The sequence below is a fragment of the Crotalus tigris genome, unplaced genomic scaffold (assembly GCF_016545835.1).
Source record: "Crotalus tigris isolate CLP2741 ecotype Arizona unplaced genomic scaffold, ASM1654583v1 scf7180000019505.314820, whole genome shotgun sequence".
In the NCBI taxonomy this organism is placed as follows: Eukaryota; Metazoa; Chordata; class Lepidosauria; order Squamata; family Viperidae; genus Crotalus; species Crotalus tigris.
In genome coordinates, this window is record NW_024097571.1 from 3,124 (window position 1) to 147,302 (window position 144,179).

A 144,179-nucleotide genomic window follows, 5' to 3' on the forward strand; every position below is an offset into this window, starting at 1 on the left:
ACCCAGCTCAGGGAGCCTCAAGGACCCCTCCTCTCCCTCCTCCTCCCTCCTCCCCCTCCTCTTTGGAAGAAGCTGGGTGGGGCTGGGGGACTCTGTCAGAAAATTACAGATGCTTTTAATTTCGGGCTCTCTTCCAGGCAGACCCCCACCGAGATAACTCTGCAGGCTCGCCAGCCAGTGGGAGATCTTTGTTCCCGCTGTTGTCGCAAGGATGTTCGACACGGCGTTCTGCAGAGCTTCAGACAATGAGCTTTTCATACCTAACTCTCTCGGCTCACAATGAAGTTTTTGCTTATCGTTGGATTAGATTTGGCTGCAAATGAAATTCATTTATCGGGGCTTTTGTTAGCTCCAAGGCTGCGCTTCTCTTTCCGTGAAGGGTGGGTGAAGCAGGCAAAAAACCCGTTTTTTATCAAACAAATTTGATAAATAAATACAGTCCTCGACTTATAACAGTTTGTTTAGGGACGGTTCAAATTTGCAATGGCACTGACTTAGGGTTTTCACGCTTAGGACTGTTGCAGCATGCCCATGGGGACATAATCAAAATTTGGACGTTGTCAGAATCCAATTATATTTCATCTTTAATTATCAAACATAGAAAATCCCAACTCTGCCTTCTCTGGATTCTGCCATAAGAGGGAGAGAAGGGGGAGAACAAAGGGGCTTTATGGCCCTCACTTCCTTCAGTATACTTCTAAGGAGCTGAATGTGTTTATTGCAACCTCAAAGAGTTTGAACCTTACCATAACAAAGGGAGCTATTTACCTTTCATGTAGTTTATCTGAAGTCTCCATCCAGACGGAAGAAAGGAGTAAAGGGGTGGATTTGTGATGCCTGAAACTATCACTGGAAGGGGGGGTGATTGGGTGGGACTGCTGGGGAATCCCTTAAAACCTTGAATGGGAGAGCTTGGACCCCAAGTCCTGTCTAGCACGCCTGCAACCACTTCTTCTTAATAAAGGATTCCTGTTGGAAGAATTATTCCAAGAGTTCTGTATTCTTAAGATGCAAAGTGGGGTGGGTCCTTACATTAGACAGGACTTGCAAAATTAATCCACCTGGAAGGGAGACCCTTGCCGGGGGATTTTGCAAAAATTGACCATGTCAGACAATGGAGCAAGAGAGGGGGAAAACTCCCTGGACAGAGAGCCGCTGACCCAGTTGGAACCTTGCCAGATGTTGGGATCCGAGAGGCCAGATTCCTCAGGAGAAGAAGTGGTGGAGACACAGGACCACAAGCCTCTCTGGTCGATGGGCGTTGGAAAGAAAAGTGAGTGGGGAAAGGAATCAAGAAAGGTGACCCTGAGACGGGGGACCAAGCATCCAGAATGGAAGCAGGAGATGGAGAAATCCCTGCATGCAAGTGAAGAGGGAGAAAGCTGGGCACCGTACTCAGACTGGATCCTAGAGAAAGCTATTGACCTGATGAAGAGAACTCTCAGCTCCCTAGGAGAGGAGAATCCTGAGCCCTACGGCCGCCCCAGCTCCTGGAGCCGCAAAGGGAGAGACACCGAGGGGGATGTGGAACCTGCAACCCCGGGGACATCTACTGATCCAGGAGCCCCCAATCCCTACCGGACCACAGATGGCAATCTGGACGGAAGACACTACCACCCACAACGGAGGCACCGATCCATTCCAAGACGTCCACCATTGGAGGTGAAATTCAAAGGGGAGCCAACACGCTTGGGGTTTTTCCTAACCCAAGTCCTCAGCTACATAGAGGAATACGGGCAGGACATTCCCAGCGACAAAGCCCACATCCGGATCGTGCAATCTGCCCTGGATGGACCGGCTGCAGATTGGGTGGTGAACTTGCATGACTCCAATGCCCCAGGACTCAGTAACTTCAACCGTTTCATGTCCTCTTTGAGAAGACGATTTGAAGACCCCATGGCTGATCGCAAAGCCCGTGAAAGAATAACAACGATGAGGCAAGGCAAACGCCCAGTGGCCGAGTATACACAAGAATTCCGGGCCATTGCCAGCAAACTGAATTGGCCAGAAGACATCCTCCTTAGCCATTTCAAAAACGGACTAAACTATGATCTATATGACGCTTGCCTGCCCCGAGGGGACCCACATCGACTTGAGGAATGGTACGTCTTGGCGGAGGAAGCAGAGATCGACATATTGAAGAGGCACCGCCGAGGAAAACAATGGAGCCGCCCCCCGCCTGAGCTGACACATGAACCGGTGAAATCATCGGCTACAGCCAAGAAGCAAATGGGGTGTTTCAAGTGCGGAAGAGAAGGGCATCGAGCTGTAGAATGCCGCTCCAAAGCCCCCCAGCACAACCCAGACAGATCCCCAACCAACAAATCCGGAAAGTCTTCAGCTAAGCCAAAAGAAACGGCCATGAGAATGATGGAAATTGCAGAACCCCCCACTCCTGCTCACCAAGGGGAAAGAACTCCAGCCTACACCACAGGGCCGGTGGATACCTCAGATGACAGCTCGGAGGGTGAACCCCTGGTAAGTGGATGCATCACACCCATCTTCAAAACAGTGACTATATTAATCCCCCCCATGCCCGAAGCTGTGAAGGTGAAAGCCTTAATAGACTCTGGCTGCACCCGCTGCCTCATTAGCCCAACACTAGTGGGTAATCTGGGCACCCCATCGAGGAGACTGGAACAATCAATCTCATTTGGCCAGTTAGATGGATCCATAGCAGGGGGGTGCCAGCTACCCTAGCCACTCTACCAATACACCTCTCCCTGGGCAAACATGAAGAGGACATAACGTTTGTGGTGACCCCAGGTATGGAATGCCCAATGATTCTAGGGATGGAATGGTTGAAAAAATGGAACCCCTGGGTAAATTGGAGGATGACAGAAATCAAATCCCGAAGGGGGACCCTATGAACTTAAAACCCCAAGGGAGGCTACCACAATCAAGAATAGAAAAAGCATCCATAGGAGAGGAAAAAAGATTAACAGAAATACCAGAGGAATATAGAGACCTTGCTGAAGTCTTCAGTGAGGAGAGGGCGAATGAGCTTCCCCCCCACCGACCCACAGACTGTACCATTGAATTCAAGCCTGGGGCAAAACTCCCGAAGCCCAGATTATACTCCATGAGCCCAAAGGAGAAGGAGGAAATGGAAAGATTTATAAAAAAAACCTGGAGAGAGGTTTCATTGAGCCAGCCAAGCCTAAAGTGGCTGCCCCGGTCCTTTTTAGAGAGAAGAAGGATGGCTCTTTACGTTTATGCGTGGATTATAGGGCCCTGAATACAATCAGTGAAAGCAACCTATACCCGCTGCCCCTCATGAAAGACATGCTGTCACACCTATCGAAAGGGAAAATTTTTTCTAAACTAGACCTAAGGGAAGCTTACTATCGCGTGAGAATCAAGGAAGGGGACGAATGGAAGACTGCATTTAACTGCCCCATGGGGTGCTATCAATTCAAAGTCTTGCCATTTGGATTACAAGGGGGTCCTGCAGTCTTTATGCAATTAATCAATGACGTTCTAAGGGAGCACCTGTTTAAGAGGGTCCTTGTTTACTTGGACGACATTCTTATCTTTACTGAAACAAAAGAGGAACACGTCAACCTTGTCAGAGCAGGTTTTAAAGAAGCTGCGAGCCGCTCACCTATATGCCAAACTCTCAAAATGCGAATTCCACCAGGAAAGGATAGACTACCTAGGCTATCGCATATCCCCACAGGGCATTGAAATGGACCCAGAGAAGGTCAGAGCAGTATTAGAATGGGCACCACCCCGCACAAGAAAGCAACTACAAAGTTTCCTGGGCTTTGCAAACTTTTACCGCCAATTCATCCCCTCATTTGCCCAGATAGCCTTGCCCCTCACTAACTTACTAAAAACGAAGGGAGCATCCTCAGTAAAACCTAGCCAGCCACTAACATGGACAATGGAGTGCCAAGCAGCGTTTGAGAGACTAAAGAGACTTTTTTCTGCCGAACCAGTACTAAGGCACACCAGACAGGACAAGCCCTTCGTAACAGGCAGATACAAGTGATTGGCAGTGGGGGCTGTGCTATTACAAGAAAATGATGATGCAGTATTGCAACCCTGTGCATATACATCCAAGAAACTCACGGAAACAGAACAGCGCTGGCCCGTATGGGAGAAGGAGGCATATGGCATACATTGGGCATTACTCACATGGTGACAGTTCCTGGAAGGCAACAAAATCCCCTTCCAGGTGTGGACTGATCACAAAAATTTGGAAGCCCTGAAAACGTCCAGGAAACTCAATCCCAAACAAGCCCGCTGGTCCAGCATTTTCACCAGTTCCAATTTAAGCTCAAACATTTACCAGGAAGAAAGAACTTCCTCGCATGCCTCAATATAACAGCGCAAGAACCACAGACTCTAGACCAATAATGGCAGAGTCACAACTGGCAGCACCAGTAACCACAAGAACCAAGCCAAATTAAAACCACAACTGGACAGCCAAACTGGAATTGAATTCAGAAAAAGTTTGGAAACAGATGAATGGTTCCAGAAAAACAAAAATGTGTGCACAATGAGAGACGGGTTGCCTTGGGTAGGGGAAAAGTTATATATACCAACAACTCAAAGAGTCAACTTTCATGCACCTTTGCCATGACACAAAATCAGCAGGGCATTTTGGATTTGTAAAAACTTTACACTTAATTAAACGGCAATTTTGGTGGCCATCAATAAAAAAGGACATAGAAAGTTATGTTGCCAGCTGCCCAACCTGTGCATCAGCAAAGAGGTTGCAAGGGAAATCGCCAGGACTATTACAAACAGTGGCAAGTCCCTCAGCCCCCTGGAGGGAAATAGCCATGGATTTTATAGTGGAATTGCCAGAAAGCAATGGGAATACTGTTGTCTGGACAGTCACGGACCTATTTTCCAAACAGGTGCACTTTATCCCTTGCCAAAAATTCCCACTGCAAAGGCCTTAGCAAAACTTTTCATCCAGCACATTTACAGATTGCACGGGGCACCCCAACGCATCATCTCTGATAGGGGAGTGCAATTTACGTCTGCATTTTGGAAGGAATTTTTATCCCTCTTAGGGACCACTCAGGGACTGACATCTAGCCATCACCCTCAGACAGATGGACAAACGGAACGGTGCCATTCAGTACTTGAGCAATATTTGAGATGTTTTTTAAATTTCCAACAGAGTGATTGGACGGACTTACTTCCTTTTGCAGAAGTTGCCTACAATAATGCAGTCCACTCCAGCACAGGCTACACTCCTTTTCAAATAGCCAACGGTCAAAGTTTCAACCCTATGCCAGAGTTAACCCCAAACGAACCAACGATCCCTTCACTGAAAAAATGGATGGAAAATCTACAAAACACCTGGCCGATAGTTAGGAAAGCACTAGATGAAGCTAGGCAGGCATACAAAGCACAAGCCGATAAAAAAAGGGTTGAGCCTACACCATTCATTATAGGAGAAATGGTGTACTTATCTACAAAATACCTAAAGTCCCTACAGCCCTGTAAAAAACTTGGACCAAAATACATAGGACCTTTTCCAATTAAAAGAATCATAAATCCAGTAACAGTAGAATTAGAATTACCCAAAAATCTCAGGCAAATACACCCAATTTTTCATTGCAGCTTGCTGAAAAGAGAGCATCAGTCACCTCTACGGCCAAAAATCCCCCCCACCACCACCTCCAATCATGGTGGAGGGCGAACAACACTTCGAAATAAAAGAGATCCTTGACTCTAGGAGATATCATGGAGCAACTCAGTACCTAGTTGCCTGGAAACACCTCCCTCCCTCACAAAACGAGTGGGTCCATAAACGTCATGTCAGAGCCCCGAAGCTATTGAAGAAGTTTCACACAGAGTATCCTAACAAGCCTGACTAAGTTGTATACCTGTTTTGTTTTCTTTCAGGTGGATCTCTCTTATTTTTAAGAGGGGCCGGATGTCAGAATCCAATTATATTTCATCTTTAATTATCAAACATAGAAAATCCCAACTCTGCCTTCTCTGGATTCTGCCATAAGAGGGAGAGAAGGGGGAGAACAAAGGGGCTTTATGGCCCTCACTTCCTTCAGTATACTTCTAAGGAGCTGAATGTGTTTATTGCAACCTCAAAGAGTTTGAACCTTACCATAACAAAGGGAGCTATTTACCTTTCATGTAGTTTATCTGAAGTCTCCATCCAGACGGAAGAAAGGAGTAAAGGGGTGGATTTGTGATGCCTGAAACTATCACTGGAAGGGGGGGTGATTGGGTGGGACTACTGGGGAACCCCTTAAAACCTTGAATGGGAGAGCTTGGACCCCAAGTCCTGTCTAGCACGCCTGCAACCACTTCTTCTTAATAAAGGATTCCTGTTGGAAGAATTATTCCAAGAGTTCTGTCTTCTTAAGATGCAAAGTGGGGTGGGTCCTTACAGACGCTTGGCAAGTGACTCGTATTTATAATAATAGAGCTGGAAGGGACCTTGGAGGTCTTCTAGTCCACCCCCCTGTTCAAGCAGGACAACCTATACCAACTCAGACAGGTGATTGTCTAGTCTCTTCTTGCAAACCTCAGTGATGGAGCGCCCACAATTTCTGGTGGCAAGCTGTTCCACTGGTTAATTGCCCTCAATGTTAGGAAGTGAGAATAGAATAGAGCTGGAAGGGACCTTGGAGGTCTTCTAGTCCAGCCCCCTGCTCAAGCAGGAGAATCTACACCACCTCAGACAGGTGATTGTCTAGTATTTTCTAAAAGATCTCCAGTGATGGGGCACCCACGATTTCTGGACGCAAGGAGTTCCATTGGTTAATTGTCCTCATTGTCAGGAAGTTTCTCCTTAATTCTAGGTTGCTTCTCTCTTCGCTCAGTTTCCAGGTGCATCAGGCCACCACTGCCGTCCAGAGCAGGAGCCCCCCCCCCCAGCACAAAGGAGACGAAGTGGCTGACTAGCAAGCTGGAGTAGAGGTGGTAGAGCAGAGGTCACCAACCATTGTTGATTGGTGGACTGGAAGAAAAGGGAGGGGGAAGCATTTTACAAGCATTTTACAGCCTCGCCCCATTTGTGCTGCAAATGGGGCGAGGCTAGTGCCTGCGTGATACTCACTAGCCCTGCCCTGTTCTTGCACAGTGCAGCGCCTTGTATCTGCACCTTATGGCACAGCCCTTTTTGCGTTTTGCAGCACGGTGGCCCATTTCTGCGCCCGTTTTTTGCGTGCCAGAAGCGGCACTCAGAGGTGCCTCCCTGCCCCCCCCCCCATGAGGGCACCACAATGCTGATGTGTCCCTGGCACTTTGCAACAAATAAGTGGGTTTTGGGTTGCAGTTTGGCCACCCGGTCTCTAAAAGGTTCGCCATCACTGTCATAGGTCATCTAGCCCGAGCACGACTCCCCACACCATTTCAGACAGTCTAGTGTCTTCTTGGAAGACAGGGATGAAGCAGCCACAACATCCAAAAGGAGCATCTATATGCGCCATGCTTTCCCAAGCAAGGGTCCCTAAGTGAAGGCTGCGGGGCTGGGCAGAGTCAGCTGGGGCCGGGGTCGCTGTCGGAGCAGCTTAAAATCATGGCAGTCTTCCACCAGGTCCGGAATGGAATGGGGGGAGGAGTGGTAGGACTCATCCCAGGGTAGGTGGGTTGGATGGTGGGGGGAGGGGTCTCAATAATAATAATAATAAAGTTGGAAGGGATCTTGGAGGTCATCTAGTCCAACCCCCCTGCTCAGGCAGGAAACCCTACACCATTTCGGACAAATGGCTGTCCAGTCTCTTCTTTAAAACTTCCAGTGCTGGAGCATTCACCACTTCTGGAGGCAGGTGGTTCCACTGGTTAATTGTTCTCACTGTCAGGAAGTTTCTCCTTAGTTCCAGGTTGCTCCTCTCCTTGATGATAATAATAATAATGATGATAAAGTTGGAAGGGACCTTGGAGGTCATCTAGTCCAACCCCCTGCTCAAGCAGGAGGCCCTATCCCCTTTCAGCCTCTTAATGATGATGATGATGATGATGATGATGATAATAATAATAATAATAATAATAATAATAATAATAATAATAATAATAAAGTTGGAAGGGACCTTGGAGGTCATCAAGTCCAACCCCCTGCTCAGGCAGGAAACCCTACACCATTTCGGACAAATGGCTGTCCAGTCTCTTCTTCAAAACTTCCAGTGTTGGAGCATTCACCACTTCTGGAGGCAGGTGGTTCCACTGGCTAATTGTCCTCATTGTCAGGAAATTTCTCCTTAGTTCCAGGTTGCTTCTTTCCTTGGTTAGTTTCCATCCGTTGCTTCTTGTCCTGCCTTCAGGCGCTTTGCAGAATGGCTTGACTCCCTCTTCTTTGGGGCAGCCCCCCCCCCCGAGAGATTGGAATCCTGTCTCTTCTTAATAAGCTGATTCAATTTCGCAAGCTATAACATTCCTGCAGTTATGCACGGTTTCTTCAGCGGGGGGGGGCGGCTGGCGAGATTTCCGGCTGTTCTTCTGGCCTCCTCCACTCCCCCCGCTCAAGAAACCCCCATCCCCAAATCTGGGCTGCGCAAAGCAAAGCCCCGCTGCGCTCCTATTACCATATTTACGGCCGGCCGCTCTTGCCGAGCGCGCTTTACGGCGGAAGGTCCCGCCGGCCTGGGCCACCTCGGGGAGCTTTACGGCAGCGGCGCGACCTTTCGCGACAGCCGTCGGCGGGAGCGGCGGCCATGGACGTGGGGGAGCTGCTCAGTTACCAGGTGGGGCTCGGTCTTTATTGGGGGGGGGGCATGGTCGGGCGAGGGGGGGATGCTTGTTGTTGTTGTGAGGCCTCGGCCGGCGGGGCTGATGGGAGTTGTAGTCCAGCGGAGCCCGAGGAGGCTGTCGGGGCAGCCGGTGGGACTGCCCGCCACGAGAAGCGGGGGAGGGGGAGCCGGAGTCCAGGCGGTCCAGAAGCTTTTCCCGGTTGGCTTTGGGGGGCGGGGGCGGGGATCGCCTGGTGGTCTCCCATCCACGGGCAGCCTCGGAAGGGGGGGCCGGGGGCCGCCCCCTCCCCGCCGTCTGAAGTTCTCAAATGGGTCGGGGGCGCAGGACCCGGGCAGAGGCCAACTTGTGAGACCCCTCCCCCTTTTTAACTGAAAGGCAGGTGAGCTTTGGGGGGGGCGCTCGGGGGGTCTTCCTCCCCGCTCTCCCTTGGCCCCCCTCCCTGGCGTGGGCTGGGCTTCGCTGAAATGTTTATAAAATCTGTGTTTTTTTCCCTTAATGAAATTCCTCTTGTGTTTATTCGTTGATTTCATGGGCACAGGAAGGGGGGGTCGTGGGGGTCCCCCAAAACACGTTGAGCGGTTACTCCAGAAATGGGCAAGGGGGCTTCATGGGGTCCTGGGTGTCCCCCCCCCAACTTGGCCGGCTTCTTGCAGACCTTCCACCACCTGAATAGGGAACATCATCAGGGCTAGAAGGGAGGAGGAGGAAGAGGAGGAACTGTGGGGTCCTGGGTGCTCTCTGAGCTGGGTGGGTTTCTTGCAGATGTTTCATGACCCGACTAAGGAACATCATCAGTGCTAGAAGGAGGAGGAGGAGGACTGTGGGGTCCTGGGTGCTCTCTGAGCTGGGTGGGTTTCTTGCAGACGTTTCATGACCCGACTAGGGAGCATCATCAGTGCTAGAAGGGAGAGGAGTTTGCAGAGTGGAAGAGGAGGAGGAGGAACTGTGGAGTCTTTGGTGCTCTCTGAACTTGGTTGTTTTCTTCCAGATGTTTCATGACCCAACTAGGGCACATAATCAGTGCTAGAAGGGAGGGGGCTTGTGGAAAGGAGGAAGGGGAGGAGGAGTGTGGGGTCCTTGGTTCTTCCTGAGCTTGATTCTTGTATTCTTGGAAACATTTCATTACAAACCAAGTAACATCATCAGTGTTAGAAGGGAGTGGGGTGTGTGGAGAGGAGGAGGAGGAGGAGGAAGAGAAGGACTGCTCTCTTGTTTTCTTGCAGACATACGAATAGGGAACATCATCAATCCTAGAAAGGAGAAAGGCTTGGGGGGGGGGAGGATGACTCTTTGTGTGTGTGTGTGTGTGTGTGTGTGTGTGTGTGTGTGTGTGTGTGTGTGTATGCTGTTTGGTGCCCTATGAGCTTGGCTGTCTTCTGGCAGACCTTTCATGACCCAACCAGGGAACATCATCAGTGCAAGGGGGCCTGGGGGGGGGCCCTTTCCTAGGTCTTCCAGCCTGCTGACCTGGAGCCTCCAGAGACCCCGAAGGGAAGCTGCCTCTCTGGCAGAGGGTGGGGGCACACAAGAGCCAAGGGCTCCTCGGATCCCCCAACCTCTCTGAAGAGTAGAGAGTTGTCTCCCCCCCAGTTTCACCCGATGCAATAATATAATAATAATAATTATTATTAATGATAATAATAATAATACTATAGTTGGAAGGGACCTTGGAGGTCATCTAGTCCAACCCCCTGCTCAGGCAGGAAACTCTATACCATTTCAGACAAATGGCTGTCCAGTCTCTTCTTAAAAACTTCCAGTGTTGGAGCATTCACCACTTCTGGAGGCAGGTTGTTCCACTGGGTAATTGTTCTAACTGTCAGGAAATTTCTCCTGAGTTCCAGGTTGCTTCTCTCCTTGATGAGTTTCTATCCATCCCTTTTGAATATAGTATGTAGTATGTTTAGGTGTGCGTCATATATGTGTTTCACTTTGAGAGCGGGCAACTAAATTTCATTTTTGATGTACCGTTGTGCCCACAGCAAAAAAAAAAAATGACAATAAGGGTTATCTTAAAAAAAAAAAAAGAATAGGGATGGCAAAAAAAGACCCTGCTCCTTTTTTAGCGGGCCAGTCTGCACGCATGCACACGCACACACATACACACACACACACAGAATACACAAACATGCACATGATTATGGAGTTGAAAGGCATGGTGAGTGGGTTTCTGTGTCTTTGATTTGAGTTGTATTTTGTTCTTAACTTTTAATAATGGCATTTTAAGAGGATTGCAGACCTTTCCCGTGATCCTGTGATCAAATTTCAGACTCCTGGCAACTGATTCAGATTTACAACAATTGTCGTGTCCCTTTTCTGACCTTCTGACATGGAAGCCAGTGTCTCTTAACCATGGCTGTGGTGATTCCCTTAACAACTGATGTAGGAAAGGTCATAAAATGGAGCAAAACTCACTTAACAATTGTTTACCTTAACAACAAAAAATTTGTGCACTTCTCCTGATCCAAAAAGATCTTGACAGACTTGAACAATGGGCCTTGTCCAATGAAATGAGTTTCAATCTGGAGGAAAGCAAAGTCTTACACTTAGGCAGGAAAAACCAAAGGTATAAAAAGTACAGACTGGGCGAGACCTGGCTCAAAAACAGCCACTATGAGAGGGATCTTGGAGTCCTAGTGGATGATCCCTTGACCATGAGCCAGGCGTGTGCAGCAGCAGCAGCCAAAAAAGGTAATACAATACTGGGTTGTATAAACAGAGACATAGACTCAAGATCACGCAAAGTATTAGTACCACTTTATAAAACCCTAGTAAGACCACAGCTGGAGTACTGCAGCCAGCTTCGGTCACCATATCACAAAAAAGATGTTGAGACCTTGGAAAAAAAATCCAGAGAAGAGCAACTAAGATGATCCAAGGCTTGGAGAGTCAAACATACGAAGAACGGCTGCGGGACTTGGGTTTGGCCAGTCTAAAGAAAAGAAGAAATAGGGGAGACATGATAGCAGTGTTCCAGTATCTGAGGGGCTGCCACAAAGAAGAGGAGGGGGTCAAACTATTCTCCAAAGCACCGGAGGGAAGGACGAGAAACCATGGTTGTAAACTGATCAAGGAGAGAAGCAACGTGGAATTAAGTGGAAACTTCCCAACAGTGAGGACAATCGACTAATGGGTGCTCCATCACTGGAGATTTTTAAGAAGAAACTGGACAGTGACTTGTCTGAGATGCTATAGAGCAGTGGTGGCGAACCTATGGCATGGGTGCCAGAGGCGGCACTCGGAGCCCTCTCTGTGGGCACACGTGCCGTTGCCCCAGCCTCGCCTACCCCCGTGACCCCCTCCAGCAGCCCCCCTGAAGGAGAGTCGCCCTCGAGCGTGGCCCACATGGAGCAGCGCACCCAAGGACATGGCAGCCAGGCAGCGTAGACAAGACTCTGCCCTCACACCCCATTATGCAGTTGATGCTGCAGGGCACGGGCAGAGGGCATGGCCGCCATAGCGCTGCTGGGCTGCCTGGGCAATCTGCGGCGGGCCGTAGAGGCAGTGAGTGGCCCTGTGGGCAGGTGAGGCGGGGGGGTGGGGGGGAGAGTGGAGGCGGGCAAGGGGGTGGAGCAGGGGCGGGGCCAGTTTTTGGGCACTCAAAAGGTTCGCCATCACTGGTATAGGTCCTCCTGCTCAAACGGGCTCAGACTAGATGATCTCCAAGGTCCCTTCCAACTCTCACACTTAACAACCGCTGCAGCACCCTCATGGTATCGGGATTGAAATCTGGGCACTTGGCTTGTACTTATGGCCATTTGTGACTTCCCAGCTGGCTTCCGATAAGCCAAGTCAATGGAGGAGGCTGGATTCGCTTAATGACCGTGGGAGCCACTTAAGAAGCAGGGACGATTCACTTAACCACCATTGCAAAAAAAAGGTCAGGTGCTGATTCACTTAACCACTGCTTCACTTAACAACAGCAGTTCCGCTCCCAATTGTCATAAGTCAAGGACCACCTGCCATCAAACTCTGGGGGAGGGTGTGATTTAGGGAATGCCTTAATGAAGCACCCCACAAGCAGTCTGCTGCCTACAGTGTACAGGGGGTCCCCCACTTACAGCGATTCATTTAGTGACCGTTTAAAAGGACAGCGGCACTGAAAAAAAGTGACTTACCGATGTGTTTCACATTTATGACCTTTGTAGCATCCCCGTGTGATCACGCTTCACAACTGGTTCCTACTTATGACCGTTGCCATGTCCCGAGATCCCGTGATCCCTTTCTGCGATCTTTTGAGAAGCAAACGCCAATGGGGCAGCTGGATTCACTTAACAACCGTGTTTCCAGCTTATCCACTGCAGTGATTCGTTTAACAAGTGTGGCGAGAAGGGTCGTAAAATGGGACAAAACTGTGTCTCGCTGAACAACGGGAATTTTGGGCTCCTTTGTGGTCATTGAGGACAGCCTGTATTGCAAGATGTTGCGAACGGAAGGGGTAGGTATGGGGAATATATTGGATTATATACATATTGTTCAACTGCCAGGTGTTGGAAGTCAGCACCCACCCACCTTCCTAGAGAAGAAAATATAATAATAATAATAAAGTTGGAAGGGACCTTGGAGGTCATCTAGTCCAACCCCCTGCTCAGGAAGGAAAACCTATACCATTTCAGACAAATGGCTGTCCAGTCTCTTTTTAAAAACTTTCAGTGTTGGAGCAGCCACATTTTCTGGAGGCAAGCAGCTCCACTGGTTAATTGTTCTCCCTGTCAGGAAGTTTCTCCTTAGTTCCAGGTTGCTTCTCTCCTTGATGAATTTCCATCTGTTGCTTCTTGTCCTGCCTTCAGGCGCTTCGGAGAATAGCTTGACTGCCTCTTCTTTGGGGGCAGCCCCTGAGATATTGGAATACTGCTATCCTGTCCCCCCTCATCCTTCTCTTCGTTAAACTAGACATCCCCAATTCCAGCAACCGTTCCTTATATGTTTTAGCCTCCAGTCCTCTGATCATCTTTGTTGCTCTTCTCTGTACTCTTTCTAGAGTCTCAACATCTTTTTTACATCGTGGTGACCAAAACTGGATGCAGGATTCCAAGTGTGGCCTTACCAAGGCCTTGTAAAGTGGTATTAACACTTCACGTGATCTTGATTCTCTCCCTCTGTTAATGTAGCCTAGCACTGAGTTGGCTTTTTTGGCAGCTGCAGCACATGGCTGGCTCATATTTAAGTGATTGTCTACTAGGACTCCGAGATCCCTCTTACATTTAGTACTATTGAGCAAGGTACCCCCTATACTATACCTGTGCATTTGGTTTTTCTTGCCTAAATGTACATTGGGGGATATTAAAAAAGACATTATATTTCTCCAAAGGAATAATGGAGAAAAAATCTTAGGCAGAAACTGAGCAGGCTGGCTCTGTAGAAATGCAGATTTGATAATCCTGTTCAGAAAGACTGGGCCAAATGCCTTCAGCCCCAGCCCCAGAGAAGGTTTGAGCTGATGGGATTAGAAAAACAAAGACCCCCAAGGACAGGAACATGGGCTAATAGGATTAACCCGCCACCATTAGAATCCCAAAAGGGCACACTCAAGCTCAGGTCAAAGTACACGGCATAGGAACAGGAAGAACTTCCACTACAAAGCCCAAAGAAGCCCACCTATCCCAACTCCATTTTGTCAGCTGTCCCAGAACCCCATGCCGTTGGTTCTGTTCTTCCGTAAACAGAACCTTCTTTCCAAACAGCCTCCATTTCATTTATTCCCGGCTTGGACTGGACCTGACGATTTTTTTTTCCCTAACACATTCATCTCTGTTTGAACTGACACCCTGTTTGCTTTTGAGTGCCCCTGTTCTCTGGGGCTAGAGGTAGGGTCCTTGAAGACCCCTCTAATTTAATCCCAGCAATAACAACCATGAAGATCGCCTTAATGGCTGAACCAATGTATTTCTCTGCTCGTTCTAATTATCTGTAATGATTGCAGTTCTTCTGAAGGAAGCAAGTTAAGCTAAAATATAGTGACACAGTCATTCTTTTTTTTCTGCCTGACACATAAAAATCAATTACTAATCTGGAACATGAGTCTTTGAACTCTCCTTGTCTTTTTCTTACGCGTGATCGCTTCTTTTTCTTCTTTAAGCGTTGTGGCTGGGTCCCTCCGAGATAAAAGAGAATATAAGTGTCCCTCTTCCCCCCCCAATAATGCTAATTATGTGTGAGTATTTATAGAATCACTTCCTGAAATTCAGGCATCATAAATACCCATATTCTATATTTCTATCCGATGATGATATTTGTACACATAAGTAATCGATTAGAGGAAGTATGTACAGCAGGGGTAGTCAACCTTGGCTCTTTTATGACTCGTGGACTTCAATTCCCAGTTCAGTATTACAGTACAGTACAGTATTAATATAAATAATATTTGATGGCCGATTTGTCCATTTTGTAGAGTTTTCCAAAGTCTTTTGTCTTTATTTTTGCCCGTTTTTCAATTTGAAATGCCATCCTGGCTCTAATGGCAGCTGAAAACAAATGAGAACTCAATTGATTGTATCGCAACAATTTATATGCCTGAAGGGAATATAGACAGGGAATGCAATTGTGAAAAATTGTTCAGTAGTTTCCCCTGGGTTTCCTTGCCAGCCCAGATTCCTCGTGAAACTGACCGGTCTCCTTTTCAGATCATCCAAACGGGCTGCCATTGTGGCAGCTTTGGACCGGCAGCATGGATTCGGGGGGGGGGGGGCATTTTCACCGAAATGGACCTTCTTGTCAATTTGTAGAGATTCTTTAACAGCACAACTTTGGAAAAGTCGCAATTTTATTGTATAATGCAGCCGCGAAGACGAGGCAAGTTTAATCGTTGCTTCTTCGCAATTTGCTGAGATGAATTAAAGAGAGAGAGAGAAAAAAACATCTGTGCCACAAAATTCATCCATTTCGGAATCTGAAGGATCCTCCCGGAATTTTTTTTTGTTTCAAAAGAAACTGCTGTATCTAACTGAAGACTTTAGTTGTGTAACCAAAGATTTGTAGCTAAGGATTGAATTGTGGGACCATCCTTGCTGCTCTCTGAGCTTGCTTGTTTCGTTGCAGACATTTCATGACCCAGTTAGGGAGCATCATCAGTGCGAGAAGGGAGGGGGGGGTTGGGGGGGAGGAGCAGGAGGAGGAGGACTCTGGGGTCCTTGGTGCTCTCTGAGCTGGGTGATTTTCTTGCAGACATTTCATGACCCAACTGGGTAACATCATCAGTGCTAGAAGGGAGGAGGAGGAGGAGGAGGAGGAGGAAGGGGGGGGAGGAGGAGGAGGAGGAGAACTATGGGGTCCCAGGTGCTCTCTGAGCTGGGTGGTTTTCTTGCAGACATTTCATGACCCAACTGGGTAACATCATCAGTGCTAGAAGGGAGAGGGCTTTGCAAACTAGCCTTGATGATGATCCTCCCTAGCTGGGCCACGAAACGTCTGCAAGGAAAACAAGCCCAGTCACAGTGCACCAAGGACTCCCCCCCACTTGAATGCCGACTGTCACAATTATTCTGCTAGAAAAGCAGCTCTCGCCTTGATTTGACTCGGTTGCCTTCCTCATTTCTCCAGCACCGTCCAAGAGGGAATTCTCCCTCCCTGCTCCCTGTCCCGCTTTTCCACTCAGGTACGGAAATTGTCCAGAGGATCCGAGGATAAGCAGCGCCTCTGGCTGCTGGGCCCTTGTGAGGACATCAAGAGGGTTTGCACACGTTGGCGTGGGCTAAGCCTGCGGTGTATACCAGGCAGGGTGGTTTATAAACCATGTTTTACGACTTAGTGTGTTAAGCAAACCTGGGTTCCAGTTCATTGAGCAGGCTAGCCAGGGATAGGCAACCTTGGCCCCTTCATGACTCGTGGACTTCAACTCCCAGAATTCCTGAGCCAGCATGGGGGAACTACGGCCCCCTCATGACTCGTGGACTTCAACTCCCAGAATTCCTGAGCCAGCATGGCTCAACTTGGAGACCTCTCCCTTTCCCTTCAGCATGGCTGGCTCAGGAATTCTGGGAGTTGAAGTCCACGAGTCATAAAAGGGCCAAGGTTGCCTACCGCTGGGTTAGGCAAATCACGGTTGTCTTGGTACTTTTTGAAACAGCCCCCTCTCTCACCAGGCTTGCGGTGCTAGCAAGGAGCCCTTTTGCGAGACCGCAGTGTGTGTAGCTGCCCCGTGGGGTCTTGGGCTACCCCCTCCCCACCCTGGCAGCCTTTTCTACCTCCCACCTTTGGGACTTCCCAAATGTAACTCATGTTTTTATAACAGCGTTCACCCACCGCCTGGAGTTAAATGCTTGCAAAAGCCTATTTGTCATTTGCATTTCAAGGGGGGGGGGAAACCACCAAGCTGGTTAAAGGTTTAGCCAGCATTGGGGGGTTATTTTTTGGTTCTGTGGACTGGCGGGGATGGCTTTGGCGGCTGATGGGGGGGGGGCTGCGCAACCTCAATCCCACGATGCGCAAATGCGCCCGCCTGCAACGCTCTGGGTCTGGGGGACCCCTGCTTTCAAGGCAGCCAGACTGACAGCCCCTCCTTGAGGAAAAGGACGGGGGGGGGTTCCTCCTATCTGGCCATTCATGGTGCAGTTATCTGGTTCTCTGATCCATAGCTTTTGCCTGGGAGGTTCTGTTCCTCCTTTCTCGGTCCTCCTTGGGTCAAACTCCAGAAGGCAGCGGAGGTCACTTGCCCCATTTCTCTGCCCATCACACCCCCCCACACACACACACACTGCGGTTCCCCTCTGTCCAGCCCTTTGCCCCGGCCCTCGGCTGGATTGGGTGGGCCTGGGGGCTCGTCCTTTCTCGCAGGCCTTTCATGGTTGAACTAGGGAATATTCTTAGTACTAATGATGTTACCTAGCTGGGTCGTGAAACGTCTGCGAAAAAAACGATCAAGCTGAGAGAGAAACAAGGATCCCATCTTCCTCCCCCTCCTTCTCTTCCTCCTCCTCCTCTTCCTCCCTTCCTCTCTCTCTGTCTGCAAATCCATTTCTTCTACTGCTGATGATGTTACCTAGTTGGGTCATGAAACGTCTGCAAGGAAACCACCAAGGTGAGAGAGAACTGAGGATCCCTCTTCCTCCTCCTCCTCCTCCTTTCCACACACCCCACTCCCTTCTAGCACTGATAATAATAAAGTTGGAAGGGATCTTGGAGGTCATCTAGTCCAACCCCCTGCTCAGGCAGGAAACCTTACACCAGTGGTTCTCAACCTTTTTAATGCTGCGACCCCCAACCGGTCATAAGTCGAGGACTACTCAACCGGTCGTAAGTCGAGGACTGCTCAACTGGTGCAGCACCGTTTGCAGAATGGGACTGTTGGCGGGCTCTGCAGGGCAGAGACAGGTTGGTCCCGACCCACAGGTTGAGAACCACTGCCCTACACCATTTCGGACAAATGGCTGTCCAGTCTCTTCTTAAAAACTTCCAGTGTTGGAGCATTCACCGCTTCTGGAGGCAGGTAGTTCCACTGGTTAATTGTTCTCACTGTCAAATGATGATGATGATCCCTAGCTGGGTCATGAAACGTCTGCAAGAAAACCACCAAGGTGAAAGAGAACCAAGGTTCCCATCTTTCTCCTCCTCCCCTTCCTCCCCCTCCCCCCTCCTCCTCCTCTTCCTCCCTCTCTCTCTGTCTGCAAACCCCTCCCTCTAGTGCTGATGATGTTACCTAGCTGGGTCATGAAAGGGCTACAAGAAAACCACCAAGCTGAGAGAGAACCAAGGATCCCTCTTCCTCCTCTTCCTCCTCCACTCCACCCCCCCCTCTATTTTAGCACTGATGATGTTCCCTAGTTGGGTCGTGAAACGTCTGCAAGGAAACCACCAGGCTCAGAGAGCATTCGGTTCCTTCCCGAGCTACACAGACTCTCTTCTCTTGGTGCTTTTTCAACTGCTCAAACGTTCATTTTTCTCCTTTCCTTATTTCTTCTGGATTGTTTTTTTTGTTTTGTTTTGGACAGGGTGCTTTGGCTGTTATTGATTGCCCTCTCATTTAATTCTAAGTACCTCTGATATAATTTGCATGTGGCACGCAAGACATTATAAAATGTAATGCTGTGCCGTATTTCATCCCCCTCATTTTTTTCCCCCCAGCCCTTCGCACGGAAAACGAAAATTGATTTTCCTCGTCATTTTCTCTGCCCGCTTTGCAAATGAAACACGGCAGTTGTGTGTGTGTGTGGGGGGAACTTGCATTTGTTCAGGCATCTTTCAAATCTCTCTGGCCCCAGGTTGGTCCTGACCTAGAATTTTGGGGAGGGGGGGAGCCTCCCTTTCATAACAGCCGCCTCTGTCCGGGCTTCCTGGCCTTTGAGTTCCTCCGGAAGCGTCTCGGTTGGAAATGGATTGCCTGTTGTAGTGTAGTTGTAGTTGTATGGATGCTCCCTCGGGTTTGGCATCTCTGCAGGACCCAGCTTGGAGTGGGGCTCCGTGTATGGTTGATGGAGGTGGCCAGAAGGAGGCTTTCTGGTCGATTTGCCATCCCTTCTAGTCCTCATGGTGGTGCTTAGTTAGGTTGTGAAATGTCTGTATGATAACAGCCAAGCTGAGAGAGCACAAAGGAGCCCATGGTCCTTCTCCTCTTCCTTCCTCCCTGCACACCCCACTATCTTTCAGCACTGATGATGTCACCCAGTTGGGTCATGAAACGTCTGCAAGAAAACCACCAAGCTCCAAGGACCCCCACAGTTCTTCTCATCTTCCTTGCAAACCCAACTCTCTTCTAGCACTGATGATGTTCTCTAGTCTGGATCACAAAACACCTGCAAGAAAATCACCCAGCTCAGAGAGTACCAAGGATACCATAGTCGCCCTCCTCCTCCTCCTCCTCCTCCTCCTCCTCTTCCTTGTCCTCTCTGCAAACCCTCCTTCTAGGACTGATGATGTTCTCTAGTTGGATAATGAAACATCTGCAAGAAAACAATCAAGCTCAGAGAGTACCAAGGATACCATCCTCCTCCTCCTTTTCCTTGTCCTTCTGTAAACCCTCCCTTCCTTTTAGCACTGATGATGTTACCTAGTTGGGTCATGAAACGTCTGCAAAGAAACAAGCAAGCTCAGAGAGCACCAAGGACCCAATAGTTGTAGTCGTCGTCGTCGTCGTCCTCCTCCTCTTCCTCCTCCCCCTCCTCCTCCTTGCAAACCCAGTTCCCTTTTAGCACTGATGGTGTTCCCTAGTTTGGCTCATGAAACGTCTGCCAGAAAACAACTAAGCTCAGAAAGAACCAAGGACCCCACAGTTCTCCTCCTCCTCCTCCTCCTCCTCCTCCTCCTCCTCCTCCTCCTCCTCCTCCTCCTCCTCCTCCTCCTCCTCTTCTCTTCTCCTCCTCCTCCTCCTCCTCCTCCTCCTCCTCCTCCTCCTCTCATCCACCTCACAAACCCCCCAGCCTTCTAGCCTTGATGATAGTTGGATCCTGAAATGTTTGCATGAAATCAACCATGCTCAGAGAGCACCAAGGACCCCACAGTCGTTGTCCTCCTCCTCCTCCTCCTCCACTCCGCACATACCCTTCCCTTCTAGCCCTGATGATGTTCCCTAGTTGGGGAATCCTCCTTTTCCATGAAAACAGCCAAGCTGAGCGCCAAAGGCCCCAAAGTTCAAGGCCCAGCTACACATATTCTCTTCTGTCGGTAATTGCTTTTTCCTTCTGCTTCTCCTGGATCTCCTCTCTCCAAACATTGGATCTGCGCTCTGCTTTAACCCAGCAGCCCTCTTCCCTCTGTGCCAGGCTCGGCTCTGGACGGGCTGGGCAACTTGCCTCTCAGTTCAGCCCTGAGCATTGATCAGAAGTGGGGGGGAGGGGGGGAGAAGCCGCTGTCTGCAGCAGCAGCGAACAGACCAGCAATGCCTGCCACCCCTGGTGCTCTCTGGAGGGGGGCAGAATCCATGAATCCTTCCTAGCCCTGTTTCCTGTGACAGGTGGGGCTGAGCGGGTCATAGCCAACCTAGCTGTAGTTCAGGGGTTTCTCTTCCAGGATCCACTCTGAGGTCAATCAGAATAGAGCTGGAAGGCACCTCGGAGGTCATCCAGTCCAACCCCCTGCTCAAACAGGAAACCCTGCACCATTTCAAACAGGTGGCTGTCCAGCCTCTTCTTAAACACCTCCAGTGATGAAGCACCAACAATTTCTGGAGGCAACTTCTGTTCCCCTGGTTAATTGTCCTCACTGTCAGGAAATTCCTCCTTAATTCTAGGTTGCTTCTCTCCTTAATTACTTCCCATCCATTGTTCCTTGTCTGGTATAGGGGCTGGACTAGAAGACCTCCAAGGTCCCTTCCAGCTCTATTCTATTCTACTCTACTCTACTCTATTCTATCCATTATTCTATTCTATTCTATTCTATTCTATTCTATTCTATTCTATTCTTTCCATTTCCATTTTCATTTCCATTATTCTATTCTATTCTACCCTATCCTACCTTACCCTATACTAACCTATCCCTTGTTCTGCCCTCTGGTGCATTGGAGAATAGGTTGAAACCCCCTTCTCTGTGGCAGCCCCTCAAATATTGGAACACTGCTATCCTGTGCCCCCTCATCCTTCTCTTCATTAAACCAGACATACCCAGTTCCTGCAACCGTTCCTTATAGGTCTTAGCCTCCGGTCCCAATGTCCCCCTCACCTTGCAGCTTGGTGCTTTCTAAAACGTCAGCTTCTCATGCCCCTGGTGCTTGGCCCTGGACACCTCATCTCTTTGTTGAAGGCAGTGGTTCTCAACCTTTTTAATGCCGTGACCCCCAACCGGTCGCAAGTCGAGGATTACTCAACCGGTCGTAAGTCGAGGACTACTCAACTGGTGAAGCACCGTTTGCAGAATGGGACTTTTGGCGGGCTCAGCAGGGCAGAGACAGCCTGGACAATTCCTATTGGCTTTGGAAAGCCAATAGAATTAGACTCTATTCAAGAGAGTCTATTCTATTGGCTTCCAAAAGCCAATAGAATAAAAGGGAGGAGCACAGCTAAGGAAAAGGGGGGAAAAATGGCGGACTGCGTTGTTTGGCGACCCCCGTGAAATGGTCGCTCGACCCCAAATGGGATCCCGACCCACAGGTGGAGAACCACTGGGTTAAGGCTATCAAACGGGTCACTCTCTCTAGTGCTGCCTTCTGTAAGTGAAATCTTTTTCTGGGCAGGATCTTCCCCTCCTTGCTTGTCCTGCCAAGCCAACATTTCTGAACAGGGAAAACATTCTCTTCCCGAATAAAGGAGAAGATTTGCAGCTCTGGGTTGAAATGAGGGGCCCTCGGTGCTCTCTGAGCTTGGTGGTTTCCTTGCAGTCCTTTTATGACCCAAGTAGGGAACATCATCAGTGCGAGAAGGGAGGGGGGTTTGCAGAGAGGAGGAGGAGGAGGAGGAGGAGGAAGAGGAGGACAGCTGGGATCCTTGGTGTTCTCTGAGCTTGGTTGTTTTTGCAGATATTTCATCACCCAACTAGGGAACATCATCAGTGCTAGAAGGGAGAGGGGTTTGCAGATACGAAGAGGAGGGGGGAGGAGGAGGAGGAGGAAGACTGTGGGGTCTTTGGTGCTCTATGAGCTTGATTTTTTTTGTAGACATTTCATGACCCAACTAGGGAACATCATCAGCGCTAAAAGGAAGGGGGGGTTTGCAGAGAGGGGGAGGAGGAGGACAGCTGGGGTCCTTGGTGCTCTCTGAGCTGGGTGGTTTTCTTGCAGTCCTTTCATGACCCAAGTAGGGAACATCATCAGTGCTAGAAGGGAGGAGGAGGAGGAGGAGGAGGAAGAGGATGATAGTGAGGTCCTTGTTGCTCTCTGAGCTTGATGGTTTTCCTGAAGACGTTTCATGACCCAACTAGGGAACTTCATCCGTGCTAGGAGTGGGGTGTGTGGAGAGGAGGAGGTCCTCGGTGCTCTCTGAGCTTGATGGTTTTCTTGAAGACGTTTCATGACCCAACTGGGGAACATCATCAGTTCCAGAAGGGAGTGGGGTGTGTGGAGAGGAGGAGGACTGTGGGGGCCTAGGTGCTCTCTGAGCTTTGATGTTTTCTTGCAGACGTACCCAAACGAGGGAGCATCCTCAGCTCACCCACCCAGTTCGGGTAATAGTAATAGTAGTAAAGTTGGAAGGGACCTTGGAGGTCATCTAGTCCAACCCCCTGCTCGGGCAGGAAACCCTACACCATTTCGGACAAATGGCTGTCCAGTCTCTTCTTAAAAACCTCCAGGGTTGGAGCATTCACCATTTCTGGAGGCAGGTTGTTCCACTGGTTAATTGTCCTCACTGTCAGGAAGTTTCTCCTTAGTTCTAGGTTGCTTCTCTCCTTGATGAGTTTCCACCCGTTGCTTCTTGTCCTGCCTTCAGGTGCAGTTCGGAGACCCCCTCTTGGACACCCCCCCCCATCTTCCTCTCCTCACCCCAAATATTCTTTGAGTTGCTGGCGCTGCCCCTCCCTTCTGGAAAGGAATCTGCACCCTCCTTTCTTGCCTCTTACCCAGGACTGCCCCCTCCCGTGCAAAAACGCCCCCTGCCCCCTGGCAAGGGCTGATGAATTTCGCAACCAACAGGCCAGCCAGCATCTTAATTTCCTATTCCCGAAATGGCAGGATTTTCTGAGTGGATTCCTCCTTTCCTGAGGTCCTCCGCCAGTCCGGGGCTGGGAGGGGGAGGAGGGGGGGGCGTCTTCACCCAGGGGATCCCCGAAGTTTCAAAGGGTCCCTCGGAGAGATCAGATCGCCGCTCGTGACTCGGCGCTGCTTCCCGACGTCTTCCAAATTGGTGGCTAATAAGTAGCCCTCTTTGATGGCTCGACAGTCACCTGCCGGCCTCCAGCAAGCCGCCTTTTCTGCGCTGCGTCCCCCCCGCAGCGCGCGGCTTCCCAGTAACCGGGTTTATTTGCTTCCGCAGCATCTTTTTAAATAAGATTAAGCCGGGCGCGTTAATTCCTGCCCAAGCTGCTTTGGCTGCGCTCCTCCCGGTTTCAGCCCTGCTGAGTTGTGCTGATGAGCCTGAAGTTTACCCGAGCTTGCAGCTCATTTAAATCTTTTTATTTAAAAAAAAGATTGTGCTGGAAGGAGCTGCAGCAAAGGACCATTTTGGAGGCAGGGTGGGCAAAAGAGGCCCCCCCCCAAGCTCTTATCTGTTTATGGCACCGTTGGTAGAGACCCTCTCCGCCCCGAGGGGATGCACAGCGTGGAGGATACGCCCATCATGGACGGAGCAGGCGGTTCAAAAAATATTCAGGAGGCTGGCTGGGATGCGGAAGGCTAAGCAAAGCTAGCGGTCCACATGAGGTCCAGCGGGGAGGGGCCAGGGGGTCCTCCTTGGGGGCGGTTGGGTGGGGGCCACAACCGAGGGGTTGCCCAGAAAGCCCAAGAGAAATGGCTAGAGAGTTGGTGCTCTTGAGACCCACACTTGTGACCCACACCTGTCCCACCACAAGACCCTCCGTTGACACAGCCCACACCTGTTACATCCCAAGAGGCTTCCTTGACGCGACACACACCTGTCCCACCACAAGACCCTCCCTTGACACAGCCCATACCTGTCCCATCCTAAGAGGCTCCCTTGACATGACACACACCTGTTCCATCCCAACACCCTCCATTGACACAGCCCACACCTGTCCCTCCAGAAGACCCTCCGTTGACACAGCCCAAACCTGTACCATCCCAACACCCTCCGTTGATACAGCCCACACCTGTCCCATCCCAAGAGGCTCCCTTGACACGACACACACCTGTCCCACCCCAAGACCCTCCGTTGACACAGCCCACACCTGTCCCATCCCAAGAGGCTCCCTTGACACAACACACACCTGTCCCATCCCAACACCCTCCATTGACACAGCCCACACCTGTCCCTCCAGAAGACCCTCCGTTGACACAGCCCACACCTGTCCCATCCCAAGAGGCCCCCTTGACACAACACACACCTGTCCCATCCCAAGAGCCTCCCTTGACACAACACACATCTGTCCCATCCCAAGACCCTCCCTTGACACAGCCCACACCTGTCCCACCAGAAGACCCTCCCTTGACACAGCCCACACCTGTCCCTTCCCAAGACCCTCCCCTGACGTGACCCTCTCATGCTGGCTGTGGAATTCTGGGAGTTGAAGTCCACAAGTCATAAAAGGGCCAAGGTTCCCCACTACTGACCTAGAAGGACCCTCACCAAGGAGACATCAGTGTAGTCCAGCTTCCTCGGAGGTGTAAGGGGCATCCCAGGCGTGGCCAGGGTCCCCCCCCCCACGCTCGCCTGGGCCCAGCGACGCCCAGGATGCTTCAGTGGTTAGCACCAGGAGGCCCATTGCTCTCAATGGGAGAGTGGAGCAAGGGCAGGGCATGCAGAGCCCCCCCCCTTGCAGGCCAGGAGGGGGACACACACACACACACACACACACACACACACACACACACACACAGAGGGGCGGGGCATTGATGATGAAGCCGCTCTGGATGGGAGACTCATCTTGTTCCTGGGGGGGGGGATATCAAGGTAGGCATCAGCCGCGTGCTTTGCGTGTGTGCCAAAGCTTCCCTGTGTTCTGTTTTTAAAAGTCCTTTTTCAAACCACAACGAGGAAAAGGAAAGAGAGAAAGCACACAAAGACAGCTATAATGCATATCTGCTTTTCGATGCGATGACGGTGGATCCCTCTGTTGTAACCGTTTTAAACGTGCATTATTGTTTTCTCTTATGGTCTTTGGCTTGGGTACTTGGAGGGAGGGAGGGATGAAGGGAGGGATGAAGGGAGGGAAGGAAGGAAGGAGTAGAACAGATGGATAGAAGGAAGGAAATTGAAAAAGGAAAGGAAGGAAACAGATGGGTGGATGGAAGGAAGGAAGGTCAGAGAGGGAGGGAGGGAACAGATGGACAGAAGGAAGGAAGGAAGGAGGGAAGGAAGGAAGGAAAGAAGGAAAAAGGGATATTAACACCTCTGGGTTTCTTCCTTTTTGCCTGGGGGGGGGGTTCCCTGGTGTTCGGCTGCAGATGGGGGGGGCAGCCTCAGTGCTTCCAGGCCGATCTCTGCTCATCGGCCCAAGGAGACTCTTCTCCTCCTGGCCGGGGGGGGGGGTTGGGGGGCTCCCGGCTGAGATCCAGGCTGGCTGCAGCTGCCCACGAAAGCATCGTGGGAGGGGGCTTTAATTTAGCCACAGTTCTGCTGAGGTGGGCTCCATTGCTTTGGGTCTAATTGCACTCCGTGTGTCCCCCCCCGCCGCAAGCCCTTCATTACAGCTGTTGTCTCTGTGCCTTTTTGATTCAAAAGGAAGGAAAGGAAAGGAAAGGAAAGGAAAGGAAAGGAAAGGAAAGGAAGGAAGGAAGGAAGGAAGGAAGGAAGGAAGGAAGGAAGGAAGGAAGGAAGGAAGGAAGGAAGGGAAGCTGAAGCAGCCGCTGCAGGTGTGCCTGGCCCAGAGAAGCCGTCAAAAGCAAACCTTTACAGCAGTGTTTCCCAACCTTGACCATTTTAAGGCATGTGGACTTCAATTCCCAGAATTCCACAGCCAGCGTTGCTGGCTGTGGAATTCTGGGAGTTGAAGTCCACATGCCTTAAAATGGTCAAGGTTGGGAAACACTGCTTTACAGCCATTTTGCAACTTCTCTAAGTGGCCATTTGAAGCTTGCAAAAGGCTTTCTCTCTGCTTGGGGGGGCATTATTTTAGTTGGGATTTGCCCCCCCCCGAATCAGGGAGAACGCTTTTCTTACATCCCGCCCACTTTTGCTAGCCAACCCCCCCCCCCTTCCCTCCATGGAGGAGAGCCTGGATGATGCTCCCGGAAGGTGAGAGCCCAGCCTCCCCCCCCCCCAAGGAAAAGTGGCGGAAGCAACGCAAGGGAACTTAGGGGGCGCTGAGAGTAGGGGAAGCCCCCTTCCCCCCTGGGGTGACCCCCTGGTTCTTCTGGCCTTGTCTCCCCCGCAGCGGGCAGGCCCGGTTCTTCCAGGGTGCCGAAGCGTTTGAGGCTCTCCTCGGCTTGAAGGTTTTGGGCCCTGCAGATGGTGGAGCTTTTCTGGCAGGCCAGGGGCAGTCTGGGAAAAAGGAGGGAGGAGGAAAAGAAAGAAAAGGAGAAAGGGAAAGGAAAAGGGAGGGAGGGAGGGAAGAGGAATGGAAGGGGGAGGGAGAGAGGAAGGAAGGAAGGAAGGAAAGAAAGAGGAATGGAAAGGGGAGGGAGAGAGGAAGGAAGGAGGAAAAGAAAGCAGGAAAAGGAGAAAGGGAAAGGAAAAGGGAGGGAGGGAGAGAGGAAGGAAGGAAAGAAAGGAATGGAAAGGGGAGGGAGAGAGGAAGGAAAGGAAAGAAAGAGTGGAAAAAAGAAAAGAGAAAGGAAAAAGAAAAAGGAAGGAAGGGGAAAAAAGAGTAGGAAAGAAGGAAAAGAGGAAGGGAGGGAGGGGGAGAAAAAGAAAGGAAAGAGGGAAAAGAGGAAAGGAAAGGAGGGAGGGAAGAAGGAAGCAAGGAAGGAAAAAGGAAAAGGAAGGAAGGGAAAGAGAAAGGGAAGGGAAAGGAACGAGGGAGGAAGCAAGGCAGGAAAAAGAAAAAGGAAAGGAGGGTGGGAGGAAGGAAGGAAGAAAAGGAAAGAAGAGAAGGGGAAGAAAGACAATGGAGGGAGGGAGGGAGGGAGGGAGGAAAGAGAAAGGGAGGGGAGGGGAGGGGGATTCCCGTGGGGGACCCATTGCCGGCAGCTCTTTCCCCACCTGGGGGGAGGGCAGAGTCCGGCCTCCACCGGGCACAGATGGGCAGGGAGCCCCTGGACCTCCCCCCACTGCCCCCCCCCACCGGGCAACTGAGCCGAATCCTGCCCGCCTCTCGCCTGCCTCTTGCTGCAACGGTTGTGTTGGGGTCTACCACGGGGGTCCCAGCCCCGATGCTGCTTTTATTTGTGACCCCCCCCCCCGAGAGGAGGGCTGGGAGCGTGGGGAGGGGGCTCGCCTTCCTCTGCCGACTGCTTGACCCTTTTCCTTCTCAAAGCCCAACAGGGGCACCAAGCGGACCCGGGACGACGAGGAGGAGGAGCTGAAGGGGCGGCCCAAGACAGCCGGGGCCCGGGAGCGTGGCCGCTACCGGGAGGAAGAGCCCCCGGCTGCCGACGAGTCCGAAGAGGAGAAGAAGAAGCTGCACCACGTCTTTGAAAGAGGCGAGGAGGAGGAGGAGGAGGTGAGTGAGGGTCTCGTCCTCTCCACACACACCCCCCCCCCGGTTCTCGGCTCTCCCTCCCTCCCCTCCCTTGACTTGCTCCCTCCCGGGGGCCAGGCAGACCCTCCCCTCTCCAAGATGGCGCCCTGGGGGTCCCCACTGACGGCCCTAACTTCTCTTCCGTTGGGCAGGAGAGGGTGAAAGTCCATATTACAGGGGTCCCCAGCCTCGTCCCCTTGACGACTTGGGGACTTCGATTCCCAGAATTCCTGCGGCCGAGGTTGGGGACCCCCCCCCCCGTCAAAGAACGTGGACTCCTAAAGCTGGGAGGGACCTTGGAGGTCTTCTAGTCCGACCCCCTGCCCAAGAGGGAAGTCCTTAGACCAGGGGGGGGGTCCTCAAACTCGGCCACTTTAAGACTTGTGGACTTCAACTCCCAGAATTCCCCAGCCAGCTAGGCTATGCTGGCTGGGGAATTCTGGGAGTTGAAGTCCACAAGTCTTAAAGTGGCCACGTTTGAGGAGCCCTGCCTTAGACCATCCCAAGTCAAGCTTAGCTCGCCACCTTCTTTGAGAAAGGACACCTTGAGGTCATGTAGACTATCCACACAGACACGGAAAAAGAAGCATTTCCCATCAGGGCTACTTTCCCAAGATAACCATTCACAGCATTCCGGGTGTGTGTGTGTATGTGTTGAAAAACCAGCAAAATTTATTTATTGATGTGGTTTATTATTTATTAAACAAATTTATGCAGCCCCCCCGCAACTCACACATAACAGACTTTCAGGCAATTTCCCATTTTTTTTTTTTTTAAAAAATCCATCATTTAGTTGAAAACCCATTACAACCCCCCCCCCCATCTCACCTCTTTCCTGTGGGAGCAACAACACAATCCAAGTTGGCAGCAACAACAAGACAGTTCAACAAATTTTGCAACAGTCTTAAAAACTCCCCTTGCTTGTTAATTCTCTCGTTTCGGTCACTTCCTGTATTCTTCCTGCAAAGAGGCCCCCTCTATTTTCACAGGGAGTCTCCCAACTTGCAACAGTTCATTTAGTGACCGAAGTTACAACAGCACTGAAAAAAGTGATTTATGGCCATTTTCACACTTAACGACCGTTGAAGCATCTCCAGGGTCACGTGATCAGAATTCGGCTGCTTGGCAACGGACTCGTATTTACGACGGTTGGGGGAGGTCACGTGATCCCTTTTGGGACCGTCGGACAAGCAAAGCCCACGGGGGAGCCAGGTTTACTTAACAACCAGGTTTCTCACTTAACAACTGCAGTGGTTCACTTAACAACCAGGTCCTAAAATGGGGCAAAACCCAGCTAACAACTACCTTGATTAGCAATAGAAATTCTGGTCGTGAGTCAGGGGCTACCTGTATTTGGTTTCTCAGGCAAGCCCACTCCCCACCAGTAAAGGAGAATATTGGTAGTTCAGAGATGAAATGGGGGGGGGGGTCCTTGGTGCTCTCCCACCAATTGTTATGTGACACAGCAGGAGGGGGGAGAAATGGGGTGGAGAAACATGAGAGCCTCCCAGACGTCCCTTGCCAAAACTCTGGTGTTGGGGGGGGGCTGATCCAAGATGGCGGCTGGCCCCGCCTTTAGCAGGAAGACGGTTCCGATGCCTTGAAGGGAGACTGTTCAGACGTGGGTTTGTGGGGTGCCAGTGGAGGCTGTGACTGCGTCCTTAAACGAGGCTGTGTTTGGCCAGGAGGAACCTCTGGATGAAAGCTCCGTGAAGAAGATGATCCTCACCTTTGAGAAAAGATCTTACAAGAACCAGGAACTCCGGATCAAATTCCCAGACAATCCAGAGAAGTAAGTCCGGGTTGGGGGATCGGCCTCTTTCTCCAGGCACCACTCTTCGGAAGGCCAGGTGCCCTTGTGCTGGGAAGGGAGATGGCGGTGGCTTTTCACTCCCTCTGAGAGGAGGTTGAAGTTCTCAAGAACAAGGCCAACGTTCACTCTAGAAGTGTAGGTGTTCTGTCCCAGCCTACGTGAGTCCTTGTTGAGCTCACAAGGAGAAGCCCCTCTTCCAACAAGCAGGCTAGAACCGCAGGAAAAAAAACCAGTCCCCTTTTATGATTCACAGACCTGAGTCAATGTCCAAGGCAACAAACATAGTCCACACAAACTCGATCCCTTAACACAACAATTGTCTTCGGCAACCAGCACCTCCCACACCTTCCCTTTTATCATTCAGCCAAGGGGTGGCTTCCTAATGCCTTCTCCTTTGCCTTTGGAGCCGTCCCATTGCATTCCTCTGTCCTATTCTCTTTTCTTACCGGTGCATCATGCATCTTGGATTTGTCCCAGCTGTTCTTCATCACTGTCCAACTCAGGCTCCCAGCACAGCTCTGTCTCAGCCTGAGCGCGAGTAGAGGGGCCAGGCTCCTCGTCCGACTGCAAGTCTTAGAGCTCCTCAGAGTCTTCTTCTGACTGATGTCACTCCAAGCCCCTCCTCCTCCTCTGATTCCTCAGACTCAGCTGCCGGGTCCACAGGCTGGCGAGGAATCACAACAGTAGGAGATGGCCAGGCTGAGCCCGAGGGTGGAGGGGTCAAGCACATCATGAGTCTGGAGTCCCTTCACCCCCCCCAAGAGATCAAGTCCAGCCCACCTCGGATTCCATCGACTCTTATGACCCGTTAGTAGATCAGATTCTTGTAGGGAACATCAGCATGCAATATATCTTGTATTCGTCTGAACAGCCTGACCAGAACGGTTCCTAATGGAAACGAGTTTGGAGTGAGATAGTCCCAGCACTCTGACCTTCTTTCATTTTTTTAGCCTTTGCAACCTTATTCATGCTTCAGTTGCAACATACAGGCGATCCCCGGTTTACAATCATTAGTTTAGTGACCGCTCAAAGTTACAATGGCACTGAAAAAAGCGACTCACAACTGCTTTTCACACTTAATGACCATTGCAGCATCTCCTAAGATCATGTGATCAAAATTCAGACATTTGGCCACCGACTCGTATTTATGATGGTAGCTATGTCCCGGGATCCCCGTTTATGACCTTCTGATAAGGGGAGCCAGATTCACTTAATCATGTTACTAACTCAGGGGTAGGCAACCTTGGCTCTTTTATGACTGGTGGACTTCAACTCCCAGAATTCCTGAGCCAGCATGAGGGAACTATGGCCCCCTCATGACTGGTGGACTTCAACTCCCAGAATTCCTGAGCCAGCATGGGGGAACTATGGCCCCCTCATGACTCGTGGACTTCAACTCCCAGAATTCCTGAGCCAGCATGAGGGAACTATGGCCCCCTCATGACTCGTGGACTTCAACTCCCAGAATTCCTGAGCCAGCCTGGCTCAGCTTGGAAACCTCTCCCTTTCCCCTCAGCATGGCTGGCTCAGGAATTCTGGGAGTTGAAGTCCACGAGTCATGAGGGGGCCGTAGTTCCCCCAAGCTGGCTCAGGAATTCTGGGAGTTGAAGTCCACGAACTAACTTAATAACTGCAGGGATTTACTTAACAACGGTGGCAAGAAAGGTCATAAAACAGGGTAAAACTCAATTGTCTTGTTTAGCAATGGAAATTTTGGGCTCCATTGTATTTGTAAGTTGAGGACTGCCTGTATTAAAAATCTAGAAAAGGCGCTCTCTGTCTTTCTCTGTCTCTCTTTCCCTATCTGTCTCTCTCTCTCACACACACACACACACACAATACACCCACACACACTCCATTTGCAGCTAAAAGAACCCTGAGTGCCCTTGATAGCCCATTTAGTGTCAGCAACAGACCTTGAGGGAGAGCCATAACTCACTGTAGCTGTTCTGCTGACCCTCCTGCTTTTGAACTTGGCGTGTTCCTCCCGGTTTCAGTTTTGGACAGGGCCTGGCTCTTCCTGCCTGCTTTGTTCTCTGGGTGGTGAAAGAAGGAGAGAGAGAGAAAGAAAGAAAAGAAAGAGAGAGAGAAAGAACGAGACAGAGAAAGAAAGAGACAGAAAGAGGGAGAAACAAAAAAGAGAAAGACGGAAAGAAAGAGACAGAAAGAGGGAGAGAGAAAGAGACAGAGAAAAAAGAAAAAAGAAAGAGAGACAAGAAAGAAAGAGAAAGAGGAAAAGAAAAAGAAACAGAAAATGAGAAACAAAAAAAGAGAAAGACAGAAAGAAAGAAAAAGAGAGAGAGAGAGAGAGAGAGAGAGAGAGAGAGAGAGAAAAGAAAGAAAGAGAAAAAGAGAGAGAGCGAGAGAGCGTACGTGCGAGAGAGAACGCATTCTTTGGAATAACTCAATAGTCAAACCAAATCTGAGATTCCCTGTAGCCTTTTCTAGGTTTTTAGTACAGGTTGTCCTCGACTTAATGACCACAACTGAGCCCAACATTTCCATTGTTGTGGTTTTCCAAGTGGCCTCAAGGACTCTCTGAAAGGAGGCAAAAGACCCACTGTCTGCAAGGAGTATAAATCCTTCCCTTCCCCATCGTCTAGTCAGAACCTGAAGAAGCTTCTGGGATAAGAAGTGAAACATCTTCAAGGAAATGTCTGTAGAGATTCTCAGCCGTCCAGTTCCTGGTTGTCCCAAATTTGCTTTTTCAGGAGGCACCTGGACTTCCTTGTGTTTCTTTGAACAGGTTTCGCTTCTCCTCCCAGAAGCTTCCTCAGGTTCTGACTGGATGGTGGGGAAGGGAAGGATTTATACTCCTTGCAGACAGCTGGTCAGTTGCCTCCTTTCAGAGGGTTGTTGGGGCTAATTGGACACAGATAAACCTCCAGGTGGCCTCAAGGACTCTTCAAAAGAAGACAAAGGACCAGCCGTCTGCAAGGAGTATAAATTCTTCCATTCCCCACCACCCAGTCAGAACCTGAAGAAGCTTCTGGGAAGAGAAGCAAAACCTCTTCACAGAAAAAAAAAGAAGTAGTACAGTTGCCTCCTGGAAAAGAAGCACCTTTGGGGCAACTGGACTTTCTTGGTGTTTTCCTTGAAGACGTTTCGTTTCTCATCCAGGAAGCTTCTTCAGTTCTACCTTCGAGCTTCTTGGGTGAGAAGCAAAACGTCTTCGAGGAATCAAACCCAAGAAAGTCCAGTTGCCTTTGGGGAAAGCATCTTCAGGACCAGCGGCCGGATTCCTAGATCTCTTGGATCCTGCTGACGTCTGCTCCTCTGTCCGTAGATTCATGGAATCCGAGCTGGATCTCAACGACATCATTCAAGAGATGCACGTCATCGCTACCATGCCGGACCTCTACCATCTCCTGGTGGAACTCAACGCCGTCCACTCTCTCCTTGGGCTGCTGGGGCACGACAACACCGATATCCTTCTGGCTTCGTTGGTGTCGCTCTTGCGTTCCTTGGGGGGCTTGGCAACTGGAAGGACGTCTTGGGCTGAGTGGGGTGTGAACTGCCTGTCTCCAAAGGATGCTCCAGAGCAGGGGTCTTCAAACCTGGCCCTTTGATGACTGGTGGACTTCAACTCCCAGAATTCCTCAGTCGGCCATTTTGATGAACCTGCGGACTTGGATCCAGACCAGGGGGTCTTCCAACTTGGCCCTTTGATGACTGGTGGACTTCAACTCCCAGAATTCCTCAGCCAGGCATGCTGGCTGAGGAATTCTGGGAGTTGAAGTCCACCAGTCATCAAAGGGCCACGTTTGAAAGCCCCTGCTCCAGAGGTTAATCTTGGTGAAACTTGAGTCTGCAGCACCCCCAGGTAGTAATAGTAATAGTAGTAAAGTTGGAAGGGACCTTGGAGGTCATCTAGTCCAACCCCCTGCTCAGGCAGGAAACTCTACACCATTTCGGACTAATGGCTGTCCAGTCTCTTCTTAAAAACTTCCAGTGTTGGAGCATTTACCGCTTCTGGAGGCAGGTTGTTCCACTGGCTAATTGTCCTCACTGTCAGGAAGTTTCTCCTTAGTTCTAGGTTGCTTTTCTCCTTGATTAGTTTCCACCCGTTGCTTCTTGTCCTGCCTTCAGGTGCTTTGGAAAATAGCTTAATTCCCTCTTCTTTATGGCAGCCCCTGAGATATTGGAATACTGCTCTCATGTCCCCCCTTGTCCTTCTCTTCGTTAAACTAGACATACCCAATTCTAGCAACCGTTCCTTGTATGTTTTAGCCTCCAGTCCCCTAATCATCTTTGCTGCTCTTCTCTGCACTCTTTCCAGAGTCTCAGCATCTTTTTTACATCGTGGTGACCAAAACTGGCTGCCATATTCTAAGTGTGGCCTTACCAAGGCCTTGTAAAGTGGTATTAACACTTCACGTGATCTTGATTCTCTCCCTCTGTTAATGCAGCCCAGCACTGTGTTGGCCTTTTGGGCAGCTGCAGCACCTGGCTGGCTCCTATTTCAGTGATTGTAGATGCCCAGGTGGCCAGATGGGGAATGCAATTCAAGCTGCTGATGGGCTGATCTGGTGGGAGGTGAGGGAGGCAGGCTGGGAGACCCTTCCCCCTCCCATTGGTTAGCCCGTTTTGGAAAGTTTGGTCTCCTTCAGTAAATTAGAACTGACTTTTTTTTGTTTGTTATCACTGTCCGTCTACTACAGGAGTGTCCAAACTTGGCAACTTTTAAGACTGGTGACTTCAACTGATTGGGGAATTCTGGGAGTTGAAGTCCACCAGTCTTAAAATAGCCAAAGTTGGACAGGTTGAAGTCCACAAGTTGTAAAGATGCCAAGGTTAGACACCCTTCCCTTATACCAGGGGTCTTCAGACTTGGCTCTTTTATGACGTGTGCCTGGCTGAGGAATTCTGGGTATTGAAGTCCACAAGTCATAAAAGGGCCAAGTGTGAAGACCCCTGCCCTATACTATTCTGGACAAATGGCTGTCCAGCCTCTTCTTGATAACCTGCAGTGATGCAGCACCCACAACTTCTGGAGGCAAATCCTTCTATTGGTTAATTGTTTTCACTCTCAGGAAATTTCTCCTTAGTTCTATGTTGCTTTCCTTGAGTAACAGAATAATAAAGTTGGAAGGGACCTTGGAGGTCTTCTAGTCCAGCCCCCTGCTCAAGCATGAGACCCTGTAACATTTTAGCCAAATGGCTGTCCAATCTCTTCTTGAAAACCTTCAGTGTTGAAGCACCCACAACTTCTGGAGGCAGGTAGTTCCACTGGTTCATTGTTCTGTCAGGAAGTTTCTCCTTAGTTTTAGATCGTTTCAGTAAATGTGATGAAATGTGACAACAAATGAATGGAACAGCATGCTGGCTGGGGAATTCTGGGAGATTGAAACCCACAAGTCTTAAAGTTGCTCAGGTTTGGACACCCCTGCTCGATCAGGTTAGCAGGCCAGATTTTTTTTTTTTCCTGGCCCTTATTCCCCAGAGCTTATTAAGGCAGCCTCTATCTGCCATGTTAACGGGCAGCTGGGAGTTCTTTCTGTCTGTTATCTTGAGTTAAACTGCAGTTGCGATGGAAAAAAGTGAAAAGGCTTTGTGAAAATTGCCTGAAGCTCTGCCGTGGACATTTAACAAATCTACCAAACGGTGGGGATGTCAGCCTGTTGCCTTTCCTAGTTACTGATAAGCAATAGTTGAAAAAAAAATCTCTTTACAAATGTTATCTTCGCCAGGAAGGAAGGAAGGAAGGCTAGATGAGAAGGCAGAGTTAAAAAAAAAAAAAAGATTTAAGAACAAGGTCTCAAATGTTCTTTGTGAACAAAGAAAAGGGATTTTTTTCCCCTTCGGTTTGGCTTCTTTGCTACACGATATCCCAAAGGTGCTTTTCTCCTGACAGCAATTGGACTTTAGCTGATTTTTCTTGAAGACAATTCACTGCTCATCCAACAAGCTCCTTCCATTCTAAGCAACATCTTCAAGAAAAATCAATAAAATCCAGTTGCCATTTGGACAAAAGCACCTTTGGGACGATCATGACCTGGATGACGAAGAACCTCCATCGACATGCTACATTACGGTGGATGTTTTTGCTACGCTGAGCAGTGCGTGCTCACTTATGTTTGTGAAAATGCCTGTGTGTGCTGTCAACAGTCATTGCATTTGAGGCAGTCAAGCTAGGAGCAGCTGGCAGGCAAACATAGGTTTCTCCGCTCTGTTGCGTTCCCCGTAGCTACCTCTGGGTGGGAAAAATTGGACTGTGAGAAAGCAAGACAGGAAGAACGTGGACTCGTTTGAGCTGCAGTGCTGGAGAAGGTGCCTGTGTATTCCTCGGACAGCAAAAGGGACTAACAACCAAGTCCCGGACTGCATAACACCAGACGTGTCACTGGAAGACAAAATCACGAAACTGCATCTCACTTACTCGGGCCACGCCAGGCGGGGGAATTTACTGTAGAAAGCAATTCCTGTTTGGAAGACTCGGCGGTTAATTTGGCTGTCCAGCAACTGTCGAATGTGATACCTTCCTTGGCTACTGTGCATTTTAATTTGTATGTTGAATGGAATGGAATAGAAGAATAGAATAGAATAGAATAGAATAGAATAGAATAGAATAGAATAGAATAGAATAGAATAGGACCTTGGAGGTCTTCTAGTCCAGCCCCCTCCTCAAGAAGGAGAACCTATAGGATTTCAGACAAGTGATTCTTCAATCTCTTCTTAAAAACCTCCAGTGATGGAGCCCCACAACTTCTAGTGGCAAGCTGTTCCACTGGTTAATTGTCCTCACTGTCAGGAAGTTTCTCGTTAATTCCAGGTTGCTGCTCTCTTTGATCAGTTCCCATCTGTTGCTTCTTGTCTGGTGCTTTGGAGAATAATTTGACCCCCTCTTCCTTGTGGCAGCCCCTCAAATACTGGGATGCTGCTATCGGGGGGTCACGTTATTCTCCAAAGCACCAGAAGAAAGGATGAGAAACAACGGTTGGAAACTGAACAAAGAGAGAAGCAACCTGGAATTAAGGAGAAACTTCCTGACGGTGAGGACAACTAACCAGTGGAACAGCTCGCCACCAGAAGTCATGGGCGCTCCATCACTGGAGGTTTTTAAGAAGAGATTAGACAGTCACTTGTCTGAGATGGTGTAGGTCAGGGGTAGGCAACCTGGGCTCTTTTGTGACTGGTGGACTCCAACTCCCAGAATTCCTGAGCCAGCGACGCTGAGAGGAAAGGGAGAGGTTTCCAAACTGAGCCATGCTGGCTCAGGAATTCTGGGAGTTGAAGTTCACCAGTCATGAGGGGGCCATAGTTCCCCCACGCTGGCTCAGGAATTCTGGGAGTTGAAGTCCACGAGTCATGAGGGGGCCATAGCTCCCCCATGCTGGCTCAGGAATTCTGGGATTTGAAGTCCATGAGTCATGAGGGGCCATAGTTCCCCCATGCTGGCTCAGGAATTCTGGGAGTTGAAGTCTACCAGTCATGAAGGGGCCATAGTTCCCCCATGCTGGCTCAGGAATTCTGGGAGTTGAAGTCCACGAGTCATGAGGGGGCCATAGTTCCCCCATGCTGGCTGAGGAATTCTGGGAGTTGAAGTCCACGAGTCATGAGGGGGCCATAATTCCCCATGCTGGCTGAGGAATTCTGGGAGTTGAAGTCACGAGTCATGAGGGGGCCATAGTTCCCCCATGCTGGCTCAGGAATTCTGGGAATTGAAGTCCACGAGTCATAGAACATAGAAATCCTGGCATAGAACAACTCCAATCGAAAAATGTGGAGAGAAGTGGCCCATGGAATCACCAAGAGTCGGACCCGATTGAATGGATAACATCATCCCCACCATCATCATCCTCTAGCTGAAGCCAACTAGGCCTCCATTTCAGAGAGAGAGGTGCCTGCTTTCGTCGATTTGAGCTTCAACGAAGCGGTGCTGATTTCTGCAAAAGCTCCCCTGCCTCCTTCAGTATTTTTAAAAAAGCAACAGCAGCAGACCCGGAGTAAATCCATCTAGAAATATTTCCTCTGCGTAAGCAGCTCTGTGGCCTTGACAGTTCCTTTCCCCGAGGTTTTTCTGAAGCCTTCGTCAGCCTCAGCACCGTGTCATTTGTTAAAAGGTTGACTTGGATGGGCCAGCCAGGCGGAGGGGCATAAATGATGGAGGTCTCGCTGGTGACAACCTTGAAGGAGACAAAATAACGGCCGGTTCTGTCCCCTACGGACACGAGAAGCCGAGTCTGGGATGATAATAAACGTTGACCATAGTACCACTTGATAAGGCCACCCTTGGAAGGCCGCATCCAGTTTTGGTCGCCACAATAAAAAAAAAGATGTTGAGACTCTGGAAAGACGGCAGAGAAGAGCAACTAAGATGATCCAGGGCCTGGAGACGAAAACAATTTGGGAATGGCCCGTCTAGAGAAAAGAAGGACCGGGGAGGGGGGGGGACATGATAGCATTTCAGTATTTGAGGGGCTGCTACAAAGAAGAGGGAGATCAACTGGAATTAAGGAGAAACTTCCTAACAGTGAGAAGAATTAACCAGTGGAACAGTTTGCCACCAGAAATCATGGGCGCTCCATCACTGGAGGGTTTTAAGAAGAGACTGGACAGCCACTTGTCTGAAATGGTATATGGTTTCCTACTGGAGTGGGGGGCTGGACTAGAAGACCTCCAAGGTCCCTTCCAACTCTGTTCTATTCTAAGTTTCAGGAATTGGGGGTGTCTAGTTTAATGAAAGAAGGACTTGGGAGGATATGATAGCAGTGTGCCAGTATTTGGGGGGCTGCCACAAAGAAGAGGGGGTCAAGGTATTCTCCAAAGCGCCTGAAGGCAGGACAAGAAGCAACGGAGGGAAACAAATCAAGGAGAGAAGCAACCTGGAACGAAGGAGAAATTTCCTGACAGTGAGAACAATTAATCAGTGGAACAACTTCCTTCCAGAAGTTGTGGGTGCTCCGTCACTGGAGGCTTTTAAAAAGAGACTGGACAACCATTTGTCTGAAATGATATAAGGTCTTCTTATATCAGGGGGTTAGACTAGAAGACCTCTAAGGTCCCATCCAGCTCTGTCACGTTGGGCTTGTCAGGATTTTCATGGCTCCCTCCTGCTTTTAATGCTGGACTCCTTCTGCATCAAAGTGGAATCCGGGCTGGCCTTGCAGTCCTGGGGGAAGGAGCCTTTGCAGGAAATTGCCAGAATATTAGGAGGCAAAACATGAAGCTCTGCCAAAATCCTCTTGCGCAAACACCCCCCTTCCCTCCCTCTGGAGCGCTGTGCAAGAGAGACGGCTGTGAGGCAGCCAGAGAAGGTCTTCCATCGGGAGCTTTGCATGGGATTTGGAGAAGGAAAAGGCCTGAAGGGAATGCAAAGCAGCTCCTGTTGGATTAAAGTTAATGCCCCGACAGCACACAGTGGATAAAATCTCTGTAAGCGGGCTCTTCTGCGGAAGGTGAACGAAGATACAAGCGAAAGATAATGCACCAATAACAGTTTCAATTAGCAGAGGCTGAGAACTTGAGCCCATCCATCAGCATCCATGTCTAGTTTAAGGAAGAGAAGGACTAGGGATGGCATGATAGCAGGATTCCAATCTCTCAGGATCTGCCCCAAAGAAGAGGGAGTCAAGCTATCCCCCAAAGCCCCTGAAGGCCGGACAAGAAGCAACGGATGGAAACTGACCAAGGAGAGAAGCAACGTAGAACTAAGGAGAACCTTCTTGACAGTGAGAACATATTAACCAGCGGAACAACCTGCCTCCAGAAGCTGTGAATGCTCCAACACTGGAGGTTTTTAAGAAGAGACTGGACAGCCCTTTGTCCTGCTTGAACAAGGGGTTGGACTAGATGACCTCCGAGGTCCTTTCCAACTCTGTTATTCTGTTGCCTGGATGTGCGTTGATAACCAAGAATCCAATCTAGGTCAATCAATGGGAGCAGAGGCCCGTTGGTAGCCAAGCCTGGACCGGAAAAAGAGATGACAAGAGATCCATCAGAATAACAGAACTGGAAGGAACCTTGCAGGTCTTCTACTCCAGAGGTCCCCAACGTTTTGGGCACCAGGGACCGGTTCCATGGAGAAAGATCTTCCGTGGACTGGAGAGTACGTGGGTGTGTGTGCTGCCTGCATCCTACGGATGGGGCGTTGCTTGTTTGTGTGGACCGGTTGCTGGCATGCCACAGCCCGGTACCGGTCCACAGACTGGAGTTATAATAATAATAGTAAAGTTGGAAGGGACCTTGGAGGTCATCTAGTCCAACCCCCTGCTCAGGCAGGAAACCCTACACCATTTCAGACAAATAGCTGTCCAGTCTCTTCTTAAAAACTTCCAGGGTTGGAGCATTTACCGCTTCTGGAGGCAGGTAGTTCCACTGGTTAATTGTTCTGACTGTCAGGAAGTTTCTCCTTAGTTCCAGGTTGTTTCTCTCCTTGATTAGTTTCCATCCGTTGCTTCTTTTCCTGCCTTCAGGCACTTTGGAGAAGAGCTTGACTCCCTCTTCTTTGGGGCAGCCCCTGAGATATTGGAACACTGCTATCATGTCCCCCCTCGTCCTTCTCTCCGTTAAACTAGACATCCCCAATTCCAGCAACCGTTCCTTATACGTTTTAGCCTCCAGTCCCCTAATCGTCTTTGTTGCTCTTCTCTGTACTCTTTCTAGAGTCTCAGCATCTTTTTTACATCGTGGTGACCAAAACTGGATGCAGTATTCCAAGTGTGGCCTTACCAAGGCCTTGTAGAGTGGACCCCTGTTCCAGTCCAGCCCCCCCCCCCGCTCAAGCAGGAAAGCCTATACCACTAAAGGCAAGTGACTGTCCAGTCTCTTCTTAAAAACCTCCAGTGATGGAGCAGCCACCCCTTCTGACTTCTAATGAACAGTCCTTCCCTTGTCCTAGTTCAGTGTTTCCCAAACTTGACAATTTTAAGGCATGAGGACTTCAACGCTGGCTGTGGAATTCTGTGAGTTGAAGTCCACATGCCTTAAAATTATCAAGTTTGGGAAACACTGAACTAGTTTATCTTCGCAAGCTGAGTGGAGAGCAGCCTTTCCTCTTGATCTGAAACCTGCTGTCTGCCAGGAAATTTATTCTGTTCCCTCCCTTAGGGCTACAGTTTGAAACACCAAGGATAAATGGTGAGCGAACGATCTCGCTATTCAGGAAGAAAAAAAGAAAAAAAACAACCCTTCCACGTCTCACCATTGGCATATCAATTTAAGGGACATGCTTAAGAGTTTTGACATATAGCATCCGGCTTCCCCGAGGACACATCTCTCCCTGGAGTCTTGAACCCGCCATTTCCATCTGTAAATCACTCTTCGAAGTAGGAAAAGGGGGGGGGGTGAAAAAAACACCACGGTTCGTTTTCCCTTTGTTCCCAAAACTCAGTTCAAAGCTGCACACAACAGGCAAGAAAGAGGATCAAAAGAGGAAGAAAGTGAGTTCAGCTGAGCAGCGTGTTCACACAAGGCCGTCCTGGATACGTCCTGACATCAAAGCTTGTCAGACAGGTCCTCGGCAGGTCTTCTGAACCACTGGCGAGGAAGGACAAACTGGGTTGTTGATGTTGGGGGCCTGAAGTGGCTTAAAGCTGAGGCCCCCAACCTTTGGGGCACCAGGGACCGGTTCCGTGGAGAGAGGTTTTTCCACGGACCGGAGGGTGTGTGGTTTCGTGTGCTGCCTGCATCCCGCGGATGGGGCTTTGCTTGTTTGCGCGGACCGATTGCTGGTATGCTACGGCCCGGTACCGGTCCTCGGATCTGGGGGTTGGGGACCCCTGCTGCAAAGCAACTGTCCTCTTTCTAACTCACTTCTAATTCATTCGTTTTTCTCCTTTGGCAGCTATTTGGCAAGGAATAGAATAGAATTAGAAATAGAATGGAATGGAATGGAATAGAAAATATAGAATGAAATGGAATGGAATAGCATTACAGAATAGAATAGTATAGAATAGAATTAGAAATAGAAATAGAATAGAATAGAATAGAAAATATAGAATGGAATGGAATAGAATAGGATAGCATTACAGAATAGAATAGAATAGAATAGAAAATATAGAATGGAATAGAATAGAATAGAATAGAAAATATGGAATGGAATAGAACAGAATAGAATAGAAAATATGGAGTGGAATGGAATGGAATAGAATAGAATAGAATAGAATAGAATAGAATAGAATAGAATAGAATAGAATAGAGCTGGAAGAGACCTTGGAGGTCTTCTAGTCCAGCCCCCTGCTCAAGCAGGAGAACCTATACCGTCTCAGACAGGTGAATGTCCAGTCTTTTCTTTAAAATCTCCAGTGATGGAGCGCCCACGATTTCTGGTGGCAAGGTGTTCCACTGGTTAACTGTCTTCACTGTCAGGAAGTTTCTCCTTAATTCCAGGTTGCTTCTTTCTTGGGTCAGTTTCCAGCCATTGTTTCTCGTCCTTCCCTCTGGTGCTTTGGAGAATAATGTGACCCCCTCCTCTTCTTTGAAGCAGCCCCTCAGATACTGAAATACTGTTATCATGTCTCCATTTCTTCTTTTCTTCAAAGCCAAGTCCCACAGCCGTTCTTCATATGTTTTAGTCTCCAGGCCTTGGATCATCTTAGTTGCTCTTTGAATTTTTTCCAAACTCTCAACATCTTTTTTGTGATAGGGTGACCAAAATTGGTTGCAGTATTCCAGGTGTGGTCTTACTAGCAAGAGAGCAAGCAACTAAGAAATGGGAAGGGTGGCCCTAAACCTTGGCCACTGTAAGACCTGGGGACAAAGGTCTTGTGTCCAATCTCCATCGGAAATCTTGACCCTTGACCCAGGAAATCTTGACCCTTGACCCAAGGCGTCCAACACTGGCAGCTTTAAGACTTATGGACTTCAGTCTTGTCTCCAACCTGCAGTGGGACTCCTGACCCTTGACCCTAGAGCAGGGATGTCGAACCTTGGCAACTTTAAGTCTAGTGGACCTCAACTCCCAGAATTCCCCAGCCAGGCAGCCAGCCATGCTAGTTGTCTTGGTTTGCCTTAACCCTTTCCTACATGTGGCCATTGCGGTGGTGGATCTTCTGCAGGAGCTGACAGATATCGACACCCTCCATGAAAGCGAGGAAGGAGCTGAGGTCCTCATAGACGCCTTGGTAAGTAGCCCCTGCTGGCCATCAAGATCTTTTCTGGAGGCCAGGCCAGATCTTGGGAAGGAGCCCTCAGCCCAGTGGAGGAGCGTTCCTAGCCCTGATGGTGGCCCCTAGTTGGGTCATGAAACGTCTGCCAGAAAACCATCAAGGTCAGAGAGCACCACGGACCCCAGGTGTCCTCTTCCTCCTCCTCCTCCTCCTCCTCCTCCTCCTCCTCCTCCTCCCTTCTCCTTTTTTTCTCCTCCTCTTCCCCATCCTTCCCCTTTTTTCTTTTCCTCTCCTCCTCCTCCTTCCCCTTCTCCTTTCTTCTTTTCCCTTTCCTTCCTCCTTCCCCTTCTCCTCCTTTTTTCTCCTCCTCCTCCTCCTCCTCCTCCTCCTCTTTCTCTCCTCCTCTTCCTTCTCCTCCTTTTTTCTCCTCCTCCTCCTTCCCCTTCTTTTTTCTTTTCCTCTTCACCTCCTCCTTCCCCTTTCCTCCTTTTTTCTCCTCCTCCTCCTTCTCTTCCTATTCCTCTCCTCCTCTTCCTCATCCTTCCCCTTTTTTCTTTTCCTCTCCTCCTCCTCCTCCTTCCCCTTCTCCTTTTTTTCTCCTCTTCTCATCCTTCCCCTTCTTTTTTCATTTCCTCTCCACCTCCTCCTTCCCCTTCTCCTTTTTTCTCCTCCTCCTCCTCTTCCTACTCCTCTCTCCTCCTCCTCTTCCTCATCCTTCCCCTTCTCCTTTTTCTCCTCTTCCTCCTCTTCCTCCTCTTTCCCATTCTCCTTTTCTTCTTCTCCTTCCCCTTCTCCTTTTTCTCCTTCTCCTTCTCTTCCTCCTCCTCTTTCTCTCCTCCTCTTCCTTCTCTTCCTCCTTCTTTCGCTTCTCCTTTTTTCTCCTCCTCTCCTCCTCCTCCTCTTCCTCTTCCTCATCCTTTCCCTTCTCCTTTTTTCTTTTCCCCTTCTCCTCCTCCTCCCCCTTCTCCTCCTCCTTATATTTTTCTCCTCCTCCTCCTCCTCCTCCTCCTCCTCCTCCTCCTCCTCCTCCTCCTCCTCTCTGCATAGCTAAATCCCTTCTGGGAGTTGAAGTCCACATGCCTTAAAATTGTCAAGGTTGAGAAACACTGGTCTAGCTGAATTTTCATGCACATTCCTCTCCCCCCCCCCCCCAGCATCATCTAACTCTTGTCAAAGCAAAAACATCCCACCTTAGCAGCATTGACACAAGCAAAGCAAAGGAAGTCCAGTTGCCTTTTGAAAACAACTGGCCGCAAGGATGCCCTGGGCAGCTGGCCCTCTTCTGCAGTTGCCTGCTTCTTGTTTTTGTGTCTGGAGGTGCCCAGGGTCGCAATCTGAGAGCGAGGGCGGACCGGGGACTCCTCCTTGACGCTTTCCTCTTGGGTGCCGGAAAGGAAAACGGGTTGCTCTCGGCCTTTGGAGGGCTGGGTGTGTGGAGATGACCGTAACGGGCACCGACAGGCTTTTGAGGAATTGGACAGGGCAGATGGCGGCACCCCAGGGGTTGCAGGCAGGCTGACCTGCAGGCAAGTGGCTGGAGGCTTCCCGGCGCCCGGAAACTTCGGTTGCCCTGAAGCTCCTCCTCGGAGGTGCCGCTTTGCGTTTTCTTTCTGTGAAAAAGTCCCTTCCTTTGCACACCCAAATGGCCAGGTTGTTTCACCCCTGCCGTGGTTCTGCTTGAAAGCAGAAGGCAACAAGGGAGCCCAGAGGCTGCAGGAGGGCCTTGCCAGCCTCTGGGGAGGGTAGTGCCAAGTCAGCGTATCAAGAATCTCCCACTCTGAAGCTTGCAAGCTGGCCTGTCCTCCCCTCTCCCAGCTCTCTTTACTTGCTTATTTATTTGTTTAATCAGTCGTGAAGACCCTTTTGATCGGCCTGAATATTTCCTTCCCCTTCAGCCGGGAGTCGCTTCTTCTCTGCTCTTCCACCTCTCCCTTTTTGGACCTCCCTTTCCAGCCACCTCCCCAAAGCCCAGCTGGGCCAGTGTTACACACGCTCCAGTGTGTGGCTTGTGTGCCTTACGTGCACACAAACTCCCAGCCCTGGTCAACAGGCACGCTCAGATCACTTTCAACCCAACAGGGAACCGCAACCGGTTCTTTGGCAGACCCGGAGACCGGACGGATTTAAAGGAACAGCAAAACTTTGCTGGTGACAACTTACATTTCTAATAATAATAATAAAGTCGGAAGGGGTCTTGGAGGTCATCTAGTCCAACCCCCTGCTCAGGCAGGAAACCCTATACCAGTGGTGGCGAACCTATGGCACGCATGCCAGAGGCGGCACTCAGAGCCCTCTCTGTGGGCACGCGCGCCATGCCCCGGAGATGGCAACTGTCCCTCTTCAACCAGCCGCCCACTAATTGGCCGAGGTCCCACGTGGCTGGATGCATCCCAGCACCCATGCGCTTGCTGGCCTCTGTGTACGGGGGCCGATGGTGTCAGGCAGCAGCCGCCCCGGCCCCTGCCTCACCTTGGCCTGTGACAATGGCACCCCCGCTCTGCCTCGCCTTGCCTCGCCTCTCCCCGCAGGACGAGCCTCCTGGGCCCACCACCCCACCTGCCAGAGACCCCCTGAATCTCCCCCAATCCTGCCCGGCCTCCACAGGCATCCCTCCCCATGAGCAACATCGAGATGACCATGCCTACCTTGGCCACACCCACCCAGTCTGCCATCACCACCACAGCCATGCCCACCCAGTGGGCCACGCCCACCCGGCACCTGGCGATAAATAAGTGGGTTTGGGGCACTCGGTCTCTAAAAGGTTTGCCATCACTGCCCTATACCATTTCGGACTGATGGCTGTCCAGTCTCTTCTTAAAAACTCCCAGTGTTGGAGCATTCACCGCTTCTGGAGGCAGGTGGTTCCACTGGCGAATTGTTCTGACTTTAATTGCTTTTTCTCAGTGTGCGCGAGCGCACACACTCATGCACACTCACCCACCTCCTCCTCCACTAGGCTGCCAGAGGGACGGAAGTCACCAGGTCTGGATCCAAACAGGCTCTAAAAGTGGGGCCTTCAGGGTCCCTTTGATCCCCAAAGCTCTTTGCTTTGTTGATGGACAGGACTGGCAGCTCCTGTTGCCTTGTTGATTGACAGGTCTGGTAGCTCTTGATGGGATTTGGGGAGGGGGGGGTCTCATGGGTTCCGGTCCAGGTTCTCTTGTCTTGTGTGTCATTTTTTTTCTTTGTGTCCTCAAGGACTCAGTTCCTTCTTATCCATCTCCTGAAGGGACTTGGGTTTGGCTAGTCTAGAGAAAAAAAGGACCAGGGGTGACATGATATCAGTATTCCAGTATTTGAGGGGCTGCCACAAGAAGGAGGGGGTCACGTTGTTCTCCAAAGCACCAGAGGGAAGGAGGAGAAACCATGGTTGGAAACTGGTCAAAGAGAGAAGTAACCTGGAATTAAAGAGAAGCTTCCTGACAGTGAGAATAATCAACCAGTGGAACAACGTCCCTCCAGAAGTTGTAGGTACTCCATCACTGGAGGTCTTCAAGAAGAGACTGGGCAGCCATTGGTCTGAAACGGCATAGGGTCTCCTGCTTGAGTAGGGGGTTGGACTAGAAGACCTCCAAAGGTCCCTTCCAACTCTGTTATTCTGTATTCTGACCTTTTAAACCAGATTCCTGATTTTTGTTTTTTTTTTTTTTATTTTTTATTTTTTTTTTTTTTTACAAAGCAAACTTTTTATTTGATGAAATGCACCATGAACCACAAAAGCTAATGCAACAATAAATGTGTGAGAAAGAGCTGTTATTTGACTTTAGTAAGTATGAGTGCTTAACATTTCTTTCTTTTTTTTTTTTTTTTATTAAAAGTTTTATAAATTTTACAAAAAAAACAAGAACAATACAGAACAAAAAACAACATATACAAAAGAGAAAAAAAATTAAACAATACATATAAAAAAAAAAACCCCACCCCACACCCCTCCCAAAAACCCTCCCTTCCCCCCCCCTGAGCTTCCCAGAGCAGAATATAGGCTTAAGAAATAATAAAAAAAAAAAAAAAAAAATTAAATTAAAAACTCTATATTTATATATATAAAAAAGATATCTATAATATATATAAAAATAAAACTTATGAAAAGGCTATATAATATTTTTGTATACCCAATCTAAATTGTATAAATTTTATCCATTTGTCCCAGATAGCAAAAAACTTCTCTTGCGTTTGTTGCTTTAAGAAAGCCGAAATCTTTGCCATTTCCGCCAAATAAGCTACTTTAAAAAACCATTCCTGCAATGTAGGCAAAGATTCCTTCTTCCAATATTGTCCAACTAACAGCCTCGCGGCTGTGATCAAGTTTAACATCAATACAACCTCCTTTGTATCACAATCTGTAACAATACCTAACAAAAATAATTGCGGAGTGAATTTTACCCTCCTTCTAAAAATTCTCTGGATATTCCACCATATTTTGATCCAAAATGCTTTTATCTCTCTACATGACCACCAAATATGATAATAGGAAGCCTCCTTATAACCACATCTCCAGCATTTAGGTTGCACGTCAGGGTACATATAAGACATTTTTTGTGGATCAAGGTGCCATCTATAAAACATTTTATAAAAATTCTCCCTTAAATTCTGTGCTTGAGTAAATTTGACATTTCTCACCCAAATAGTTTCCCAGGTGTCCAATGAAACTGGCTCACCAAAGTTCTGCGCCCATCTAATCATACAATCTTTAATTAGTTCCGTTTCTGAGTCCAATTCAACTAAAACCCCATAAATTCTCTTAATGTGGGTTTGTCTTTGATCCTTCAGTTGCTTAATAAGATTTTCATCTTCTCTAAGAAAACCCACCTTACAATCCATCTTCCATCTATCTAGTAGTTGCCTATATTGGAACCAAGAATAAGTAAAATTTTCTTGTGCTAATTCTTCCCGTGATTTTAATTGCCAGTTTTGTCCATCCCATTTAAGTAACTGTCTATAAGACACCATATCCATTTTAACCCCTCTTTTTATTCCTTCTATCGCATGCCAAGGTATAGCCCATAATGGTACTTTAAAATCACTTTTATAATATTTTCTCCAAATCCTAAGTAAAGAAATTCTTAAAATATGAGATTTAAAAGCCCAATCTATTTTTTTATTAAATATTAAATAGGCATGCCACCCATAAAGTAAATCCCATCCCTCTAGATAAAGTATCTCAGAATTTGTCAAATTTACCCAGTCACTAATTAATGTTAAAACCACCGCATCATAATATAATTTCAAATTTGGTACCTTGAGTCCACCCCTCTCACGGAAGTCTTGCATAATTTTGAACTTAACCCTTGGTTTTTTCCCTGCCCAAATAAATTTATTGAGACCCTTCTGCCACTCATTTAAATTAATCTCATTTTTCAAAATTGGTAACATTTGAAACAAAAAAAGAAACTTGGGTAGAATATTCATTTTTATCACTGCAATTCTTCCCATGAGGGATAATTGCAGCTTTTCCCAGTTCTTCAAGTCTTTCTGTACCCCGACCCACAACCTTTCATAATTGTTTTTAAATAATTTTGCATTAGAAACAGACAGCATCACCCCCAAATATTTTACCTTATTAACAATCTCAAAACCCGTCGAGTTAACCAAAATCTGCTTCTCCTGACTCGACATATTTTTAGGTAAAATTTTAGTCTTATTTACATTAATCTTAAAACCCGAGACCAAACCATAATGGTGAAAGATTCCTGATTTTTTTAATCCACTCTGCTTTCCTGCCTCAGTCACTGGGAGATGGCATTTCTGCTGGACAGCAAAGCTCACGGTGCTTGCCCCATTAGCAGATGCTGTGGCAAAGCATTTCCTTTTCTGCTATCGCTGTGTGCAGCCATCCAGCTGACCTTTCCCGGATGGTCAATAAATTGCTAGCTGAAGGTAGCACAAAGGGCTTCCCGCCCAGCTTGGCAGACCAAATTCTTTGTATTTCTCAACAGAGCCCAAGGCCTTGCCTACATCAAGTCAGCTTGCTCCTCTGCCTGGTTTGCTTTTCATACAGTCTTTGTTCCCAATTGGATTGATTAATTAATTTGTATACCTGCCCGTCTCCAATCAGTGGCTCTGGGTGGTAAACAGTTATTGTTGTTTTTATGGTTGCGTATTGGTTTTTTATTATTATTATTATTGAGATATATATGTGAATGAAATAAATAATAAAAAGGAGAGCCGTATATATATATATATATATATATATATATATATATATATATATATTAGTCAAATAGTAATGATCACCAAGAGAGTATCTATAAAAATAGAGTTTTAATCCACCGAGCTTTCGTCAAACACAATTGACATCGTCAGGGTTAAAAGGTAAGTGCCGGGGGAGAGTCTTATATACAGCTGTTTAGTGTCTGCTTCCGGCTCCTGGAGCGTGTCATAGGCCCCAGCTGATCGGGTTGGGTCTCCAGCCTACATCCCACATTACTAGTCTGCATTCTGTCATAAGTTGTTTCAGAGTTGGGAGTCCAGATCTTTTTGCCTTCCTTGCTCATAGCCTCCCCCCCACCACCATCCCACACACGACTTCCCTCTACGAGTGGGGGTGGGCAATTATCACTTTCAGTATCCTTACAAGCCTCACGGCTATTTTGGTCTTGTTTATCCGTCTCCCGGAATTGTGCCCTAGATTCATAACCCCCGCCCATATTGTTCCTCCTCCCCTCCTTCATGTGTATATTGTTCTTAATAGTATTAAAAACACGAATCCCGGGTATACACATAATGTGAAGTAAAATAAGGTGATCACCAGGATAAAATCATAAACATAAATGTTTAATCTACAAAACCAAGCTTTCGTTGGCCACACTACCGACTTCGTCACGGTATAAAATGCTGGATCTGGGAGTCTGTTTTTATGTGGCTGGCTGCCTCTGCGCTTTGACCCTGGATCGGGTCGATGTTGGTAGTGTGGCCGACGAAAGCTTGGTTTTGTAGATTAAACATTTGTGTTTATGACTTTATCCTGGTGATCACCTTATTTTACTTCACATTACATGTGTATATGTATGTATATGTATGTGTGTGTGTGTGTGTGTGTGTGTGTGTGAGAGAGAGAGAGAGAGAGAGAGAGAGAGAGAGAGAGAGAGAGAGAGAGAGAGAGAGAGAGAATTTACAGTGCTTACAGTAGTGACGTCTGCCTGCAAAAGATGCTCCTAGACTGGAATGAAACGCAGAACAGATTGCTTTATATTTGGTAGACTGGGTGCTTCACCCAACACATAGATATATATCCTCCCTGGTCTCTGCTGACAGGGGTGAGGGGGAGCCTGTGGCCTAAAGGTTAATACAGCTGCCTAACATGCAAGCTGCCCAGGTTCAAATCCCAGAGGGGTAAGACTAGCTGATGAGAGCTAAAGAGCTTGAAATAGCTATACTCGTCTCCCTTTAACTCGGATTACCGAGACTAAATTTTTTTATTAAAACTGAGCTTTCGTCAGTGCCTGCTGACATCGTCAAGAGTGTAAGCCAGGAATGGGAGGCACGTTCTTATGGTCTCTGTGAAGCCAACAATTTAGCTAATGAGCGCGTTACAGGTCTATTCGGCCCCCCGCCCTCCCGCCACAACTTCTGGAGGCAGGTTATTCCACTGATTAATTGTTCTAGCGGTCAGGAAATTCTTCCTTAGTTCCAGGTTGCTTCTCTCTTTGATCAGTTTCCATCCGTTGCTTCTTGTCCTGCCTTCAGGCGCTTTGGAGAATAGCTTGACTCCCTCTTCTTTGGGGCAGCCCCTGAGATACTGGAAGACAGCTGTCATGTCATCCCTCGTCCTCCTAGCCAAACCCAATTCCTGCAACTATTCTTCATATGTTTTAGCCTCCATCCCCCTGATCATCTTTGTTGACCAGGGGAGTTGCAGAGAAAAAAGCCATTGTACTAATCAAAGCATCCCTCGGTGGCGCCATTTTCATTTCTGCTACGTTTGGTCTCTTGCCTTCGGCCAGCGCAGGGGCCTCAGGTTGACTTGTCCTCCTCCAGCCCGCTTGCTCTGAGCCTGCCCTTTCTCTCTCCCTCTTCCTTGGCCCAGGTGGAAGGGCAGGTGGTGGCCTTGTTGGTGCAGAATCTCGAGCGGCTGGATGAAAGCGTCAAGGAAGAGGCGGACGGCGTTCACAATACGCTGGGTAAGTTGGGTGCCCATTGGAGGGGGAAGAGGTAAGGGGGTCAGATCTGCCCTCACCTTCCTAGACTTCTTCACGCTGGAGATGGCTGTTGAATTGATTGTAGACACACACACCCCGGCTCTCTGCTATCCACCCATCAGGGCTCACCATCCGTGTTCTGGAGGAGGATGGGCAGCACCTGGCTGCAGTAGAGTTTGTTGGCATCAGAAGGCATCTCTTTGTCTTATGGTCCATAAATGTTATCCATTTATATAAGCAGTGCAAAAGAACACAAGGAGAATATATCGGTAGGATAACCGAAAAGATGTTTTTGGTTATGGTATCGATACATTCTTGTTGTGTTCTTTTGCATTGTTTATGAATGGACAATATTTATGGACAATAAGGCAAAAAGGAAATTGAGATGGGTATGGAAAGAATAGAACAGGTATAGAATGGAATAGAACAGATATAGAATAGAATAGAACAGATTTAGAAGAGAATAGAATGGAATAGAATAGAGTAGAATAGGAATAGGAATAGAATAAATAGGAATAGGATTGAATAGAATTGAATAGAATAGAAAATATGGAATAGAATAGAATTACAGAATAGAATAGAGTAGAATAGAATAGAATATAGAATAGAAAATATGGAATAGAATAGAATTATAGAATAGAATAGAATAGATTTAGAATAGAATAGAATAGAATAGAATAGAATAGAATAGAACAGATTTAGAATAGAAAAGAATAACAACAGAATAAGAGCAGAACAGAGTAACAATAGAATAAGAATGGAATGGAATAGAATAGAATAGAATAGAAATAGTAGAATAGGAATAGGAATAGAATAAATATGAATAGGAATGAATAGAATAGAGTAGAATAGAATAGAATAGAATAGAATAGAATAGAAAATATGAAATAGAATAGAAAATATGGAACAGAATAGGATTACAGAATAGAATAGAACAGATATAGAACAGAATAGAAAATATGGAATAGAATAGAATAGAACAGAATAGAATAGAATAGGTTGGAAGGGACCTTGGAGGTCTTCTAGTCTAACCCCCTGCTTAGGCAGGAAACTCTCTACCATTTCAGACAAATGGTTGTCCACTCTCTTCTTAAAAACTTCCCATGTCAGTGAAGATTCTCAATCCTCCAGTAGAGTTGTCCGGAGGTCCAGTTGCCATGACTCAACTTCCAGACAAGAGTGTGGACAAGAGCTTTTAATATGGGGGGGGGGGGACCCCTCAGACCACCTCCAGCCACCTGGGCCTCTCAAGACCATGACCTACCCCTCATCAACCCTGGCCAAAGGACCACCCCCTCTTAGAGCAGCGGTTCTCAACCTTGGCGACTTTTAAGCACGTGGACTTCAACTCCCAGAATCTCCCAGCCAACTATGGCTCTTAAAAGTTGCCAAGGTTAAGAAGGATTGTCCTAGAGCAGGGGTCTTCAAACTTGGCCCTTTGATGACTGGTGGACTTCAGCTCCCAGAATTCCACAGCCAGGCACGTGTGCCTGGCTAAGGAATTCTGGGAGTTGAAGTCCACTAGTCATCAAAGGGCCACCTTGGAAGACCCCTGTCTTAAATCTAAGAAAGAAAATGGAGGCTGGCTGAGGAATTCTGGGAGTTGAAGTCCACAAGTCATCAAAGGGCCACCTTGGAAGACCCCTGTCTTAGAGAATGTTGAAGACTGCTGGGTTGGGAAGGCTGTTGAGATACATCAGTGGTTCTCAACCTGTGGGTCGGGACCCCATTTGGGGTCGAACGACCATTTCACGGGGGTCGCCAAACAACGCAGTCCGCCATTTTTTCCCCCTTTTCCTTAGCTGTGCTACTCCCTTTTATTCTATTGGCTTTTGAAAGCCAATAGAATAGACTCTCTTGAATAGAGTCTAATTCTATTGGCTTTCAAAAGCCAATAGGAATTGTCCAGGCTGTCTCTGCCCTGCTGAGCCCGCCAAAAGTCCCATTCTGCAAACGGTGCTGCACCAGTTGAGTAGTCCTCGACTTACGACCGGTTGAGTAGCCCTCGACTTACGACCGGTTGGGGGTCGCGGCATTAAAAAGGTTGAGAACCACTGAGATACGTTATGAAATCTCTGGGAATTCAGAACTGACCATGTCTTCTGCGTTCTCTCTTTCCCTCTGAATCCTTCTCTTCTCAAAGCTATCATTGAGAACATGGCGGAGTTTCGGCCAGAGATGTGTGTGGATGCTGCTCAGCAGGGCCTGATGCAGTGGCTCCTCAAGAGGGTGAAGGTGAGTGTCGGCCTGCTTCTCTCTGAGGGCTCAGGCAGGTGGGCAACTGTGCTGGCTTTCGGGCCTGGGGACTTGAATTCCCAGAATTCCTGAGCCAGCCGTGTTGAGGGTTGAGGGTTAGACTAGAAGACTTCCAGTGTCCCTTCCAAGCCCATTATTCTGTTTTCTACTATTGCTAGTATCAGCCTTGTATTGGTAGACAGGCTGAGCCTTGTGGTCAGTTTCTCCAACTCCTGACAAGTGAACTAAAGAAAAATTAGCCAGGATATCAAGGTGATGATTTAAGACAGTGGTCTTCAAACTGGAAAGCTGGCTGAGGAATTCTGGGAGTTGAATTATCCACAAGTCTTAAAGTTGCCAAGTTTGAAGAGCCCTGATTTAAGAGCTGATCAGCTGATGCGATGATGATGATGATGATGCTGGAAGCAAAGACCTACAAATAGAAAGACTGAGGCAAAGGCAAGCAAGGGTAGTACCAATAGTCATAGGCGCCTTGGGTGCAATCCCAAAACAACTGGAGCACCACTTGAACACCATTGGCATTGACAGATTCACCATTAGTCAATTGCAAAAGGCGGCCTTACTAGGAACTGCTTCCATCCTGCGACGATACCTGTAATACCATCAAACATCCACATCTGCCTATCCCAGGTCCTGGGTAAGGACTCGATAGGTAGACAAAATGCCAAATCCAGTCTGAACATCTGGCTGACTGTGCAATGATCCATAATAAAGTTAGAAGATACCTTGGAGGTCATCTAGTCCAACCCCCTGCTCAGGCAGGAAACCCTACACCATTTCAGACAAATGGCCCTCCAGACTCTTCTTAAAAACTTCCAGTGTTAGAACAGTCACTGCTTCTGGAGGCAGGTTGTTCCACTGGTTAATTGTCCTCACTGTCAGGAAGTTTCTCCTTAGTTCTAGGTTGCTTCTCTCCTTGATTAGTTTCCATCCGTTGCTTCTTATCCTGTCTTCAGGTGCTTTGGAGAATAGCTTGACTCCCTCTTGTTTGGGGCAGCCCCCGATATATTGGAACACTGCTATCATGTCCCCCCTCGTCCTTCTCTTCGTTAAACTGGACATACCCAATTCCAGCAGCCGTTCCTTATATGCTTTAGCCTCCAGTCCCCTAATCATCTTTGTTGCTTTTCTCTGCACTCTTTCTAAGTCTTTCTTGGCTGTTGTCTCTTTCAGAGCCTTTGTAAAAAATGGGAGTCTCTACTAGTGTGTGGTTTTTTTTCTTTCTTTTCCCTTTCCTGCTGTATTTACTGTTTTGTTGGATTCTGCCTGTAGCACGTGTATGTATATTGTTCCTAGTGATACGTGTGTAGCATTGTACAGTAGATATTGTAGATAAACCACCCTTTGGTACAAACCACTGTTGGCTGTGTCTGCTCCTGGGTTGTTGCAGGCTCTGACACAGGATGACTCATGGGAGCCTGAGGACTACAATTCCCATAACCTTGACCCCCCCCCCCAAGACCGGCCTCTGTTTGCCACGGGAAGAATGCTAAATGACCGGGAAGAATGCTAAATGACCTACGTCTCTGCTCTTCTCCCCCTTGCAGGCTAAGATGCCTTTTGATGCCAACAAGCTCTACTGCAGCGAGGTGCTGGCCATCCTCCTCCAGAACACAGACGGTGAGCCCTGAACCTGCCCTTCCCCAGGTCATGGGGGGGGGCTCTGTGCCCCCCAACCCCCCTCCCACCTCCTCTCCTTGCCCTGGGCTCTCTGCACAGTCCTGTGGATTTTAGGTGCTGAGATTGACATGGCAGGTAGCTGACTGTGCCCCCCCCTCCTCTCCTTTGCCCAGTGAGGGGGGGGAGTCAGATCTGACCTTTGACCTCTCCCCTCCTTCCTGCAGACAACCGGGAGATGCTGGGAGAGCTGGATGGGATTGATGTGCTGCTTCAGCAACTGTCGGTGAGCAATTTGTTGCCCTTTTGCTTGCCCTGGGAGGGCCCTGAGAGGAGAAGGAGGGTGGGCAACGCTTAACTGAGGGGAAAATGGAAGCTGAAGCCCAGCGGCCTTTGAGACCCTGGTGGGGAGGCTGCAGCCCACCTTGAGAGATCCTGAAAGAGCATTCACAGGTCCAGTCAATCCGAACAGAGCTGGGAGGGAGGTCTTCTAGTCCAACCCCCTGCTCAGGCAACAACTCCTATACCATCTCAGACCAATGTTTGTCCAATCTCTTCTTAAAAACCTCCAGTGATGGAGCACCCACAACTTCTGGAGACGGGTTGTTCCGCTGGTTAATTGTTCTAACTGTCAAACAGTTTCTCCTTAGTTCCAGGTTGCTTCTCTCCTTGATGAGTTTCCATCCGTTGCTTCTTCTCCTGCCCTCTGGTGCTTTGGAGAATAGCTTGACTCCCTCTTCTTTGGGACAGCCCCTCAAATACTAGAATGCTGCAATCGTGTCTCCCCTAGTCCTTCTTTTCTCTAGAACTAGCCACACCCAAATCCTGCAGCCGTTCTTCCTATGTTTTAGTCTCCAGGCCTTTAATCGTCTTAATTGCTCTTGTCTTCACTTTTTCCAAAGTCTCAACATCTTTTTTTCTAATGGGGTGACCCAAACTGGATGCAGGATTCCGGGTGTGGCCTTACTAAGGATTTACAAAGCAGAGCTAACACTTCAGGTGATTTTGATTCTATGCCTCTGTTGATGCCACCAAGGACTGTAAACAGACGCACAGGATCAAAATCAGGTGAACTATTGGTACCGCTCTATAAATCCTGAGTAAGACCACAAGGACGTAGTAAGTCCTTGACTTAAGATTGTTTGTTTAGCAACCTTTGAAGTCACAACAGCCCTGAAAAATGTGACTTGTGACCGGTTTTGACGTGATCAGAATTCGGATGCTTGACAAACCCCACCATGTATTGACGCTGGTTGCAGCGTTTCTGACGTTCTCAGTCGGCTTCTGAACAGCAAGGGTTTCTGTGATGGTTGATTTTAAGATGTTTTTTTTAAATGCTTTCGTGTTTTTTAAATATAGGCTCTTATTTTATTCAATAATAATATTAATAATAATAATAATAAAGTTGGAAGGGACCTTGGAGGTCATTTAGTCCAACCCCCTGCTCATGCAGGAAATCCTATACCATTTCCGACAAATGGCTGTCCATTCTCTTCTTTTTTTTTATTGAAAATTTTTAAAGTTTTACAATAAAATACTCCCCCCCTCCCACCCCCCATCACCCTCCCCCCTCCTTCCCAGAGCTGAATACAGGGTTAAAAACAAAAAAAAAAACCCATACAACTTAAATGAACATCAAACAATTATACATACATCCAGGAAACAAGATTTTAAATACATTAACTCCAATATATAAAAACAAAAATTCTAACCATTAGCCTTAAACATAAGTTATTCAAAAGCTAAATAATACTTTCTAATCTCATATTTATTCTGTATAAAATTCACCCATCTTTTCCACACCAAAATATATCTCTCTTGAGTTTGGTCTTTCAGATAAGCTGAAATTTTTGCCATTTCAGATAAATAAGAAACTTTAAGAAACCATTCTTCTAAAGTAGGCAAAGAATCCTTCTTCCAATATTCCAATGTCCAGTCTCTTCTTAAAAACTTCCAGTGTTGGAGCATTCACCGCTTCTGGAGGTGGGTTGTTCCACTGGTTAATTGTTCTCACTGTTAGGAAGTTTCTCCTTAGTTCCAGGTTGCTTCTCTCCTTGGTCAGTTTCCATCCGTTGCTTCTTCTCCTGCCTTCAGGGGCTTTGGAGAATAGCTTGACTTCCTCTTCTTTGGGGCAGCCCCTGAGATACTGGAAGGCTGCTATCATATCCCCCCTCGTCCTTCTCTTCATTAAACTGGACATACCCAATTCCAGCAGCCGTTCCTTATATGCTTTAGCCTCCAGTCAAAATGCAAAAACACAGAACTCAAAAAAAAAAAAACCCCGAAAGAGAAAAAAACCCACAAAACAATGAAAGCATTAAAAAAAAGTTCATTAAAAAAAACACCACCTATACGTATATCATCCCCTCTAGGTTTTTTTATCAAAGTTTTACTGAGTTTTATAGGGTTGGGGGCGGGATGGGAACTGGGGTTTGGGGTGGGACTCAGGGTTGGGAACATTGGGATACCCCCCATTGACATTTTCAAGCTTTAGCAAACAGACTGTTGTCCGAGTACAATGTTCAGTAACACTAATTACTATAATAGTAGATAACTATAATGAATATGAGAAACAACAATCATGAACAATATCAGTTAATCAATACTTATCATTCATCTTACTAGTATATATACACGATAACATTACATTCATTTCTCACTAGTTCGTTTTTCTAACCATTGGTCAAAATTACCCCATGTTTTGAAATAGACTGAATCTTCTTTCTCTTTATTCTCTAAAGTTAATCTATCCATTTCTGCACATTCTAAAATTTTCTTAACTAGGATCTCTTCAGTTAGTAAATTTTCATTTTTCCAGTATTGGGCAAATCCTATTCTCGCTGCTGTCAATATATGCAATATTAAATACTCCATCTCCTTCTCATACTTGGCTCCTACTATTCCTAACAAAAAGAATGCTGGTTTAAATTCTCTGTATTTTAGTCATCTTTTCCAACCATGTGTGAATCCTGAGCCAGAATTTTTTTGCTCTTCGTATATCATCCCCTCTAGTTTGAATGCTGATTAATATACCCCTTTTTGCAAAACCAGCCCTCCCAAAAAATTTTTAACCTACTGCATCTATTTGCAACTTGTTGACCTGCCTTCTATATGTTATATTAACGCTGTACGCCATGCAGGCTTGTTGAATACGAGACAGGCGGCAAATCCATTTCAAAATGAAAAAATAATATAAACTCTGTTAAGAGGAATCTAAATTCGCTTAACGGCCGTGTGATTCACAGGGAATCGGCCAACAAAGATCATCGTGTTGGGTGCGACTCCTTTAAGAATCGTCTGTCAACGTTGCAAATACTGTATATTCTTGCTTTGACAATATGCAGAACTGTCTGGTATTTTTGGGGTTAATGCAGAGCAGAAGAGGGTGGGGGTAAAGCCCGGGAAAGAAAGAGGAAGGAAACCTTGGACCTTCACACTAATTGGGGAATGTGATATACCACAGCTAATTTAGGGAGGGAACATGCTGATAATTTAACTGCTCAGAGGAAGAGAATTTAGATCAGTGTTTCTCAACCTTGACAATGTTAAGGCATGTGGACTTCAACTCCCAGAATTCCACAGCCAGCAATGCTGGCTGTGGAATTCTGGGAGTTGAAGTCCACATGCCTTAACATTGTCAAGGTTGAGAAACACTGATTTAGATCTTAGCATAAACCTTCTGTTATGCCTGTGCCGACATTTTGAAGCAATAAAAGACTTTTAGGGAAATCAGTGCCTGGAAGTTCTTTGAAGTGTTTCGTTAGCCGGAACCATAAGATCGTCATTGCGTCCCGGTTGAGGTCGTAAAGCGAGGACCACCTGCGCAGCATCCCCTTCTTTTGGAAGCTGCCCTTGTTTTGAAGACCTCTCCTGGCCCAGCCTTCCCCTTTCTGCTTCTCATCATCATGGCATGGCTTCGCTTTGATTTCGTGACGCGCCCTCTGTGCCAGGGCTTGTCTCCGGGTGCCCCCCTCGCCCCGGCCTTGCAGTTTGTGAGCTGAGGAACTCCTGGGAATGGGAGGATGGCAGCAATGTCAGCCCTTGAGTCTTCCCAGCTCAGGAGCGGAGCTGGCTGCCTCCTGTAGCTTGTCAAGCAAGATGGCCCCAAGAGCCATTGAGTGGAAAGACAACAAGGGGGCTGAAGCGTTCCCCCCCCCCCGGGTGGCACAGCAGGGCTGCCCTGCCAGCCAGTCGGAAGGAGGTCCGTGCGATACCAGCTGCCTGCCCAGATTCTGCCTGGAGTCCCAAAGATGCTTTTTCAAGGGGTAACTGGACTTCCTTGATTCCCCCTCCCTCCCCGTGAAGAGGTTTCGCTTCTCATCCAAGGAGCTTCTTCAGTTCTGGCTGAAGGGTGGGGAATAGAAGGATTTGCTACCTTCCTTAATATATAAATAGTCCTTCGCATAAATGCTGCCGTTCCCCAACCTGGTAGCAGGAATTGGGTAGGTCTAGTCTAGTGAAAAGAAGGACTAGCGGCGATATGATGGCTGTCTTCCAATATTTGAGGGGCTGCCCCAAAGAAGAGAGGGGGGGTCCACCTCTTCTCCAAAGCGCCTGAAGGCAGGACCAGAAGGAGCGGATGGAAACTAACCAAGGAGAGAAGCAACCTGATAGTGAGGACAATTAACCAGTGGAGCAGCTTGCCACCAGAAGTTGTGGGTGCTCCATCACTGCAGGCTTTAAAGGAGAGACTGGACATTGGTCTGGAAAGGTTGGTGAGCTCTGGCATAGACAGCTTGTGAATCTCCTGGGACTAGCGCTGATGATGTTACGTAGTGGGGTCATGAAAGGTCTGCAAGAAAACAGCCAAGCTCAGAAAGCACCAAGAGCCCCACAGTCTTCCTCCTCCTCCTCCTCCTCCTCTCCATAACCCCCCCTCCCTTCTAGCACTGATGATGATCCCTAGTTGGGTTATGAAACGTCTCCAAGAAAACCACCCAGCTCAGAGAGCACCAAAGACCCCACAGTCCTCCTCCTCCTCTCCCCCTTCCTCCTCCTCCCTACAAACTCCCCTCCCTTCCAGCACTGATGACGTTTCCTAGTTGGGTCATGAAACGTCTGCAAGAAACCAACCAAGCTCAGAGAGCCCCCAGGACCCCACAAGTTCTTCTCCCTCCCTCCCTCCCTCCCTCCCTCCCTCCCTCCCTTCCTTCCTTCCTTCCTTCCTTCCTTCCTTCCTTCCTTCCTTCCTTCCTATTCTCCTTCCCACTCCCTTCTAGCACTGATGATGATCCCTAGTTGGGTCATGAAACGTCTGCAAGAAACCAACCAAGCTCAGAGAGCACCAAGGACCTCTCAGTTCTCCTCCTCCTCCTCCTCTCCGTAACCCCCCCCCTCCCTTCTAGCACTGATGATGATCCCTAGTTGGGTTATGAAACGTCTCCAAGAAAACCGCCCAGCTCAGAGAGCCCCCAGGACCCCACAGTTCAACCCTGAGCTAAAGATATTTTCCTTTTATTGGGCTAAATGTGCCCCTGGGTCTTCCTGCCTTGCCCCCCCCCCGAAGTCAGGAGCCCCGTTCGGGTCCAGGGGCAGCCTCGGGGGGGGGGCTCCTGAGGGATCCCGGGGAGGCTGTCTGCTGACCCCTCTGCTGCTTTCTCTCGGCGCAGGTCTTCAAGCGGCACAACCCAGGTCCGGCAGAGGAGCAGGAGATGATGGAGAACCTCTTTGACTCGCTCTGCTCTTCGCTGATGCTAAGCTCCAACCGGGAGCGCTTCCTGAAGGGGGAGGGGCTGCAGCTGATGAACCTCATGCTCAGGTGAGGCAGGCCGGGCAGGCGGGGGCTCCCCTCACCCCAGGCACGGGCGGCAGCTGGGTCCCCGGGGCAGCCTCTCTCCAGAGGCTCTGGGAGGTTTCCAGAAAGAGATCGGACACCCGTTTGGCTGGAAGGGTGCAGGGTCTCCTGCTGGAGCAGGGGGCTGGACTAGATGACCTCCAAGGTCCCTTCCAGCTCTGTTATTCTGTATTCTATTCTTCCTCCTCTCATTCTCTCCCTCCCCTCCCTCTCTGACTCTTATCTTCCCTGTCCTCCCTCTCCTCTTTCTCCTGGGCCAGCCTTACTAAATGTCTGCAAGGAAACTAGCCAGCTCAGAGAGCACCCAGGACCCCACAGTCCTCCTCCTCCTCCTTCTCCTCCTCCCTTCTAGCACTGATGATGTTACCCAGTTGGGTCATGAAATGTCTGCAAGAAAACCACCAAGCTCAGAGAGCACCAAGGATGCTATAGTCTTCCTCCTCCTCCTCCTCCCTTCTAGCACTGATGATGTTCCCTAGTTGGGTCATGAAATGTCTGCAAGAAAACCACCCAGCTCAGAGAGCACCCAGGACCCCACAGTCCTCCTCCTCCTCCTCCTCCTCCTCCTCCTCCTCCTCCTCCTCCTCCTCCTCCCTTCTAGCACTGATGATGTTACCTAGTTGGGCCATGAAACGTCTGTAAGAAAACAGCCAAGCTCAGAGAGCACCCAGGACTCACATTTGCCCCCCTTCCTCCGCCTCCTCCTTCCCTTCCCCCCCCCCTGGTCATTTTGTGAGTGTCCCCTGCCTGGGTCCTTGATCGCTCAGCCGTTGTCTCCTGGGGCCACTTCCGGTTCCTGTCATCCCCTCCCCCTTTATTCCCCCACTCACCCCCTCCCCAGGCTTTACGGCAGGAAATTTTACCACCTGCCTTGTCGCATTTCGTTAAGCGAATCCTTAGAGCGGTTAAGCCAGAGGCCGGGCCGTTAAGCGAATCCAGCTTCCTCCATTGACTCTGCTCGTCAACCGGAACGCCGCAACCCTCATTAAGTCCATGCCAGTTGCCGAGCATCTGAACGTCAATCTCGGGACCGCGCTGAGGCTGCAACCGGCCCTTAAGTGTGAAAAGTGGCCATAAGTCACTTTTTTTTCCCAAGGCCGTTGTAAACAAAGCGCTGAAAATCGAGGAGTACCTGTACAGGGTTTCCTGCTTCAGCAGGGGGTTGGACTAGATGACCTCTGAGGTCCCTCCCTCTTCTCTGCCCCCCCCTGCAAGTCAGCTTTAATTAGACTCTGTTCTTCTGTTCTTCCTGTGAAAGCTTTTGCAGAGGCTGCGGCTGGCCACACAGAAATCCACTGGTTCAGTAAGTTCAGTACGGCTGGCCCGTCCGGCAGCGCCTGGGCAGCCATCAGAGGCCTCTGCACAGGTCAAAGGAAGCCAGGCTAATGGCTGCACGGCAGGGATCCCCCTCCCCAGCTTCTCTCTCTCTCTCTCTCTCTCTCTCTCTCTCTCTCTCTCTCTCTCGCCTCTCTCTCATCTCTCGGTCTCTCTCTCCTCTCTCTCTCTCTCTCTCTCTCTCTCTCCCCCCCCCCCAACCAGCCCAATCCGTCCTGTTAGTTGGGAAACAGCCTGAAGTTAAAAACTCAGCTGGCACCTTCTCTTCTGCAGGGAAAGGCTTTCCACGTCACCCGCCAAGACATGGAGACTGCCTTTTTCTCTTAGGAGAGGAAGAGGAAGGAAGAGAAGGAGGAGAACAAGGGGGGGAGGATGAACTGTGGGGTCCCTGGTGCTCTCTGAGCTTAAGTGTTTTCTTGCAGATGTTTCATGGCCCAACTAGGGAATATCATCAATGCTAGAAGGGAGGAGGAGGGGGAAGAGGAGGAGGAGGAGGAGGAGGAGGAGGAGGAGGAGGAGGAGGAGGAGGAGGAGGAGGAGAAGTGTGGGGTCCCTGGTGCTCTCTGAGCTGGGTGGATTCCTTGCAGACGCTTCATGACCCAACTAGGGAACAGTGCTAGAAGGAGGAGGAGGAGGACTGTGGGGTCCTGGGTCCTCTCTGAGCTGGGTGGTTTTCTTGCAGACATTTCATGACCCAACTAGGGAGCATCATCAGTGCTAGAAGGGGGGAGGAGGAGGAGGGGGGAGAGAGGGAGGGAGGGAGGGAGGCAGGCAGGCAGGAAGGAAGGGAGGGAGGGAGGGAGGGAGGGAGGAAGGAAAGACAGACTGTGGGGTCCTTGGTGCTCTCTGAGCTGGGTGGTTTCCTTGCAGACCTTTCATGACCCATCTAGGGAACATCCTCAGTGCTAGACGGGAGTGGAGTTTGTAGGGAGGAGGAGGAGGAGGAAATTTTGGGCCCAGTTGTTGTAACACGAGGACCCCTTGTACCATTTCCGACCAATGGCTCTCCAGTCTCGTCTTGAAAACCCTCCCGGATTGGCGCACTTACAACTGTTGGGAGTGAAGCCGTTCCACTGATTAACCGCTCGGAGACTCCAAATTGGGGCATCAATGCAGAAATTTCTTTTCATGAGCCGCTTGGCGGGATGTTCACCTAGCAGAATAGGATCCCAGGCCCTGTTTTGCAAAGCAGGCCCCTTTGGCAAGTGTCGCTCAAGGCAGAGAGCTTGGATTAGGGCAGGGGTGGGCAGTTGTGACCCCCCTTAGGACCTGTGGACTTCGACTCAGGCTGGCTCAGGAATTCTGGGAGTCAAAGTCCACAGCTCCTCATAAAGCCCCGTGATTAAGATGAACTGCCTGCCCTCGGATAGTACAAATATTTCAAATTAAAAAAAACAACCTTGGACAGATCGGTCAAACCATCCATCGATCTCTAAAAGCCCGAATTTAAATTGCCATGAATATTCCAGGGATCAGCTCCTTGCAGCTGCCGGAGCACTGATCAATATGCAATTGCTTCTTCCAAAGAAACAGAGACCTTAATTGCAACAGGAGCGGTGGGTGCCCCCTGGCTGGAGATTTTCAAGAAAATATTCGTTGTGGAAGGGAGGATGACTCCTGCCTTGGACAGGGGGTGGATTAGAAGAATGGAATGGAATGGAATGGAATAGGATAAGAAATAGAATAAGAAATAGAATAGAATTAGAATAAGAATAAATATAAAATACAAAGAATGGAATGGAGTGGAATGGAATGGAATGGAATAGAAATATAGAATAGAATAGAATAGAATAGAATAGAACAGAACAGAACAAAATAGAATAGAATAAGAAATAGAATAAGAAATAGAATAAGAAATAGAATAAAAATAGAATATAATTAGAATAAGAATAAATATAAAATACAAAGAATGAAATGGAGTGGAATGGAATGGAATAGAATAGAATAGAATAGAATAGAATAGAATAGAATAGAATAGAATAGAATAGAATAGAATAGAATAGAAATATAGAATAGAATAGAAATATAGAATAGAATAGAAATATGGAATGGAATGGAATAGAATAGAATAGAATAGAATAGAATAGAATAGAATAGAATAGAATAGAATAGAAATATAGAATAGTATAGCATAGAATAGAAAAGAATAGAATAGAATTAAGAAAAGAATAGAAATTGTTGTTAGTATTTGAGTTAAAGTATTTTAGGGATTTGGTTATTGGTATAGTTGGTTAAGCTTAGTTAGAATTTGTTTGCTTATTTTTTAACCCTATAATCAGCTCTGGGAAGTGAGGGGGGAGGGTTGGGGTGGGGGGGAGGGAGGGAGGGCTATTGTATTGTAATAATAAATTTGTATAAAACTTTTCAATAAAAAAAGAATAGAATAGAAATATAGAATTAAGAATAGAATAGTAGAAATATAGAATAGAAATATAATAGAATAGAAATATAGAATAGAATAGAATAGAATAGAAATATAGAATAGAATAGAATAGAAATATAGAATAGCATACAATACAATAGAATACAATAGAATAATAACTTTATTGTCACTTTGAATGTACACTAATCAGCATACATTAAAATGAAAATTTGTTACCCTCAGCTCTCAAAGGGTCACACCTACAATATACACTACATAAATATGACATACGTACGTACGTACGTACAGAATTATGCATATACCCACAATTCTGTATTTTTTCAAGGTCCCTTCCGGCTATAGGATCCAACTTTGTTTAGCCTTTTAACTTGTTTCATTTTCAAGATGGGGCAAGCAGGCTTGGAAACAGAAGAAGAGAGTTGGAAGGGACCTCAGAGGTCTTCTAGTCCAACCCCCCCCTCTCTCTGTGTGTGTGTGTGTGTGTGTGTGTGTGTGTGCGTGTTTGTGTGTGTGTGTGTTGGGAGAGGAGCAGAGTAAATCCCGGTTCCTCGCTTCCAACAGGCTGCCCTTCGGAGCTCTGAAAAGTTAAACTGGCTAAACGTACTTGGGATAGAGAAGCCATCCGACAAAAATGTAACAAGAAAAGTCGAGTGAAAGATAAAATGGAAGCAGGCAGTCTTCAACATACGGCCACAGCTGAGCCCCAGATTTATGTTAAGTGACAAATTTCTTCAGGGAGCTCTGCCCCCTTTGACGACTTTCCTTGCCCCCTTTGTTGCATCGGTTAAGTTAGCAACACGGTCGTTAAATGAACCTGCCTCCTCCCCCATCGAGTTTGATGTCAGAAGGTCGCAAAAAAGGGGGAATCACATGACCCCCTGGGGACGCTGCGACCATCATAAATCTGAGTCGGTTACCAAGCGTCTGAATTTTGATCACGTGGCCCTGGGGAACGCTGCGACGGCCGTAAGTGTGAAAAACGCTCCAAAGTCGCTTTTTTCAGGGCCCCTGCAACTCCGAACGGTCACTAAACAAACAGTTGTAAGTCGGGGACTGTCTGTAAAGCTCCAGGGAGAGAGATTTATATTTTTCTCTCTCTTTTGAGACATTCATTAGCCCCTCCGGCTAGGAAGGAAAAGCAGGGCCGTCCTTGTGAAGGAGCGTAAACAGGTTCTGGAGGCAAAACTCCATTTTTCTCTGGCAGGAAACACACAGCCACATAAGTGGGGGAATTGAAATGGGGGGGGGGAGTTTAAGGGGTTGGGCAGGGGCGTTTGGGAGGCTGACCTTTCCCGTCCATCTCCAGCACAGAAAGCAGGCCAGCCGGAGGGCTGAGAAAGGCCGAGTCCACCGAGAGGTTCTGTGGACAGCTGGACTTGAACCCAGAGCAACTCTGACCCGCCTTCATGAGTTGTTGGCTGGTTTGCCTGCTTGCTTGCTTGCTTACTCATTTTTGCAATATTTGTAGGCTTCTCCACCTCTCACACGCAAACACAAAATCCTGCAGAAAAGATTATTTGTTCTCCAAACAAGCCAAGAGAAGAAGTGCATAGATTCAGTTGAGGAAAAAGCAGGAAATAGCTCTGAAGAGACATAATTATAACCAGGTCCCTTAAAAGGATCCCTCTCTGGGGGGCTAGAAAAAGTAAATGCTTACCATACATTAAACAAACTAAATCACAGTAGACTAAATGGAATTGAATGGAATGGAATAGAATAGAATAGTGTAGAGTAGAGTAGAATAGAGTAGAGTAGAGTAGAATAGGAATAGGAATAGAATAGAGTAGAGTAGGAATAGAATAAGAGTAAAATTAGAATAGAGTAGGAATAGAATAAGAGTAAAATAGAATAGAATAGAATAGAATAGAATAGAATAGAATAGAATAGAATAGAAAATATGGAATGGAATAGAATAGAATAGAAAATATAGAATAGAATAGAAAAGAAAAGAAAATATGGAATGGAATGGAATGGAATAGAGCTGGAAGGGACCGTCATAAATATGAAACATTCCTTTTTCTTTTCCTCTTCCTCCCCCTCCTCCCCTCTCCTCCTCCCCCCCCCACCTCTGCAAACTCCTCTCCCTTCTAACTTTGATGACTTTACCTAGTTGGGCCATGAAACATCTGCAAGAAAACCACCCAGCTCAGGGAGCACCAGGGACCCCCACAGCCTTCATCCTCCTCCCCCTTCCCCCTCCTTCCTCTTCCTCCTCCTCCCTTCTATCACTGATGACGTTCCCTAGTTGGGTCATGAAACGTCTGCAAGAAAACCAGCCAGCTCAGAGAGCACCTGGGATCCCCACAGCCTTCCTCCTTTTCCCCCATCCCCCTCCTTCCTCCTCCTTCCTCCTCCTCCTCCTCCCTCCTAGCACTGATGACGTTCCCTAGTTGGGTCATGGAACGTCTGCATGAAAGCCACCCAGCTCAGAGAGCACCCAGGACCCCCACGGTCTTCATCCTGCCCCTCCCCGGCCAAGCCCAGGCTCATTGACCCGCCTCTCCTCTCCTCCGCAGAGAGAAGAAGATCTCCAGGAGCAGCGCCCTGAAGGTCCTGGACCACGCCATGATCGGGCCGGAGGGGGCCGACAACTGCCACAAGTTCGTGGACATCCTGGGCCTTCGTACCATCTTCCCGCTCTTCATGAAGTCCCCCAAAAAGGCCAAGAAGGTGGGCACCTCCGAAAAGGAGCACGAAGGTAGGAATTCCTCCCCTTCCGCTCTTCCCGGGGCAGGTGCCCTCAAAAGGGGGGCCTGATCCTGCCACGCCCGGTCAGTTTCTCCTCCCGTGGGCAGAGCCAGCCGGGAAAGAAAGCCGGGAGGCAGCTGGGCTGCTCCTCCTTGTCGTTCTAACTCCCTCCCTGCTCACTGGGTGTCTAATTAGCTCCGGCATCTGTGCCCCTCTGCGCCCGAGGTTTGAAGCTGTCTCTTTGATGCCAGCTCTTTGGAAAAAAGCCATCCACCCACCTCCGAATGTCACCTCCAAAGCCTCGCATTTGTGCCTCCCGGCACTGAAGTGTGACATGAACATCAGGCAGCGCAGACACAAATTGCTGGTGGCTCCGTGTGGCATTCTCGCTTTGCTTCCGCTGAGTCCCCAGAGGTGGGTGGGGTGGGTTGGGGTGGGGGAACATCCAGGTTTCCCTTCGTCAGCCTGAACAGCTGGTGGTTTCAACCCGGGTCGGTCACGAGGAATAGCGAGGCTGGGACGAAAGACGGAATAGGGACACCTCCCTGGACAGTTGTTTCCAGAAACAGGCCAAAAGGTGTGTGATTTGTTGCACTGGGGACGAAGTGGGACGCAAATTGTTCGCCTAGGGCCCAGGGGTAGGCAACCTTGGCTTTTTTATGACTGGTGGACTTCAACTCCCAGAATTCCTGAGCCAGCATGGGGGAACTATGGCCCCCTCATGACTGGTGGACTTCAACTCCCAGAATTCCTGAGCCAGCATGGCTCAGTTTCGAAACCCCTCCCAGGAATTCTGGGAGTTGAAGTCCATGAGTCATAAAAGAGCCAAGGTTGCCTACCCCTGGCCTAAGAAGTGGGCCTTGACTTCCTTTGTGCTGAATATTTGCTCTGTCTCCCCCCCCCCCCCCCAAAAAAAGAAGATGAACAGAGAGGGGAAAAGATATACAGTATATTGGCTTTGTGGTGTTTTCTGAAGTTGTGGTCCTTTCTGCTAAGAGTTGCTTGGTGGGATTCGCAAGAAATGAATATTCCAGGTTGAATGTCTATAGAGATTCTCCATCGTCCAGATCATGGTTGTCACAAAGGCGCTTTTCTAAAAGTCAATTGGACTTGCTTGGTAATAATAATAATAGTAGTAGTAGTAGTAATAATAATAATAATAATAATAATAAGCCATTAGTCAATGGCAAAAGGTAGCCTTACTAGGAACTGCTTCCATCCTGCGACGATACCTGTAATACCATCGGACATCCACATCTGCCTATCCCAGGTCCTGGGTAAGGACTCGATAGGTAGACAAAATGCCAAATCCAGTCTGAACATCTGGCTGACTGTGCGATGATCCATAATAGTAGTAGTAGTAGTAGTAGTAGTAGTAGTAGTAGTAGTAGTAGTAGTGGTAGTAATAGTAGTAGTGATGATGGAAGGGACCTTGGAGGTCATCTAGTCCAACCCCCTGCTCAGGCAGGAGACCCTATACCATTTCAGACACAAATGGCTGTCCAGTCTCTTCTTAAGGACCTGCAATGATGGAGCACCCACAACTTCTGGAGGCAAACAGTTCCACTGGTTAATTGTTCTCACAGTCAGGAAATTCCTCCTTAATTCCAAGTTGCTTCTCTCCCTGATCAGTTTCCCTCCGTGTCTTCTTGTCCTGCCTTCAGGCGCTTTGGAGAATAACTTGACTCCCTCTTCTTTGGGACAGCCCCTGAGATACTGGAGCACTGCTATCCTGTCCCCTCTCGTCCTTCCTTCCATTAAACTAGACATATCCAATTCCAGCAACCGTTCCTTGTATGTTTCAGCCTCCAGTCCCCTGATCATCTTTGTTGCTCTTCTCTGCACTCTTTCCAGAGTCTCAACATCTTTTTTACATCGTGGTGACCAAAACTGGATGCCATATTCCAAGTGTGGCCTTACCAAGGCCTTGTAAAGTGGTGTTAACACTTCACCTGATCCCGATTCGATCCCTCTGTTGATGCAGAGGGATAGAATCCCTTTGCATTAACTTTTTTTCCTTGAAAAGGTTTCGCTTTTTCATCCAAGAAGCTAGAACTGAAGAAGCTTCTTGGATGAGAAGCAAAAGGTTTTCAAAGGGAAAAAAAAACCTCCAAGAAAGTTGAGTTCCAAAGGAGAAACGTTATGAGTCTCGCAGGCAGAAGAAATATTAATCCCCCGTCAGGATTAAGAGGAACTAAGCCTCAGGAAAGAGACTGCGCAAGCAGTTTGATGGAGAGTGGAAAGAATTGACGTTGCCAGCGACACAGCAATATGTGAAGTTCACTAATGAGAAGAGTTTAAAAAGGATTCTTGGTGGAATGGATGAAAGGAGGAAAAGTGTAGGTGAGGAAGGAATGCATTCCAGAGGAACGACAGGAGCCGAAAACGAGACATCAGGTGAATAGAGAGAGAAAGATCAGTGTAGTCAAAACAAAATAAGGAATGGTTTGAGATTAAAAGATGGCAAGAAAATGCGGAACAGTTCTGGTGGAAACAAAATAATAATAATTTGGAAGTAGGTAAAAAGAACTAAACATGAAGTTTTCGGAGAAGCAGTGGAATTTACAAATAAGAGAGTAAAAATCCACATCTGAAAGTATGACGAAAAAATAGAGAGAGATTTTTACGGGAATAAGTATAATATCTTGAAGTCTGGAAGCAAAATGAAATATTCAAGCGTATCCAACTCTGGCCACTTTAAGACTTGTGGACTTCAACTCCCAGAATTCCCAAGGTAGCCTTGAATTCTGGGAGTTGAAGTCCACAAGTCTTAAAGTGGCCAGGGTTGGACACCCTTGAATATTTCATTTTGCTTCCAGACTTCAACAATATTATATTTATTCCCATAAAAATCTCTGAATGTTAGTATCTGGGGGGGGGGGAAGTAATGAAAATAATTCTTTCTTTCTGCTATGATTATAGTTTGACCAAACACTAGTGGACTCTGTGCAGGATACAACCACAATATGCCTCCAAAGCATGCTAATAGTAAAAAACAACATTTTTTAAAAAAAATGACACAAAAGGACTGTTTGCTTAACCTCACAGCCAAATGCCTACTTCTGTTTTGGCCTGTTGTAAAAATCCTTGTAAAGTAGGATTGTAAAGTAAATACTTTGCTTTGTAAAGTATCTCCCTGGGGAAGATCTCTCCATTAAAAATGGGCCACCCTGCAGAGGGTTTGTTACGTGGCACCTTCCCTTCCCAAATCTGCAGGGGATGCTCTCTAAATAGCCCGAATGCCCGGACAGAACCAATGTTGTCAAGTTGTTGCCTTGCGCATCCCAGTGCTGTGCTCTAAAAGGCTTTGGTGACTTAGCACTTCAGAATTGGTCCAGTGACTACTAGCAATCAATACAGCTTCAGAAATGATGTTGATTCTTGTTTGATGAGGTTGACTTAACTGGAAGTGGGCTGCCCATTGGATGGTTGGATGGAGGGGTGGGTAGATGGATGGATGGATGGATGAATGGATGGATTGAGTTTATACACCACCCATATCCCTATCCAAAGTGACCCTGGGTGGCCTACAGCACAGTAAAATCAGGAATACAGTAGAATAGAGTAGAGAGTAGAGTAGAGTAGAGTAGAGTAGAATAGAATAGAATAGAATAGAATAGAATAGAATAGAATAGAATAGAATAGAATAGAATAGAATAGAATAGAATAGAATAGAATAGAATAGTATTAGAAATAAGAATAGAATAGAATAGAAATAACAGATTGTAGAATAGAATAGAATAGAATAGAATAGAATAGAATAGAATAGAATAGAATAGAATAGAATAGTATTAGAAATAAGAATAGAATAGAATAGAATAGAATAGAATAGAATAAAAATAACAGATTGTAGAATAGAATAGAATAGAATTAGAAATAAGAATAGAATAGAATAGAAATAACAGATTGTAGAATAGAATAGAATAGAATAGAATAGAATAGGAATAGAATAGTATTAGAAATAAGAATAGAATAGAATAGAATAGAATAAAAATAACAGATTGTAGAATAGAATAGAATAGAATAGAATTAGAAATAAGAATAGAATAGAATAGAATAGAAATAACAGATTGTAGAATAGAATAGAATAGAATAGAATAGAATAGAATAGAATAGAATAGAATAGAATAGAATAGAATAGAGCTGGAAGGGACCTTGGAGGTCTTCTAGTCCAGCCCCCTGCTCAAGCAGGAGAACCTATACCACCTCAGACATGTGACTGTCCAGTCTTTTCTTAAAAACCTACAGTGATGGAGCACCCACAATTTCTGGAGGCAAGCTGTTCCACTGGTTAATTGTCCTCACTGTCAGGAAGTTTCTCCTTAATTCCAGGTTGCTTCTCTCTTTGATCAGTTTCCAACCATTTATTCTCGTCCTTCCCTCTGGTGCTTTGGAGAATAGTTTGACCCCCTCTTCTCCTTTGGGGCAGCCCCTCAGATACTGGACCACTGCTATCATGTCACCCCCATTTCTTCTTTTCTTTAGATTGGCCAAACCCAAGTCCTGCAGCTGTTCTTTGTATGTTTTCGTCTCCAGGCCTGTAAAACACCTTAGTTGCTCTTCTCTGCCCTTTTTCCAAACTCTCAACATCTTTTTTGTATCACGGTAACCCAAATTGGTTGCAGGAATATAAAATGGCGTGAATATTAAAATTGACAGGAACTGCCACAGGAACTAAAACAAACTTAAACAGGAACTCGGATTAGCAGGAAATTTGGCATCCACTGTCCCTCCCGGGCTGCCTCCAAAGCCAGTTAGGAGAACATTGAATAAATGACTAGGCTGCAGGTGTAGACGGTGTATCTAGAGAAGGGCTGCAGCGGGAATGCAATAGTTGTGCCACTTGCTTGAGGTGTTTGGAGAGGCCGTGCCTGTCACTGGTAGTTGCAAGAAAGGTGTTCATTCTTTTCTTCTTCTTCTTCTTGTTAGTTGCAAAGTCGTGTCTGACCCATCGCAACCCCATGGACAACGTTCCTCCAGGCCTTCCCGTCCTCTACCATCTTCTGCAGTCCATTGAAGCTCACGCCTCCTGCTTCAGGGACTCTATCCAACCACCTCCTTCTCTGTCGTCCCCTTCTTCTCTTGCCCTCCGTCTTCTCGTTAGGTGGATGGATGGATGGATGGATGGATGGATGGATGGATGGATGGATAGATAGATAGATAGATAGATAGATAGATAGATAGATAGATAGATAGATAGATAGATATGGATAGATAGATGTTGTTAGTTGCGAAGTCGTATCTGACCCATCGCGACCCCCTGGACCACCACGTTCCTCCAGGCCTTCCCGTCCTCTACCATCTTCTGGAGTCCATTGAAGCTCACTCCTGCTGCTTCAGTGACTCCCTCCAGCCACCTCATCCTCTGTCGTCCCCTTCTTCTCTTGCCCTCCGTCTTTCCCATCATCGGGCTCTTCTCCAGTGAGGCCTTCCAAAGGACTTGAGTTTCCACTTCAGGATCTGGCCTTCCAAAGAGCAGTTGGGGTTGATCTCCTCTAGGACTAAAGTTTGCAAGAGCAAATGCGACAGCTGCAGGGGGATCCCTTTGCTGCAGAAGGAGACAAGGAACAAGAGGTTGAAATGGCAGCTGCTTGAGAAGGACGGGAAAGAGGAAGAGCACAGGCTGATTTAGAGAAAGCACTTGCGATTAAGCAAATAACAGGATAATTTGCCTGTTCAAAGGAAAGATTGGGTCGGGGCTGGGGGCTGAGCCAGTGGCTGGCCTGAATTATAAAAGAGAGTTTTTTTTTAAAAAAAACACAAAACAGGTGAGCTGTGCTGTCTGGGGGGATGCAAGGAGGACCAAGGTACGAAACTTAAGGAGGAAAAAAGGAGTGGGGGGAGGGCAGGAAGGAGAAGACTCGGTAAGGTGTGGCTGGACGCAGTAGAAATCTTCAAAAAGAATAAAATGAGGATAGAGCTGGAAGGGACCTCAGAGGTCTTGTAGTCCACCCCCCCTGCTCAAGCAGGAGAGCCTGTATCCCTTCGGACAGGGGGCTGTCCAGTCTTTAAACAATAGAAGGCGATGCACTGGTGGTCCTTGACTTTTGTGTTCATTTACTGACTGTTGAAAAGGGACCGATGGCCGTTTTTCCACCCTTAACGACCGTCACAGCGTCCTCACAGCCGTGTGATCAAGATTTGGATGCTGGGCAACTGGTTTCATATTTATGACGGTTGCAGTGTCTTGGGGAGGGGGTCATGTGACCCCCTTTTGTGACCTTCTGACAAAGTCTGTGGGGGAGAAGCCAAATTCACAGCCGTGGGGCTGGCTTAACGACTGCAGGGATTCCCTTAAGAACTATGGCAGGGAAGGTCGTAAAGTGAAGCGAAACTCACTTTACGGCCGTCTCACTTAGCAACGGAAATGTTGGGCTTTGTTAGGATGGTAAGTTGAGAACCAGCTGTACAGATGGCCCTTGACGTGAATAGAATGGAGGCCAGAATTTCTGTCACTAAGTGAGACAGTTATGAAGGAGGTCATGCTGCATTACAATGTTAAAGCAAACTTAGCTTTCGCTGGTCTACTGCCAACGTCTTCAGAGTAAAGCATATATATATATCTACACACACACACATACAAACACCCAGGCACAGTCTCACACACACACACACACACACACACACACACACAACTCGTGGACCACCATATAAACTTGTGGACCACCTGTACAGGAAATATATATATATATATATATATGGGTCTTTGGTTGTTCGGGTTTTCTCCCACGTAAAATTGGAAGTGTCTTGGCGACGTTTCGACGAAGTCCCATTCGTCATCTTCAGGCTGGTGTTTTCAGCTTCGTGCTTCGAGCAGCAATGTGTGGTCTTAGCTGTTTCTTCCTTTTACCTGCCAGTGGGGGTATGAACTGATTGGGTGGGAGCTTGGCTGTGTTCTGATTGGGTGGAGGTGTGTTCTGATTGGTTAGGGGCGTGGCTGTGCTCTGATTGGCTGGGGGTTGGCTGTGCTCTGATTGGCTGGGGGGTTGGCTGTGCTCTGATTGGCTGGGGAGTGTTCTGTTTGGTTGTGCTCAGGTTCGTCTGAGTTGCAGAGGGATTCAAGATTTTGGGCTGCCCTGCCATTCCTTGGCTTCGCGTTCGTGGTCGTGCTTCCTCTTCATGGAGGGTGTCAGTTTGCTTCATGTAGGGATTGGAGGGGTTTAAAGTGGCTAATGATGCAGCTGTGGTCTGGCTTCTGGTTTGTGGTCGTGCCTCATCATCGATGTGGCTTTGGGTTTGTTTTTTGCGTGGATGTGTGGTGGTGACATCCTGTGTGGTTTTTGTGAGTGTGGGTCTGGTATCATTTTTTGTGTTAGGGAGTCGTTTGTCAATAAGGGCGGGTTTCCAAATGGCTGGTAGGCGGGAGGTATCATCTCGCTTGTTCATGCTGTGTGGGCGTTTTTCTATCTCGATGGCTTCTCTGATTATGCTGTTATTAAAATGTTCACTTTTGGCAATGGTTCTGGTATTTTTAAAGTCAATTTCGTGTCCTGTGGCTTTAAGGTGTTGGACCAGGGAAGATGTTGGTTCCTCTTTTTTGACTGAGTTCTTATGTTCTTCAATGCGTGCACTTATTCTTCTGTTGGTTTGTCCGATGTATGTGGTGGGACAAGTGGTGCATGGGATTTCGTCTACTCCTTGATTTTCTAATTCAATTTTATCTTTGGGGTTTCTAAGGATGGTGGATATTTTTCTGTTTGTGCAGAATGCTTTTTTGATGTTGTGTTTATGAAGGATCTTACTGATTCTGTCTGTGGTGCCTTTTATGTATGGGAGGAGGGCTTTGCCGTTTTCTTGTTCTTTGTCTTGGATTTTAGTGGGGTTTCTTTTTGGATTAGGTTTGTAATCTTATTTCTATGGAATCCATTGGATGTTAGTACATTGGTGAGAGTGTGTAGTTCGTTTTTTAGGTGTTGTTCGTCAGCTAAGCATTTTGTTCTTGAGATGAGTGTCTTGGCTACAGAGTTGATCTGTGCTGGGTGGTGGTGTGAGAGAGCGTGCAGATAGCGGTTTGTGTGTGTTTTCTTCTGGTAGATGGTGTGTCCGAGGGAGCCATTGGATTTCTTGTAGACTAAGACATCCAGGAAGGGAAGTTGGTTGTTAGCTTCTGTTTCCATGGTGAACTGTATTTTGTGGTGTAGGCTGTTGAGGTGTGTGAGGAAGTTGTCCAGTTTTTCTTTCCCATGTGGCCAGATGATGAAGGTGTCGTCTACGTATCTGAGCCAGAGTTTGTGGTTTGTGATCCGATTTTTCAGAGCTTGGGTTTCAAAGTGTTCCATGTAGAAAGGTTGGCAATGACAGTGAGGAGTGGGTGATCCCTGGGTGCTCCTTCTGTTTGTTTGTATTTTTTGTCCATTATAGATAAGTATGTGTTGGATAGGCAATGGTTTGTCAGATCTAAGATGTGTTGGGGGGGTTATATTTGTTTTGGATAGCTGTCAGGCTTCTTTGATAGGCACTTGGTGAAGAAGGGTATTACATCAAAGCTCACGAGTGGTGTCGCTGGGCTGTAGTTTTGTTTCTTTATGATCTCTATAAAGCTGGAATGAGTTTTTTACAGTGTGCGGTATGGATTCTGCATAGGGCTGTTAGTTGTTTTGGTGGCGAGAAATTTGGCTAGGTTTTGTAGAGGTGATACCTATGGAGCTGACTATAGGTCTGAGGTGGGTTCCTTCCTTGTGTTCTTGGGGAGACCATAGAGTTTTGGGGCATCTGATGATTTCTCTCTGGGAATGATTCGTTGCTGGATCTCTTCGCTAATGGGGGAGGCTTTTATCTTGGTTCTGGTGGTTTTTTCCAGGTAGGTGGTGGGATCTGTATTTAGGGGTTTGTATGTGGAGTCTTGGAGTAGGTTGGTTAATTTGGTTTGGTAGTCAGATGTGTTCATAACCACCGTGGCGTTGCCCTTGTCTGCTGGTAGGATTATTATGCTGGTGTCTTCTTTCAGGTTACGTAGTGCTTTCTGTTCCTCTTTGGGTAAGTTGCTTTTGGGTGGCTTGGCTGGACAGAGGATTTGGTGAGGTTCGAGTCTGATTCTGTTAGCATCGTCGGGGTTGTTTTGTCAGGCTGGTTTCCAACTCCACATATAATGGTTTTCAGTGGGGATGTGTTTGGGAGTGACTTCAAAGGTGAATCCTTTGTAAAGGACATTGTTTCGGCTTTGGTGAGGATCCTATCTGAGATGTTATGCACTTTTTTTCATGTGTGGGCTGTGAGGGAGGAGGGGTTTGTTTCTGGCGTTCTTGTAGTCGTCGGAGTTTGTTGGTGTGTGTCTCTGTCTTGAGGGTGGTCTGTGTTTCGGCTCTCCAGACGGCGAGTTGTTTGGATTTGTCCCAAAGTGCGGGGTGGATCTTGTTGCTGAGTTTGAGGTGGAGTGTGAGGAGATCTTTGTTAATGCGGTCTAGGAGGAATCTTTTTGTGTGAAGTTCATTTCTGATTAGGGCCAATTCTGTTCTTTTCAGGATCCGTTTGGTGGCTGCAGAGTTGGAGTGGAATTTCAGTTGGAAACATGTGGGGATTAGATTTTGATCTCGGCAGTTGCGTAGGAAGGTGAGGTCGCATAAAATGGAAGCTCTTTGGACTTCAAGTTTTTCATAGGTCCTGGTCAGATGGTGGATTTCCTCCCCGTAGAGGTTCAATATTTGTTTTTCTGGGAGTTTTCGCGGGTGTTTGTATGTAGTCTTTGGTTATTCGGGTTTTCTCCCGTGTAAAATTGGAAGTGTCTTGGCGACGTTTCGACGAAGTCCCATTCGTCATCTTCAGGCTGGTGTTTTCAGCTTCGTGCTTCGAGGAGCAATGTGTGGTCTTAGCTGTTTCTTCCTTTTAACTGCCAGTGGGGTATGAACTGATTGGGTGGGAGCTTGGCTGTGTTCTGATTGGGTGGAGGTGTGTTCTGATTGGTTAGGGCGTGGCTGTGCTCTGATTGGCTGGGGGGTTGGCTGTGCTCTGATTGGCTGGGGGGTTGGCTGTGCTCTGATTGGTTGGGGGAGTGTTCTGTTTGGTTGTGGCTCAGTTAGTCCTGAGTTTGCAGAGGGTTTAAGATTTTGGGCTGCCTTGCTATTTTTTGGCTTCGCAGTTTGTGGTCGTGCTCATTTTCATGGAGGGTGTCAGTTTGCTTCATGTATGGATTGGAGGGCTTTAAAGTGGCTAATGATGCAGCTCTCTGTCTGGCTTCTGGTTTGTGGTCGTGCCTCATCACGGTGTGGCTTTGGGTTTGCTGTTTGCTGGATGTTGTGTGGTGCATCCTGTGTGGTTTTTGTGAGTGTGGGTCTGGTATCATTTTTTGTATATGGAGTCGTTTGTCAATAAGGGCGGGTTTCCAGATGGCTGGTAGGCGGGAGGTATCATCTCGCTTGTTCATGCTGTGTGGGCGTTTTTCTATCTCGATGGCTTCTCTGATTATTCTGTTATTAAAATGTTCACTTTTGGCAATGGTTCTGGTATTTTTAAAGTCAATTTCATGTCCTGTAGCTTTAAGGTGTTGGACCAGGGAAGATGTTGGTTCCTCTTTTTTGCCTGAGTTCTTATGTTCTTCAATGCGTGCACTTATTCTTCTGTTGGTTTGTCCGATGTATGTGGTGGGACAAGTGGTGCATGGGATTTCGTATACTCCTTGATTTTCTAATTCAATTTTATCTTTGGGGTTTCTAAGGATGGTGGATATTTTTCTGTTTGTGCAGAATGCTGTTTTGATGTGGTGTTTATGGAGGATCTTACTGATTTTGTCGGTGGTGCCTTTTATGTATGGGAGGAGGGCTTTGCCGTTTTCTTGTTCTTCGTCTTGGATTTTAGTGGGGGTTTCTTTTTGGATTAGGTTTGTAATCTTATTTCTTTGGAATCCATTGGATGTTAGTACATTGGTGAGAGTGTGTAGTTCGTTTTTTAGGTTTTGTTCGTCAGCTAAGCGTTTTGTTCTGGAGATGAGTGTCTTGGCTACAGAGTTGATCTGTGCTGGGTGGTGGTGTGAGAGAGCGTGCAGATAGCGGTTTGTGTGTGTTTTCTTCTGGTAGATGGTGTGTCCTAGGGAGCCATTGGATTTCTGTAGACTAAGACATCCAGGAAGGGAAGTTGGTTGTTAGCTTCTGTTTCCATGGTGAGCTGTATTTTGGGGTGTAGGCTGTTGAGGTGTGTGAGGAAGTTGTCCAGTTTTTCTTTCCCATGTGGCCAGATTATGAAGGTGTCGTCTACGTATCTGAGCCAAAGTTTGGGTTTGTGATCTGATTTTTCTAGAGCTTGGGTTTCAAAGTGTTCCATGTAGAGGTTTGCAATGACAGGTGAGAGGGGTGATCCCATGGGTGCTCCTTCTGTTTGTTTGTATTTTTGTCCATTATAGATGAAGTATGTGTTGGATAGGCAGTGGTTGGTCAGATCTAAGATGTGTTTGGGGGGGTTATATTTGTTTTGGATAGCTGTCAAGGCTTCTTTGATAGTCACTTGGGTGAAGAGGGATATGACATCAAAGCTCACGAGTAGGTCGCTGGGCTGTAAGTTTTGTTTCTTTATGATCTCTATAAACTGGAATGAGTTTTTTACGTGTGAGGTGATGGCTTCTGCATAGGGCTGTAGTTGTTTGGCGAGAAATTTGGCTAGGTTTTGTAGAGGTGAGCCTATGGAGCTGACTATAGGTCTGAGTGGGGTTCCTTCCTTGTGTATCTTGGGGAGACCATAGAGTTTGTGGCATCTGGATGATTTCTCTCTGGGAATGATTCTTTGCTGGATCTCTTCGCTAATGGGGGAGGCTTTTATTTTGGATCTGGTGGTTTTTTCCAGGTAGGTGGTGGGATCTGTATTTAGGGTTTTGTATGTGGAGTCTTGGAGTAGGTTTGTTAATTTGGTTTGGTAGTCAGATGTGTTCATAACCACCGTGGCGTTGCCCTTGTCTGCTGGTAGGATTATTATGCTGGTGTCTTCTTTAAGGTTACGTAGTGCTTTCTGTTCCTCTTTGGGTAAGTTGCTTTTGGGTGGCTTGCTGGTGCAGAGGATGTTGGTGATTTCGAGTCTGATTCTGTTGGCGTCGTCGGGGTTGATTTTAGTCAGGCTGGTTTCAACTCCACATATAATGGTTTCAGTGGGGATGTGTTTGGGAGTGACTGCAAAGTTGAATCCTTTGGAAAGGACATTGGTTTCGGCTTTGGTGAGGATCCTATCTGAGATGTTATGCACTGTTTGTTTCATGTGTGGCTGTGAGGGAGGAGGGTTTGTTTCTGGCGTTCTTGTAGTCTTCGGAGTTTATTGGTGTGTGTATCTGTCTTGAGGGTGGTCTGTGTTTCGGCTCTCCAGACGGCGAGTTGTTTGGATTTGTCCCAAAGTGCGGGGTGGATCTTGTTGCTGAGTTTGAGGTGGAGTGTGAGGAGATCTTTGTTAATTCGGTCTAGGAGGAATCTTTTTTTGTGAAGTTCATTTCTGATTAGGGCCAATTCTGTTCTTTTCAGGATCCGTTTGGTGGCTGCAGAGTTGGAGTGGAATTTCAGTTGGAAACATGTGGGGATTAGATTTTGATCTCGGCAGTTGCGTAGGTATGTGAGGTCGCATAAAATGGAAGCTCTTTGGACCTCAAGTTTTTCATAGGTCCTGGTCAGATGGTGGATTTCCTCCCCGTAGCAGGTTCAATATTTTTGTTTTCTGAGGTTTTCGGCGGGTGTTTGTATGTAGGTCTTTGGTTGTTCGGGTTTTCTCCCGCGTAAAATTGGAAGTGTCTTGGCGACGTTTCGACGAAGTCCCATTCGTCATCTTCAGGCTGGTGTTTTCAGCTTCGTGCTTCGAGCAGCAATGTGTGGTCTTAGCTGTTCCTTCCTTTTAACTGCCAGTGGGGGTATGAACTGATTGGGTGGGAGCTTGGCTGTGTTCTGATTGGGTGGAGGTGTGTTCTGAATGGTTAGGGGCTTTGCTGTGCTCTGATTGGCTGTGGGTTGGCTGTGCTCTGATTTGGCTGGGGTTGGCTGTGCTCTGATTGGCTGGGGTAGTGTTCTTTTTGGTTGTGCTCAGGTTAGTCTGACAGTGCAGAGGGGTTTAAGATTTTGGGCTGCCTGGCTATTTTTTGGCTTCGCGTGTGTGGTCGTGCCTCATTTTCATGGAGGGTGTCAGTTTGCTTCATGTATGGATTGGAGGGCTTTAAAGTGGCTAATGATGCAGCTCTGGTCTGGCTTCTGGTTTGTGGTCGTGCCTCATCATCGGTGTGGCTTTGGGTTTGCTTATTGCGTGGATGTGTGGTGGTGACATCCTGTGTGGTTTTTGTGAGTGTGGGTCTGGTATCATTTTTTGTATTAGGGAGTCGTTTGTCAATAAGGGCGGGTTTCCAAATGGCTGGTAGGCGGGAGTTATCATCTCGCTTGTTCATGCTGTGTGGGCGTTTTTCTATCTCGATGGCTTCTCTGATTATTCTGTTATTAAAATGTTCACTTTTGGCAATGGTTCTGGTATTTTTCAAGTCAATTTCATGTCCTATGGCTTTAAGGTGTTGGACCAGGGAAGATGTTGGTTCCTCTTTTTTGACTGAGTTCTTATGTTCTTCAATGCGTGCACTTATTCTTCTGTTGGTTTGTCCGATGTATGTGGTGGGGCAAGTGGTGCATGGGATTTCGTATACTCCTTGATTTTCTAATTCAATTTTATCTTTGGGGTTTCTAAGGATGGTGGATATTTTTCTGTTTGTGCAGAATGCTGTTTTGATGTTGTGTTTATTGAGGATCTTACTGATTCTGTCTGTGGTGCCTTTTATGTATGGGAGGAGGGCTTTGCCGTTTTCTTGTTCTTTGTCTTGGATTTTGGTGGGGGTTTCTTTTTGGATTAGGTTTGTAATCTTATTTCTATGGAATCCATTGGATGTTATTACATTGGTGAGAGTGTGTAGTTCGGGTTTTAGGTGTTGTTCGTCAGCTAAGCGTTTTGTTCTGGAGATGAGTGTCTTGGCTACAGAGTTGATCTGTGCTGGGTGGTGGTGTGAGAGAGCGTGCAGATAGCGGTTTGTGTGTGTTTTCTTCTGGTAGATGGTGTGTCCTAGTGATCCATTGGATTTCTTGTAGACTAAGACATCCAGGAAGGGAAGTTGGTTGTTAGCTTCTGTTTCCATGGTGAACTGTATTTTGGGGTGTAGGCTGTTGAGGTGTGTGTGAGCTTTGATGTCATATCCCTCTTCACCCAAGTGCCTATCAAAGAGCTGCATCATTAGCCACTTTAAAGCCCTCCAATCCATACATGAAGCAAACTGACACCCTCCATGAAAATGAGGCACGACCACAAACGCGAAGCCAAAAAATAGCAAGGCAGCCCAAAATCTTAAACCCCTCTGCAACTCAGACTAACCTGAGCACAACCAAACAGAACACTCCCCCACCCAATCAGAGCACACACAGCCAACCCTACCAGCCAATCAGAGCAACAGCCAACCCCAGCCAATCAGATCACAGCCCGCCCCTAACCAATCAGACACCACTCACCCAATCAGAACACGCCAGCTCCCACCCAATCAGTTTCATACCCCCACTGGCAGTTAAAAAGGAAGAAACAGCTAAGACCACACATTGCTGCTCGCAGCACGGAAGCTGAAAACACCAGCCTGAAGATGACGAATGGGCCTTCGTCGAAACGTCGCCAAGACACTTCCATTTTACGTGGGAGAAAACCGAACAACAAAGCCCTACATACAAACACCCGCGAAAAACTCAAAAACAAGATATTGAACGCTTCTACGGGGAGGAAGCCAACTCTGACCAGGACCTATGAAAACTTGAAGTCCAAAGAGCTTCCAATTTTATGCGACCTCCCTCCTACGCACTGCCGAGATCAAAATCTATCCCACATTTTCCAACTGAAATTCCACTCCAACTCTGCAGCCACAAAACGGATCCTGAAAAGAACAGAATTGGCCCTAATCAGAAATGAACTTCACACAAAAAGATTCCTCCTAGACCGAATCAACAAAGATCTCCTCACACTCCACCTCAAACTCAGCAACAAGATCCACCCCGCACTTTGGGACAAATCCAAACACCTCGCCGTCTGGAGAGCCGAAACACAGACCACCCTCAAGACAGATACACACACCAACAAACTCCGAAGACTACAAGAACGCCAGAAACAAACCCCTCCTCCCTCACAGCCACACATGAAACAAACAGTGCATAACATCTCAGATAGGATCCTCACCAAAGCCGAAACCAATGTCCTTTCCAAGGATTCAACTTTGCAGTCGCTCCCAAACACATCCCCACTGAAACCATTATATGTGGAGTTGAAACCAGCCTGCACAAAAAAAAAAGAAATAACCCGACGATGCTAAACAGAAATCAGACTCGAATCACCACATCCTCTGTACCAGCAAGCCACCCAAAAGAACTTACCCAAAGAGGAACAGACAGCACTACGTAACCCTAAAAGAAGGAACCAGCATAATAATCATACCATCAACAAGAGGCAACGCCACGGTGTTTATGAAACACATCTTGCAATACCAAACCAATTAACCAACTACTCCAATACTCCACTACAAAAACCCTAAATACAATCCCACCACCTACCTGGGAAAAAACCACGCAAGTCCAAAATAAAAGCCTCCCCATTTAGGAAGAGATCCAGCAAAGATCATTCCCAGAGAGAAATCATCCAGATGCCCCAAACTCTATGGTCTCCCCAAGATACACAAAGAAGGAACCCCACTCAGACCTATAGTCAGCTCCATAGGCTCACCTCTACAAAACCTAGCCAAATTTCTCACCAAACAACTACAGCCCTATGCAAAATCCATCACCTCACACGTAAAAACTCATTCCAGTTTATAGAGATCATAAAGAAACAAAACTTACAGCCCAGTGACCTACTCGTGAGCTTCGATGTCATATCCCTCTTCACCCAAGTGCCTATCAAAGAAGCCTTGACAGCTATCCAAAACAAATATAACCCCCCCAACACATCTTAGATCTGACCAACCACTGCCTATCCAACACATACTTCATCTATAATGGACAAAAATACAAACAAACAGAAGGAGCACCCATGGGATCACCCCTCTCACCTGTCATTGCCAACCTCTACATGGAACACTTTGAAAACCAAGCTCTAGAAAAATCGGATCACAAACCCAAACTCTGGCTCAGATACGTAGACGACACCTTCATAATCTGGCCACATGGGAAAGAAAAACTGGACAACTTCCTCACACACCTCAACAGCCTACACCCCAAAATACAGTTCCCCATGGAAACAGAAGCTAACAACCAAATTCCCTTCCGGGATGTCTTAGTCTACAGAAATCCATTTGCTCCCTAGGACAACCATCTACCATAAAAAACACACACAAACCGCATCTGCAACTCTCTCTCACACCACCACCCGCCAGATCAACTCTGTAGCCAAGACACTCATCTCCAGAACAAAACGCTTAGCTGACGAACAACACCTAAAAACTGAACTACACACTCTCACCAATGTACTAACATCCAATGTATTCCAAAGAAATAAGATTACAAACCTAATCCAAAAAGAAACCCCCACTAAAATCCAAGACGAAGAACAAGAAAACGGCAAAGCCCTCCTCCCATACATAAAAGGCACCACAGACCGAATCAGTAAGATCCTCCATAAACACAACATCAAAACAGCATTCTGCACAAACAGAAAAATATCCACCATCCTTAGAACCCTCCAAAGAAAAATTGAATTAGAAAATCAAGGGTATACGAAATCCATGCACCACTTGCCCCACCACATACATCGGACAAACAACATAAGATAAGTCACGCATCGAATGAACATAAGACTCAGTCAAAAAAAGAGGAACCAACATCTTCCCTGGTCCAACACCTTAAAGCCACAGGACATGAAATTGACTTTAAAAATACCAAACCATTGCCTAACAGTGAACATTTTAATAACAGAATAATCAGAAGAAGCCATCGAGATAGCAAAAACGCCCACCAGCATGAACAAGCTAGAATGAAAATACCTCCTGCCTACCAGCCATTTGAAAACCCGCCCTTATTGACAAACGACTCCCTAACACAAAAAATGATACCAGACCCACACTCACAAAAACCACACAGGATGTCACCACCACACATCCCCGCAAAAAACAAACCCAAAGCCACACCGATGATGAGGCACGACCACAAACCAGAAGCCAGACCACAGCTGCATCATTAGCCACTTTAAACCCCTCCAATCCATACATGAAGCAAACTGACACCCTCCATGAAAAGGAGACACAACCACGAACGAGAAGCCAAAAAATAGCAAGGCAGCCCAAAATCTTAAACCCTTCTGCAACTCAGACTAACCTGAGCACAACCAAACAGAACACTCCCCCAGCCAATCAGAGCACAGCCAACCCCCCAGCCAATCAGAGCACAGCCAACCCCCCAGCCAATCAGAGCACAGCCACGCCCCTAACCAATCAGAACACACCTCCACCCAATCATAACACAGCCAAGCTCCCACCCAATCAGTTCATACCCCCACTGGCAGTTAAAAGGAAGAAACAGCTAAGACCACACATTGCTGCTCGAAGCACGAAGCTGAAACACCAGCCTGAAGATGACGAATGGGACTTCGTCGAAACGTCGCCAAGACACTTCCAATTTTACGCGGGAGAAAACCCGAACAACCAAAGACCTATATACAAATACCCGCGAAAACCTCAGAAAACAAATATCGAACCTCTACGGGGAGGGAATCCACCATCTGACCAGGACCTATGAAAAACTTGAAGTCCAAAGAGCTTCCATTTTATGTGACCTCGCATTCCTACGTAACTGCCGAGATCAAAATCTAATCCCCACATGTTTCCAACTGAATTTCCACTCCAACTCTGCAGCCACCAAACGGATCCTGAAAAGAACAGAATTGGCCCTAATCAGAAATGAACTTCACACAAAAAGATTCCTCCTAGACCGAATTAACAAAGATCTCCTTACACTCCACCTCAAACTCAGCAACAAGATCCACCCCGCACTTTGGGACAAATCCAAACAACTCGCAGTCTGGAGAGCCGAAACACAGACCACCCTCAAGACAGATCCACACACCAACAAACTCCGAAGACTACAGAACGCCAAACAAACCCCTCCTCTCTCACACCACACATGAACAACAGTGCATAACATCTCAGATAGGATCCTCACCAAAGCCGAACCAATGTCCTTTCCAAAGGTCAACTTTCAGTCCACTCCAAACCATCCCCACTGAACCATTATATGTGAGTTGAAACCAGCCTGACCAAAATCAACCCCGACGATGCTAACAGAATCAGACGTCGAAATCACCAACATCCTCTTGTACGCAGCAAGCCACCCAAAAGCAACTACCCAAAGAGGACAACAGCACTACGTAACCTGAAAGAAGACACCAGCATAATAATCCTACCAGCAGACAAGGCCAACGCCACGGTGGTTATGAACACATCTGACTACCAAACCAAATTAACCAACCTACTCCAAGACTCCACATACAAACCCCTAAATACAGATCCCACCACCTACCTGAAAAAACCACCAGAACCAAGATAACAGCCTCCCCCATTAGCGAAGAGATCCAGCAAAGAATCATTCCCAGAGAGAAATCATCCAGATGCCCCAACTCTATGGTCTCCCCAGATACACCAGGAAGGAACCCCCAGACCTATAGTCCCAGCTCCATAGGCTCCCCTACAAAACCTAATGCCAATTTCTCGCCAAACAACTACAGCCCTATGCCAGAATCCATCACCTCACACGTAAAAAACTCATTCCACTTATAGAGATCATAAGAAACAAAACTTACAGCCCAGCGACCTACTCGTGAGCTTTGATGTCATATCCCTCTTCACCCAAGTGCCTACAAAGAAGCTTGACCACTAGCCAAAACAAATATAACCCCCCAAACACATCTTAGATCTGACCAACACTGCCTATCCAACACATACTCATCTAATATGGACAAAAAAATACAAACAACAGAAGGAGCCACATGGTGATCACCTCTCTCACCTGCATCTTGCCACCTCTACATGGAACACTTGAAACCCAAGCTCTAGAAATCGGATCACAACCCCCAAACTCTGGCTCAGATACGTAGATGACACCTTCATAATCTGGCCACATGGAAAGAAAAACTGGACAACTTCCTCACACACCTCAACAGCCTACACCCCAAAATACAGTTCACCATGGAAACAGAAGCTAACAACCAACTTCCCTTCCTGGATGTCTTAGTCTACAAGAAATCCAATGGCTCCCTAGGACACACCATCTACCCAAAGAAAACACACACAAACAGCTATCTGCACGCACTCTCACACCATCACCCTGCACAGATCAACTCCATAGCCAAGACACTCATCTCCAGAACAAAATGCTTAGCTGACGAACAACACCTAAAAAACGAACTACACACTCTCACCAATGTACTAACATCCAATGGATTCCAAAGAAATAAGATTACAAACCTAATCCAAAAAGAAACCCCCACTAAAATCCAAGACAAAGAACAAGAAAACGGCAAAGCCCTCCTCCCATACATAAAAGGCACCACAGACAGAATCAGTAAGATCCTCCATAAACACAACATCAAAACAGCATTCTGCACAAACAGAAAAATATCCACCATCCTTAGAAACCCCAAAGATAAATTGAATTAGAAAATCAAGGAGTATACGAAATCCCATGCACCACTTGTCCCACCACATACATCGGACAAACCAACAGAAGAATAAGTGCACGCATTGAAGAACATAAGAACTCAGTCAAAAAAGAGGAACCAACATCTTCCCTGGTCCAACACCTTAAAGCCACAGGACATGAAATTGACTTTAAAAATACCAGAACCATTGCCAAAAGTGAACATTTTAATAACAGAATAATCAGAGAAGCCATCGAGATAGAAAAACGCCCACACAGCATGAACAAGCGAGATGATACCTCCCGCCTACCAGCCATTTGGAAACCCGCCCTTATTGACAAACGACTCCCTAATACAAAAAATGATACCAGACCCACACTCACAAAAACCACACAGGATGTCACCACCACACATCCACGCAAAAAACAAACCCAAAGCCACACCGATGACGAGGCACGACCACAAACCAGAAGCCAGACCACAGCTGCATCATTAGCCACTTTAAACCCCTCCAATCCATACATGAAGCAAACTGACACCCTCCATGAAGAGGAGGCACGACCACAAACGCGAAGCCAAAAAATAGCAAGGCAGCCCAAAATCTTAAACCCCTCTGCAACTCAGACTAACCTGAGCACAACCAAACAGAACACTCCCCCAGCCAATCAGAGCACAGCCAACCCCCCAGCCAATCAGAGCACAGCCAACCCCCCAGCCAATCAGAGCACAGCCACGCCCCTAACCAATCAGAACACACCTCCACCCAATCAGAACACAGCCAAGCTCCCACCCAATCAGTTCATACCCCCACTGGCAGTTAAAAGGAAGAAACAGCTAAGACCACACATTGCTTCTCGAAGCACGAAGCTGAAAACACCAGCCTGAAGATGACGAATGGGACTTCGTCGAAACGTCGCCAAGACACTTCCAATTTTACGCGGGAGAAAACCCGAACAACCAAAGACCTACATACAAACACCCGCGAAAACCTCAGAAAACAAATATTGAACCTCTACGGGGAGGAAATCCACCATCTGACCAGGACCTAGGAAAAACTTGAAGTCCAAAGAGCTTCCATTTTATGCGACCTCACATTCCTACGCAACTGCCGAGATCAAAATCTAATCCCCACATGTTTCCAACTGAAATTCCACTCCAACTCTGCAGCCACCCAAACGGATCCTGAAAAGAACAGAATTGGCCCTAATCAGAAATGAACTTCACACAAAAAGAGTCCTCCTAGACCGAATTAACAAAGATCTCCTCACACTCCCCCTCAAACTCAGCAACAAGATCCACCCCGCACTTTGGGACAAATCCAAACAACTCGCCGTCTGGAGAGCCGAAACACAGACCACCCTCAAGACAGATACACACACCAACAAACTCCGAAGACTACAAGAACGCCAGAAACAAACCCCTCCTCCCTCACAGCCACACATGAAACAAACAGTGCATAAAATCTCAGATAGGATCCTCACCAAAGCCGAAACCAATGTCCTTTCCAAAGGATTCAACTTTGCAGTCACTCCCAAACACATCCCCACTGAAACCATTATATGTGGAGTTGAAACCAGCCTGACCAAAATCCACCCCGACGATGCTAACAGAATCAGACTCGAAATCACCAACATCCTCTGTACCAGCAAGCCACCCAAAAGCAACTTACCCAAAGAGGAACAGACAGCACAACGTAACCTGAAAGAAGACACCAGCATAATAATCCTACCAGCAGACAAGGGCAACGCCACGGTGGTTATGAACACATCTGACTACCAAACCAAATTAACCAACCTACTCCAAGACTCCACATACAAAACCCTAAATACAGATCCCACCACCTACCTGGAAAAAACCACCAGAACCAAGATAAAAGCCTCCCCCATTAGCGAAGAGATCCATCAAAGAATCATTCCCAGAGAGAAATCATCCAGATGCCCTAAACTCTATGGTCTCCCCAAGATACACAAAGAAGGAACCCCACTCAGACCTATAGTCAGCTCCATAGGCTCACCTCTACAAAACCTAGCCAAATTTCTCGCCAAACAACTACAGCCCTATGCAGACTCCATCCCCTCACACGTAAAAAACTCATTCCAGTTTATAGAGATCATAAGAAACAAAACTTACAGCCCAGCAGACCTACCGTGAGCTTGATTTCATATCCTCTTCACCCAAGTGCCTAATAAAGAAGCCTTGACAGCTATCCAAAACAAATATAACCCCCCCAAACACATCTTAGATCTGACCAACCACTACCTATCCAACACATACTTCATCTATAATGGACAAAAATACAAACAAACAGAAGGAGCACCCATGGGATCACCCCTCTCACCTGTCATTGCCAACCTCTACATGGAACACTTTGAAACCCAAGATCTAGAAAAATCGGATCACAAACCCAAACTCTGGCTCAGATACGTAGACGACACCTTCATCATCTGGCCACATGGGAAAGAAAAACTGGACAACTTCCTCACACACCTCAACAGCCTACACCCCAAAATACAGTTCACCATGGAAACAGAAGCTAACAACCAACTTCCCTTCCTGGATGTCTTAGTCTACAATAAATCCAATGGCTCCCTAGGACACACCATCTACCATAAGAAAACACACACAAACCGCTATCTGCACGCTCTCTCACACCACCACCCAGCACAGATCAACTCTGTATCCAAGACACTCATCTCCAGAACAAAACGCTTAGCTGACGAACAACACCTAAAACCCGAACTACACACTCTCACCAATGTACTAACATCCAATGGATTCCAACAAAATAAGATTACCAAACTAATCCAAAAAGAAACCCCCACTAAAACCCAAGACAAAGAACAAGAAAACGGCAAAGCCATCCTCCCATACATAAAAGGCATCACAGACAGAATCAGTAAGATCCTCCATAAACACAACATCAAAACAGCATTCTGCACAAACAGAGAAATATCCACCATCCTTAGAAACCCCAAAGATAAAATTGAATTAGAAAATCAAGGAGTATACGAAATCCCATGCACCACTTGTCCCACCACATACATCGGACAAACCAACAGAAGAATAAGTGCACGCATTGAAGCACATAAGAACTCAGTCAAAAAAGAGGAACCAACATCTTCCCGGTCCACACTTAAAGCTACAGGACATGAAATTGACTTTAAAAATACCAGAACCATTGCCAAAAGTGAACATTTTAATAACAGAATAATCAGAGAAGCCATCGAGATAGAAAAACGCCCCCACAGCATGAACAAGCGAGATGATACCTCCCGCCTACCAGCCATTTGGAAACCCGCCCTTATTGACAAACGACTCCCTAACACAAAAAATGATACCAGACCCACACTCACAAAAACCACACAGGATGTCACCACCACACATCCACGCAAAAAGCAAACCCAAAGCCACACCGATGATGAGGCACGACCACAAACCAGAAGCCAGACCACAGCTGCATCATTAGCCACTTTAAACCCCTCCAATCCATACAGAAGCAAACTGACACCCTCCATGAAGATGAGGCACGACCACGAACGCGAAGCCAAAAAATAGCAAGGCAGCCCAAAATCTTAAACCCCTCTGCAACTCAGACTAACCTGAGCACAACCAAACAGAACACTCCCCCAGCCAATCAGAGCACAGCCAACCCCCCAGCCAATCAGAGCACAGCCAACCCCCAGCCAATCAGAGCACAGCCACGCCCCTAACCAATCAGAACACACCTCCACCCAATCAGAACACAGCCAAGCTCCCACCCAATCAGTTCATACCCCCACTGGCAGTTAAAAGGAAGAAACAGCTAAGACCACACATTGCTGCTCGAAGCACGAAGCTGAAAACACCAGCCTGAAGATGACGAATGGGACTTCGTCGAAACGTCGCCAAGACACCTCCAATTTTACGCGGGAGAAAACCCGAACAACCAAAGACCTATATATATATATATATATATATATATATATATATATATATATATATACACATATATATATACATATATATATTAATATAATAATATAATATAATATAATATAATATAATATAATATAATATAATATAATATAATATAATATAATATAATATAATATAATATAATATAATATCCTTCTACCTTTTTATGCTTTTCCAAGACAAGAACTTGTTAAAACTGTAGGTTTTTATTGGAAAGAAGGAAACAGCTTTATTCTATGTATGAGCAATGACTAATACTTGTTTATGGGAAATTGGAGGCTTCTCATGCAGGAAGTTAGAATTAGAAGAGACTAACATACTTCCACTTTGGAAGGATGACCATTTGTCATGTAAGACAAGGGGAAGTTATATTAGCAGTTTCAGCTGGATGAAGATAGGATGACTATATAGATTTTAAAAAAGTAATTGAAAACGGACTTAATTTTAACAATGAGTGCAAAGGGCAGTTATAGACATATTGTTTGGCTCACACTTAAATAACTTCCTGTAGTTGACCAGAGGAGGTAGGAGTAAAACAAATGTTAAACCCAGGTTCTACAAAAGGTAATTTTATATTAATCTCTTTCCCTACATTCTTATTTTTAGATAGTGATAAATAGTTTCTTTTTTTTTCTTAATCAAATTTGTAAGGCCGTTTGTTTATCTGACAAAACTCTGGGTAGTCAATAATCCATTTAAAACATCAACAATATTAAGCACACAAACACAAACAAATTGATTCTCTTTAAAAACACATATACTGTACATCCACACTGGAGCTCAAACAGGCTGGCCCTTAAGCTTGGGGAAAGAGCCAAGTCTTCATGGCCTTCTAAATGGGCCAGGTGGGGTTGTCCATAGCTCAGTTCAATTCTTTCATTCTTTTTCAAAAATGTTTTCTGGGATAAATATAAGAAAAAGGAATTTTGTAGGGAGATCTCTCTTAGATTATTCCATTATTCCCTTACTGTAATAATTTATTCCTTTCCAGAGGAGCAACACAGTCATGAAGACCCTCAAAGGTGGAGACACTTTTCAATGAGCTTCTTCCCTACTGAGCATGCTAAGAAAGTAATTTCTTATAGAAAAAAACTGAGATTTTTTTTTTCAGGAGGAACTTTGCTACATTGATTGTGAGAAGAATCTATTCTTGCTATATCACATCTATTCAGCCTGGACTATTCTCTTGGCCCTGCCTTCTTGGCTTTTCCTAACCCTGCCAGTCTAGCTATTATTAGCACCACTTCTCTAACATGTTCCTTGCATTGAGGCAGTCCTCATGATCTTTAGGTGGCCACCATTGCAATGCCTTGCTCTGAGAACCTATTAGAATCTATTATTTGCCGTGGTCTGCTCTGTTTTAGCTTTGCTGTTGAAACAAAAAACAAAATGTACAAGTGGATGGCAATCATAAAGTTCTTTCTCTGGGAGATCTTTAGAGAAAGGCATTGGGAGAGTACAATTGTTTAGATGTTTTCTCAGAACAAGGCTACAAGTAGGGTATCATGGAGAGTATTTATTCAAGAAAACCATGAATAGTAGCTGTTGGAGTAACAGCCCACCAATCTCAATACCTCTGTTTGAAGACTTCTGACAGTTGGATAGTAAAAAAGATGGTTTTCCAGGGAGTGTATCGAGAAAATGTAAAAGTGAAGTCTACTCTAGGTAGCAAGTTGGGAAGACAGTGAGTGGAGGGACTGACAATGACCCAATCTATCAACCACATTGAACACTCTCCTAACTTGATTGTTTTTTTAAAAAGTCCTAAACTAGGGAATAACTTAGAGTTACACTCAGATCTTTAGCTGTAGAGATCTTTGTTTCTATATAGGCTCAGAGTTGCATGATGGACAGCTGATGTAAGGACTATTAGTGGAGACATGGGTGTTTTAGTGATCACTCCAGACAGAAGTATTTTGTAAGCATGAAACTGATACCTTGTATCTTCAAGACAGGAAGAGAATAGCCAAAAGTCCATTGTCTTGAAAGGGAGGAAAGAAGAGACTTTGGCTTTAAGTCCCAGGGCTGACATGTATACATAGGCTTGCTTCTTGTGTTCTGTGGTAGCCAAATGTTCAGTGAGTATGTAAAACTAATACTGAAAGAAAAGTTCCACATTTATAAGTTGAGAAAAAACAGATTCAGAATTTCATTGCTTTTCAAGATCAATGTCAGTATTCATTTCTACAGTACAATTAAATGAAAAATAAATCAGAGAATTTATCAAAATCTTAAAATTCTTTTAAAGCAGAATCACAAACAAATGCAATTAATGAACGTACTTTGGATGCACTTAAAACTAATATTTCTTTGCTTTTAGTGTTAACAGCGAATGAATTCTTGGTCCAAATGGTATTGGCCTCTGTTGAAAGAAAGTATTCATTTGTTTATTTCTGTGACTGTCCCTAGAAATGGTTTATTAAACAAAAAATCTTCTTGGTTCAGGGGAATCCACAAAGGAGGAGGGTTTAAGAAAAGTCAAGATAATGGTCAGCACCATGCAATCAAAACCTCACCCCTTTTTTACATACATTGCATGGCCAATGTTAAAAAGGGCGGGGCTTCAAGCTTAGGGTCATGGCCATCTTCTTGACTTAATTAATGTCCCTCCAATGGATATCCTTGTCTTGAATGGACTATTCATCATCATAATTAACTAGCTAGATAAATTGGCAGCATCTTTTATATCAATACTTCCACCTACTTATATGAGAGGTGTTTTTTTTAAATCTTTTCCCCCATGTCTTCATTCTGTGTTTTATTGGATTTTTGATAAAGACAGTGAATTCAAAATGTTTACTTGTTTTCTTTCATAAACCTGGGAGGAAGGTTTATGAAAGAAGTAATTTTTAATTAATACTGCAGGAAGTATTAGTTTTGTGCCAATTAATGTACAGATCAGCTGACTCCCCCACTTTGGAAAACTCCATGTGAAGCCAATCACTTTCACTAGAATCACATACAGAAGTTTCACTTTTTTTTTTTAGAAGAAGAAGGTAGTTCTTTTTCCTTATTTGAGAAAGCAAATCAATGGACTAGTTAGCACATTCTGGATATTTGCATTCCAAGTAGCAGTTTGGTTTTGATGGTTTTCTGTATTCACAGTATCATTCTGTGTGAAAGATTACACATCATCGGAAGTGGTGATCTTTACCTGCATTTATGATGCCAAACTTCAGAAACTCTTCAAAATATTTACAAGCCTATACAGTCTTTATTTGCTAGTCTCTCTTGTATTAAGACGGACACTATTTGAAGCATTATTAATTAAACTTCTAATAACCTTTTTCAACCATTTATTCATATTCAAGATGAAAATGAATGGTTATGCAATTAAACAAACAGTAAGCTGTCTGCTGAAACAGGGCGACCTGCACTATTTTTGCATTTTGTGAATCCATGATTTTGGTCTATTTTGTGCTCTTTTATATATGCACAAAATGGGCTTTTGCAGCAATAGAGAGTAAGATTTGGAGGCGTCGGCTGCCTGATTGCTGGCCCTTTGCCTGAAAGCATTCGTTTTCCTCCTTTGACCAGAGCACTGGAGAGAATGTGGCTGAAATGCAGCATTTTGGCCAGAGATATGTTTGGTATATTATATAAGGAACATTTGGTTTTGTCTATTATCAAGGACCAAGTCCTGGGCCATGCACCCCATGTTGAGAAACATAATAGTTCACACATATTATCCCCTATTCATCTCTTTGATTCCAATTTTACAACTGAACAATTGCATATGGAGGTGAAATTAGTGTTTATGTGTGCTTGTATTCTCATGCTTGTGGGGGATGTGTGTGGGTCCGGTGGCTCGAATTGCTCCTTAAAACCAAGACAGATACCCTGATGAAGATATCAGCTGGGTAATGCCTCTAGTACAGTCGGATCAAACAAAGTGCGTTCTGATGTGCCAACTTTCCTTTTGTGCAGCCACAATGCATGCTGCCAAAACATATTTAAAAAGCATGTGTGAACTAGGTGACGGCAGCTATGACTATCTAAGTTATTGCTTGGCAGCTGAAGATACTTCTTTGATGCTGTGGCTGGCAGAGATCTCTCTCTATTTGCCTGTTCTTGTTTGAGAAACTGAAGTCACCCAAAGCAATGCATCATGCGGCCATTTGCTACTGCGAAAGCAGCTTCAGCTTAGCAAAGTCAGTGGAGGGACTGTCAGGCAGCAGCTGATATAAGTCATATTTCTTTTGGATAGTATCCCAATATGCTTCCCCCCTTCCTCCCTCCCTCAGATGGGTCAACATGAATCCAAGAAACCTTAGACTAGTGGATGGCAAAACAGCAAATATACACACACGCACAATAACATCAACAACAACAAAAAAACAGTGGCTTTTCTGTGTTATTTCCATGTTGGCTCCAAATGAACAAGTGCAATATAGCCAGCTATAAGCCCCTGCCAATCCTACATCTGCTCTTGAAAACCTCCAGCAAATAAGAATTACCGTGGGATTGTTTAACCAATGCTTATATACACTTTACTTCTTGCTTTTCTTTTTCTTTTTTCTTTTGCTGCTTCTCTCTGCATGTTGATGGCAAAGGTTTGGAGATAATGGGCAACAATACCCATCAGGCATTTGCGTTTTCTTTTTCTGTAATGGGGAGGGCTGTGTTTCGGGATGGGGGCAACAATAAGCTTGCTTTGTCTGCTGGCAAGTGAATCAGAGATACAAAATTTATTTCATTGTCTGCAGCTTTGGGGAAAGAGTCCACCCTGGGATTGGTGGTTGGCTGTGGATTTTAGTTGCTGTGGAGTTTTTTTCTTATTCAGCTGTCTGTTAAATAATTCATCTACCTCATGAATGTTGTGTTTTAGGAGACATTTTCTATTCTTTTGTTTCCTTGTCTAATTCAACCTGTATGGATATGTGCTTTAACCTAGTGGGATAAGACCACCTTGTTTGAACTGCAATTAATATTGAATTATCCGGAGACCCTCTCCCAATAATACCTATTTAAGTTCATGTGTTTCACATTATTATTACAATCATCACACCCACATCTGACACAGAGTCTGAAAAAAACACACATTCATACCGCAATATATTATTTTATGGTGCTGCATTTTATATATATAAACTCCATACACACACTCACAACATATACAATAAAATTTTTGGTTTTCTTCTATTACACACATAAAATACTCCCTCTCCCTGAAACTGAATTTTGTCAGAATAAACTAGAATCAACATAGATGCTTGATTGTATTAGATATTTGGGATCTTTTGTAAACAAATAAAATGGAAACCGATACAATCTCATGGAATGGGATCTGGAAATAATCAGACTGAATGTGATTCATGCAGTGGGGACTTCCATCTGTGACCAGCACCCCCAAATCACTTTGGAAGATTGAGTGTGTGTGTATGTAGGATGGACAATTTTGGTAGGGCTGACTTGCACAGGCAGTAGTGTAGTTTCTCTCCCAACAAATTGTTTTTAGGATCTGATTCCATGCAGATTTTCCCCTGAATAACAGGATGAAGTTGATTACTCCAAACACTTTATTAGGAAGCTGATTCCATTATGATCAAAACAATACTTGATCAATTCCAAAAGTTGTTTTTCCATCAAAGGAAGTGTTTTTTTTTATTTTAAAAAAATTAGAACCCAAATTCCTACTTCTGCATTTTATTTTGACTCTTGGGAAATTTGCTTTTGTTTTAGCCTTCTACCTTTTTCTCCACCCCCCCCCCAGAAGTTAATATTTCTTAATGTTCATCCCCAATTATCTCCTGCTTTGCTTTTGTTTTGTTCCAAACCACTTTCATGGAAGGCAAAATAAGAAGAGATAGACCTGGAGGGCACAATGTTCTGCTGAGGTCCATTCTTGTGAGGCATGCTAAGGATACTAAAAATAAGAGATGGGGCCAGGATGAAAGTATAGTGTGTTTGAGTTTATGTTTACATATAATTAACATTCATATTAATATTATTACTTTCCAGTGTAATGCCTAATAATTTCATCCCTTCTACCACATGAAACATTATAGTTTGGCAAGAACTTTAGGAAATCTCTAGTGAGTATAACACCCTTTTCCTAACTTCTGGATTAATATAGCCACTTCCTTTCTGTTCTCACTAAAATATATCTAGTGTGGCAATGATGTGAAAATGAATTAATTTGAGGTTACTTGAAATCACACTGAAATGTTTTTGTTTCGAGCTTTGGTCTATTTTGACCTTTAGGTTAGCTTTGAAAAAAATAGTGAGGGATTCCTACAAGTGTACAATGAGTACTGGACTAATGATGTGGAATTGACTCCCCTCAAAAACCTTTCTTATAATAATCATCTGGGTTTCTGTAAAATGAGAAGGGTCATTAATGGCTGAAGTGAACATGAAAGTTGTCCCGACTCTGCAAGCATTTAGAGGGATAGTTAAAATCTGATTCTATGCCAGACACTTGGATCAAAATGAATGCAGTTCTCAGTTGGTGAGTTATAATATAGTTTAATTCTGACTACTACTTAATTGTTTTAGTTTGCATTATGAGTATGTATTATTCTTTTCCATTTTTTATTTTTTTTGTATGCTGCCTAGAGTCATTTATGAAACTTAGGCAGGGTGTGTGGGTGTGGTGGTGGATGTGGAGTCAAAAGAAGGTTTAAACAGAATTTTCTGCGTATACTTTCTATACAAATGTATAACTTAGATCAGGGGTCTTCAAACTTGGCCCTTTTATGACTTATGGACTTCAACTTCCAGAATTCCTAGCCAACGTGCCTGGCTGAGGAATTCTGGGAGTTGAAGTCCAAAAATCATAAAAGGCCAAGTTTGAAGACCCCTGACCTAGGTCCCCCATCAGACATTTTGCACAATCTATTGCATACAATTTCATATAGCAGTAAAAAGGTATATATGATCTATATTTCTGAAAGTACATTAAAATTTGCATGTGGAAGTTGCAACTGGAGCTTGTGCCAAATTTTGTCTGCACTTGTTAAATTTTTGCATGTGTAATATCAAGTCTAAAGTGCCATGCAAACTTTGTATCCCTTGAATGGCTTCTGAACAACATATTACCCTGTGAATTCTTTATTTTTTACAAAACGGTATCAGTAAACCTGTAAGCATTTTATAGATAAACTCATTCATTAAAGATTTATTTTTGTTTCTTATTTTCTGGAATTATCTCCAAAGTAGAGATCAGTGTCTGTATGCTGTTTTGTGGATTACTTTTTTCAAAACTGCTTTTCAAATACTGAGAACCTTTGGAATGGCATTTTTTTTATTGCCATAACTGGATGACTCTCCTTCTCCTTAGCAAAAGTAGTTTTAAGTATATGTTTAAGGATTTAGAAAAAAATTACTCTTTTGAATAAACAGAAAAAGGGTATTTAGAGTGTTGATTTTGGAAAGTTAAAAAAGTCCATTTAGTGTAAAATAGTGTAAAATTAAGTATAAAGTCTTATTTCAAATCTTTACATTTAATCATAAGAACTCTTCCCTGGCAACATGGTACTGTTTGGAATCCTTAGGGTGCAATATGATAGGATGGGACATTGAACGTTGGATACTAGAGAGAACTAGAAGAAACTAAAGATACAATTAAAAGAATACTTAAAGTTGAGTTGTTAACACAGAATGGAGCAAAATACTTTAACATTTGATATTTTGAGTAATATTTATGAACAATGAAGTTAATTTAAAAATGTCATCATAGATAAACGGTGTATCAATGATGTTGAGAAGAGAACAACCTCTACTGGACAAGACAGAAATTGATTTGAATGTTGATTTAAAAATGATAAGCTATAAGAATGTTATGGAAAGAGATGATATGCTGGATATGCAAATGAGGCTGGTTGATATTTTAATAATTAAAAGGGACAGAGAAATAATGTACCAAAAAATTTAAAATTTTGAAGGATTGTATAAAAAGGGACAAAAAACATTTGAAAAGAAATCAATTTCTAGGACATTATTTGAAAGGATTAAAAACCAAGATTATTAGAAGTACAGGGAGGAATATAAAGTAGGTTTATTTAATCAAGATTAAAATAAATTTGTAGTTATCTCTGGCAATCCTTAATGGACATTTGCTGATCAGGAATGAATGATGAGTTTTAAAGATTTTGTTTATAATAAGAGGTACATATGAGAAGAAGAGATTATTTGTTGTATATTAAGAGAAGGTGATTAGTTATTAAAATTGTTTGTACTTGTGTTAATAAAGTGGAAAATTATTTCTTTCTTTTTCTTTCTTTTCTATTTTTCTTTCTATACTTTTTTCTTTTCTGCACTTTGTAATTTTTCTTTTTAGTCCTATTTTTTAGCTTGTGTTATTTTTTATCTTTAAATACTCACCTTTGTTAAAATTATTACTTAAAAAGGATTTGGAACACTTGTTTGTTGCTTTAGTTCTAGCACTGCATTTTATTGATTCCAGAAATAGGCATTATGTTTATAGAGGAAAGTATTATTTTTATTAATCAAGTGGCCATTAAAAGGAATCACTTGGGGATTATTACATTAGTCTATTGAGTACAACTGACACAACTGACACATAAGTTCATGTTGGTTCATAACAAAAAATCATAATATAGAGTTAATATATCTCCTCCCCTGTTCTTTCTTCCTTTTCTGTAATCAAAGAAAAATACACTTCAGTTAAAATCTGTGTTAGCAGATCCTGATTTCAGGTTACTTGCAAATCAGGATTATCTCAAAGGTGCTTTTTCAAAAGGCAACTGAACTTTGTTTTTCCTTGAAGATGTTTTGCTTCTTATCCAAGGAGCTTCTTCAGTTCTGATTGAATGGTGGAGGATGGAAGAATTTATATTCCTTGCACTCATCTGAGAGTCATTGAGGCCACTTGGATGTTTATATGAGTCCTCAGGGTCACCTGAATAGTGCAAAAGGGCGTGGAACCATTTTGAAACTGCTGAAAGGCTTAAAATAAAAACTAGTTTCTTTAAACAAGTCACCAAACCAGTTCTGACTCACTTAGCAAATGATAATTGTAAAGCACAGTTTGTAAGTTTAATGTAATAGGAAGTCAGTAATCTTTTAGAGTGAAGCTTAATTCTGCTTTATTGGGGGGTGGGGGGGAGACAGGCTTGAATCTTGTGCTTTGAGGTCAACTTCTTCTTCTTTTAATTATGGATGCAACTTTAAACCTAAATGACTGTTTACCATTGCATACAAACTCATCTATTACTTTTAAAAAATAAACAATGGTAACAGTCTTGTAAAGAGAATATTTTTTTTTTTTACATATTGTATGACCGTCTTTGGGGGGAGATTAGAAGATGGGATACAAATTGATCATCAATCCATGATATACATCTTCATAACTTCAAACTCACACATATAACACCAAACAAATAAAGCTAATAAGTATAAAGAGCACGGATATCTACCCATTCAATACAACTGTGCATCATATTCCAGCAGAAGTTTTTAATTTTCTTCTCCTCACAGACTGAGAAAGCAATGCCCCCTGTTTGGCAATGCAGATGGGTGCCTTGCATGTCATGGAAATGCTGACAGACCTTCACTGTTGTGGCATACGAATGTGGCACCAGTAAAATAGCAGCGGAACAGATGCTTCCACCACTGCCCCTGGTGGGGGGGAATGATGATGAAACAGAAGGGGCATTAGAGTTGGTCGATGGCAAATTAATCCTATTGTACTAGCAGCTGCATCTAGCGAGATGTTAGCATTCGTGCTTCAGCTCTTCCAGTACACCAAGCCCTGGTAGAGATGGTTGGAAGAGATGAGACAATGAAAGGTCACCAGTTTCCATAGAATAACGGAATAATAATGACAGGGGGAAGAAAGGGATATTCATGAATGCATTCTCCCAATGTATCACTTTCTAAGGAGACAAATCCAAGCTGGGTTCTGAATACGAACTTATTTTTTTTTTTCAGGTATAAGTTGTTGCCTAACTGGTAGGAAAAGTAAGGTTTTACTTACTGCTTTTCTTATTTTAAAAGCTCTGGCAAGCCCATTTGCAAATCAAGTATGGAAAGGTCTGATGTGATTGGCAAAAAGAATGGGGGAAAGAGTATCCTCTTGTTTATTTGGAGGAGGCATAAGGAGGTCATTCAAATATTTCCTAAGAAAGTGGTGTTTCTGGCATCAGATCAGTAGAATGGAAATATCATCTTCTGCTTCCAAATGTAAAGCATCTAATTTTGAATGAAGACTGCATGAGATGATAGAAAGTCAGAGGTTTTGCTGGTTCTGTTTATATCTGATTTTTGTGTGCATGCCTATGTAAACTACATCTGGCATGTTGCATGTACCAAGCTGGCATCTAACGGTTAAATAAGGGCCACTTTCTCCCCATCCTTACCCTTTTCACTGCCTTTTTTCAACCTGAGATGCTGCTCCCCCCCCCCAAAAAAAGTAGAGGCTCTAAGCATTTACAAATGGTAATGCACCAACAGTTGGTCTCTATCCAACCCAGCTATTGTAAGGATCTTTCAAAGAGACATAACAGAACTTGAAATCTCCTGCCAAACTGCTTTGCTGAGTTGAAGAACATTGTACTAAAGCTAAAAGACGGGGGGGGGGGCCGCGGGACAAGGAGAAGGATGGTGTTCAGCTCCTTCATTAAAAAAAAAAAAACATAAGGCATGTCTTTTCTGAAGCCAAAACTTTTCTAGCATACTACTGAACTAAATGTTTTGTTATGATCAGGCTCTTTCAGGTAATGTAATATATCCTTAATGGGACAACTGAGAAATGAAAGACGGTCCAGGATACTTTGGAGGGGGAAAAAAAATCCCCTCCCCCCAATTATAAGGGAAACTCCCTTTCTCAAGAAAGCCATGAGGACAGAGCATGCTCAGTATATACAGAATGTTGAAAACAATTTGGAAAAGAAAAATGGAAACCTTGGGGGGAAGGGAGGAAGATTCTAAAATGGGCTGCTGAAGGATGGTATGGTTGGCTGCAGGAAACCTGAGCAGATACTCTTCTATTAGGAGGTGAGAATATGCAGCAGAATTGTGTTGCAAGATACATGCTTTGTGGTAGTGCAGCCTCCTGAACGCTTAATTAAGTCTTAGATTTATATTTTGGGGTCCTTTTAACAGATCACACTGTAATTGCCAGCTAATTAAGAATAATATTGACAAATAGTTTGATTAATTAATGGATAAAAATTAATATGTTTCAGCACAAGTTGAATTTTAGGATCTCTTTCAGGAAAATAGCATTCTCTTTCTACTAAATGCTACTATGCTTAAATGCATTGTGTGAGAAATCAGATAAATCAAGGTTCTTGGCAAGAATATGAAAAAGCATCATGTATAGCATTTTTAACTACTTTCTGACCTGAAGGGAAAAAAAGCCACATTGTAAAAATTTCTTTTGTAACGTTTTAAATGGAAATGCAAAAACACCTGTATCTGTATGCCGATAAAAATGGTAAGCTATAGAATCTAGGCATAACAAAATTTAAAAAGGGGGAGAGATTAATAATGAACCAACATGTTTGTGTTTTGCCATGTTGTGAATTCTGATGAAGGAGAATTCTTTTCTGTCTTTTTAGAGAAATTTAAAATATATTCAGCAAATCTTGTTGGCTTGTATATTGACGATACTGAAACATTTTGATGAAAACATTTAAAAGAACAAAAATAGCTTCATAATTATTAGGAGTATGGGTAACATAAATTATATGAAAATTGGATATTGTAATACTCTATATTGGGATGTTGTATATGGATTACTTTTAAGTAAATAAACATGTTGCAATTGCCCTGATTTAGTAATATTTTATTTATTTATTTGGTAGTATTATTGGACAAACAATGCAAATGTCAAATCTTATCCATAGACTTAAACATGGTCAATATTCAAAATGTATCTTCTTCAGATCTAAATTGGTAACTGTAACAATTAAAGCAATAATCAATCTGATGACTAATTTCAGACTGGTTCTCAGCTCTCTGCGTGCTTATGTGTTGTACTAGATTATATGTCTACATTAAAAAATGATATTTGCCAGTGGAATTGTTTTTCTTTCAATCAAAACTTGCAAAGGTCTACAGATATAAGTAGGACAAGAGCACATAGAATGTAACATTTAATAAAAGTTTATGGTTGTAATTCTATAGTTTCACACTATTATATTATACTATACTATATTATATTATATTGTATTGTATTGTATTGTATTGTATTGCATTGATTGCATTATATTACATTATATTATTATATTATATTTTGTTATAATCTATGCCAGTAAAATATGCATAAAAAAAATACTTTCCCAAATAAAATGAATATAAGAGTCACAGTGCAAATACATAGATTAGTAGCATATAGGATTAACAATACCTTCCGTTAAGGTAAGAAAAGTTAAATGTTAAGATCCCAAGAGCATAATAACTAGGTAAGATTTGCCTCCTTCCTTCCCTCCTGTTTTTTTTTTTTTTCTTTGATTCTCAGGTCACATCAAAAAAAGGCATATCATACCAATGCGATTTATGCTTGCAGATAACGTGGTGTAAAAAATTATGAATTACCAGTGAGCAATTTGTTATATGCAAGACTCATGATAACACACTGAAGCTGTTCATAGAAAGCCTTTTTTGTTTCAATCTTTACAAAATAAATGTTTCAGCTTTCTAGGGAATATTTCTCTTTTTGTTCTTGCTGTTTTTTTTAAATCTGAAAGAATTAAATATCAATATACTACTTCCGGAATTACAGAGTACTTTGGAACACTTTTAGGAATGATAGCCCTGGGATATAGCTACAAGACTATTTTACAAAACCATCAAACAACTTAAAAGCAAAATACAGTGTACTAGAAATTCCTATTTTAAATTCAGTCTGAAGGAATTGTATGAAATATGTGCTAAAGTAAAATATTTAATATGTATACTTCTGGGAACAATTCATAATTCCACCCTTAAAAATGATTCAAATAGCATGAATTTTAAAACAGATTTGTTTCTATGAATTACAACGGTTCAGTTACATTATATCTAAACATGACGATCACTGGTTTAAAGGAGTCTTATGAATATGTTTTAATTTATTAACTGATTAAATTGGCCTATATTTACAAGTGTGCCAAGAATTTCTGAAACAAAAGGCATTTTCCTCTTTTTTAAATTTAAGACTACGCATGCATCTATAGCTAGTATCAATTTGTAAAAGGCTGTTCACCTGTATGCAACCGAATGCATATCTCCTTTTAAAATGGTATTTGCCACCTGCTGTTTTTCTAAATATTAGAAACTAAATATCTTGAATTGATTGACACTTTAATTGGAAGAAAGTTTTGAAAAGCTTTAATTAAGCTAATTATCAAAATAGTCATATAAGGATTGACTGAGTTAGTTCTACATAAGGGAAAATATGTATAACATTACAATATGATTAAAAAGCTATCCATAATTAAATATAAATGGTTCAAACAATTTTTAGTTGAGTTCTATAGTTTAATGCTTTTTAAAAACAAAATTATATCTTAAAATTAAATTTTAATTTTTTTAAAAAATTAAGATAAAATTTAGAAAAGCATTTCCTTTGCAAGACCCATTTCTGAATTGGCTGTGCAGAACACTGTTTGTTTGTGTTTAAATGGCACTCAGGCTTTCTCTTGGTTTCCAGCATATGGTGCATTACCCATATTCTTTTGTTGCTTCTAAATCTCTAGGAAATTGTGAAGCTAAAAGGATGTTGTGTAGGTAAATATAATTACTGATATATTCTGTTTGTGGCCATTGCACCGTATGGAATGAAACAAGAATTAACTGAAAGCCTTAATAAGCATTACAGTTGCTACATGCTGGTTATTTCCCTGAATGAAAACTAAGTATTTGGTTTTTGTTCAGTCTAAAAATAGATGATTATATTTATTGATATAATTTTATTTCAGCTTGACATTTATGTCAAACTTTCTAAAAGGCATATTAATTATTTAGAAAAATAAGTAAAGGAGGGGAGAAATGGAAAAAGGCATAAAATGAGCCTGTACGTGTTTCACTTCCTCTCTCCCCAATGCCCGTCTTAATAAGGTATTTGTATTTAAAAGATGTTCACAAATAGTGGCACACTGCCTGCTGGCACTGAGCTATTACCCCCCCTTTCTTTAACAATCATATGGCTTGATTCTGTTTTCCAGATCTTTTCCAAGAGCTGCTATTTAAAATAAAAATGTTTGTATCCATTTCCCTATTAATGGCCTCATTGTAATACAACCTGCTGCAGTTAAAATGGCGAAACAGATGCAACAATGAAAATTCAAAGTGATGGACACTCAGGCTTTGCCTGTAAAAGCTGCTAACAATTTTGAGAATTGGAGTGGCATTCGGAGCTCTATCAAAAGCATCAGTGAAAAAAACAAAATAAAAACATCTATTTCTGAACCTAAGAATTAGAAATACGACACAGGCCCAGACACTTCTCTGCCTTAAGAGGCTTCTTTTATTGAGTAACATTAAGTACGGAATCATTCTCCAAAATAGTGTCAACAGATTTCTCTTTGGGGTTTATGCCACTGCTGGTGTGTCATGCAGCATTTTAAAATTAGGGTGCCGGCCCTGTAGAAGTTTGCATGACTGTGCATTCCCTCTACAAAGAACTTGGATTCATTTACAAAAAGAAAAAAAAAAGAAAAAGAAGGAGGACGATATTGGCCCCAGAAAAAGCAACATCTGCATTATTTGGGATTCAATATTTCTTTCTCTCTCTTTTTTTTAAACCACTACCATTACATCTCCTGAACTGCAGTACAATGTTTTCTGACCTTTACAGAAGCGATATTTGTTGAAAAGACTGAAGGCTTCATGTTTGTTTGGAAAGCTAGATGACAAGATATAAACAGTGAATGGTTTAAAATTTCCAAGATGACATAAGACTCCAGTTCAATTTGCTATCATCCCTTCCTCCAAGGGTCAGTGAGGTCAGGAAGGAGAGCCTAAATAGAGATATTTGGTAAGAAAAGGAGGGGTTAGCCTATGAAATTTCCAGAAAAACCAATGAAAGCAGAGCATGAAATATTGCACCTTCAAAGCATAAAATGACATAAATGTGGCAAACAAACCCTGCTTAAATGCTTGCACGATTAATAAATAATACAATGGATTAATTGAATAAAAATTGACTTCAGTCATTCTTACATGGAATTGGTACACAGACCGCTTTCAGATTTATTTCAGTTTTATGTAAGTAATCGGTCTATTCTACCTTATTTTCACATTATTCTGAGGTACAGTGTACATACTGAATATAGTGTGCGTGCATGTGTACGTTTGTTTATTTGTTTATTTTCTCTCATTCATATACGAGTTTGAGCACTGTCATCCAAAACTGGAAGAAGTATGCTACTGATAAAACAAACAAGAGCAAATATAGAAAATAAGAAACAGAGGAACAAGAAATATTTGTGTTTTTTTAAAAGGAAAAACACATAACTGTGCCTTCCACCTTTCTTTCTATCGAGTAATTATCATCTCAAACTTTTCCCCAACCTCTTTGTCTAATAAGATAATGATCAGTCTGGGATCTGCAGATCACTCTGAGAAGAATGTTCTCCTTTTCTATCATGATATCTCTGTCCCTACCCTGCAAACAAATGCATGCATTAAAATATCTACATGAAATGAATTTTTAAACAAAAACACCACTAAGGCATAATAATGAGGAAAGGGGGGCACCTGTCATTGTTGTTAAATGTATTCATAGAACTTGCCTCCTGCTTGAATTTCAAGACTAGGAATCCAATCTTGTTTCAAATATATATTTAAAACATACTATTGTGACATTTGCAATCTCTAATTCACAAAGTAGTGATCTGATGGAGAACAGAAAAATACAACTATTTGGATGGACTGAGGCTACTGTTGCGTCATTGCTGGTGTTATCCCCAAAAGTCCTAAATCACTTCATTCCTAGCAAATACAGAATTATCTCTTTTCTTGATCCTGTACAGTTAAACCTTGGATTCCCTTCTCCTGAGAAACTAGAAGAGGTGAGGACCCAAAGAAAAGCTTTCTTAGTTGTCATCCCTGCATCACTACAGCTGGCTTCCAGAGTCCAGGAGGGCAACAACACTGTCTTCAGAAAGGTAACAAAAGGCTTTTATTTCACCAGGCATTTGGATCTTGGAGTTTATGGAACTTTTTTTCTAGTTTGTTAGATGCATTCTGGTTTGTATTTTTTAAATGAGATTCAAAGTATGAGTTTGGATTTTTATACTTTGCTTAGTTATTTGTTTAGGCATTGTAAACTGCCTGGTTTCTGGCAATATTATTATAAATCAATAAAATCAATGGTTGCTCACATCTAAAGACATCCATACATCTCTCCACATCTCACTATCTGCATCTCCATTGTGTTGGCTAATTATTTTGGTCTTCTAGATTGCAGCTGGATTAATTAAAAATGGAAAGGCAAAAGTTTAGTTACAAAGTCTATGTGAAAGAGCTTTAGAAAAATATAAACATGACATACACTGAAAAGAAGAAGTACCCAAAAGATGGGAGTGAGGATATAAATAGCCAAAGCCAGGACTAAAATAATTCCATGTGGAGAAGATTAAAAAACCCTGGCTAATTCAACAAAACAACCAGCAAAATGTCCATTGTAGTACGTATGGCTTGCCCCTTAAAATACCTGGAAAAGTATATCCTATCATCTAAAGAAGGCCCTCCTGTTAAACTATTAGGAGTATGTGTGTATGGCAGTGATGGTGAATGCTTTGGATTCGATATGTCAAAAATTCAGAAAATGCCTACTTTGACTATGTATGTATATTGTCCACACACCCCTCCCTGAGCAAATTACAAATAATTCATAACAAAGAGTAATAAATCAAAGTAAATTAAATTATTTAAATTTATTATTTACTAAATACTTACACAATTGTAAATATTTTTTTGAAATGCCCATCCAAGGCAGCTCCGAGTTGCTGCAGGCCTGGAAACTTCAGAGAGGTTTGGCCTTGTAGGCTTAAAAAGAGTGAGAAAGAGTGCTCCATTCTTACACACTCAGGAGGCTCAGAGGCTGCACTAGGCTGCATGGGAGCAGGGCCCTCTTGCACAACTTCTCAAAGATCTGGAGGATTGGTGTGTTACCCAAACTGACATGACATGTTACCTGTGACACACACATTATAGGTTTACAATTACTGGCATATGGGAAGGGAAAAATAAAATAGATTTAGATCAAAATCATCTAGCTACAAAAACATGATTTTTATTTATTTTTTTAATGAGCAAGATTTTCATTTTTTAAAAAAGAAAATGAAAAATTTAAAAAGGAAATATTATCAGAGGCTGCTTATATTTTGAGAGAGAACATGTTATTGAAATTTCATATTTTAGGCTTAACCAGTTCTAGCTTTGTTCTTTAAGCTCTTAAATTGGTTTTGTTGGAATAACACAGTAAAATCCTCAATATTTCAGAGAATATACATACATACATACATACATACATACATACATACATACATACATACATACATACATACACTTGCTTACAATGGCATAATGGGCAGGGGTGAAATGGCAGCCTAAAGTGGGTTACCAGTGAGCTTCAGTGAATACTGATTAGAATGATTCACTAAACTACTCATCATTAGCTGATGCTTGAGAATCAATATACCACCAATGTTTCTGTTCAGGTCAGCTAGTTGGCAAGGGCAGAAGGTCTGTCTCTTTTGGTTTTTATACCTGACTTTAAAAAGCCAGAAGCCTCATTTGCTAGTGTTAATTCCCCATTTCCTCTCCTGCTGAAAGAGTTGACTGAGAACTTTGTTATGGAAGAAAATGCACAGTCTCACTCTTTGATAATATGAGAATTCCAATTCTGATCCAAGAATTTTTGAAAATCCAACCTTTCCACTCCAGAAATATCTCTGTATCTTTATAATATGCTATATTTAAGACTTACCAGTATAATATATGACTTTAGTGGTAAGTGTAGAACTTAGTTTTCAAAATATATCTGTATAACATATAAAATAGAGTAAGGATCTTTTGGGATGCTCACACCACCCATGTGGAACTTGGGCAGTATGTTATGGATATATGCACAAAATGGTTGCCATGAAAGGCACAGCTAGCAACAAACACCTATTTATTGGAAGAAAACTGGAAAGATTGCTTCATGTAGCTTATTCTATCACGTTATATTTTGTTTTTCCAACAAAGCTTTCCTTTACTTTTATTTGGGGGAAGTGGTCACCCAATATCTTTTGTAAGAAAGTTTGTGAGGCATTTTTAAAACAACAACAATTTTGGAGACTCATGCTTCCTAAATATTCTTTGTCAGAAAGCCAGAAGAGTTTCCTCCAGATTGCTAGAATGCAATCTTTTCTACTGCAAAGTTCATAGCAATAGTGATGTTTTGTTCTCATTTGTGTATGATCTGAAATTGGTATTAAAGTCTATTAGACTTCAGGTTTATTTGGAAGAACATTGAATGGTGAATGACTACTGTGGAACCCATAGGCAGTGTCTTGTTTCTCAGGCCTTGTATGGATGGGAGAACAAGCTGCATCATATCTCTAGAGCAGTGAGCATCCTCCATCCTCATCTTGGAAGGAGCAGTGCTGTTCTGCTTGCGTCAGAGTCTCTGTTGTACACAGCACAGAGATGGCACTGACAATATAAAACAGCACTGGGGGGAAGGGATGCCTGGGCAGGCCAAGATGGCAGATGGCTTTTAGTGGCCTGCTGCTTTCCGTTTCTCTACCTTTTAACATTTGTGCTATTTAAAAGCTCTGGGTTATTGCCCCCCTTTTTTACTTCTGTTATCCATGGGCTCTTAATGGGAGCTTTGTAGCTGAGAACAAATGGAGGGAATTTTTTAGTAGGAGGTCATAGCCAGCTGCATGGAATTCAGCTATCGGGATAGCCACAAACACAGAGAAAGGCTTACCGAGAAAGTATCCATCAACTTAGGAGGTATGCAGAGATAATGCCCATCTTCTTCTGTGAACATGAATCATTGGCATTTTAATGGGCCTTAATAAAAGGGCCATACAAAAGTTATGTTAAAGCGTATGGGAGATCAGAGAATGCTGGCTGCCTCTTACACACTTCAACATTAAAACTCTGGGGCAAACACTGTTTTTTCCTGCAGAAAAATCTAATACCCTGGAAAACCGTTTCCTTTCTGTGCTATCCATCCTTCTGTAACCTAATCCATTCAAAATATGGTAGACTGCAACTTCCATAATCTTCTAACCAGCAAAGGTACTGTCGCCTATATGGCCCTGAATCCTCAAGCTTGCTGTGTGTGATTTTGATTTTCCACACAGGAAGATAAATTGCCATTTGTATTCTACAGTTTGTGAGTGCTTGCATTCTTAATAAAGTACATGGCAGCATATAATTTTCTATTTGTTTATTAAATAACGTTTTATGACTGCCTACACAAATGGTAACTCTAGAAGGCTTACAGTGTTAAAATTTCACAATATAAGAACTCAAAACCCCACTATCACCATTTCACTGGCAGCAGCCACACAATCATTCCAGCTATTTGATTGGCTCTGTAACAACCTAGAATCCCCAGGCCTGCTGACAGAACCACGTCTTCAGTGCCTTCTGGAAAAAGATTAAGGATGGGGCCCATTTTATCCCTGGGGGAATGCTATTCCAGAGGCAGGAAACCATCACAGAGAAGGCCCTTTTCTTGGTCCCACTGGATGTACCTCCCTAATAGATAAGAGTGTACTAGTATGAAAATTGCAGTTGTAGGGCAGAACAGTGGGCCTGTTGTAGAGATGCTCCTGGCATTGCTCAAGCCTAACTGAATTCTGTTCCATATCCCTCAAATCAAATATGGACAAGTTTCACCCATATTTTGAGGCTGCTGCTAGGAGAAAGTTACATTGCAAGGAGGCTCTGCATAGAGGTAGAAGTGCTGAACTTCTGGCATCTTTGGGGGTAGAAAGAAGGAGGGAAAGCAGCATATTTATAAATATGAAGATACTTGAAGAGCTAAAGTGGATTGGGGATCCATTTCATAGACCAAGAAACTCTCAAACAGCAGACAGCTGAAGGATTTTTGTAGTGAGCACCAGGGAAAAAGTATTAAGAGGTACTATTACATGTCCTTTTCAATGTTCTACTACTCCTGTTATGGTATAGGAATCACAGCAAGTAAGCAATAGTTCTGGGTTTGGGTAAAAGAGATGTGGCATTATTTTGAAGGAACGGCAGATCTAACTATACAGCAGAAAAAATTTGAACAGAATGAGCATCAAAGGCTATGTAACACCTCAAGTCTGCCCTGAACATCAGATAACAACATTGTTCATTTCAGCTTTCATATAAAGTAGCAAAAGCCCATCAGGGGAATAGAACATTAGGACATGAATATGAAGTTTATCAGTTCCACCATAAATCACAGTGGAAGTGCATTTTCTCCAGATATTCATTTGTGTATTATACTTATATTCTTCCTTGCTGCTAAAATTGATGCTCAAGGTAGCTAGAAATGACAAAAGCAAAGTTAGACATAGAATTATTATTAGGCATAGATGGTGACCATGATTGCTTGATTAAAGCTCCGCCACTTTTTACAAGGGTTGGTCACCCCTGATTAACCATAAACAAATGAATTATAAACAGAATTAAAATGGCAACCACTTGAATAAAAAGAAGCAACCAGCACCCAACTATGCACTACTCTTTCTCTCAAAGAAAATGGTCTTGTTTCTCTACTTATTAGCTTTGCCCACATTTAGGCTCTTCCTGTTCTGTTCATTGCTCATAGCATAAAATGTTCTCTATTTTTGCTTTCCTTTTTGTGAGTATCTGCTAAGAAGTTATATTATATCAGGGAAAAGAAACCCTGTAGAACAGGGCTTTTCAATCGGTGGTACATGTACCACTGCTGGTACTTTGGCACCTGGCAGGTGGTATGTGACCTAGGCAAATGTAGCGGGGGGGGGGAGAGCTGAAGTGGTGGCAGTGCCAGAGAGCCTTGGGGAGAGTCAGTTGGAGCTGTGATGCTGCTGGAACTCTGCTGAGGACCCAGGACTGGCACGCACAACTCAAGCTGATTGGTGCTTCTGGCAGTCTCGGGGGTGGCTGGCAGCCGCATTCAGTCTTCAGGCGGAGATTCAGATGGAGCTGTGGTGTTGCTGGGGCTGTGCTGAGGGCCCAGGATTGGTGTGCATAGCTCCAGCTGATAAGCGCTGTGTGCAATGGCCAGCCAGGGAGTGGGTGACTGCACGGGGGAGTGAGACTGGGGTAGCGACCAATGCTGGAACTCTCCCTGAGCCCAAGAGAGTGGCGCACCTAGAAGAGAAAAGGAGGGGGGAGAAGAGAGGATATTAAAGGAGGAGGTCTTGATGGGAGAGGGAAAGAAAAAACAGACAACGGGGAAAGAGAAAGGGATGGAGAAAGAGAGAGGAGAAGAGGAGCGGTTTCTGTGAGTCAAGCAGTGAGGAGAATGAGAGAGAAGAGGAGAGGTTTCTGTGAGACAAGCAGAGGGATCAACGAAGGAATAGATTCCTTTTTTGGGGGGGTCGTCAAGTTTTTGATACCTTGCTAAGCACTGGTGGTATTTGAATATTGTCATGTCCTAAAAGTGGTACAATCTGTGAAAAGGTTGAAAATCACTGCTCTAGAAAGCATAATACTCAATGGCCAAAAGATATTAATTGTATAGACTCTGCCTCAAATTACTCTCTGCAGAGTGGATACATTGGAAAGCTTCATACTATCCATGTAGATCCTGATTTCTCTGCAGTCCCCATCTCTCCAGTTTGGGAAATTCCAAGATTATGTGTTAATCTTAAATTAGAGGCGGAGAAATAGTGTTATTGGGTGTTATTTTGCCTATTAATCTGCAAGGAAGGTCCCAATATTGTCTTGCACTGTGGACTGCTCCTGGGCATGGCGCCCTCACTGTGGAGTCCTTGGCTGATTCCTGCATTGCATGCATAGAACTAAGAACTAATAGATGAGTCATACAAAGTGTACAGTATATGAGTAAGAAACCATGTTTCCTAATTATAATTACTAATTACAAAAACATAATTATTTATTTAACATAAGACAGATTTTGTAATAGCCTCTGGCAGTCCAGATATCACTGTAAGAGGGTACAAATGTGAAATAGATAGATAGATAGATAGGTAGATAGATAGTTAGATAGATAGATAGATAGATAGATAGATAGATAACTCCAGACAGCTATCTCCTGTTCTTTATTTCTCAAATAGTGGCATAAAATAGAATAGTTACAAAGAAAGTGACAAAGAAACACACACACAAAAAGAATACTCGAGCTATACTGTTTAGAGCTTAAGATTCCGTTATTCTTATTTATGCCTGAAATTAACAATCAAGTCCCCTTCAGTTGTTCCAAAAAGAACCATACAGAGGAGACATTGGGGAGGGTGGGCCAAGAATCCCAAACAATTGCACCATCAGGAGGAGGAAAATCTGCAAGAAACTTGTAGCTACGTTTCTGGTTTTTCATTACCCAATTGCACTTTACACATACATATACATTTATTTAAATAGGAACCAGAACTGAATAACTTTTTTTTGTTTTATTGTCCTGGATTTCATTTGTTAGGTTTGATAGATACATAATGTAGTGCTCTAAGCCCAACATAAGCCCCTTGCTCAGTGTTGCAAGTTTATCATGCTGGGAAAAGCAGTCTCTTTCACTTTCATAAAAATAACCTGTTTCTCACAATGCTGTAAAATGAACTGCAAAACAAAGCACCAACTGAAGCAACTGCTGCCTATCGTGCTTGTTTTACAGAACATCTCTGGTGGATAATGTAGTCTAGGAATGTAAATAGCCTCCAAGAGCCTTCCTTGTAATTTTTAATATGATAGAAAGGATTTTTAAATACACCAGGAGTCAGCACATCAATTGTATTTCATTTGATTTACTTCACATTTCAATCTAATAACATTTTGTTTTTCCCTGACCCCATCAATTTTGGAGACTTGCCCTTGACATAATACTTAAAGGTCAAGTGTGACCTCTGACAGGAAAAATAATGCAGTGGGACTCCTGATGTAGAAAGTCCCAAAGACTTTCTAGAGAAATAAATGTAGTCAGTAGCTGGAGCATGAAATATTAAGGACCAAGATAAGTAGAACACTATATCAAAAACTAGTTTTGCTCTTATAGTCATTCTGGACCCTATAGAGACCAGCTTTTGCCCAACCAAGCTGGACACAGATATTAATTGTTGAATGACGTTCTAATGCAGACATGTCAAACTCGCGACGTCACATGACGTCACGCAACATATCGGGACAGTTTTGTCATTGCCAGCAATGGGGTGGACATGGCTTCCGCGTGATGCACCTGACACATGGGCCGGCAGTTTGACACCCCTGTTCTAATGGGTTTGAATGACATATGCAGAGAAACTATCCATACATAATGTGAAACAAACAAAAAATGCATTTATAAGCTTAAGACAGACAGACAGACAGACACACACAAACACACAGCAGGAAAAACCTACATGGCTCAGTATTGGTTTATTTTAGCAGACTAGGATAGAAAGTGGAGCTCCAGAAGACTGTTCTGAAATGATGAAGCAGTAGTGTAGGTATATTTTTAAAATATTGTCTATTTTCATTCACAATACTTGTGACTGTTTCCTGAAATGTTTCGACTTAGGCATCTATTTGTTCAGTTCAATCCACCAACAGCTAGCTAGGCATCTCAAACTATTCATCATAAATAATGAAGCAGACCTTGAAAATATAATATGAATTTTTATAGCTACTGTGTGATCCATAAACTCAAATAAAAATAACCTCAGAAAAATAGAGCTGAAAATCCATTATCAAATTCATGCTTCTTGCTCAGCTATAATCCTTACAAGGGGAGGAAATTAATAATAATAGCAACCCTTGCTATAAATTTGTGTCCTGGGTGCATGGAATTTGATAAAAAAATATAAGAGGCTTAACAATCCCATCCTGTATTTTATAAATGCCTAACCTGGTCTCAAGAATGTATATGAGACCTAGATTTCATTCCAGATGCATGGATGAGATCAAAGAGCCAAGGAATATCAACATACTCTCGCATCTGTGAGTCAGAAGATCAAAGTTTGCGCCAAAACACAATGGAAATCAGATGGCAATCCTCTCTGCTTGTGCAAATGCTGCTGCATCAATTTATTTTCATTATAAAGAGGCCTGGGCTTGGAGATGGGAGCATGCAAAATGTAAATATGTGTGGATTCCACACAAAGGTGACAGTGATATTAGAGACAATGCTAAAAACACCTCCTGTGTAACAGCTATACTGCAAAAACCAACAGCTTATAATCAGTGGGATATCTTAATAGGCTTGGATCCAGCCTATCCTGGTGGGCTGATACAATGTTGCTATGTAATTATACAGAGGAAGAAAGCATTCAGATGAAGCATTGTCCATTATAATGTAAAGAATGTTAAGAATACATGGACATTAGATGCATTTGTTTGCTACTAATTTAACTTTGGGCTTCTTTATCCTCCCAATCCTGGAACTTATAGTTTAGTAATATATAATGGAGACTTTTCTGTTATGGTATACTATACAGTTAGGTAGAACAACTGCACCTTGAAGAACAAATGATAGACCATTCAGACATCTCTATGTTAGGATTTAGGAATCTAGTGTTCTAGTTATTGCTGCATTCTGGCTCCTTCGGTCTTAATTATCATAGCCAATGGTTTGAGATTATAGAACTAGTAGTCCAACTACATCTTGAGAACTATGGGCTTCCTAATTTATAGGGCTATGGGAAGGGGTCTTATTAAGTTAGATTAGAATAAGGTTTAGTCTGGAAAATAAGGATCTGTTTTGAGTCAAACTGAATCAGAGATTGCCTAATTCAAAAACCCAAAGTTTCCTTTCCCCTTTCTATTTCACTATGATGGGAGAAGCTACCAAGCTCAACTTTGTTTCCTTTTTAACAGCCTGGGATAGAATAGGCAGCTCCAGAGGACTCATCTGAAAGGCTGAAGCCTGCCAAATTTCAGAACAGAAAGTGCAGGTATACATTTTTTTTTTTTTTTAAAAAGGCCTAAACTTCTCCCCCTTTTTTCTGACAGAATTAGAGGACATCTGCAGGCATAGCCTGCCAAATGTTAAACAGATATGCACTGGGGCTTTTTTTTGTAGGGGGTCTTTAAAGATGGAGGGGGTTGGGAAGTCACTAATCCCAGTCCTGCTGTTTTGTGCACTGATATTGAAAAGGAAGACATGTTTTTTATGGTTGGCTTTAATATTGTTTTATTTATATATTATGTTTTAAACTGATGTAAGCACCATCCAGAGAACCGCAATTATGCTCTGATTCAGAAGTAGAACTCATGTAAGCACCGTCCAGAGAAATGCAGTTATACTGTGGTTCAGAAGTAGACATAATATTATACATCCAGGCTGCAAAGACAGGACTTAATGAAAAATGCAGCTATATCTATTTATATAAGTTCTGATTGCGAGCCTACAAGAGAGAACGTACTCTGGAATAAACATGGATAGGATTGCATGGCATATGTTTGGATAAAAAACTTAAATTTATAAATTTTGATAGCATGACGCCACACACTTGTTCAATGTATGCATGAAGAATGGACCTTGAATGTTGATTGGAAGAATGTCATTATTATTTTCATATTCAAATAGAAGAGCAATAAGAATGAATACAAAAAGCTGCCAGTTTGTTAAATGTGCTTGGGTGTTTGGCAGAATTCTGATTGAAAGAGTATGGGAAGTGACAGTGTACAAAATTTGGAAATGTACATTGTTATGCCAGGCTAGGGGTGTGTAGACCAAAATTTTGCTGTTCAGCTAGTCACTGAAAAATGTATGAATGCGAGAAAGTGTATTCCATATTTGTTGATTTAGACAAAGTGTATGATAAAGTGAATAGACTGGTATGAAATGATTTACATGAGTTCTGAAAGCATGATTTGCTTCCATCATGGGCAATGGTACATGATGAAAGTAAAGCATGGATGAGAATAATGGAATGTTTAGTAAATTGATTCAACATTGAGCAGAGAATAAGACAAGTTATATAATGTCACCTTGGTTGTTTAATATATTTATAGATATATGTATAAAATGTTTAAGGTAATACTAGAGATGTGTTGCCAGGATGTGATATTAATGAAGTTTTCTATGCACACAATGCTAGGTTATTGGCTGAGAACCTGAATGATTTGCAGAAAATGTTAAATTGTATGATGCAACAAGGAATATGGATCTGAAAATTAAAACTTAAAAAAAAAACAGCTATGTTTGACAGAGTTGAACCAACATGAAAGCTGAGTGACTTACCTCACATGGCTGCTATTGTGGGGAAAATAGGAGAAGAAAGGAACATTGTGTGAGTTCACTGCTTTGAGTTATTTATAAAAGTAATAAAGATGGGTTATAAATAAGTAAAATCACAAGTAATACCTTCATTTTGTGTACTTTTGTTGAATGTTGGCTAGGAAAATGGATGGAAAATTTTTGAGATGTGCAAATACTGGTTGAAAGATAATATTTGGCCTGTTGTTAGGAATATTTGGCCTGTGGAAAGAAGTGAGAATGGCTGGGTATAAGAGCTTGCTTTTAGCTATTTCGTTATATGGAAGTGGAAGTAGGATATGTCAAGTGCAACATAAAAGAGAGTTAAATACATTGGGAATACGTTATTTAGGAGAGAAGGTCAAGAGTGAATGGATGATGAATGAATGTGGATTGAATACAGAAATTAAGAATGACCAGAACAAAAGAAGTACATTGGGGTGATTTGGTTTGGTCATATAGAAAGAAAGAATGAAAGAAAAAAATGAAGGCTGAATTCCAAACTAAGTGTATGAAGAATGAACAAGTCCAGAGAAAGGAGACCAAGAAAATCGTGGTTGAAAGGCTTTGATAAGTTCATAAAAAAGAGAGCAGTAGAAAGAACACAAGACAACATATGAAGCAGTGTCTCTGTAGATGTGGCAGAAAGAATAATGGGTGTTAGTGCAACCATTCTTGCTCTCCTTGACCGTTCAGTGGCCTTCAGTGCCATCAAGCAAGGTATCCTTTGGGCCAGCCACAGAGTTTGGGGCAGGGTGGTGCAGTCTTGCACTGGTTTAGTTCCTTTGTCTTATCCAGTGCTGATAGGAAGTGAGTGATCCCAATGGTGCTGCATCACGCTGGTGGTGGCTGACGGATTAAGGCAATACCCCACCTCCCCCCATGCACATCCTGCTCACTTTCTCTCCGTCTTTTTAATTGTAAAGTATTACTATTATTATGAGTATTTATTGTTTCAATGTTTTGTTCGGTTTTTTTTTAATGTTTGTAAGTTGCCCAGAGTCACTTCTAGGTGAGATGGGCAACAAACAAGTCAAACAAACAAATAAATAAATAGTTTGTAAAAGCAAAAAAAATATGGAGAGCTACTATGTCTGATGTGGTAAAAACTAGACCCTTTTTTTGCTTGTGCCTTCCAGTTAGTGTTGACTCTTGGTGACTGCCTGGCTGCGTTTCAGATGTGGTTTGTTTTTGCTTTCTTCCTAGCTGAGAGACAGAGTAATTGGCCAAAGGTCACCTTGCTGGCTTTGTGCCTGAGACAGAACAAAAGCTTGCAGGTTCCTGTTGTATTAACCACTAAAGTTTGTTTTCATTTCCCCATCTTTTTCTTTTAGTTTCTTTTGCCCACTTTTTAGTCTTTTTGTACTCTGTATAATATTCACCTCCAAAAGAAAACAATATGATTAGATTATTATTTATTTGTTTGTGGTTGGTTGCACCATCAGCCTGATATTTAGACTGGATTTGGCATTTTTATCCACCTATTGAGTCCTTCCCAAGAACCCAGGAAAGTGAGATGTTATCTGAGGGTGTTAAAAGTATCATTGCAGGATATTAGTTGCCTTTTGAAATTGAGTGATGGTGATTTTGTCAATGCCAATGACATTCAAGTGGTGCTCCAGATGTTTTGGGATTGTACCCAAGGCATCTATTACTATTGATATTATCTTTATTTTTTTTTGCTACACTCATTCTTCTTCTGTCTGCTGGTCTTTGTATTTTGTGATTTTCTTTAGTTATTTTTTTTTTCTATTCTGCTGTCTCCAGGTTTGAAAAATCCACTATCTAGACTTCTTTGTCTTTTTTGTTGTCTTCATTTTCTATTTGTCTATTTTGTAATCTCAACAATTCTTGCATGCAGGCAAATAATATTTCTTGCAGATATTCTAATGCACCACTGTTGCTACTTTGTCATGCCTTTGTTTGTAATCAGTCTGTTTGATCTTCTTGCAGCAGCTAACTAGGTGGTGCACTTTTTTTCCAGCTTTTTTGCAGAGATGTCATTTGCTGTCTGTTGCTGTCTTCTCAATTCTGGCATTGTATGCATTTGTTCTTAAAGTTTGGTTTTATGTAGCCAGAGTTAGCCCCTATGTCTGTCTCTTCAACTTTCCTGCTCTTAGCCGTTGCCAGGTCTTGTTGTTATCTGTTGTTGTTTTTTAATCTTCTGGCCATGTAATACTTTGCCTTGCTATGTCTCTTTTCTGTTCTTCATTTAATCTTTCTTGTAGGCCAGTTTATCTCTGCAGTACTCAGTAAGTACTCCTGGTAGACTAGCCTCAGTGCATCTTCTTCACTGTCCTTCAGATATTCTTCCAATGCCTTTTCTTCTTCAACCATCTGATGTACTTGCAACATTCCATATCCACCTTTTGCTCCTTGGTAAGTAGATTCTGTCAACACTGTATGGGTGAAGGGCATGATTCATTGTCATTATTTTTCTTGTCTTACTACCCAAGGCTTTTAGTTCTGCTTGAGTCCAGTCCACTATTCCAGTGGTGTATCTAATGATTGGAATTGCCCAGGTGTTGATTAACTTAATGGTATTTCCACCACTGAGTTTGGACTTTAAGATCTTCGTTCAATGAAAATGTGTGATTCGTGGGAACCTTGAGTATGGATTAAGTTCTCAAAGATGTTTTAATCATGTAATAAATAGTTCTCCCCCCTTCTTGAATTGGAATTTGTGTATATTTTTCAAGGCAATGTCTCAACAGCATAGGAAGGGAACTCATATTAGTGTACAAGGATAAATAAATAACACAATTAAATTTCAATATTTCCATTTGCAGCATAATTATATAATATTAAAAGTACAAAAAGCTGTACATTAATAAACATACCTTTGGGGAAAACCACTTAATGTTTTTCTTGCAAATGTATTGATTGAAAGGATATTTTCAGGTAGATTTGTAGGGAAAAAAACCTTGAAAATGATGAAAAGTAGGACAGCTCATGAGAGACTGAGTTAAAAATGTTTGTGGTTTTTTTTGCTTGGTCTTTTTTGGCCTGGTACATTATCTAAACAAGAATAGAAGCATTTACCTAATTCCATTTAAACTTAGAAGGGAAAAAAGAGGGTGAGGTTATACAATATTTTTTTTATCTTGAAATTTTTTAAAGTAAAAAATGTTGTTTTCCTCTATCCATATGAAGAGCATATAGTGCCTGGAGTGATATGGTAACAAGCATTTTTGGGGAGAGGGGGAAGAAAGGAAGAAGAGAGATGGACAAAATTTCACACTATCCTTTGCAAGACTATGTTGAAGAAAGCTTGGCTTTACATATATTCTAGGGATACAGAAGTCTAATTTGACTTTTAAAAAGCATTACTGTCTGCCTGGAAATACATAATGCTTTGGTGCCACACTTCTAACATGTTTGTCTGAGGAAGGTTCCTAAGACATTTGAGCATCAATAGTTGGGGAAATGAAAATGCTACTTGACTTCTGAGTTGCAGCAACATTACGGTGAAAAACTGAATATATACAGTACAGTACTTAAAAATCCCTTCCTAATGCCTTTTAGAAAGTCCTTGCATTTAAATTATGCTGAAAAGAAGATGATGATGGGAAAATAGTACAACAGCCTAGTATAAAAATATAGCCGAAAGGATATACAGTATATTCCTAGGATTTTCAGGTTTTTAGGATGTCTGTTCCATATCTGCTGTCTTTCCTGGAATAATGGAAATAATCACAAACTGGTGGCTGGAGGAAGACAGCCCATTCCCTGGAAATCTGTTTTTAGAAGGCAAAAGGAATGTCCCTGTAATGTATGATTTCAATGGCCTTCAAGAACAAATGCTTTTCAGTTGGTTTGTATGGTGTGATGAAGTCATCAGGAGAGCAATGGGAATGATGAATAAATTGTGCATTGGCTTGACATGTCTTCAAAATGCACATGAGTATAGCGTTTGGGTGACTTCCAGTTGCAATCTAACATATTTGCATGAAGCCAATGAGAAGAAGGCTGCTTGGAATAAGAACTATTAGTATGTATATTAACTGCAATCTGTTTACTCTTATTGTTATTATTTCTTAAATTAATATGCTGCCTAACTCTTAAGCGGGTGGTTTGCAAATTGTTTAAAACATTAAAAACAAGAAGAATTTTTTAAAAAGGGTACAGATAGCAGGATGACAAGCCTGGTGGAAATTGAGGAAAGCAACCTAGCTTAAAAGGAGACTTCAGTCAAAGGCCTGAGTGAAGAGCCAGATCTTTCAGGACCCTTTGAAACACCAGAATGGGAACCATTTTACACCAAAAAGGGGAACCTCATGCCAGGTGGCAGACACTATGACAAAGAAGATGCTTTTCCAGGGTTCTGATAGAAGGTATTATTTAATTAAAGGAACCTGCAATGTAGTAATCCTGCCAGATTGTCCTGGCTGAGAAGATACTATGCTAAGGGCTTTATGTCCCTAAAGTAACCAGGCCCTATGCCATATGGGGCTTTATTGGTAATGACTGACAGCTTGAATTCTACCCAGAAGTGGAAGTATTATGTGGGTATATTGAGGCATATACTACCAGCACTACTGTATTTTGGACTAGTTGAAGATTCTGGATGGTCATCAAGGATAACCCCATATGGAACTTATTGCAGTAGTCAAGTTTTGAGGTGACCAGGGCATGAGTGAAAGGCTTCCTGATGTAGGAAAGGAAAAAACTGGCACACCAAATTAATCTGCACAACAGCCTTCCTGGACATAGCTGCTGTCTGCTCATTGAGCAGCAGCTGCAAGTCTAGGAAGACCTTAAGTTGTATACCACCTTTGAAAGGGGAAGTGTCACCCAATTCAAAGTCAGAGATAAAATATCAGCAGCCCAAACACTTATAGCTATTTATAGGATTGACTTGGAGACAGTTTCTTCCCATCCAAACCTGCACAACTTCCCTTTCTGTGGCAGAACCTCAACAATCTCCTTAGCTGGTCCAGAGTTGAAACAAATAATCGGGCATTATCAGCAACCCCCAAACTAGTTGATTATTTCACCCATACGTTTCATGCAGATATTGTAAAGGGAGAGAGAGATAATGGAACCATGCAACCTCACTACAGAAGGATATCATAGATGATGGTATTGAAAGCCACCAAGAGATCAAGAAGCACATGGATAGATGCATTACTGCTATTGCTGCTCTGCCCCAGGTCATCTACAAGTGTGATCAAAGCTGTCCCAATATCATCCCCCAGCTGAATCGTGACTGAAAAGGGACTTGATAATCTATTTTCTCCAGGGCTCTCATCAGCTGTAGACAGACTACCTTTTCAACAACCTTCCACCCAAAGTTCAGACCATCCTCTCCAATTCTCTTTTTACTTTGTGGAGTGGGGAGGCTGATATGTGTGGAAAGTAGTTTGTCCTTTAGCCTTATCTTTTTTGACAGCATGTTTAAAATTTCTTTGCTCTCTGGAGATCTTCCACATGGCATATCAGATCCATTGTAATAGATGCCTCTAGATTCGAGAGGTTATTTAACTGACTACAAGAAAACATACTTGAAGTTCAAATTTTCTGCCTTGTAGTGGGTAGTGGCTATAAAGTATACTAGGCAATGTCAGATCTTGCTGCCAGGGTCTACAAGGGATGAAACTACACAACCACTGATTTAGAAAGACGTTTCCCATAATTTATCAGAATCATCAGGCCATTCAATTTTTCCTAAAAGAAAGTTGCTGATGGGTATCATTGCATTGTCTTTCAACATTTAAGCATCACAGACAGTTGCAGAATCACCTGTGTTTTTATATTTACAGCACTCAGCAATATTATTGGGATATCATGCACTCAGATTGCATTCATTCTTGGGCAAAACCTGTCTGCCTTGCTTTTTGCCAATTTTTATTATTTAAGCTTGTGTGGATGATTGAGGTCTTTTGACATCATCCAAAGCTCTGTTAAATTCCTTTGTTCTGGCCCTGCCCTTGATTAGTTACTATTCCTCAACATCTTTATGGCATCTTCTAAGGTTAAAGCAGTTTCCACAGGGATAAAAATTTGTCCAGTGTCCATAAGCAGTCTGATAGCTTCATTTCTATTATTTGTAAACTCAGTCCTCTGCCTGCTCCTATAGGCATTTTATATAGGCCTCAAGAAATTTCCCAGGTTTCTGTGTTCTGATCTTGATACCATCCTAACAAATTAAGTTCCTCCCAGGTACACAATACTCATCACAAATGTTCCCAAGTCAAGAAGATCCTTCCTTGTAATAATAGCAAAGAGTTATTCCTCAATAGAGTTATTCCTGTGGCTCCATGATAACAATGAAGTATATTTTTAGATTTCTCCTTGGTTCTATCCAGTTCAGCATCAAAACCTTAGTTGTTTAACATAACTAAATTCTGCAGTCTTTTTACAGTGTTTGATCTTTTTTTTCTAGCAGAAATATAGGGGACATATAGTCATTCCAGTTATTGTCAGGAGTGCTTGTGAGTTGTACTGGCAACGTGGAGACCAAGATTTCTGAGACTGTAGCCAGATTTTCTGGTTCAACTGGTTGGCATTTTGCAGTTTCGACTATTCCCTCTATTAGTCCTTGATGCACTGTACAGTTAACTGCATTTCAACAATTTTAAAAAGCATATATGTCTTCAAATATGTGTGGAGAAAGTCAAGGCTTTTGCTTCTGTGGGGGCCATTGAGTTAACATGTCCTGCTGAATGTTATCTTTATTTCAAAATTTGCTTTGGAGGGTTGAGAATGTGGAACCTACCAGGTAATGGTGGAAAGAGAGTTGTGTAAAAATTGTACTACTTGTACTGTGATGGATTTAGGTTTATGCATTTCTCAAAGAGCATCATGACCTTAATATTTTCTTATTTAATTTTAGTACATGGTTGGTGATTAAGAAGAAAGAAAGTTGCACGCTATGACTGTCTGCGGGTAAAGAGTATATGTAATTAATACGATTATTCTTATGAATCTAATGCACAAATAAACACAAATACTTTCCACATCTGATCTGAAGGTATGCTATATTTGGATTTATCATTTCTCAGCTTTTTGACTATGATCAAGTATTGTATGTTGGGATTTGTATTTCTTTCCAAATATTATTCTAAGAAATCAGACCAAGTAGTATATTTATGGGATATTTATAAAAAAATGAAACATTCATGTAGTATATATGTAACAGAGGGGAAAAAGTTATTTAGCTTTGTGCCAGCCTATCAAAGGATAATAGGTACATACACAAAAAAGATGGATTATCATATTGACCCTATTTATTTTCACAGCAGGTGCAATGTAGTTTGTGCTATCAATAACCACTGGCAATAAAGACAACCAGAAGTATGAACTTGTTTTCACCTCTTACAGTTCCACAGTGGTATCTGAGATTACAGCAAAATAATTTGAGTTCACCATGACGTGAAACCAGTCGACCTTAGAAAGCTCCTTCAGAGCTGAGCAGGTCTCAGAAACAACTTCTTAGATCCTTTGTTGGCCTATAACTGAAGGAACTTTGATCAGCCATAATTATTTTTTTTTACTAAGTTCCACTGCATAATAAAAATAGCAACTTGTCCAGGACCATCTAGTAAATTTTGTGGATGAATAAGGAGTTCAGATGAGGTCTCCCAACTGTGGCTGCCCCTTACTACCCTTCATCTTTCTTACTTTTCTTCTCACTCAGCCAAAATACATTGAGATAGTACACTCACTGGAGGCAGCAACCTATGGTCTTAGCTGTTCTATATATTGTTAGCAATATAAAACTAGCTGCCCTGCTACTATTTTTATGTATCTACAATTGATTAACCATTGTATATGTAATTTCTTACACTGATGATATTGAACCAGTTATTCTACATGAGTTTACAATCTTTTAGCTGAATGGATACAGGAGGCTCCACATTCCCATCACTTTATCTGCTGTCAGTTGATGAAACAATTTGGGCAAACACAGTGGCAACTGGTCTGTCAGACAGATTGATAGATAGGGTCCTCTAGTTGTCCCTATTTTGGTCTCTAGGATAAAAAGGAGACTAAAGAAGAGAAGAATAAGAGAAAGAAAAGAAAAAAACCCAAAACATGAGTTTGTTTTGTACACAAAACTTTGTATACTGATTTCAAGAAAGCATGATTAAGCTCTGAGTATGTAAAGTCTCTAAGTAAGAAAGTCAATATCTTAACAATTTAGCGTTCTTGTTCTCTTTTTTTTTGCCGATCAAAAACTTTTTGCCAGCCAGTGAGTTTTGTGCACTAATGGATTATGTCTGCTTGTTGATATCCCAAGCTTTTTTCTCCCTTGTCAAAAGGTTTACGGTAAATTTTAAGGTTATCAATAGATGGTTGATAGTTATCTTTGCAAATTGATGATGTTACAATAAGACTATTACACCAAACTATTTTCTTTGTGGGAAGCAAAAGCCTTTTGTACATGAATTTTTAACACTAGTAGCAGTCAAGAAAGGAACAAGAGCCTAATTCAGCTCTGGTCTATAGTTTCAGTCTATAAAAGATATAGATTCACAAATAATACATATCATTTAATGCCACAAAGAAGAGTGAGTCAAGCTATTTTCAAAGGCTCCTGAAGGCAGGACAAGAAGCAACGGGTAGAAACTAAGCAAGGAGAGAAGCAACCTAGAACTAAGGAGAAACTTCCTGACAGTTGGAACAATTAACCAGTGGAACAACCTGCCTCCAGAAGCAGTGAATGCTCCAACACTGGAAGTTTTCAAGAAGAGACTGGACAGCCATTTGTCTGAAATGGTGTAGGGTTTCCTGCCTAAGCAGGGGGTTGGACTAGATGACCTCCAAGGTCCCTTCCAACTTTATTATTATTATTATTATTATTATTATTATTATTATTATTATTATTATTATTATTATATAATGGACATTTGTATGTATATGTTACACACTGCATGAGTATTTTTGAAACAATTTTAAAGTTTTTAAAATATTTCAACATCATTTGTACAATTCAGCAAATCATGCATATCTTTAATCTAAGGTTTTTTTTTCCTCCCAGCTAAATCAGACAGGCTGACAAGCCAATAGCCTTGGATGGATCATACCTTATTTTTGATTAGCAATAGCAATAGCACTTAGACTCTCCACAGTGCTTTGCAGCCGTCTCTAAATGGCTTACAGTATCAGCATATTGCTCCCAACAGTCTGGGTCTTCATTTTACTGACCTTGGAAGGATGGAAGGCTGAGGTAATCTTGAGCCACTCAGAATTGAATTCCTGAAGTGAGCAGTGAATTTGCTTGCAATACTACATTCTAACCACTGCCTATAATGTTGTCAATTCATAATAAAACTATGCAGCATGCCCTGGGACATTCCAATGAGTGTCCTATGGAAGGACAAGCTTCTGTGTGGATGTTTTGCAGGGTATATTAAGTATCCCCCAGCTCTCTTGTCTTCTGTTCTGAAATTAATCAACCCTCCCTTAAAAGATTTGACTCAGGGCCAAATGAAAGCAGCTGTGAGGAAGGTGAAGGGTTAACCTAAAGCATGCAGCTGCTAATGTTAGTTTTGGAGGCAAATTCAAGTCTTCAGGGATAATCCACTCCAGCAAGATCTGACATGAGATGTGATTTTTTAAGCATATTGGGGCCCGTTGGGTATGTTGACTGAAATTACTGAAGACATTTCTTGCCTCTCTCCCTCTTTGCTTTTCTAAATGAATCCATTCTTGACTGATTACAGAAATTGTCCATGGATTGCTTTGCTTGGTCTGTTACAGGTTTTCAAAATTGTTAGGTAGCTCAAGAATCCTAAAGTACTATGAAAAGCTGAAAATAAGCATCTCCGAACTTGATAAAACAGAGATGGGTGTATTTATCCACCATCTCCATGACACTCAGAAAATTAAAATTTAGTAATATATTTAGCTCAGAAACATGTTTACTCAAAAAAGGCCATTGGAGGAAATCTTTTTAATAAATTTGGTTCTCAGAAGGACAGTATGCGCAAAGTGTTTTGCAACACAGGCCCTTCTAAAAGTTGGAATTTAGTGCAAATATATAATCTAACCCCTGCCAAAAAGGAAAATGCCAAACTACTTGTCCTCTAGAAAGGTTTAACAATTTATTTTTACCTTAAGTAATATGAAATGATCCTAGAATAGTTAAAACGTTGTCATTAGGAAACCAGCTTAAGAAAACTCACAATTTCTTCCAATATATTAAGCTTGATTATGGAAGTCAAAGGACTATATGAAGATCCCCTGTGGATTTTAAAAGAAGCTTTCAGTTTCTGTATTATCATATATCAGCATTTACTAGAAAACAGAGATGACTTATTTCCAGCCCAGCTGTGGTTTACTTGAAACTACTGCAAGTTAAATGTTCCTTTTGAGATGCCATAGTTCTACTTTTCCAATGTTAGGAACTTTGTCCTCATCCCTCATTCTTGTAACTCACTTTCAGGTCTTATAAGGGAATGGTAGCTTGACGGCTTTGTAGCTCTCTGTAGTCACTTGGACAAAATGGAATTTTATCAATTTCCTTTCAGCAGAGGAGACTACAAGGTGCCATATGATTTTCTTTCCTTTTAACATAAAGCAAGGGAGGGGGAAAAGTTTATGTAGTGGTAATAGCTGTACCAGTTCAAATCAGTGGTATTTGCTACTTCTTCTCCTTTCATGTCTGTTAAATGGCTTTCAAATGTCTTCAGAGGCTCAAGGAATGAAAATGGCAAGGTGGGAATAAGTGCCCTGTGTGACTCTTGAAGTCTTTGGTAAACAGATATTAGCTGCTATAACCAAGCAGCTTTTACCATCCTACCATCCAAGCAACAGTGACAAATAGGCTTTCCAGAGTAGCTATAATGAAATAATTCATAAAGCAAACCCTGCAAATTCTGTGGGTTTCTTTTTCAATCAAATGATTGAAAGGGCTATTTAATCTGGATTTGATCCACTGAACTTTCCTAAATTAAGTCTGGAATTTTTGATGTGTCCTCCTTATATTTACTAGTTCTATGGCAGAGATGTCCATTGTGGTTTTTTCCATACTAGAAAGAACTGTATTTATTGAACCTGGCTGATGCAGGTGGATAAAAATTTAAACTTTATTCAAACTGAAATGTTTCTTCCTGGAGAAGGTGGTTAAAAACTTGAAGTTTAAAATGTGGGAGAAAGCAGAACTGTCAGTTTTAGCCATCCTTATTCTGAGTATGGCTAAATTGGATCGTAGCATTTGTTGGTATTTATTTATGTTTTTAGTATACATATATATTTATATTTTATGATTGTAAGCTGCCCAGAGTTACCCTGTGGTTAATTAATGGCAAGAAGTAACTTGCAAGAAAGTGAAACAGAACAGCAGCTTCCATATTCTAGTAATATATTCTGCCTTATACAGACAGATCAGGTCTTCAAGCTGGTATTTCCAAAGTTAGCCTTAAAGACATTGGCAAGCAGCATTGAACAAATGTATTGCATGCCTGAATAAAATCCAATTTTAAATAAAGCTCTTTTAGCTTGTATGACATTCATGTAGGAGAGAACATCAACACCACTGTTAAAATGCTAAAAAACTCTAGCAACTGATGTTGGCTTTTTGTTTCTCCTGATGTGCCTACAAACTCCTAGAACTGAGTCTGTGATATTACAATAATTTCTTTGCCAAAAGGACGTGCTGAAATAAACATATGATTATGACTCTCCCCATAAAAAATCAAGTGAAGAAGGGGGTGGTGGAAAGGTTCTGGGGAAAGGGAAAGAAAGCTTCCATGCAAATATTGGCAGTATCATTAATTAGCAAAAATAATGAGGGAAGAGAAGAAGAAAAAAATAGGTCAAGTACTAGTTTCTTTTTTAAAAAGTCCATTCACAGGGCAGTCAGAAAAAATGGCATTTTTAGCAGGAATAATTCAACAAAATAATTCTCATACTACATTCTTGGAATTAAAGACATGTTACCATTTGTTTTAAGGCAGTTTAGCTGGACCGATGGCTTGTCCAGAGTAGAAAGTAAAGTAGGGCCAGAGCTGGTTAAAATTTAGGTGGGAGACTATCAAGCCCTCTCAGAACTTTTAATACAGAGATCTCCATTCATGAGATAGGAATATAGGCTTGGATGAACAAAGAAGGAATCCTCTCTGGTGGAAGGTCCTCACTAGACCTTAAGCTGCTCCTTTCCAGTTCACATGCTAGTTTGATCTAAAGCAGGGGTCTTCAAACTTGGCCCTTTTATGACTTGTGGACTTCAACTCCTAGAATTCCTCAGCCAGGCACGCTGGCGGAGGAATTCTGGGAGTTGAAGTCCACAAGTCATAAAAGGGCCAAGTTTGAAGACCCCTGATCTAAAATAAGAAAAACATGTTGGACTGAGATCTTCAAAAAGCAGTTTTCTGCTTTTCTCCTTTCATTTCTGTCCCACCACCCTGAATAACAGAATAAAAGGCTCAGAAGGGACTTTGGAGGTCTCCTAGTCCAACCCCACACATTGTTGATTTTTGGTACTGGTAATGAGGTAGCCTAGGAATGCAGATAAGTTTGGGAAGATTTTTCATTCCCTGGGGGTGCATATTTTAGCACAGACAATGTGCTGTATGTATGTGAACTTATACATACAAAATTAATCTTATTTTTTTATGTGAGAAAAGGAAATATTTGGAACATTGGGAATCATATTAAGTGTATTGATGTCATTTACTGTAATGAAATATACAATTATTTAAATCGAATTTATTTCTTCTGCTGACACCACCCACTATATATACTCTCAGTTAACTAGGAAACTGACAATGTACTGTAACTCTGTCATGGCCTATTAAAAAAGAGTCATGTTGATTTCAGTGTGTTTTTTCCTAGGTAACATGGCTTCCATATTTAGAGCTTGGCAATATGGGATGGAGAGAGATGCTAGCTTTCATGTAAGTTTGGAGAATGATGGACAAATGAAAAGAAAGCATTGAGAAGGACCTCATGGAAAAGGGTGGGGGAGAAAATACTCTCAACATTTATAGCTCTGGTGTTCCTGGATGGCAATATAGAAGAACAAGACACCTGGAAACAAAATAGCTCCAAAAGGAAAAAAATGAGAAAATCTGAAAGAGCTTCAATAGAACTTGGACAGCTCCCTAGGGCTGTGGGCAAACAAGGGGGGCAGTGTTATTATGGGACACAGCTCAGTGGAACAGATTCCCCTAAAACAAATTCTAAAATCTTCTTTTCTAACAGACTGCGTTCACACATTGCAATGAGCGAAGAATTTACTTGGTTTTAGTTGGGTTTGTCATGTGAACTGAGCCATTGTGGTTTGTGAACTATGCTGCATGTTGGCATAATATGAAACAACGCAGGCAGTCATGGTTTATTTAATAAACCATGTCTAAAAACAGACATTGTTATGAATATAATCAAAGTCATATATGCCTACATGAGTGTAATTACAATTTAAAAGTAAAGATCTGAGTTCTGAAGTAACAGGGCTTTGCTACAACCAGAATTGCATTACAGAATGATAGAATTCTGAACATGAATTCTGACTTATGAAGCCTGATGGATGACAAAGATGGGAGGAAAAGATATTGCACAGTCCATTGACATAAGCGCATTGGTAATCAATTATATAATAATAATAATAATAATAATAATAATAATAATAATAATAATAATAATAATTGTAAAAGGTAGTTTTACTAGGAACAGCTTACCTCCTGAGACAATACCTTTAACACCATCAAATAACAGCATCTGCCTACCCCAAGTATTGATAGGTAGATAAAAATCCAGTCTAAACATCTGGCTGGGTGTGTGACCAACCTTAATAATAATCATCTATACTTCTGAAACACAAGTGCCTGCAGTGTAGACAATAGTTGTATTTTTGCCAACTTACCAAATCAAGGCTATTTGAAGGGTCAGTCTGTTGTCTGAGGCTTCCATTGCAGCTTTCTCTCTCACATGTGTTCAAAGCGCTGCAGCATTGCTCATCGGTTGCTATAAATGCCTGTGAAGCTAGCCATATGGCAAGTGGGAAACAGTGCTGGAAAGGCTTCCATACATGATGCTCTTGCTGCTAAATGAGGATTTCATTCCTGAGATACAGATTTCACACACACAAATTTCTGGAGAAGACTTGTCAGCAAGGCTACAAGAATTTGCACCAGCCTGTTTTAATTCACAGGAGAAGTCTGCTTACACCTTTTAGCAACTGCGCCATTTTTAAACCCTTCTAAACTCTGTACTTCATTTGCTTAGAAAAGGGTAAAAGTCCCACTGTTGGCTGAATCAGATCTAAGCACTTTTATCAACCCATTCTCCCAGCACAGTCTATGTGGAATTCCTACTCACTCCCTGGCCCCAAGTAATGCTACAGTTTGCTTCTGGAAGCTTTAGATGAAATTTCCCAATTTGCAGATCTGGGTTGTGTTCTTGTAAATAGTCCAACACAGCTAAGATATCTGCCAACGTGTGATTTCCCCCCCCCTGTCAGATAAGCTCTAGTTGTTACTCATTTCTTCATTATTTTATAATGAAAGTTAACTTTTTCTGTAGTGAAGTCAAAGGATCAGAAACATTCCTAAATTTGCAGGCAGTATCCTGAGGATTTAAAAACAAGAGTTGCTTCAAAAATGCCCTTGAATTTCACATATATTCCCTGACCAAGCACTCCCAGGATGTTCACAGAATTTTTAAAAAACTACCATTATTATGGAAATATGAAGATGTTTTCTCCATTTGTCTTCAAATTAGAATTGATAGTCTCCAAAGAAATTGACTGGTAACAGAAAAACAAAATTAAAAGCTCTTTACACAACAAAGACTATTTACTTATTAGTTTGTTTATCTATAGCAGGGGTCTTCAAACTTGGCCCTTTTATGACTTGTGGACTTCAACTCCCAGAATTCCTCAGGCAGGCATGCTGGGGCCTGCCTGGCTGAGGAATTCTGGGAGTTGAAGTCCACAAGTCATAAAAGGGCCATGTTTTATAGTTTGCCTATAGTTTGCCTGTGTCAGAAGTGGAAAACTAGTTACTAGCTCTGGATCAGAATGCTAATCATTCATGATTAGTGACCATACTGGTTGGAGTTGAAATCACCTTATGTCCACCAGTATCTGGAGGATCATAAGGTTCCTTCATCCCATACATGTGGAATTCAGCACCAAGATATGCAGTGAAGATTGTTAATTTTCAGAAATCAATTGATAAATGTATTGGGGAAGGCCTATATCATCACCAATAGCTAAAGAATATCCTAGAGCATTGTGTTTCAGTTGCTGGAGACAAAGAAAAAGGAAAAGTTTCCAGTTTGAAATACAACTTCATGCAGTCCCTATGGATCCTAACTTCTGAAAATAGAATGCTAAAGAAAATACATTTTTTCCATTTGATCTTGCAATCTAATCTAATCTAATCTAATCTAATCTAATCTAATCTAATCACTACAAATGAGATCCAGGAACAGAATAAATGTAGGCTGAATTTTGGAGTTTACTGACTCTTGAGACCCATTTGGTTACTGTATGGAAGATATCATGGACAGGATAAACTATGGGAAGAAGTCAGTAACGAAGACTGCAAAAGAAATCAAGAACAAAGGATAATCAGGATCCAAAATCAAGCCTAGCAAAAAGAATGAGAAATGGGGGAACATTCAAAGGCTCATATAGAAGAGGCTGTTGCTGAAGCAAAGTTTAGCTGATATACTGTCTTCCTGCCTATGATGGTCCAATGCCTAACTTGGATCTGTACTCATATATAATTAGATTGGGTTTCTTTCAGATAGACTCCAGGGAAGTGACCCTGTACTTCCCCTGTCACTGGCCTCCATGTTATTTTAAAGCAATTCTCATTTTATTCTACAAGTGCATTCCATTTTGAACTAGCCTAAAGCTGCTCCAGATTCTCTGCCATATTTATACAGATGTATTAAAACAGTACAAGGAAAAAGAAACGTTTGTTTTAAATTAAGCTTTACAAGAAATATGTGGAGAATAGTATTCTTTTTGGCAGCTATCTCTCTGAGATCTTTAAAAAGGAAGAAAGAAGTTGTAGAGGAGGAGGAGGGAAAGAGCTGGAGGGGAATAAAACAGACTCAGTGAATCTCACACTCAAAAGCTCTCCTGCACAATGAGATTAGCATGATGTGATCATTTTCATGCCAAGGTGCTAACACAATAATACATGTAAGTTTGCCAACTTTTTAAATGGAATGTATTTGATTATTTGCTTTTAATTAGGGTGAATTTTGGAGAATGTACAGGACAATTTGTGATCTACACAAAGCTTGCTGTGGAAAGATGATGCATTCTCCCTAAAAGATGGTTTAGGCATTGTTCTTTTTCAAGCTGTGGTGAATGAGATTTATCGGTACTGTTAAACGTTTTCGTCTCATTGCTCTTCTACCATTCTGTTTCAGCTGGCTGGCAAAACTGAGCAGGCATGAGAAAATATGGATACAATTCTAAATTTACTTGCTTTGGGAATGAGTCTCACTGAAGTCAATAGGACTTAACTTCTCAGCAGACTATCAATGTTTTATCAGTGTATTACCTTAATGATGCTGGATTGAGCATAAGCTTCAGGTATTATCACCTTTGCTGATAACATCAACAAGGGAGCGATGAAGCTAAGAGTAATTCATAGTGAGAGCAAGTGTGGCTTTGTGAGCAAAGGAAGATAACTTACCCAGGAAAAAAGGACTCTAAAATCAAATCCGGAGGAAGGCAATGGAAAACATTTCTGTATTATTACTAAGAAAATTGTATAGACATGGATGAAACATGTAGACAAATTTTCATGCCAGGTAATGAGAAGCCCAGTTTGGCAGGCATTTATTTAGAAGAGTAAAAAACCACATTTTCATGAATGGATCTGCAGTTGAAGCCATTAGTCAAACCAAAGTTGCAAGGAATTCTGCTCATTAATGAAGACAATACTAAAAGAGGAGTACAAAGAGACTTATAATTGGAACATAGAAAATAAGAATCAGGAACAAGGAAACTGGAAAAAGTGGAAATGAAGCATATTCAGTTGGATATTTTAGGAATAAGTGAAACTAAGTGGACAAAAAAGGGCAGTTTTAAATTACATGTGTACATTAATAGATGGCTAGTGGATTCAGGTCATAGAAGTGGTAATGGTACTCGAAAAAAACATAGTTATGTATTTGGCTATAATCAATAAATCAGAGAATCTTATCTGTCAGAATTAGTGATATCCAGGAAAAATCCATATTGTATAAGTGTATGCACCAGCCATAGATGCAATTTTCTTTCAATGCAAGAAAATACTGAGGAATTCCAGGCAAACAGTAAGAAGTGCAAAATACAGGAAATAACGTAGTACTAATGATATATAGATGGAAAAGGAAAAGTTGCAAAAATGAATGAATCTGGAAATACGGGAAGATTTGGATTGGATAAATGCAATAAAGCAGAAAATATATTTAGAATTTTGTGAAGAGAATTCTTTGTTCATTGCCAACACTTGCCTCAAGCAATGTAAACAGAACTCTACACTTGGACATCAGCTGATGATACCATTGCAAGAAAATTAACTCTAATAATTAACTGCATAATAGGAGGAAGGAGACCGAAAGTTCCATCTAATCAGCAAGGGTGTTTCCAGGTAAAACTGACAATGAATTGTTGGTGGCAACTATATGGATTGAACCTAAAAAATTAAAGACAGGTATGCAAGTTAGACTACATATGGTCAAAATATGCTATTAACATCATCTATGCAAAAAAGAGTTATGGGAAAACATAAAAAATAGCATAAAAACCAAGAGGATTTTTTTTCTCCCTAAAATTTCAACGAAAAATGATCAGAGGGCTGCAGAACAAGTTACAGGATTATGATAACTGAAGAAAGACCTAGGATGAAAAAATTGGGTCACAAAATTACACATCATCATTAAATGCAGGCCTACAATGTTAAACAAGAAAGGGCAAGAAAAGATATCCATCAAGTATGTGAAAAAAGGAGGAAAATAGCAAAGAAATGAGGAAAAAATAAAAATAAAATAAGACACATTTTTAAGAATATCAGCAAAATTATAGGAACAATGTACAATTAGAGGAGTATTTTACAAGAATAATCATAGGAGAAGTCTAATAGAGGCCAATGGAGGGTATCAGAGAGATTATAGAAGAGTTGTCCTTACTAGAGGTAGGTTGAGATGATGAGTATTCTTCTATGTAGTTTACAGGCATTAATCTGAACTCAATAGCATCTAATTAAACACAGTGGAAATACAACTGCAGAGACCTTGAGGAATACTGAGTGGCCTCTTCAGATTGGTAATTTTCTTAACTGATAGCTGGAAAAACAAGAACTACTTCTTGTTTTCTCTCCTTTCACTACTCTTTTAGATATTTTTTCTTCAGCGGGATCAGAGATAGGAATTCATTTATTTACCACATTTAGAAACTGCCCATCTCCCTCATAGAGGGGCTCCAGAGGAATGGTTAACAAATAGCCCTTGCCAAAGTTTTTACTAAAGATAAAGCTCTTGCTTTCAAAACAGACATAACTACTACATTTCTAAACACCTAAAATTTCAAGTAGTTGATATTTCTAAAGCTATACAATCTGATTGCCATGGCTACTGTACATCAGTGTGTTGAGTGAAATATTTTTTTTTCTTTTCTGTCTCATTCAACTTTATGGATATTACTGAGCCTTCACATTTTCTTCATACCATGAATCTAACCTTTCTTGCCTTTAATAAGAATTAAAATGCCCCCAATACCTTTGGGTTTATATTCCTGTTGCAAAGGTTCACTGTTGTGCATTAGGTCAGCAGCTCCCAACCTTTTGGGCACCAGGGACCAGTTCCATGGAGAGAGGGGCTGTGGTTTCATGTGCTGCCTGCATCTCGTGGATGGGGTTTCACTAGTTTGCGCTGCCCAGTTTCCGGCATGCTGCAGCCCAGTGCCAGTCTATAGACCAGGGTTGGGGACCCCTATATTAGGTGACAAATGTCCATTGAGGATAATGTCTGCCCTCTGTCCTATGCATGGCACACCTCCTCTTTGCAACCTCCAGAAATTATTTTATTAGTTTCATTAACTAGATTTGTAAGCTTGCTCAATCATCATATGGATCCAGGTGGTGTACATAAAAAAATTAAAAAGAGAATATAAGGGAAAAAATGGAGCAACTACTAAAGAAATACTAAAACTTTTAAAAAACTCAGATTAGTCAGATAAGATAATACCAGGGCAGAGTTTGTTTCAATGCAGTGGTGGTGGTCTTATTTTGTCCCCAAATAACACAGGCATGAATTATCATTCCACCAAACAAGTAATTTGCAGCCCTTGGAAGCAGAAAACTATAAAGATAAAAATAAAGTGCAACCCTCAGCTGGGGAAAAAAAGTTTTGTGTCCCTGCTAATATGATCAGGGAAGCAAATGGTCCAATGAGGGAGGAATCCTCTCTTCAGGCGTGAAACTATGGGCTTGGCACACCTTGAAAGTATTTTTACACTTGGAACAGGGCATAGGGAGATAGCCATTAACATCTTATAGCAACCCAGGAAATTGCAACTCAGAGGAGAAGTTTCCAATTTATTGTTTAGGGATGTGTGGATGAGTAAAATTCCAAATCACTGTACAACTTGTGACAATAGGGCAGTATTCAGGACCAGCAATTTTTGAATAAAACTTTAAAACTTTACATTTGTAACATTTCCTTATGGGCATTCCCCATGAATTTATGTACTGAGAATTTTTAAAATAAACTGGCTGGATTTTTATTTTTTTACAAACACAGTTCCTGAAGCAGGTTTCTTTAGCATCAAGTTCCTTGATGTAAGTTCTTTTTTCTCTCCACTTTTTGTATAGAACTTTCAACAAATATGCCAGGTTATTTTTTTTAAACCCAAGAATGGCAAATGCCAGTTAGACTTAGATGCTAATATCCATTGGAGTGGAAAACTTTAATCTTCTCCCAATGAAATCCAGGGTGAACTTTTATTATATTCATATTTCTTATATATATATATGCTAGGTTGCTATAAAAAAGAGTGAAGACTTCCCAACTTTTAAAAAGAGGAAGGGGTTAAAATATTTTTTCAGGGGAAAAGAAAAACTGTGGAGAATGGCTGTTGCTCACAGGTAAATTCCAGTGTATGTAATTTTAAGGCATTAGTAGTTTATCCAGTACTGTTAAGATGCAAGTTAGAGTTCACTTCCTTATTCATGTCTGCAGAACACTTGGGCGAATTTTTCATCATGCAGTGCTCTCATAAAAACTGCTAAAGCCTGTTTGTGAACAGAAGGTGCTTCCATATACCCTTCCTTCCTTCCTTCCTTCCTTCCTTCCTTCCTTCCTTCCTTCCTTCCTTCCTTCCTTCCTTCCTTCCTTCCTCCACCCATAATTATCAGAAGATCAAGCCTAAAATATACTGCCCAGACAAGAGCAAATTGATAACATTGCTATAATATAGGCATAGCATCATTTTCTCCAGCATTTGTTGAAGACTATGACTTGTCTCTAGAAAAAGAAATTAATAATCTAATTATTATTAAAATTAAGATACATATAGTATTTAATTTTGGGGTTACTTTGCAGCTTGAAAGAACTTGTTTCTTCTCTACCCACCAGAAACCAGCAGGCAAGACATACATTGTGAACAATTGTACAAGCCTTTTTACCTACATACTTTTTCAAATGGACATGTATATTTAAAATCCCCCACCTCCTTAAACAATAGAAAGAAACAAATGGTTGACAATAACAACGGCAGCAGCTCTCCAACAAAAGCATGCAATTATTACAATTATACTATCCTTGATTAGACTCCCATGCATTGCATTTCAATGTAATTGATGTTGTAGGTTGACACATTGGACACCAAATATTCTCGCCTGTCCCTTTACTCTTTTGTTTCAGAGCCTGATTTGCATTTTCTATGCTTTTAGTAATAAAGACTTAGCACTTTTCCTCCATTAGAAAAAAGAGAGAAACACACACACACACATACACACACACACACACACACACACAATAATCTGCAACTCGGCACTTGTTTAAGGATTCTGACCCCCCAAAATACCACTTTGCTTCACACATTAGCTGCTTACAAAGAAAGGAGCTAATGTATCATCTAATTGGGCAAACCACTGCATCTGATTTCTCTCAATCAGACTATTAGCTTCGTAATTACCCATCTGCCTCATGTGGAAAAACGGCAAGGCGAACACCCAGCTAATAACATTCTCAAGAGCTCTCCAGTATCCTGAGATGAGAACAATGTTGTGTGATAGAGTCCCTAACCATTTAAGTGCCAAGGAGGTCTCTGCAGTATGGGAGAGTTTGTTAACCTTCCCAGGATGAACAGGGTTAATGATTTGTCTTTAATTGAGTTTTGTGGGCCTGTTTGGAGTTTTTGTTTGGTGTGTGTGTGTTGGGAAACAAATGACAGTGAAAAAACTCCCCGAAGCATCTTCTCAGCTTGTTCCAAAATATAGATGTTGGAGAACAGGATGGTCTGTCAGAGCAAGGTAACATTGTTGTTTGTAGCAAAACAAAAAGATTCAGTTCCCTTTTTATAGCTAATATTTTTTTTCTACCAAACCCATCTCTCTGTGTGTGGATGGATGAATAGATACAGATACAGATGGAGAATACATCTCTATATGTATTTTGTTTAGAATGGGGTGGGCAATATGTAGCTGTTATCAATAATAGTCATCCCTATCCCCGTCTGTGTAACATTTAATAAAAATGTGTATGTTGTCCTTGTCATCTCTCCTCCATTTCATTCACAATGGAAATACTCCCAGTGCAAATGCCGTTTTGAAATTTGTGCACTGGTTTATGAGATGTTATGGGAGACAGAACTATAGTCCACTTCTAATTTAAATCACATGACATTTCCAAAAGGAGCAGAGAAAAAGTCACTACTATGCACTGTAGACTTTGATGAATGACTGAAATGAACCAGTAATTTGGTTCAGTTGAAAAGAGCTTCTTGTGATTATTCCATCTACTGTCCTATTTAAAAATTACTTTACACTTTTCATAGAACCAGATACATCAGAACTATTCTGTAGTTAAAGGTATAGACCCACATTTATCCTTGAATATGGTAATCTTGTTACAAATTGGAACCAAAGGCGTTATCTGATCAAGTATGAAAGAACCTGAAGACACTGGTGATCAGATCAGTCAGGACCATAGACAGCTCACCAGGATAGCAATTCAGAGGCAATCAATTTCTCGAAGCGTTGCTCCAGCAACAATCTCTTACCAGTATTGAGCTTAAGTAGTTCAGGACCCAAACAGTATCTTCAGCATGTTAACCTTAGAGAAGAATGCTTTGGATTTAAAGGAATTATGTTTATGTTGGAAGTCCTTTGGCTGGCTGAACTTGAATGTTTTGCCAGAGGAACTTATAAAACTTTTATTTATATCTAAAAATCACCCATTGTACACAAGGAATCATAGAATAGCATCAACATAAGTAATATATGCATAAATGCAATATAGTAAAAATGATAATATCAGTAAAAAGGTATAAGCACTATTAGAACAGCAAGTGAGGAAAGAAACAGAACAATTAAAAATTGTAAAAAATATTTAAAAAATGATTGGGCAAAAAGGAATATTTTGAATTTGCTATTCTCATAATTTGCTACTTTTATCATGAAGATGATAAAGATGAAGAACCTAAACAATCTTATCACTACAATTTCATATTATTTTTGTAGCAGGGTCTGAGGTAAGGACAAGAGTTAGTAGAATAAAACTTGGTAAAGAAATTAATATATCTGGATTGAAAAGGAGTTTATGAATTATAGTTTTACTATCAGAAAAAGCTCATTTTTTAAAAAATAGAGAGGAAATACAATACAGATTCATGCAGCTTGTTAGTAAAGCATTATATATATTTATAATTGACCCATTATTTTCATAGGAGATACATGTGAACATTAGGCTACACATTTTATCAACTGCAGAAAGTTTTTATATAACAAGAGGATACATTCTATAAAAAGGGTCAATAGGAAATGGACCTACTGGAAGATCCCTGCATAATTTGGATTGAATCAGTCACAACAACAGTAGGATGTTGTCCATATAATGGACAAAATGAAGAAATTCTGAAAACATCAGGACTGACTTTTCTGGGAAACATTGTCAGCTTGGTTAAATTTGGATACTCAAGCATACCGTAATATAATGACAATCTTTCTTTCTTTCTTTCTTTCTTTCTTTCTTTCTTTCTTTCTTTCTTTCTTTCTCTCTCTCTCTCTCTCTCTCTCTCTCTCTCTCTCTCTTTCTTTCTTTTTCTCTTTCTCTTTCTTTCTACATTTCTATGCCACCATATTCCAGTAGGCTCTAAACACAGGTCTACTGTATAGTATAGCATCTACAATATTTTGTTTGTTGGCATGTATTTTTATTGCAGAAATAAGTGATTAAGGTGATTAGCAGCTTCAGTGAATGCCATTGATTTGGCTATTGTGATATTAAATCACCTATATCAAGGAGTTTGCCTCCTCTCTCTCTTTCTCTCTCCCTACCATTTGTCTGAAATGGTATAGCATTTCCTTCCTGAGCAGGGGTTTGGACTAGAAGACCTCCAAGGTCCCTTCCAACTCTCTCCCTCTTTCCTTCTCTTTGTGTGTATGTGTGTGTGTGTGTGTGTGTGTGTGTGTGTGAGAGAGAGAGAGAGAGAGAGAGAGAGAAAGAGAGCACAAGTTTTGCATATGCATAAATATCTGTAGATGCTTATATTTTGTCTGTTTAATTTTGCAGTTAAGATAGATGTTATTTATTTGTTAATCTTTCACTTATGTATATTCAGGTGTAAATTATTCCAAGATGATTTCAAGTATCATTAAAATTCATTTTAAAATAACATATAATAAATATATCAGCCCACAATAAATTATCAAGATGTTTCTTACAAGGCAACTGGTAATAGAAGAAAAGTTTAGTCCTAGTGATTTCTTAATTTGTTCCTGCTTCTTAGTTTTTCTCTTCATGGCCATCAACCATGGGCGTTGATGAATTTTGAAGGATAGGATTAGAGAGTAAATCAGACAACGAGGTAGGAAGTGGTGAGAAGGAAGGGGCCTAGATATAAAACAAGAGATATAGGAAGCAGTATATAGGAAGCAAATAAAGGACTCAGATGCCTGTACATTAATGCTCAGAATATGGGGAACAAACAAGGAGAACAGGAAGTCCTAGTACATAAAAACAGGTATGATATTGTTGTTTTTATTGAAACTTGGTTGGAACATATTGCTAGAAGGATATAAACTGCTCAAAAGAAACAGATCCAATAAAAGAGAGGGAGGAGTTGCATTGTATATAAAGAATTACTATATCTCTACAGAATACACAATACCAAGAATGAAAGCTTTCTTGAAAGTACTTGGGTGAATATTAGAGGAAAAAAATGACATTACTACATATGTGTACTATAGACCACCAAGTAAGCAGAGGAAATAGTTGAAATTTTTGCTAATCAGCTAACAAGAAACACGCTCTTGTAGTAATGGGGGAGTTCAATTACTCAGACATCAACCAAGAGATAAACTTTGCAGTGAGTGGGACAAGTTCCTAATGTGCCTAGCTGACAACTTTGTCATACAAAAGGTTGAGGAGAGAACTAGAGGGTCAACTATAATGGACTTAATTCTTACCGAGAGGGGTGAAATGGTTGAGGGACAACCATTGTAGGAACTCTGGGGAAGAGTGATCATGTCATACTAGAATTCATCACAAAGCAAGCACAGGTAATTGAACAAAATCAGACTAGTGCTTTAGACTTTAACAGAGTTGATTTTAGTGAATTAAGAGAGAAATTAGAAAGGATTCCATGGATGGAAATCCTAAAGAGAAAAACAATTCAAGATACTTGAAACACTCTAAAAATTAGATAATAAAGGATGAAATAAAAACAATGCCATAGAGAAAGAAAAACAAGAGACTCCAGATAAGACCAGCATAATTGTAGAAAGAGCTGTCTGACAAACTGAGGGACAAAAAGGACAAGTATAAAAAATTGAAAGAGGACATGTGACAAAAGTACAATATTAGGAAATAGCCCAAATATGTAAAGACTGAGTTAGGAAAGCTAAGGCATAGTATGATCTAAGAGTTGCAATAAATGTCAAAAATAATAAAAAAAGTTTATTTCAATATGTAAAGAACAAGAATAAAGTAACAAGATTATTGGTCCACTAGTGAGAGAAGATGGCAAGAAGGTGATGGGCAACAGGGATAAAAGAGAACTGCTTAATTTTTTCTTTGCATTTGTCTTTACACATCAGGAAAAAAATAGTCCAGCCTAATTAAAGCAACACAGTGGAAGAAAGAATAGGAATATAGATCAAAATAGGGAAAGAAAATTGGTAAGAAGACACCTATGCACTTTAGATGAGTTCAAATCTCTGGGACCAGATGGTTTGCATCCCAGATTTCTGAAGGAGTTGGCAGATGTGGTCTTGGAACCACTGAATAAAATCTTTCAAAGCTCCTAGAGCATGGAGGAATTGCCAGCGGACTGGAAGAGAGCTGATGTGGTTCCAATCTTCAAAAAAGGGGAAAAGTGGATTCAGGAAACTACAAACCAATAAGCCTGACATCCATACCTGGGAAAATCCTGGAAAATATAGTCAAGCAGAGGATCTGTGCGCCCCTAGAAATATGCAAAGTAATTACTGGAACCCCACATGGGTTTGTTAAAAGCAGACAATGCCAAACCTTATTGTGATGAGAAAGACAGAGACAGAGACAAAGTCACAAGAGGGGGGGGGAGAAAAATGTTGTAAGCCCCCTGAGTCACATTATAGCAAGATGGGTGGCAAACAAATTTCATAAATAATAATAAACCTTATTACCTTCTTTGATAAAATGACTAAATTAATGGATCAAGGAAACACTGTGGATACAGTATACTTAGGATTCAATAAGGCATTCAGTAGTCATTTCTTAGTAAAAAAAGAATAATATGGGATAGACAGTACCATTAGCAGATGGATTTGCAGTGAACTCAATATGTGGTTCTCAATGGAACTACATCTACATGGAGGGAAGCATGCAGTAGGATACCTCAAGGTTCTGTTGTGGAGCCAGTATTCTTCAGCATCTTTATAAATGATCTAGAGTGGATATGAGGAGAACTAATCAAATGTGCAGAAGACACCAAGCTGGGAGAATTGTTAACACTTTGGGAGATTGACTCAAGATTCAGAATGATCTTGACAGACTTGAGCGTTGGGCCCTATCGAACAAGATGCAGTTCAGTGAAGAGAAAAGTAAGGTACTGCACTTAAGCAGGAAAAACCAATTGCAAAGATAGGAAGTACCTGGCCGAACAGTAGCAACTATGAGAGGGATTTAGGTGTCCTGGTGAACCACCACCTAGACAGCAGTGTGCTGCAGCTGTCAAAAAGGCCAGTGCAGTCCTAGGCTGTATCAACAGAGGGATAGCATCAAGATCACAAGAAGTGATAGTACTTCACTCTTCTCCACTGGTGAGGCCTTACTTGGAACAGTGTGTTCAATTCTGGTCACCATGACACAAACAGATGTTGAAGTCCTAGAAAGAGTGCAGAGAAGAACAACAAAGGTGACAAGAGGTCTGGAGGCTAAATTGTTCAATGAATGGCTAAGAGAATTGGGTAGAAGAGAAGGGTTGGGTTGACATGATAGTCACCTTCCAATACTTGAAGGGCTGTCACAGAAGATGGGTCAATTTGTTCCCCAAAGCACTTGAGGGCAGGACAAGAAGCAATGGATGGAAGCTCTTCAGAAAGACATGCAACCTAGAACTAAGAAGAAATTTCCTAACAGTAAGAATGATTAATCAGTGAAACAGCTTGCCTCCTGTAAGGGCTCCGTCACTCCATCCATCCAAGTTTTCAAGAAAAGATTGGACAACCATTTCTCTGGAATGGCATAAGGACTCCTGTCCTCATCAGGCAGTTAGAGTAGAAGATTTCCAATGTCCCTTTCAGCCCTATGATTCTATGATTCTCAACACATTGGGAGAGCATGAAATTGGGAAAGCCTGTTTTATTATAATAAAACTAATCTGTTTTATTATAAGAATTTAAGACTTTGACAGAGATGCTAGGTAGGTGCACATGTTGATATCTGGGGACCACTAGCCACATAATTATTTAAATGTTAGTCTTAATTAATTGGCATATTCAAATAAAAGAAAATGCTCAGGAATTTGCATCTCATTGCTTCTAGAGAAGAATAATTGGACATATAGACTTAACTGAGTTCCATGTAAGAGTTAAGCCAAAGAGCTTACAGCTATCAAGTGCCCAGGTTACTGTAGATTTTAGATAAAACCAAGGCCATCCAATGTAATGCAAGTGAGTTATATAAATCAAAATAAATAAATAAAGGAATCAAGAATCCAATCCCTCATGTAAATACAGTCTCAGTGTGCCTGGGTAAACAATAATTGTAATATCACCATATCCTTGAAAGTGGCACAATTGGTTGTTTTCATCTTTTCATCTTTCTGCATCATTGTCCCAAGGATAAATAAGAAACATTGATGCATTTCTTTCTTTCTGGTTGCTGTTGTCACTGCTTATATACCTGGAGATG

At 43.4% G+C, this 144,179-nt stretch overlaps 1 protein-coding gene and 1 long non-coding RNA gene across 2 annotated transcripts; both read left to right on the plus strand.

Moving 5' to 3' along the window:
* Window positions 1-8,583: 8,583 nt before the first annotated feature.
* Window positions 8,584-66,925, plus strand: LOC120316921 (beta-catenin-like protein 1). Its single transcript, XM_039363086.1, has 11 exons — window positions 8,584-8,669; window positions 27,565-27,750; window positions 29,454-29,560; window positions 32,868-33,007; window positions 42,548-42,645; window positions 50,657-50,750; window positions 52,912-53,003; window positions 54,572-54,644; window positions 54,869-54,927; window positions 60,251-60,399; window positions 66,670-66,925. The coding sequence occupies exons 1-11, from the start codon at window positions 8,640-8,642 to the stop codon at window positions 66,908-66,910; spliced, it is 1,269 nt and encodes a 422-aa protein (XP_039219020.1). The 5' UTR covers window positions 8,584-8,639; the 3' UTR covers window positions 66,911-66,925.
* Window positions 66,926-101,231: 34,306 nt separating this feature from the next.
* LOC120316922 lies at window positions 101,232-125,902 on the plus strand. Its single transcript, XR_005559088.1, has 4 exons — window positions 101,232-101,341; window positions 106,306-106,440; window positions 123,502-123,639; window positions 125,650-125,902. It is a non-coding gene; the product is annotated as an uncharacterized LOC120316922 (long non-coding RNA).
* The last annotated feature ends 18,277 nt before the right edge of the window (window positions 125,903-144,179 follow it).

Coding starts and splice junctions, on each gene's coding strand:
- LOC120316921 (XM_039363086.1), top strand. CDS start 8,640: ATGGACGTGGGGGAGCTGCTCAGTTACCAG. Junction 42,646..50,656: donor AGGTCCTCATAGACGCCTTG/GTAAGTAGCCCC, acceptor TCCTTGGCCCAG/GTGGAAGGGCAGGTGGTGGC. Junction 54,645..54,868: donor CCTCCTCCAGAACACAGACG/GTGAGCCCTGAA, acceptor TCCTTCCTGCAG/ACAACCGGGAGATGCTGGGA.